Source organism: Scardinius erythrophthalmus, assembly GCF_964197995.2.
Source record: "Scardinius erythrophthalmus genome assembly, chromosome: 16".
In the NCBI taxonomy this organism is placed as follows: domain Eukaryota; kingdom Metazoa; phylum Chordata; class Actinopteri; order Cypriniformes; family Leuciscidae; genus Scardinius; species Scardinius erythrophthalmus.
The window spans coordinates 11,194,644-11,316,834 of NC_138236.1; the positions used below are offsets into that span (position 1 = coordinate 11,194,644).

The 122,191-nt window shown below is 36.4% G+C and overlaps 6 protein-coding genes across 9 annotated transcripts; 4 read left to right on the forward strand and 2 right to left on the reverse strand.

The window, feature by feature from the left end:
- Positions 1 to 2,268: 2,268 nt before the first annotated feature.
- Positions 2,269 to 15,478, forward strand: pnp4b (purine nucleoside phosphorylase 4b). Its single transcript, XM_081388315.1, has 6 exons — positions 2,269 to 2,362; positions 3,368 to 3,540; positions 6,650 to 6,753; positions 12,844 to 13,019; positions 13,120 to 13,310; positions 14,794 to 15,478. Exons 1-6 carry the CDS (start codon positions 2,340 to 2,342, stop codon positions 15,039 to 15,041), a joined length of 915 nt encoding a protein of 304 aa, XP_081244441.1. The 5' UTR covers positions 2,269 to 2,339; the 3' UTR covers positions 15,042 to 15,478.
- A 6,023-nt stretch (positions 15,479 to 21,501) lies between these two features.
- Positions 21,502 to 38,534, forward strand: calb1 (calbindin 1). Its single transcript, XM_081389423.1, has 11 exons — positions 21,502 to 21,621; positions 21,905 to 21,981; positions 27,604 to 27,678; positions 28,196 to 28,276; positions 29,914 to 29,970; positions 32,725 to 32,802; positions 32,885 to 32,940; positions 33,082 to 33,121; positions 33,203 to 33,256; positions 36,396 to 36,467; positions 37,768 to 38,534. The coding sequence occupies exons 1-11, from the start codon at positions 21,543 to 21,545 to the stop codon at positions 37,879 to 37,881; spliced, it is 783 nt and encodes a 260-aa protein (XP_081245549.1). The 5' UTR covers positions 21,502 to 21,542; the 3' UTR covers positions 37,882 to 38,534.
- A 3,294-nt stretch (positions 38,535 to 41,828) lies between these two features.
- On the reverse strand, positions 41,829 to 49,818 carry decr1 (2,4-dienoyl CoA reductase 1, mitochondrial). The gene is made up of 10 exons (XM_081389019.1): positions 49,600 to 49,818; positions 49,037 to 49,230; positions 48,632 to 48,689; positions 48,465 to 48,551; positions 48,231 to 48,378; positions 45,391 to 45,490; positions 43,731 to 43,803; positions 43,326 to 43,472; positions 42,934 to 42,996; positions 41,829 to 42,840 (listed from the first exon to the last, which is right to left on the reverse strand). Exons 1-10 carry the CDS (start codon positions 49,669 to 49,671, stop codon positions 42,781 to 42,783), a joined length of 1,002 nt encoding a protein of 333 aa, XP_081245145.1. The 5' UTR covers positions 49,672 to 49,818; the 3' UTR covers positions 41,829 to 42,780.
- A 102-nt stretch (positions 49,819 to 49,920) lies between these two features.
- Positions 49,921 to 65,369, forward strand: pik3r4 (phosphoinositide-3-kinase, regulatory subunit 4). Of its 4 annotated transcripts, none has more exons than XM_081388631.1 (21): positions 49,921 to 50,152; positions 50,551 to 51,311; positions 51,406 to 51,539; positions 52,991 to 53,600; positions 54,248 to 54,382; positions 54,514 to 54,733; positions 54,810 to 54,985; positions 55,079 to 55,224; positions 55,558 to 55,761; positions 56,044 to 56,245; positions 56,366 to 56,386; positions 58,287 to 58,507; positions 58,831 to 59,053; positions 62,187 to 62,352; positions 62,463 to 62,627; positions 62,781 to 62,992; positions 63,231 to 63,362; positions 63,848 to 63,948; positions 64,051 to 64,139; positions 64,560 to 64,680; positions 64,768 to 65,369. In XM_081388631.1, the coding sequence occupies exons 2-21, from the start codon at positions 50,594 to 50,596 to the stop codon at positions 64,936 to 64,938; spliced, it is 4,167 nt and encodes a 1,388-aa protein (XP_081244757.1). In that variant the 5' UTR covers positions 49,921 to 50,152; positions 50,551 to 50,593; the 3' UTR covers positions 64,939 to 65,369. The 4 variants fall into 4 exon arrangements, with proteins under 4 accessions (XP_081244757.1, XP_081244759.1, XP_081244758.1 ...); XM_081388633.1 differs by having other exon boundaries at positions 58,287 to 58,384; XM_081388632.1 differs by lacking the exon at positions 56,366 to 56,386.
- An 87-nt stretch (positions 65,370 to 65,456) lies between these two features.
- col6a4a (collagen, type VI, alpha 4a) lies at positions 65,457 to 95,760 on the reverse strand. The gene is made up of 42 exons (XM_081388637.1): positions 95,655 to 95,760; positions 91,393 to 91,490; positions 90,218 to 90,808; positions 87,632 to 88,189; positions 85,860 to 86,477; positions 84,697 to 85,254; positions 83,203 to 83,763; positions 82,026 to 82,598; positions 81,345 to 81,917; positions 80,759 to 81,108; positions 80,407 to 80,485; positions 79,319 to 79,464; positions 78,854 to 78,946; positions 78,704 to 78,757; positions 78,306 to 78,377; positions 78,172 to 78,198; positions 77,790 to 77,834; positions 77,534 to 77,587; positions 77,358 to 77,420; positions 76,896 to 76,961; positions 76,586 to 76,639; positions 76,460 to 76,495; positions 76,322 to 76,384; positions 76,144 to 76,206; positions 75,979 to 76,041; positions 75,348 to 75,410; positions 75,112 to 75,162; positions 74,863 to 74,898; positions 74,684 to 74,746; positions 74,539 to 74,601; positions 74,430 to 74,465; positions 72,804 to 72,840; positions 72,688 to 72,699; positions 72,095 to 72,588; positions 71,676 to 71,772; positions 69,886 to 70,554; positions 68,856 to 68,964; positions 68,059 to 68,186; positions 67,703 to 67,873; positions 66,951 to 66,968; positions 66,217 to 66,264; positions 65,457 to 66,075 (listed from the first exon to the last, which is right to left on the reverse strand). Exons 2-42 carry the CDS (start codon positions 91,466 to 91,468, stop codon positions 65,903 to 65,905), a joined length of 7,704 nt encoding a protein of 2,567 aa, XP_081244763.1. The 5' UTR covers positions 91,469 to 91,490; positions 95,655 to 95,760; the 3' UTR covers positions 65,457 to 65,902.
- Positions 95,761 to 105,719: 9,959 nt separating this feature from the next.
- Positions 105,720 to 120,572, forward strand: capn7 (calpain 7). Its single transcript, XM_081388959.1, has 21 exons — positions 105,720 to 106,136; positions 106,354 to 106,462; positions 107,500 to 107,657; positions 108,396 to 108,463; positions 108,558 to 108,764; positions 109,580 to 109,666; positions 110,822 to 110,948; positions 111,133 to 111,218; positions 111,443 to 111,536; positions 111,664 to 111,810; positions 112,246 to 112,352; positions 113,754 to 113,874; positions 113,970 to 114,114; positions 114,194 to 114,293; positions 115,426 to 115,561; positions 115,651 to 115,726; positions 115,819 to 115,964; positions 116,051 to 116,113; positions 116,230 to 116,360; positions 117,459 to 117,551; positions 119,116 to 120,572. Exons 1-21 carry the CDS (start codon positions 106,035 to 106,037, stop codon positions 119,258 to 119,260), a joined length of 2,448 nt encoding a protein of 815 aa, XP_081245085.1. The 5' UTR covers positions 105,720 to 106,034; the 3' UTR covers positions 119,261 to 120,572.
- Positions 120,573 to 122,191: the final 1,619 nt, after the last annotated feature.

Here is a 122,191-nt window from a genome sequence, read left to right on the forward strand (position 1 = left end):
TTCACTTGCTCAGCATCAACTAACCAGCTATGTTGTGATAAGTGAGCAATGTCTGACATCCATGCCAAGTCATCCATTAAACACACACATGCAATACGTAACATGCACTGCCAGTTCTTAAAATGTTCATTTACCTTGACCACACCCTCCCGCTCCCCTCTTCTGATGGGTCGGTGGAAGATTGTTTGCTAACTGAAGGGACCCCACAGCTCTGCCAGCACCTGTATGTTGGTGAGACAGCTGGCAGATTGTATGTCTGGACAAACAGTCACGGTCAGTCTCACCCGTCCTCCCTGCAGGGCTCATCAAATGAAATCTGATCAAAACACAACACCAGTCCAATAGCAGTCCAGATGGAGATTGTCAGATTTTGATTGTATTGACTTGACAAATATATTTGTCTGTCTGTCTGACAAAGTCTTGTTAGATACATACAGAAAAAAGAAGCCATCACTCCAGTCACTCCAGTCCAATGTCACATAATCCTTCAGAATTCTAAAATGCTGATTTGGTGAACAAGAATTTGCTGATTTCTTTGCTGCTGCAGAGCAAGTATGGACTTGCTACTGCTAATAGATGCACAGGCATGCTGCTGTTAGCATGTAAGATATGCTGCTGCTGCGTAAATAGAGTAGATACATAAATCCCATAGCAGATGTAGGGAGGTGGAGGGTTTCAGAGGAACTCTGATAGCGCACTGCAGGACTAGCTTACAGCAAACATTGAACCAGACTGTATATTACTGTATATGGAATCAAACTTAACTTATCAATGTCCTGATTCGATAAGGTAAAACTTTTAAAACCTTTACAAAATTAAATAGTTGGATAGTTCACCCAAAAAACCCTCCAAAAAAAAAACACCCAACATTCTTTACAATATCTTATTTTGTGTTCAACAGAACAAAGAATCTCATACAGGTTTGGAACAACTTGAAGGTGATTAAATGATGACAGAATTTTCATTTTTGGGTCAACTATCCCTTTAAACTTGTGAAATGGCAAAAAATAAAGAGTTTTTACGTGAGTTGTTGATAGTGAGTTGACCTATGCTAACAGAGCTAGGTTAATAGTTAGCCTATGTGTGTACAGATAGTCATGATCTGTGTTTCCCTATGTTCCTTTTCAGCTGGAAATATGCACTTGACAAATCTTTGAACCATCTGAACTCAGTAAAAGTAGAATGAATGATTAATCCATTCACTTTTCTGTCGCTGTTGGTCAGTCTGCTTTGCGTGGGTATCATGAAGGCCTATCTGTTATATAATTTAACATCTGGTTATGTTACTCATTGACAGGAACTACCTTGGACCCCTGGCAGAAAATAAAGAGTTCTGATACTAAGCTTGTTTCATTCAACAAATTATGTAAATGCGTAAATAAGTAAATAATAAAAGTCACAATTTTATGCAATTTAGTGAAAAACTAAAAAAGCCTAATTGTGGTTTCTCATATAATGTTCAGATTAGGTTATTTTCTGTATAACAGTAAGTTTTCTAACTTTGGATTCAGCTCAATATCTCTAAGTAAAAATGATGTTTCAGACACTGCTGTAAATGCATCAGCGTATTTAGATTTAGAGTCGCACCTTTCCAACACTGAGTCTGCCAATCCATTTCCAAGCCACAGTATTAGGGCTTTAGAGAATTATAATGGACCTCGAAGCTCTAAGCTATAATGTATACAGTAATCTCACAGCTCAGCAAAGTGCACAAACATGTAAAAATCTTTGCTATTTACCGTAGTCTAAGTCACGCTACCTCACATAGACTGGTGTGGGTAGACAATGTGTTTTCATAGTGATTATTTTCTCAAGCTAATGTCACTGTAAAAATGCAGCTTTATACAGAACAAAATATTTAAGTTTCCTTAAGTCAGAACATTCCCTTCTTGAAGAGATAGTTGTTTTGTGTGTGTTTTGAAGAAAAAAGTCAGACCCAAGATTGGATGGTTGAGTAAATGATGACAGGATTTAAATTTTTAGGTGAACTATCTGACCCATAATCTAAGTGATAGTTCTCAACCCATTTTTAGTTACCAGTAGAACATTAAAGACATTATATTATAGCCTCTACACTATAGCTTTTTTCACGGTTGTCTGCATTTTGAGTAAATTGCATTTATTTTAGTGTCTGAAAGTAAAGTTTCTCAGGGGACAGGGTCATATAATTTTCTTGGAAAGGATTATTTCCTGCTCTCACCATTAATGCAGCCAATGAGACGAGACCTTATAGTTCTTTGAGGGGTTATTCTAGGCTATGTCTTTCTTATCTGTTCTCATTGAACAAGTGCACACTTTTTCCAGGTGCTGTCAGCCTGTGACTACTTGTGACTGAGATCATGCACACCAAGGAAAACTCATGGTAAATTTTAGTTTTATGTCATTGATATATACTATACATTACCAAAGAATGAGGAACATATTTGCTGAAAACATATTTACATTTTCTGTTTACTTAAAGAGTTGATAAGAGTTGTAATTTGGATTCACAGCTGTTATCTTAGAGTAAGATCCTTTATGCATTTAATCAAATCAGTAAGGCCAATAAAAAAATATCAGCCCTGCCAAACACAGCTGAGTCACAATATGAAGACTATGCAGAATTATCTTCAAATGAGATGCAAATGAAACAGAGCCTTGACAACTGCATGCTGTAAATTTGCGTTTATGACTCATCAAAACTGCTTTTAGAAACTGTAAATGTGTCCACTGTTTGCATTTTCACTGTGATTGCTACTAAGCTTTTTACCTTTTCTGCTTTAACCACATTACGCCAGCTTTATATTCTCAGCTTTTTTTGCTACCAGCATATTTCCAACTATATCAAGAGGGTCTCTGTGGTTTCATTTATATTAGTTAATTTCCTGTGTGCTATGCCATTATATTTCCATAACTGACTCTTCTGAAATCTTGGGATGTAATAAAAAATGATGAAAAATTAATACAGTGAAGTTTGATTGTTCTTACATTATGCTGGAATTTAATGTCAAAGATATATATGGTGTATTGATATCTGATCATGATATGATGTTGATATTGCATAAAAATGTCTTGATGATCTTCGAACGATTATCATGTTTCTCACTGTAAGCATTGGCTGATAATCAGATGATTGTTTATTTTCACTTTGTATCTTATCAGACACAATTTGAGCAGTTATCAATGTGACCTGTTCAGGGGCGCCGCTATCAATTTTGGGCCCTATGAAAGAATATGAGGTTGGGCCCCCTACCGCACCCATTCTGTTAATGAAATCGATCTCTGGGGCCCCCAAAAGTGCCTGGGCCCTTAGAATCGTCCTAACTTTCCCCCCCCTTAGCGGCGCCCCTGGACCTGTTCTAATGTATCTTTCTTTCTCCCGACTCAGCTGCTGTTCCTTTGATGACTGCAAACTGACTACAGAATGGCTGCTGAGCAGGACGAGACACAGGCCAAAGATAGCTATCGTGTGCGGCTCTGGACTGGGACTTCTCGCAGACAGTGTCTCAAATAAACAGATCATCCGCTATGAGGACATTCCCAATTTCCCAGTGAGCACAGGTACCGGATTCATGGAAGTGTATCAGAGCTGAATAATTTTCTTTCTTGCTCCTTTCTTTCAAAAGAAACAACCCTCATAGCAATGCTACACAATACATTTTAGTTGGCATATGCAGTAATAAAGCAAAGGATGAAGTCGGTGGATGTTCTTATGTTAATTTACATAGTGTGGTCATTTCAGTCAGCATGTTGAGTCTATAAAATGCCACTAGACAGATACAGGAGTTGTTGGAGGGAATCTGAAAGCACAGAGGTTTTCATTCTGTCCCTCATTGTATTGTATGGTTAACAAATTATGCCCAGCTCCTGGTAATATGAGCTACAAAATGAATAACTACTGCCTATGAATAAAATATTATGACTGGAGCAAAAATAGCCCCTAATATCTGCCACAGGGAGTTATGATATCTTTGAAAGGTTTAAATATTAATATGGTGAGGTGAATAATCTTGGGAAGTGTTCAGATGCATCAAATGATATTTGCACTACCTGTAGCGTGTGTGTGTGTGTGTGTGTGTGTGTGTGTGTGTGTGTGTCTGTGTGTGTATGATGGATGGCTGAAGAATAAGAGCCCTTGTAAATAAGGGAAAGTATAATAAGGGTCTTAGAATCCATTTGTGTTGTCATTCTTTGTCTAATCCACTTCATAATTTAAATTCGCTGGTTTATGGAGACTAACAGAGAAATGACTGACAGTTTGAATAATGAGAATGAACTATGGATGCTCTGTGCTCATTTTTTAAATAATAAATTCTTCACATTGCCCATTGCATCATTCATATAAATCAGCAAGTGTCAAATCAAAATCAAATCAGTCAAAATCAGACAAAATATGGACAAAATAGACAATATATTCACACATAACTGCTACAGGTAGTAAAAATGTGATTTGATGCATTTGTGATTATAGTAAACAATTATAATATTAATATGATTATACTTAATTATCATTCATATTGCATTCAAGTGCATATTATTATTATTATTTTGTATTTTTTATTGTATTAATATATATATATATATATATATATATATATATATATATATATATATATATATATATATATATATTAGACAGATTAATATAATAAAAAATGTACAAAATAATACATATTTTGAAAGTTATACAGTGTGTGTATATATATATATATATATATATATATATATATATATATATATATTCAAGAAGTACATATTTTGAAAGTTATACAGTGTATATATACATACACATATGTATATATACATATGTATACATGTGTATATATATATATACACTGTATAACTTTCAAAATATGTACTTCTTGAATGTCACTTATTTTTCATTAAAACTAATTTCGATAATTAGTCATTTTTAAGCATTACTAAATTTATCTCAGAACTGTTCTCATTACACCCACTGTTTTGTCAATTTGTGACAATCTGATTTAAAAAAAAACTCAGGCGGCATGCACTGAAACGTTGATTTGCTCATTCATTTTTACAATGTTGCAGGAAATACATTTCACGGTGAGTGTAATAAGCCCCCTCTCTGAATGAGTTTTTTTCTCAGAGCCATTCATCAATGCTCGTGCAAGAAAAGAGGAATCGGCCCCTGGAAAAACAGAGCTATTATTCCAGCAGAACCTCATTACGCTGCAGGTTTTAGGGCCAAACACATCTCATCGGCCAAAATTCAAGGTTATATTTACATAAGCTTACATTCAATTGGCTCAGTCGGCCTGTCCACATGTCAAAGTAAGTTCCTGAAGCCACAAACAAACTGCAGCCTCCTACTGGCTCATAAGGTTAGAAAACAATGTTTGCTCCACCTGTTCGTACACTAATGATACACAATCAGTCTCACTAATGCCATTCTTGATGACGTCAGCAGTCATCCCTAAGCAGCAGGTATTAACTTTTTTAAGATTGTTGAATGAGCAAAGTGAACATGCAAATGCAAATCAATGAACTTCTAAATACAGCCAAGCCAGCAGGATCTCTTAGATTTGGGGAAAGTCATTAGTCAGTTAACACCATATAATAGAAAAGGATTAGATGACATCTGTTATCAATGGCAGCATCTGACCTTTTATTTGCACATTACAGAGAGGTTTTGCATTAGATGAAAAACCCTTAGGTAGACGTAATATATTAGGGAGAGAGCAAAGAGTAAATTCTTTACAGCAGGAGGTTCTTTACTGGGGAGAGACAGCTTTAGAGCCCAATACACTGCGTTTTTATTATTAAGAAGCTTCATACATCACACTGTGGTAGAGTCATATTTATTTATTTTTCACAGACTAAGGACCAATTTTACTATGCCAAACTTGGCATTAAACAAAAACTACTTATATGATTTACTAAAGACTTGCAGTGAAAAATTAGAGATGGAAATGTGTGGACAGTTGTGTTTGCACCTGACCTTATTGCATATGCATTTGTTGGAGTTTCCTTTTCAGTTTCAAAGTTTATGGGAGGAGAGTATTTAAATAAATCATGCCACGTGAGGTTTGCGGTAGTCTATTTGAGCCATTATTTAACACCCAAAAAAGCATTTCTTAACCCATTTTGTGCTTGCCATGGCTGCATTAATTTACCCTGATTAGTAAATCTGGCCCTAAATGGTTTTGCAGAGTTTGTCGTTCTTAGTTATGTGAAATGCTGCAATTACAATGTGTCTCCTTTTATCCTTTACCTCCAAAAAACGTTGCTCTCGTGATATTATCTCCTCAAGTTGATATATTTGGATATGATCGCATTCTTAAATGATGCAAAACAGTGTGTGAGATATATATATATATATATATATATATATATATATATATATAACATATTGCGGTTCAACACACTGTTTTGCATCATTTAAGAATGTGATCATATCCAAATATACATTTATTTATATAAATAAATAAATATATAGAAAATTTCAGATGGCACTTAGAGGCTTTTGCATCTGAACTCTTCATATATATATATAAAATTACAATTTACAATGATTGTAAATCATGATGATGATATATATATATTTTTTTTTTTTTCAAATAAAATATTAATATGGTATATACATTATATTAAACAAAAAAAAGAGTAAGCATGTTTTTCACTGATATGTCTGTCTCTTTATGCATAGTTCCTGGTCATGAAGGGTGCCTGGTGTTTGGTCACATCAAAGGCGAGTCCTGTGTCTTCATGCAAGGAAGGTTCCATCTGTACGAGGGTTACTCATTGTGCAAGGTGAGCTCAAATACACAGTTTGATGCCTCTGTTGCTGGTGCTACCACAGCCATCTTGTTGTTTATCTTGCCCTTAACTGATTTAACTTAATCTTGCCTTTCGATACGGTTCTTAGTATCCATTTATAATACTTACAAGCACAGTGGTTTCTTTACTTGAAGTAAAAGCTATATCACAAATCCCGTTTTTGTTAACTCTGTGGCATCAATGTCGTGTAAAGTAATGTGATGTGCGTTTCAAGCAGTGGCCTTGGTTCCTTTCAGCGTCACCTCAAGGACAAGTAAACTCATTGTAAACAGCTCCTATTTGTTAAAACAGAGAGGAGCTGTTGCCTCCAGTATGGGTCATTAACTTTATCTGTCCCAACCAGGAGATGCATGAATACCGAGGCTGAATGCTGAGAAAGCAGGTGTGGAGGAGAAACAAACTGCTCACTGCTCTTGTCACTCTCGTATCAAAGCAGTTCATTGATAATATTCAGCTTGCTCTCGTAGTCCTTTGTGAACAGGAAAACAGTTTTGTTCCTTTAAAGGATCTGAATGCATTAGCATGTTGATATTAATCATGAATAAATTTTCACGTCGGTTAAAAGTCCTTGTTAATTTATAAGTTTTCAAATGTTAATTTACCCCGGAGTTCAACCAAGCAGCATGATTTGTGTGAGCTCTTGGCTTTCTCTCCATCAAAGTCTGCAGGGGAATAAATGATCTGTTGCACATGGGGCCAGAGAGCCACTTTTTACTAATTTACCAAGGAATCTGCAACCTCTTGCCCTGGAGTGGGACTGTCACTGTAATTGCAGCCCTGACAGCATGACACAATGCATTACAATCAGTTGTCATGGCCACCATGCCCTCTACAGCCAGCCAAAAGCTTTTTAGTCTTAATATGAGGCTAGGGCATTAAATCCATCATCCCCCTGTATTATCAAACTCGAGCTTTTCGCAGCACTATTATGTATTTAATGTCTTAATGGCTGTGGCGCATAAACACACTGCAACCCAATTTGCATATCTGTCCTAAATAGGATGCAGGAAAACAATTCGCATGTCAGATCAAATCAGGCAGGTGTTAAAAAAATAGTGAGGCAAATGTCCCTGTTATAGTATTTTATGATGACATTTTCACCCATGACATTACCAGCGCAACATCCTAACATTTGGGCGAAGCGTTGGGTACATATTTTTTTCATTTACTGTTTCTATTTAAAAAAATGACAAGGATTGAGCGGAAGAACCTGCCATAGCATTGGGAATCTAATTATGTATTGTAAGGCAGGGCTGCCAACTTTTCAGATTAGCCTGGAGTGAGAATTACGGATGTGGTGGTGAGGGGTAATTTCGATTCATAAACTTGCGATTCGATTCTGATCTTGATTCAATATTGATTCATTTGGTTAAAATACGAGTAAGAGTAGGGCCTATACATTTTTCTCAAGGAATCAAATCTCTCTCAACTAATGTTGTGAACATACAGGGAAACCGGTCTGCTGTGGCATTATTATTAAAGGTTAAAAAATAACAACTCATTCTTGTACAATTAATATAATGCATTTTTTATATAATCAGGGTTCCCACGGGTCCTTGAAATCCTTGAAAGTTTGTTAATCTGAAAAAAAAAAAGAAAAAAATTCAAGGCCCTGGAAAGTATTGGAAAATAAACGTACATAGATAAAGGTCCTTGAAAGTGCTTGAATTTATTTTGTGCAAGAAGTTTTCTGGAAAAAAAATTCATATATTTCCTCCGGTCCGCTAACGTGATATTTCGCCAACACTTCGTGGCCTATGAATACTAGCTTGCTTGATTTACGTTAGTTACGCGCATTTACACGTTACGTTAAAGGGTTAGTTCACCCAAAAATGAAAATTCTGTCAGTAATTACTCACCCTCATGTTGTTCCAACCTTCGACCAAGACCTTCGTTCATCTTCGGAACACAAATTAAGATATTTTTGATTAAATCTGAGAGCTGGCTCACTCCTCCATAGGCTTCTAAGACATTATAACTTGCTGGCCCAGAAAATGCATTAAAGACATCGTTAATATAGTCCAAGTGACTACAGTGGCTCAATCTTAAGTTTATAAAGCGACGAGAATACTTTTTGTGCGCAAAAAACAAACAAAAATAACGACTTTATTCCACTATTCATTTCCTTCTCTCTGGGCCTCGTAGTGTAATAGCGCAGCGCTTCTGTGTTGTACGTCACACGCATCACACACATGACCAGCGTTGGCCAATAGTGAGTGTGACGTACCAAACAGTGTGAAGTGTGAAGTACAACACAGACGCGCTGCGCTATTACACTATGTGAAAAAACTCGAGGCCCAGAGAGAAGGAAATGAATAGTGGAATAAAGTCGTTATTTTTGTTTTTTTTTTCGCACAAAAAGTATTCTCGTCGCTTTATAAACTTAAGATTGAGCCACTGTAGTCACTTGGACTATATTAACGATCTCTTTAATGCATTTTCTGGGCCAGCAAGTTATAATGTCTTAGAAGTCTATGGAGGAGTGATCAGCTCTCAGATTTAATCAAAAATATCTTAATTTGTGTTCCAAAGATGAACGAAGGTCTTACGGGGTTGGAACAACATGAGGGTGAGTAATTACTTACAGAATTTTCATTTTTGGGTGAACTAACCCTTTAAGTGTTTCCTGCATGAGGTACTTTGTGTTGTACGTTGCCATGACGTTCATGCGCGCACGAAACCACTACGATGGTCCCTCAACGTTGTTTGTTGAACACAGCAAATGTGTTCCACATTAAGTCCTTGAATTTGAGGGTATTGGACCTGGAAAGTCCTTGAAAGGTTCTTGAATTTGAAATTAAACAAGGTGTGGGAACCCTGTATAATATTTTTTAACTACTGTATATATATTTTAATATAGTGCATATATTTAGCAAAATGCTCCTCTTTAGAGTTATTTTTTCTAGCTATGTAAAATGGTCATTGATTGGCTTTAAGTGACATATTGTTCACAAAAAACCGTTGAAACACTCATTGAATGACTACATGAGACTGATACATTTTACTAAGCTGTACTGTATCTTTCAGCATACCTTCTGATGTTCATTCATGTTTATTTGGTGCTATAACTAGTAGTAAAGAGGAACACAGATACTAGTGATGGGGACGAGACCGCCTATGCCGAGTCCGAGTCAAGACCGAGTCTTTGAAGGGTCGAGTCCGAGTCGAGACCGAGTCTTTGAAGGGTCGAGTCCGAGTCGAGACCGAGTCCGTTGGTTTTCAAATTCAGTCGAGTCCGAGTCAAGACCGAGTCTTTGAGGAAACAAGTCCGAGTCGAGACCGAGTCTTTGAGGAAACAAGTCCGAGTCGAGACCGAATCTTTGAGGAAACAAGTCCGAGTCGAGACCGAGTCTTTAGGAGTCGAGAACAAGACCATAAAAACATGTCAGTTTTCATATTCATGATTTAATATCACCCCAGTTAATAAGCAACAGTTAGGCCTACAGACTAAGCTAGATTGGGAATTGTTTAGAGGAGCAGTCTTAACGTCTTAATATGGACTATGCTTTTACTATAATTAAAAAAATCCCTACCACATGCATCATCTTCTGCCTATTTTTCTAAACTGCTTCAACAGTGCTGCTCTGTCATCAACATGTTAAGCCCACCCTGACTTTTTTAATCATAGTTAGGACATGCAGAGCAAATTAAAATGTTCTAGTGGTATGTATTCTAGTGGACTAATGATGGGGACGAGACCGCCTATGCCGAGTCCGAGTCAAGACCGAGTCTTTGAAGGGAACAAGTCCGAGTCGAGTCCGAGAAAGCAGAAATCGGTCTCGAGACCGGACTGCATCACTAACAGATACAGCGATCTGTCATGCCACATTTGTTAAAATTTTGTAATAAAATTGACAGAATTTGAAAGCTGAGACTTAGTTTCATATCAAAAGTAACCTGCTCTGTCGGTGCATTGTCAGTGTCCTCTTTGCTTAGCAATGTTTATTCTTTATTTTTTTTCATCAATTTAGAAGCTCAACCAATCTGGTTATTAAATCTTTTGTCAAACTGTGACAGCTGGTTTTGTACCTTCAGTCCACTGTTCATTTTGCTTTAGCTGACTCATATCTGTGAGTCACTGTGCAAATCGGTGCCAACTCACTGTATCCTAAAATTGGACCCAACTCATTTCCATTACAGTTTATGATGCAAACTTGCTTTCATGTTTGCCCTTGGTAACACAAACAGTTATTATGGCTTCTTTAAGTGATCTCATTGTTGTGGAGAGATGTGCTTTGGAGGGTAATTGGACAGTCAAGATTAGTTAGCCCTTCACTGACCTCTGTTTCTCTGCAGCAAGTAAAGCAGCTTTATGGTGTTCAGATGCATTTAGAGGGCTTGTCTCAACTGTACGCATCTCTAGACTGTACTGGGGGTTTTTCATTCCACTACCCTACTTCTGCATCATTATTGTGTGGCCTCGTCATATAAGTGTCATTGAGCAGTTTAAGCCATCTGATGTTTCCTAATATTTATGCTTTATGTCAGTTCACTCAACAGTAAACTGAACTGGCGTGATTTTCATTTCTCTCACACCACAGACTCTCGCACTCTTGTTACAAAAGCAATTGGCACCATCTTGCATCTCAGTTACTGATATAGTGGCAGTGACCTCAGAGGATTTCTGTATTAATATTACTGTAATATTGTTGCAGCAGTGTTCGTCTTGTTACTTGGCTGAATTGTTTTGTAAGAACAAAACAAAATAAAATAATATAATAAAATAATTTCAATTCACATCAATGTTTCATGCACGTATTTATTTACATGCAGACTTATTACACATAACAGAAACCAGACGTATAGACATTTTTTAATATTCAAATGATCTAATTTGCATACTACTTCAGTGAATCCGGTGCTAAAAGGACACAGACAGCGCGTGCAAATGACGCAATCATCGAGTGCAATCCATTCTCAGTGAATTCCCTGAAATTGAAATAAATGGCAATTCATGATACAGTGCCAAGACATACAAGATTCTCTTATAGACATATTCTAATTACTCTGTAATAGTGCGCATTAATTAAACTGCGGGTGACGGGTAACCTATAATGCAGCACCTAGACCAGTTCTCTCAGGAGAGTTCAATACTCAAATATGAAGCGATTTGATCTCTGAGAGTTTACGTTCCACAAAGAAGTCATCTTTGATTTAAAGGGTACCAAACTGAGGCGTATTTTCTGGTCCACCTCGGCGGCCCGTGTGTGTATATCTGTAATGGCCGTGTTGCTCGTGGAAACCCCACACGTCGACCCTGGTTCGTCAGCTGGAGAGCAGGCTGACAGACTGTGACATCCCTCTTGAGATGTGCTGTATTGAGCCCGCAAGTTCATTATTCATCTCCTGCTCACACTGACACCTCCCTTAATGGCTCCCTGCTCTACACTCCTATATTTATCCCATTTAGAATTACTAAAGCTTATTTAATACCTGCCTAAAACTGTGGTTACTAGGCACTGTGGGGTACCATTGCACAAATAAGCATGTGGATATTGTCATACCCACGTGGTCTTCTGAAATGAAAAGATGCATTTTTTTTGTCCAATAGCCTATGAATTTGATCAAATAAATTTAAACTTCATTACATATCAATATATAAAAATATAAATAAATATTAATATTCCATTTGTTTTGCTTTATTTCTGTACTGTCAGTTATTTTCTTATAAAAATTTTGAGAAGACTCACCTGCCACATGATATTTTTATTCCATTAAAAACGTCTGGACCTGAAGGGGCCAACGTATACCCCTGGTTTCACAGACAATGCTTAAGCCTAGTCCTGGACTAAAATGCATTTGAGTTGTTTTAACTGAAAGCAACTTTCACTAGCATATTTTAAGAATGCAGTCCATTGTTTTGTCTCAAGAAACATGCCAGTAATGTTTTTTTCTAAGGCATGTTTATAAAAGCTACTTAAATGTCCTAATTGAACTATAAGAGACCTAATCCTCTGTTAAACCAGGCCTAAGTATCATTCATTTAATCATTTAAAAGTGAAAATAATATGTCAGAGAGATCCTGCTGTATAACAGCTTGTGTTTTCTGGGGAATTTTTCCAGGTCACGTTCCCCGTGCGGATCTTCAAGCTGATGGGTGTGGAGACCATTATCGTAACAAACGCATCTGGAGGTCTTTGTCAGGATTTCAAAGTGGGAGACATTATGGTCATTAAGGACCATATTAACTTGCCGGGGTTTGCTGGACAGCACCCACTGTGTGGACCCAATGATGAACGGTACGCATATAAGGGAGAGAAAAAGGCAGAGTAAAGTGTGAAAGAGTGAGAGTTATTATTTTACAGAATTGTGATGGTGCATGTTCTGTCTTGTCCTCAGATTTGGGATTCGGTTTCCTTGTATGTCTGACGCTTACAGCAAAGACCTTAGGAAATTAGTTTTGGACATCACTACTGAGCTGGGCTACTCCAATTTTGTGCGTGAGGGGGTCTACTGTATGGTTAGTGGACCCAACTTTGAGACCATCGCAGAGGCACGCATGCTGCACATCTTGGGGAGCGACTCTGTTGGTATGGACTATGGACAGTCACAATACACAAGGCGGAAAACTGGCAAAAACTAGTATGAAAAAATTCTGAGCTGCCGCAGGGAAAATGCACAACTCAAGTTGTCAAAAACATTGGAGCACTTTATATGAAACACAGTCATCAAAACAACATGATATTTTTATTTCTTTATTTTTTATATTTTCATCAGTGATTTTAATACTGATTTTCTGTCAGAAAATCTGTCAATTCTAAAAATCTATTAGGTCATATTTTAAAAATAATTTAGAATCCTTTCTTAATGTATGGTTTTTCATACTCATAAATTACATTGTGCTGAAAAGTCGGTTATTGCATGACTACAGTACTTTGAGGGAAAGTTAATCAATTAGGTGAAATAAATGGTTAAAAATTAAAATAAATCAAAAAGGGGAAAAAAAATCGATTCCACTCTTATTACTCTTATGCACTGACCCACTTTCAGTTTAAGTGGAAGGTTCTTGGCCAGAAAAAGCTGCAATGTTTAGCAGGGCTGTTATTGTAAAATTAAAACTAAAGCTAAAACTAATAATAAATAATTTTCTATAATTGTAATAATAATAATAATAATAATAATTGATAATCTTAAACTTAAACTTAAAATAAAATAAAAATGTTGTTTTGGCAACTAACTGAAATAAAAAAATTAAAGTACTAAAATGACTAAAACATATTGAAATAATAGAAATATTAAAATAATAAATAAAAATAAAAATTCTTATTAGTTCTAGAATATTTTATCAGAACTAAACACTAATGAAAATGAACAAAAAATAACAAATCACTAAAACTTACTGAAAACCGATAATATAATAGTGAAAGCTATTAACAAATACTAGTATATAAAGAGGATAATGTAGTTTATAAAGAGGATAATGTAGTTTATAAATAATAAAATGATGCTGCATCAGGTTTCCTCTCTCTGAGGAGTTTGAGTGGTTTAACTTGCTGTTTTCTTTTGTGTGTAGTGCCTCTCCTTTAATCGGTGCTTCAGGAAAAGTACAGCTCGTTAATAATGATGTGCCATATTAGCAGACCTGCCGTGCCATATTAACTGATGGAAAGTAGGCCCACCCAATGGGCCAAAGAAGCCCACTTCAATCAATGTGATTATGTTAATCAGTGATATGAATAACTCTCTTGTCCATATGATTGGCATAAACTATGCTTACTCCTGGTCCTCTGATGAGTTGAATGATGTCTTAGATAATTGGACTCCGATTACCAAACGGCAGCAGTGTGGGGTATGTGCTAAGTAGGCTCCTCTGGCTAGACCGGTCAACAACTGGTTCCTGTGTGCGTCCTCCCTCCTGTGTATACATCAGGACCCCAATAGTCCTCATTAAGTGTTATGCGAGAGTGAGACCCAGACCTGTTCTGCTTTATTAATGAATCACGTACTGCGCCACAACAGAAATTGAATTAAGAGTCTCTCTCTCTTTCTCTTTTCTTCCTGCTGCCCTCACAGGCATGAGCACAGTTCCTGAGGTGACAGTAGCCAAGCACTGCGGACTGCGGGTCCTTGGCCTATCACTCATCACCAACAAGGTTTCTCTTGACTACAGTCGTGAGGAGAAAGTGAATCATGAGGAGGTGCTGCAGATCAGCAAGATGAGAGCTGAGATGCTCCAGAACATGCTCATGACCTTCATCGCGCGCTCTCACCAAGTGGAGACCCTCAACAACAACAACTGCATCTACTCTAATACCGTCTAGGGTCAATCAAACCAGTTCAGTGGCGCAGTGGAAGTCATGTGATTGGATGCAAAAGGCGCTATGTTATGTTTAGCCTTTATCTGGTTGTTTTTAAAAAAAAAAAAATCAATGTGAGACCTCACTGTGCTTTTGGAGAGGATGTATTTGATCTCCAGATTGTGATTGTTGTCTTGTTGACTTTACCTGACTTTTCAATATGAAAATGCACAAAATTGTAAATAAACCTCTCTATAGTTGAAATGAATGATTTGACATCTTAATGGGAACATGTTTCAAACCATGTTTATAAGCCAAAAACAACATTCTGTTTCACAAGGTACGGTTCTTAATCTACACGTTAAGAAAGGTCTGTCGTCAATTACTCATCATAGAGTTGTTCCAATTCCAAACCTATAAGTGACCCTTTAATTAAATGGAATTTTCTGTATTGAATTTTTAACAGGTGTCTTACCCATATTTTGAATTACACATTGCATTGTGTTGTGTTTTAGAGATTCACAGATTTATTTCTAACCGTGTAAAAGCGACAAATAGCTCTTGATATAATGTACATGTGATAAGATTGACACACTTACTTGGAACTACAAAGTTAATACATCCAGTGGGATTTATGGACCAATATTTCAAATAATTGTTACACGCAGTGTCAAACCACACACTGGTTGATCAGTATTTAGCTGGTTTTCTCAATATCCCCTGCTGGTAGATGCAGTGACTACATGCAAGTAAAAAAAGCATCTACCTCATTTGACACACATTTAAATCTATAACACTGTTAATTAATAATTTTCTAGTCCTTCAGGATATCTGAGGTTTTCTTGTTATTGCAAATGTTCAGAGGAAGGTAAATTTAACTTATGAAGAATTCCTGACATCAAAATGACTCCCGTCAGAGTGACAGTTAAATGGCATAATTTCCATCGAGCATTAAGATCAACACTGAAAGTGTTAAACTGAATATAAAAGCTGACTGTAGGCAGGAAGTCATCTAAAAGTTTTTACAACTTAATTATGTATATAGCATTTTCGTATAACCATTTATTGCATCATTGAGTTTTCTATTCTTGTGAGCCTACGGACAAAGATTAATTTGTTTTTCAAAACAATATGAACCAAACTTTAAAAATAAAAATCATACAAAGTGATTTTGCTGATCTATTTTGACAGACGCCTAATGTTAATCAAAAATGAATCAATCTAAATATTAATGACTAAAATGTTCAGATTAGCAGATTGAAATTATAAATTAGTGCTTTATCTATTTGGTTAGTCTTTTGAGAGCATAGTGACCATGTTAACAAACACTGGTGAATTTGAATTTCCTATATCATATGCATCTCAACATCTGAAGTGTAGATGAGTTGTTTATGTGCAGGTATTTATGTGATAATGTCAGTTACGGTAAAAATACTAGCTTGGGTCAAACTATTTTGAAGAACTCATATAATTTACTTTCATTTTTGCTCTTCTAAGATGCAACTTTCAGGGTCAAAAAGTCATTCTTCTAATTAGCCCCATCTTATAATGAGTATTCTTATCAATAAAATGGATTTTTACTTAATCAGGAGTTTTGAATTGTGTTGATGTAGCGGGCACAACCTTCTTTGATTTTCCTTGAATGTCAAGTGCAGAAACCAAAAGTTCATTGGGCCCAAATTCGCATTCCTGTTTTTTTTGGAGTCAGCATGAAATATTGCTCCCCTCTTAACAATCTTTGGGTCTTTGAAAGTTCTGCTAGAAAGACGGATCTAAAACTCTTTTCAGACTGTTAAATCTCTCACTAAACATAAGGCTGAACTTCGACCATTTAAGCTCACAGCCTCACACATACATTAGCAAGGACGAAACTGCTTATTGTGAAATAATCACAGACATCCAGACCTGCTACTTCTTCCCAAATGTCATCATGGTTAGAAGCTGTTCCAAAATACCTAGGACAAAATGTCTGTGTGGTTGCTGATACACCTGTCACAGATTTATAGCGCAGTAGGCAATTTGCTGCTATCTGAGAGACAAAAAAGTACTTTATTTATGTTAGACGTCCAGGCTAAGACCGACTGTAATCTGACTTCCTAAAAATAGCTGGCAATTCATTTGGCAGCAAAGCTGAATTAGTTTGTGAGAGAGATACAAATTATCGAAAAATAGTAATGCAAGCATTTATCACATCACAATGTGTGTAAGGAATGTAAGGAATGTAATTTATGAGTGATCAAGACAAACAAAAATAAAACACAAAATGGTTCCCTTTTCCCACTGGTTGCTCAACAATGATCTGCTTAATGGATAAATTGTTCTTCCATGAATAACATACCCTGAGGCATCTTTTAGTGAGGAGAGTTTCTACACCAATTATAAAAAGTTGTACGAACAACAAAACTGTGTTGAAAACTATACAGTAAACTATCATTAACACTAAACAAGACAAAGGCATTAGCTAACACAATATAAAAAGTTATCATAGTTTAAATCACTGTAATACTGAGTTAATATAAAAACACAAACCTACACATTCTTACTAGTGAAAGGTTATTGCATTTCTTCAGGAATTTAAATCTGAGAATTGTTTTAACAACCAGAGGCTGCACAATGCTGTGGCATCTTGGAAACCGTTTTTTTACCGTTTTATTATTATCGAAGTGGTGCAGTGTGAAACGGCTTCTTGGACAAGAAAACTTTTTGGGCAGGACTTGATTTTGTGCATTGGGAATTGATTGGATTGTTGGATCATAGTTGTTTGCTATTGCTGTGATCTCATGTGATTGACAGGTTGTCCCACCCTCGCTGGAAAACGGTTAAAAACATACATTTACACACCAACCGCATCTTTCAGACTCTTTCAGATTCTTTCAGATCTTTCTTTTTTAGCTTAACTGTCATGAAAAGAAGTTTCCAACTCTTATTGCAGGTATCATATGGCGTATATCTCAGCATCTGAGGTGTAGATGAGTTGTTTTCATGTGCAGGTGTCACTGTTTACTTGCTAAGGTGTGATGTAAGCTCCTCACAACAATACTCTGCATGAGTGTTTCATAATGGCCTGGGCTCACACTACAACTGCCAGCCAACCCATCTGTGTGTCTATACAGCAATTAATGACCAACACCACAAACATATATGTCACCCTGTCCTGCTTTTCTTTCTCTAGAGGCACAGAGACATTGTGTTAGTCATTGCCTAAAAGACACAACAGGTTGATCAGAAGTCTGTATTAACTCATTGGTTCTGTGTTGTGAACCACTAATGTTCTGAGAGCTAGCGACCTAGGAAACACCAGTTTTGTGATAACATGGATTCATCATTAGCACCATGTAGTCTAATTTAAGCTTCTCTGTCAGACTACCAGGGAAGTTCTGTGTGTGGTGACGATGGTGAACTGTCTTTCTATCTGTCTGTCTGTGCCTGCCTACCTGCAGGCAGGATGCCATTACAGAGGACCAGAGACCCAACCGTCATTTGTCTTGGCAGAGCCTCGTTAATTAACATATGGAGAGCAATTATCTCATGGGTCATTGCTCATTTTTACAAATTAATGTTCTGTAAATATGAGAAAACCAACAAGACAACCGAACAAGGGGATAATGCACAGAGGCAAAAGGAAAATCAATTCCGTAAGTTCAGCACTAAGAATAATTCATACACAAAGCACATACACAAAGCTACTGAATTGTGAAGGCCAAACAATTGTAAAAGCCATGTGACTGAACTGCAATCTCACTGCAAGTTTACCTTTGAACAAAATATGTACTCTAGAAATATCCAACGTAAAGTAGTTCTGTCACACACACACACAAAAAAAAAAAGACGTAGGGCTACACTAGCTCACTAAACCAAACCCCCAAAGTCTTCCAAACTAAATCAGCGAACTAAAATCTAGACTCGTTTTTCCACCTATAAGATCACTTTTCTTTATACACCTTGATTTCTGGAATCCAATTGCAAGCTTTATCCTCAAAGGACCCAACTGGCACAGGATACAAGGATTAATTGGTGTGAGAAGAATTATACATTGACTTTCAGAGGACAGACTTTAAAAGGAATTCCGTCATTTTTAAAGCACTGTTAAACATTTGCCAAATTATTAAAGGGGTGATATAATGCCCTTTTCACAAGATGCTTCTGATGTCCCCAGAGTGTGTATGTGAAGTTTTAGCTCAAAATACCCCATAGATATTTTATATAGCATGTTAAAGTTGACACTTTTTGAGGGTGAGCAAAAACGCACAGTTTTTGTGTCTGTCCCTTTAAATGCAAATGAGCTGCTGCTCTCGTCACAGAGCGAGGGCGGAGCTTTAAGAGCTCGTGTATGTGTTTGTGTGTTTGCAGCTCCAATTACCTCACACAGACACACACTGAAAATGTAAAACATTTTTAGCCTTTAATGTTCAAACAGACAATGGAGTCAGACAATGATGGAGATACTCAAGAAGAAGTAACAACATGTAGAATGCAACAGGACATTTCTGAATGATTAGTTGATGAATTTATATTGCTGATGTGGAGTTTACTATCTTCTAGTCATTGATTAGCATATTCTGTCATGATAATCTATAAATCACGTTCCCGGGGGCGGGGTTCATGTAAATTCAAGGGTTGGTGATGTCACTAACCCGGAGGAATGTTGTGTAGTCCCTACCAGCCGTTTGTTGTAGTGCTTAAAAAACTATTTCTTTACAAGAAAATATCTTCCTTTTCTTTGAACTTTGAGCATTGTAACTTTGCAGCTGTTGTTTATGCTCAAACAGCAACATTACACACTAACTAAAGTTAGAAAAGTGGAATCATAATCAACCACCCCTAAATGTAAAATGTAAATGTCAGGGTGCAAACTGTTTGTTATTTGAGTTAAACGTTATCTAAAATGATTTTTTTAAAATAAACCACAAAACGATTAGCCTATACTAAAATATTTGTGATGTGCAAATAGCTAAATGACAGTAGCTAGACATGCTTTTTCTTAGTATTGCCCGAAACTGACTACAACAGAAATTGCGCAACACCTGTTGGCGTATTCTGGTAAGTAGGCTTAGGCTACTTAAATGGTTATGGTGGTATTCTGGTAAGTAGGCCTAGGCTACGGTGCGTTCAAGTCATCTCCTAAAGATCGTATTTACAAGTTGAACGCACATGGACGCCGAGTGGGAAGCTCGGGATTTTCTTTAAGTCCTGATCTTTATGAGTTGGGGGCGCAACCCCGCCAAATTATTACCCCCCTAGTATTGGTAGGTTTAGGATTAGTTGTGGGGGAGGGGTTAGGATTAGGGGTGGGGTTAGGATTAGGCAATCAGGTACTGACTTCAACAAGGGAGGTAATAATTTGGCAGGGGGTCGAAATTCAGCATACCAAAATACTTAAAGGTATTTAGCAGTGTTATTGTCAGGCTTTTCTATTCACAGTGCATTAAGCTAATTGCCTGCACAGAATATGATGGCATAATAATATAACAATGTATATGTAACGATAAAGTTTGCAGTGGCTTCATAAATTAATTAAAAACATAAAAAAGCAAAGCACACCTGATGCACATTTCTTTGTTGTTCATTTTTTGTGTAATTAATTAAGAGAAAGTAGATGGCGGTGTAGTACCTTCTCTTAATTAGGCCTAACCTATACACAAAAATACAGAAAGGTTTTTAACTCTATACTTCTAAATGCTATTAGGCTATATTATGCGCAGGGAATTAGCTTATTTTTTTGCAAATAAAAAGCTTGACAATGTATCTGCTAAATATAGCTTATAAATATTATGGTATTCCAACGTTTTTCACTGACATGCCCCCGCCCAAACACGTAAAGATTGGGGCTTCCCATTCGTATTTACGAATTTACGACTTTGTGGTGGCCTTAAATGTGCGCGGTCAATTCGTAAATACGAACTTTTCGACATGACTTGAACGCATCATGTTACTTAATTTGGTGTTCTGGCGAAGATGAACGAAAGGTTTTGAACGACATAAGAGTGAGTAGCTTAATTAATGACAGAATTTTCACTTTTGGTATGTTTAGACGACGTATGAAAATACACGCTCCCTGAATAACCTGAATTATAGCCTAGATACGCTCGAAAACATTGTTAAAACTAATAAATGTTTGGAGAAAATATAGGCCTAAACGACCTTTACCCTCCCAAAAGTAGTCGATTAGACTGAGAGTATAGCTCACTTCATGCATGTCAGATTGTGCTAGCCTATTTTATTGATTTATTTTTGTAGCCAGATGCTCCACAGTTCATATTTTGAGTTTTGTTAGTGTCAGTGTGCTCTGTTTAGAGTCAGTGACATCCGCACCAGAAAGAAGTCCTGATTGAAATGCGTCTCACATCTGTGTAGCTCAGCACTATATGCGCGCTACCTGCGGTGTGCGGAGACAGAGGTGCGCTGGGCGTTTGCCATCATCCGAGGGGAGGGGAGGGAGGAACTTCACTTAAATACTGGAGACATCGGAGAGCCATTCTCACAGCATCGGTCTCACAGCATCAGCGCCTGATACACGGAGAGAACATGGCAAACGCGTACCTGCAAGGAGTAGAGATCTCAGCTTCTCAGTTCCTGGATATATTCCATCATTATGACAACGATGGTAATTTATTTCCTTATTTTGTGGATTTTATGAACTGAAACATTTTTGGGGAAGAAAAAAAATGGGATTATTCTTGCCACCTGCTTTGCAACTGGTTTCCAAAAGTTTGGTTGTAATTATTTGTCTAATTTATCTTACCTATCTGACATGCATTAACCTGTGGGGTATAGCCTACCGTTAGTCATTTCAGATGGTTTTGAAATATACTTTTTGGCAGACTGATGAAAGCTCATCTGAATTGAAACTGTGTTGTGTCATTGATTTGGGGTGTAAATGCTCTCAGGTAATGGATATATCGAGGGGAAGGAGTTGCAGAATTTTATCAAAGAACTTCAACAAGCACGAAAACAAGCAGGACTGGTAAGTCAAACTGTTTTTTTTAATCTACAGCTGCATAGTGATGAAGGCAGGGATTTATGTGACACATACCAAGAAGGGTTGATAACACAATATAATAATAATAAGAACAACCAACTATAATAAATGACACTTAGTAGGAATAAATGACTATGATTATTATTACTATAAATACAGCTAGCTGCCAGCATCAATTATTGGAGTCCAAGCAAAAAAGTAATTTCTGGAGAAAATGACCAAATATAGACAAAAATAGCCAAATCTTTAAATAAGGGTCCTATGTAAAAAATGTATTTTCTTCTTCTTCTTCAGATATGACATCCCCTGAAATTGGAAAATGATTCAATTTAATGTGTCCTCACATTTTCCTATATATAATAATGAATATGTGTTTGCGTACACACACACACACACACACACACACACACACACACACACACACACACACACACACACACACACACACACACACACACACACACACACACACACACACACACGCATTAATATGCTAAAATAGGATTGCTCTTGGCCATTTTGTTTGATGTGCAAGCAGCTATCAGATTGATTAGAGATTGCTAACTTCCTTGACTAAAGCGCATTGAAGTTAGCGTATGGCCGACTAACAGCAGATGGAGATGCATTGGTACTCTACTGCTATTCCTGCAGTTACTTGCTTTACAATGCTAAAAAATACAATGTTGAATTTCAGCCCCCAAAAATGCAAGCCCTGAAAATACAATGCATTCAAATGCAAGCACTGTTAATGCAATGCTTTTTTTCAATAGGCTTTTTTTGTTTCAAAGACATTTGTCATTCATTTACCTCCATAAAACCTTTGCAAACAACTGTTATTTAGTTGTATCTCCCCCTATGGCCATAAGTAGAGAGAAATTCACATGCATTATCCTGGTGTTGGATAGTCCAGGTTTATGAATGTTGGACCAGGCATTTAGGAGATATATGTCAAGAAGTAAATATGGGCCACACCCAAATATTTTACCAACTTGTGTCTTTAAAGTGCTTTGAAAAAAAATCTTTTTACAACTTTTTAGAATACGATGATACATAGAAAAACGTCATGTAAATTAGACTAACAGCCTAGAAGAAGTTTAAAAAAGCTATTTTTTTCCAGAAAATAAAAAATAGTGGAAGAGCACATAAAGTTTCAGAATTAGCAAAAACATAGCATTACATAAAATATGCTTATTGCGTAAAATTGTCGGAGTGGCATGTACTATTTGCCTGTGAAGTGGTTGAATTTTTGGACCATCCAACCTGGGGGACCCATCTCGGGTCTCTGTAATTTAGGTTCTCTGATGCCCAAATAATAATAATAATAATGTGTAATAGTATAATATATAATAAAATGCTCATTAAAATAAATGCATATTGCATATTACACATAATTATACAAATAAAAGGAAAAGATGAAAGAATGAATGAAATTTATAATAGATAATAAATACAATAACAAGATAATAAAAGTAATAACTTTATTACCACTGAAAAATAACTTCAGGCAGCACGGCCCCCGCAAGATAATATCTGTCTATGCATTATATGAGGGTGTGAGGTGTTGGTCATGGTCACAGTCCATCTTAATGGATCTCATTTTCGTTCATCAAAATGAACCACATGACCTTTTTATAGAAGATATTGCAATTTTAGTGGCATACACATTGTCTCCAGTATAGCATTTATAATAAATGATGGTGAATTCCTTTGCTGTATCATATGATGGAGTGGCTTGTTATCAGACCTGTTAAAAGCTCTGATAGAGGACAGAGACTTTGTCTCAGTCAGCACGTTAGAGTCAGTCTGTCTCCCCATCTGTGTCCATGCACATCTGCTGCAGGCTCCTCCCCTTATTTGCTTCATAGAGGATAAATCCTCATTTGCGTTTGTTTTACAATACTTCTGTAGTTGCAATCTGCTGGTTATGCTGTTATCTATAAAGAACAGCAATGCACAGTGTGTAGAAAACAAAGATGAAAGAGCCAAAGCCTCATTGGAGGGAACTGCGTGCAGACTTGATGTAGTGGAATGACCTTGGATGAAACTCATTACTGGTATACGAATGATGGTTTGTTCTTGTCTGGAAAATGCACATGTTAAAATTGCGAAGTAAACTACGTTCATAAGGGTCAAGAATGACTGAATAGATGCTGAATACTCGGTAATTGAATGACTGTAATGAATGTCATAATAATAAATGTGAAATTTCCGGTTCTTCCATCATGAAGGTCAGAGTATGTAGCAATTTAGCAGTTAAACTACACTCACTAGATGGACAATTCGCCCAAAGCAACCCGGGTTAAGTGCTGTACTGAAGATCTCAAGGGTCACTTCTTATGGGATCGGATTATAAACTGTAAAGGCCCGTTCACACCAAGAACAATAACTATAAATGTAACTATGATAACTATATTAGTGTCCACACCAACGGACAATAACGTTTATTGCATGCCTGCGCTGCAGTTTTGTCGTCTGCCGCTTTAAATGCTCTACCCTTTAAAGTCTGGTGGCTTCTGATTGGCTGTCATTGTTTTTACCGTTTATCAGCTGGAAAGAGGGACATTTTTACATTTAGAGGGATTTGCAGATCGTTATAGTTATATTGTTTTAGTTATTACTATTATTACGCCTTAATACCACTGAAAGTTTTTAAAGTCCTCCTGTAGTCAATAATTGTGTCCCTTAAAACTCTTCTTTGATGACCAAAATTACATATTTAAAAGTTTTTTCCTTTGAAATAAATTTATTCATGTCTTAGAATTGCTTGAATGTAACTCTACACCCTTGCCTCATTTAGTATACGTGGTTCTATGAATATGCAAATTAGCAAAAAAATATTAACATAAAATATTACCAATACATGTTGCTTGCAGCGAAATTTACCAGAAAACACACCTAATTTTAAATGGCCATGAATGGTGAAAAAGGCTGAACCTGATGATGTAGGCCTAGTTACATTGTGAACCACCAGTATATTACAGTATGACACTTTGTGCAAACCTGCAACCTTCAAGTTACCAGCACTGAGTTTCAGCAATCCCACCATCTGTATTTTGTAATTGGAGAATTCAAATATACCTACAGGTCTGCGGTTGGTCTGACATTGTATAAAACAGTGACACTTGTCCTCCATGTTGTCCCTGGAGTGGTGTCCAGTGGCTTTGCTTTATTGAGATTCCTATGTCGTTGAGTTATGGCTCTATTAGGCGTAAAGAGGAGGTGATGGACTGTGACAGGACTGAGGAAAAGCAGCCACTGGGTCATTTCACACCTCTAATGATATTGTGCTGTGCTTCTGTGCTCCCTAAATGTCCCTCATGAGCCTCTGCATATAACAATTTAATTTATTCAGATTTCTAGACAATGCATGTGTTCAGGTGTCATTTAATCTTACACATGTGCCCACGTTACTTCAGGTCTGCTCGCCTAAAACTCTTTGTATAAGGCCTACTAAAAATGCATTTATAGATGGACCTCAAGTCAACACACAGACTTCAATAATTGCAAACATCAAATGAGTAAAAAAAAAAATGACCTCACCCAACAAATAACTAACACTGATGAACAAAAAATCATCATCAACAACAGCAGCATAAAGACAGCTAGCATGCAGCTAAACAATACTTGATCACTTACTGCATTATTTATGCATAAATGCATGCTGGGAGCTGACAAACACTGAACAAATCAACATTTCTCAATATGAAACTGCTTGTTCAGACCACTCGAGTTGGGATTACATGTAGGGGATTTTTTTTAGTAGACTCAAATTAATTCACACACCTTATGTAATGATTTAACTCTGTTACACTTACTATATTATAATAAATAAAATATTGTGTAAATTTCTTTTTTTTCATTCTTGTTTAATGCAAATAAAAAGAGCAGATGCAGTCTATGTCAGATGCAGCTGGTTTATGAAAGGCCCCACGTTAAATTTACTCCACTATTACTACTAATCATTACTAAAATTGCAAACTCACTCTGTCTATCATCATCTGAAAGAAGACGACCTAAACTGTTTCATTTTCATTTTCATTTTTAATTCTTTAAATCATGTTTTAATTTCATCCTCACTGTCATATCAGCCTGAAGCAGAAATGTTTGGATGAAAATGTTGATCACTTCTCCAGAATGAAACCAGAGAACAGAAGGATTTCAGGATGGATGTGGAATTAATCAATTAGCCAATCACATGGAATCCTCTGCGTATTAAATATAGAAGAGAGTTTCACAAGTCTACCTTCATTAATCATTATGGTAGCCATTATAGATACCATCACCAGTTCAGAAATGTTAGGCGTATGGGTAAAGAGCAAGAAATACGATTAATGCTGGTATAGGTAAGAAGTGACAAACTGCATTATAGACCAAATAAATGAGCAGAGATCTACAAACAGTTATTTCTAATGTTTATATTCAACAGTATGGGCCACCAGTGTAATGCCATTAAAAAGTTGCCATATTTTCTGACAAATAACAATAAAAAAATGCCAGACTATAATTCAGATGATATTTCACACTATAATAGAAGCAAATAAAAACTTTAAAAGACATTTTAACATTTTGAATTAAAACAATCTATAAATATATACTTATGAGGGAAGAATAAAACACTAAACTTGATTAAGGTATTTATCTGACTAAATTATTAACAACAACAGGTTTAACTTTACTATACAAATTGGCATTGACTACAACATAATTATTCATATTTTGTTGATTCTCTCATTTCTTCTTTGACAGCCTGGTCAGAAATGATAACACAATTTGGCATGTGTCATTGAATTAACACAAATAAAACAGACTACAAGCACAACTACGCAATATTCTTACAAAATCTTTAAATTATATTTAAATAAAGGTTGAAGATGTCAATTCAATGGCTGGACATCAGTTTTGGCCACTATTGTATACACAAATTTATTTAAGTAACGTATCTATTTTTTTTAAAGACCTACATCACATATCTAATCCAGTATTTTAGTATACACTTCATTTAAAAGTCTGCATTACACCAGTGCAATGCCCTTTCAGAAATGCCTGCTTGAGGATATGCTTTCATTTGTCTCAGCCACCCTATTGATTCTCACTGAGTCTGCAGTAAGATATATAACTCTTGGTAAACAGGCAAAAGTTTAGAAAACTTGGTGGGTTGCATTTTATTGGCATATCATAAGGATGGAACAAACTGGAGTCTGCGGGGCCTAACTTTCATCAAAGCCATGACCTGATCATGTGAATGAACTGAAGTGTTTCACATTATTTTACTGATTTTTGCACAGTCGCCGCTCTCCATCCTATGCCAAGATGGGCAGGCTTCTTTGAGGAATGAGAACTCCGCTCGTCTGTATCAAAATCAGTATGAAAACACAATCAGCATTGTGCAATGAGGGCTGAAGATAGCAGCACATCCCATCTGTCTGTGTGTATTTGTTCTTACACATCAATGGCTTTTAGAAGGCAGAAGAAATGGATTGTATCACCCGAAAGCTTGATCGTAACCACTGAAGTCTGCAGCAAACTGTAGTTTTTGTTAGCATGCAAGAAAGTTACAGAAATTATTCTTTAGGATGCCTGTTTGCTGAATTGTCATTTTCTTTCCAGGAACTAACAGACAAAATGAAGGCCTTTATAGAGAAATATGAGCAAAATGCTGATGGGAAAATAGGTATCATTGAGGTAAGGAAACTAAAAACGTATGCTATGGTATTACAATAATATACTTTTTTTTCCCCTGTTTAAATGTCTGTCAGCAATATTGTTTGGCAGACACAGACTGTGATGTTTAGGCTTCGAAAAAATTTGAAAGGTTTGTCATGTTGACATTGCAGTGAACGACATGAGCTTAACGTTGCTCTGTGTTGATTTACCGGAGAACAAAAATGTTTGTTCATTTAAGTTATGCTTTCATCCAAGTACTGTGAGCCACATTTGACCATCAAAACATTGATTGTAAAAACAGAATTGTTTGTTCACATTGTCAAATCTGTAAACTGTTCAAAACGGTGAAAACGTGTGGATTAACAGCAATCTGGAGAGGTTATCTCTGATCAGATATCCTCAGATCCAGCAGCCTTTGACACTTCATAAACTGACATTCCTTTTCCTTTATAGATGACACTGTCAACTAGGAATTTATGCACATTACATTAATCAGAAAGTGCAAAAATGAACTTTTTCTTTACGTCTTTCACAGCTGGTTCAAATACTTCCCACAGAGGAAAACTTCTTGCTATTTTTCAGACAACAGCTGAAGTCTTGTGCAGAATTTATGGAGGTGATTCTAAAATGTACACAATTGAAACAACCTGTGCTGACTATAGAATAGATAATCCCATTGCATGTCTTGAAGTACAATTAGTGCTTTTTAAAAATATACAGAGCAATATATTTAGGTAAACTACACTACCATTCAAAAGTTTGGGGTCAGTAAGGCTTTTTTAAAGGAATTTATATTTGTATTCAGCAAGGATGCATTCAATTGCTGAAAAGTGGCAGTAAATACATTTATAAAGCTACAAAATATTTCTATAAAAATGCTCTTTTGATTTTTTTATTTAAAGTTTCAGCACAACTGTTGTCAATATTGGTAATATTAAGAAATATTTCTTAAGCATCATAGCACCATCACAGAAATGAATTAGGTTTCAAATTAAATTGTAATAATATTCCTGTAACGTGTATAGTCTGTTTTGGTTTCTGTTGTTTCCTGTGCTCTTAGTTCATAGTAATCATTAGTTTCCTTGGTTGCTAATTAATTTACACACCTGTTTTCTGTATTGAAGCACTCTGTAAATTCGGTTGATTGTTCCGTGTCATCAATGTTTTATTTGGTTGTCGGTTATTTCATAGTTATCTACTAGATATGTGTTCTCTTGTATTTTCTGCTCATTAAAGAAAGTTTTTGTTTTTCCTTGTATTCGTGCGACTCTCTGCAACCAAGCTTGACATTTTCACAATATAACTTTTTTTTAAACTATATTATAAGCTTTGGTTATCTATGGAAGCTTGTTTCCGCCACAGAATAAAACATTTTAAAAGATAATTGCGACTTTTTATCTCACAATTGCGAGTTTACATCTCGCAATTCTGACTTTATTTCTCAGAATTGCGAGATATAAAGTCAGAGTTGCGTGAAATAAAGTCGCAATTGCGTGTTATAAAGTCAGAATTGCGAGATATAAAGTCAGAATTGCGTGAAATAAAGTCGCAATTGCGTGTTATAAAGTCAGAATTGCGAGATATAAAGTCAGAATTGCGTGTTATAAAGTCAGAATTCTGACTTTTTTTCTCGCAATTGCGAGTTTATATCTCGCAATTCTGACATCTTTTCTCAGAATTGTGAGATATAAACTCACAATTGTGAGATATAAAATCCAATTCTAAGGAAAAAAAAGATTTTTTATTTATTTATTTTTTACCACAGAATAGTTTATATCTCACAATTCTGACTTTATAACACGCAATTGCGACTATATCGTGCAATTCTGACTTTATATCTCGCAATTGCGACTTTATTTCTCAGAATTGCGACTTTATATCTCGCAATTGCAACTTTATTTATCACAATTCTCACTTTTTTTCTCACAATTGCGATATATTAAGTCAGAATTGTGACTTTTTTTCTCAGAATTGCGAGATATGAAGTCAATTCTGAGAAAAAAAGTCACAATTCTGACTTGATATATCGCAATTGTGAGATAAAAAGTCTTTATTATTGTTTATTTACTATTCAGTGGCGGAAACAAGCGTCCATAGGTTCATCATATAAGAGGCTTTTTTCAAATTTATTACAAAATCTTACTGACCCCAAACTTTTTAACGGTACTGTCAATGTTATTTGTCTTTAAAAAAAGTGGCAATTTAAATGTAAACACTGAATCTGCAGATTTCTGTAATTAATTTCTCTTCCAGGCTTGGAGAAATTATGATGCTGATCACAGTGGATACATAGAAGCTGATGAACTTAAGGTGAGAAGCAAACTTTAACCACTCAAATGATATGTGCTCAGTGAGCAATTGAATTTAACCATGTTCAGCTGAGATTGACTTTTTATGTCTGTGAATACCCCAGTGCTCTAATCTTGTAGTAATCTTGAAACTATTATTTTCCCTCTAAAATATATGTTGCTCTGACCTAACCAGGACACCCTTACAGCTTTAACCCTCTATTTGACCAAAAAGGTTTTTTTTATTTTATTTTATTTTTTTTTACTTTTCAAAAAACTGACTGTTATCCAGTAGTAACATTTCTGGTTCTGTCTGAGCAAAAAAAAAAAAAAAAAACATTGTAGAAAAACACAATAAAACAAATCCAAATAAGCAGGAGTGTACTGCAGTCACAATAGGTAAAATGTATTACAGCTATTCATTATAATCTGCTCATATGCTTAGAAAAAAAATCATATCAACCAGTTGCTTAAAAGTTTGTTATTTGGGCTAGTAAACTGGCCTTCGGATCTCAAACATGGAAATGAGGGTTAATATCTTTTAGGTTTGGCAGATAGTTAAGCATTATGACACTTGGCACACAAACTTGGAAATGAGGGTAAATATATTTTAAGTTTGGCAGATAGTTAAGCATTATGACACTTGGCACACAGACTTGCTGACCAGCATACTTAAAGTACAATTCCACCCTATTATCTCTTCACAATCGTGTCTCATATCAGTTAGGACAACCTTTTACAGTGTAAACCTATTAACAACAACATACAACTGACCTTAAGATGCAAGTCATCTCAGAAGGAAACTTGTACCTTCTTAAAATGTAAGAGACCGATTCATGAGGTCAATCATAGCAATATGGGATTACCCACATTGGAGGTTCCCTCTTAAGAAGTCAATCTAGGTCTTTCTCCAGCATGTGGACTGGAGGGTACAACAACAAACGGAACAAAATATTTAATTTCCAGATCAACATTAATAACCATATGCAACCCTCAAAGGGGCTTGTTTAAAGCAAGTACTGAGGATTTTGGCATTTAAATTAAAATGGGGAATGGTTTCTTTGAACATCTGCCAGATTTACAGTCAATGATTTGATGAGTGCAATCTGTTAACACTGGACCGCTTTTGGACCCACTAATGGACCTTCGGCAGGAAGAGGAAATGCTGAGAGCTTTGTGAAATATGAATGTTGCATTTTGGAGACAGCACCACTATACAAAACATAAAATGGATAGTTCTGGCCCTTGATGCTGATTGGTCAAAATTGGTTATATTGCATAGTAGTGCAACAGTGCACTTTTTTTCTTTTTTCAGAAGAATTTTTTCCATAAATTTTCTTTCTCTGTTTTTTTTTTTTTTTTTTTTTGGTTTGTTTTTTAAGTCTGTTCAAGAGTTATAGACCTTATGCGCCAGAGAAACAAGTGCGCAGACATCTTTAGAATATTGTCTTTGAACTTCCGTTTTAGCGGTAGCTCTGTAACGTTATATTTCTATGGCATCGCTGTCGAACAGTAGCTGGTGAAGTGGATTTACTTATTGTAGAGTTAACGAAAGTTATCACGAGCATTGTAATGTTTAAAGCAGATGTCTTAACATATGTCTGTAGACTGGTAAGATTTTAAATCGGGCAGTTAATTCATAAATGCGTAAGATCGCTGTGGAAATACAAACCGGAAGAAAAAAGACAACAAGCGCAGCGCTGAAAAGGGACGGAGCTCCATAAGGTCCCGCCGATCCGTAAAACCCCAAGTGGACCTCTAGGTTGAAAAATCGTCAATGCAAGTGAATGGGAGAAAATAATTATTTTCTGGTCCCGTTTGAATTGTGCCATGATGTGAACATATGTTGTCTGTGGATTTTTTATATAACTTTTCATGTTACGAGTTTGACAGTATATGGTATGATTCTTCAGCTAGCAGCTGTGGAAAAGACATAACGAGAAAGACTACATATCGCCTATGTGACGTCACCCCATAAAGTTGACTTACCCGTGGTTTTCACCAACTTAAACGATTTTGTCCTCTGCCTTAAAGAAGGCGGTGAAGTGCACCAAAGACACAGCCATGTTTAGCGGGATCCGTGAGCTAGTGTCCGTTTGTGAGTGGTGTTGACGTTTCAAACGCGTCGAAAGCAGCGAAGAGTTGTAGTCCACAAAGTGCTCTCACACAAAGTCTAACCGTATCAAACTTCTACCCGCTAAATTGTAGCATTCTTTACACGAAAAGTTATATAAAAAATTCACAGACAACATATGTTCACATTCATGGCAAAATTCAAACGGGACCAGAAAATAATTATTTTCTCCCATTCACTTGCATTGACGATTTTTCAACCTAGAGGTCCAGGGGGATTAGCGGAAGGGGCGGGACTTACCAGACATGAAATATACCAACCAATTACAAGACTGTGAATTTAACCAATGAGTGTTGTAGTTTTTCTACCAGGAGTTTTGCTGCTGAACATGAGTATTTTGAAAATAAGTTGAAAACTGCAGGCTGATGGTTTCAACAAAAGCATATACCTTTATTCAACAAATTCCCCCACAAAGAAAATGAATCTCTTATACTCAAGGCTGCATTTGTTTAACTAAAAATTGACAATAAAGCTTGTGAATTTTAAATTAGTTCAAAAGAACATGTATTTGAAACAGAAAATATTTTGTAACATTATAAATGTTTTTATTGTCACTTTTGATCAATTTAATGCTTCCTTGTTGAATACAATTTCATAAAGAAAAAAAAACTTATATAAATAATCCAATCTAATGTTTTTCAGAACTTTTTGAAAGATCTGCTGCAGAGGGCTAAAAAACCATATGATGAGAAGAAATTAGAGGAGTACACACTGACTACGGTAAGTGAACTACAGAGCCCAACAAATAGCCCTACATATGTATTTTGAGGGAATAAATATTGTTTTTTGTTTTTTTTTACAGCTGAAAATTTTTGATTCAAATAAAGATGGGAAACTATGTCTGTCAGAAATGGCACGGTTAGTGAGCTAGCAAATTTCTTATGAATAATTATAATTTGCATTAACTTTGCTATAAAAAATTTGGAAATATGGCGTCTCTCTCTCTCTCTCTCTCTCTCTCTTTCTCTTTCTACTTTTTTTTTTTTTTTTTTTCTACAGGCTGTTACCAGACCAGGAAAACTTTCTACTAAAATTTCAGGTAAATCTGCATTAGTAAGTAACCCATAAATGCTCTGGATTTACCCATACCCACCTAAAACTGTACAAATCTTTTCTTCAGGGGGTAAAAATGGCCAGAAAAGAGTTCAACAAGATTTTTGAGTTATATGATCAGGTAAGTCTCTTGCATTGATCAGTCATTCTTTTAAAAGGTGTAAGCATCAAAATACTCTGTGCCTGGCCTCATTAAAATAACTCAAGCCTAAACTTAATACTGGTTGATTTTTTGCATTACCAGGCATGCATAGATCAGCCAGAGTGTCTTCTATTGTACAAGGCGTGAGGAAAGCAGCCATTAGTATGCAAAGACGGTACTCTTTCTGGATAGCACCTCTAACACCATTGAAGCCCTGGCTCAATTGTAATGTATTACTGTGTCCCTGAATAGGGCAAATTCCTCACTGCTGATGACAGCACCCTTGATCTTTATTGATTGGCAGGTTCAAGTTGCGAACTCCCATAAAGACTGGTTCAAATACACATATACCCATTTTGGGCTATTAGAAAACACTGCTCAATGATGCGGCATTAGAGGTGGCAGCATATGCTCAAAGCTCTGAGGCATTTCATTACAGACACACCGACTGCTGGTCTGCATTTAGCAGACACATGGCTTTGCCACATACTGTTTGCGCTTAAAGAGCAACTTGCAGGTTAGAAGACCCAACAAGTCAATGTATAGAAAAATAATGTAGGAACTAGATTTTCTTTAAAAAAAAAATTATAAATATGCTACAGTGGCTTCTGGAGTCGTTTTTGTGAGAAAATTTTACTTCCGCATCTGAAAATGGGCGTGACGGGCGAGAGTCGTGACGTAGCACGAGGGAGAGTGGTCGATTCAAACAACAGGGAAATATGGATTGCAATGACATTTCGGACGCTGAGGAAATTGTTTACGGACCACAGCCATACAATTATGAGCCTGCTAGGCTGCCAAGAGAGCAGGGACAGGCCAGGATTAATGTTAGACAGAACATATTGGAACTTACAATAACAGAAACTAAGCTTTGATCAGGCGTTTGTCATGCTCATTAATATCCGCCCAGACTAACGTTACGTGATATAACTTAGCAGTTTCTCATGGAGAGACAGAGAGATATTTATTCATGATACATTTTTTGTTCCATAGGTGCTTGTGTGGGAAATGCGAGGCAATGTTTACAGCTGAGGAAAGTCAGTGTTGCAGGGAGGTGGATGCATACTGGGCCTTAGTGGAAAATGCCAAACTTCCATGGTTGCAGTTAGTGTTACTACAGTAAAGCCATGGTGAATGTTGCTGATCTGTGGACACTGGATAGTTCGTTCATTCATTGCACAATGTTTATTCCTGGTTTTCACGTCAGCGCTGTTTGATTCGTTAATAACGGAGAAATGTGAATATTTCTCACTAGATCTCGCAGCGATGTTATTACTTCAGTGGCGAACTCTTTATTTACCTCGCAGTTAGGCTAGTGTTGCTTGATCAGGCTCGCGCTGCACTGGTCCAAACTGATAAACGGTCCACACAAACACAATAACGAGTAACTGTTAGCTCAGTTTCGTTCCGCTTACATTGCGTTTGCCAGTTGATGTTGTGCTCGCGCCTACATCCGGCGGGAGAACCCGAAGATGCGTACACTGAAGGAACCGCACTAGCTCTGAGTCTCACCCGGTTCTTACTTCGGTATCCCATGTTGAACTCCTTCATATCGCCGGGACGATAATCATCCGATCTGAAGTGAACGCTACACACGACCGCGTTTTCCGAAGCCGACGCGGAAGAGAAATCCCGTCTCTTCACCTGCACAACCCGCACCCAGGCACGAAAGATAGCACCGTCCTTTTTCCTGTTAGGAAACCGGTGGACTCGATGTCCTGACAGGCTGGAGTTTTTGCAAGCTCCACAAACACATACATTTACCATGACGATGATAAATTGAAATACAAAAACTACTGAAAACACACTGTCTCACGACCGCTCTTACTGAATACCAACCTACTCTGCACTGAGCTGCGGCAGAGCACAGCACACGTCTCCCTCGTGTGACGTAAAATGACGCGATGTTGAAAAAAAAGCGGCTTGTACGAGCAGTCAAAGAAACGCTCACTTTATCTACTAAATTGGTGTCATTATGTCGTTTTAAAACATTTTAAATCCTGCATTATCTTTTCATATGGTATTTTCATACACGGTTATATATTCATTTAGATTTTTTTTTTACCTGCAAGTTGCTCTTTAATGCAAAGGCTAGCTTGTTCTTTCATCAGCTCATTAAGAGATGATTAAAGGCCACATTATGAAAATTATGGAGATGCATTGACTTATTTGACCGACTTATTCTTCATTTAATTTTTAGATGCCTCCTAAAATGGTATAATGTCATAAAGATGTTTATTTTTGATGCAATATGGATACATTAGTAAAGCGCTCAAAAATGAAAATTACCATTAACTTTGTTTTTCAGCACAACACAGAAGTTGAAATTTTTAAAGAATTGAAAGGGCAAAAAACTATATATAAAATTCAATTATATATTATTATTATTAAAATATATTATTAAAGGTGTATGTGTGTACACGCGCACACACGCACTTTTAATGAAAATCCATAAGTGTGTGCACTATATTCCAATCTTTTGAAATCATATGATAAGTCCATGTGAAATTTTTTTTGGTCAACTTTGGAGCATATTTGCAGCCCCAGGTTGCAATAAACTTATTTTACTTATAAGTAATTATTTTACTATGTAAAAAAAAATAAAATAAAAAATAAAAAAAATTATATATATATATATATATGTGTGTGTGTGTGTGTGTGTGTGTGTGTGTTTAAAAACATTAAGAAATATATAATATAAAAAAAATAATTTGGAAAGACATGACGGTGAATAAAAAAAGTTGAAAAAAAAAAAATTTGGGCGTGAACTTTTCCTTTAAACCAAAGCCATTACATATAGTACCCTTTTCAGGAGGGGAAATAAATGTTACAAGCCCTCTAAAGGAAGTTACTGGCCCACTTTCTCTGGCTATTATTTCTTCAGAGCACCAAATGTGCACCCCAAGACTCAGCATGTCATTGCATTGACTCTGTGTGCAAAACCGATCCTAAATGCCCTGATTTCCAATCTCTCCCTAGAGAACATTTCATGAGGCATCCCTAATGTCTGAATAGAGAATACAGGAAATGATGGTTAAGTGGCATGACACTGAGTTTCCTCAGTGGCTGTCACACATCTGTGCTTGTTAATGTTCACTATGCTTGCTGCCTCTCGCAGGACAGGAACGGTTACATGGACGAAAATGAGCTTGACGCCCTCCTCAAAGACCTTTGTGAGAAAAACAAAAAGGTACGCATCTAAAAACCAGGCTAATCTGAGGTTTCATGCTTTCATTTTCTGAGATCTGTTGATGTATTCTGGCTCTCAGTTGAAGCCCATGATGGGCACAAACAAATTTCTTCAAGCAGACCCGTAAAAGAAATCTAATCTTCTGCTGCTGCATGTGGGTTGCATACAAATTCTTCACTTTAGAGCAGGACAGAGAAACTTTACATTATGTAAGGGAGAAAACTTCTGTGATACACAGCTATCAATTTAAAAAAGGAATAGTTTGGGTTCAGTATAAGTTCAGCTCTAAGAAAACCATTTCAATCTCTCAGTTTGTAAAAAATAAACAGACATAGCACATAGACATGCACTGGGTGGATGTCTATGGGGAAAAGCATTCTGCAAGGTTTGAAGATGCCATGAAGTTCGCTTTTCTTTCCCGTGCCAATGTATTTCCCTTTAAAACAGGAAGTTTGAATAAATAGCCAATAGGCTTTTATAGCCAACAGGCTTTATTTGCATCACTGTGAGCCACGATTAGCGACTTGGTAGTTGGTTGCAGGTGGACATGGGGGAGAGGAATTTTCATTCTAGAGAGCATCTAATTTTGATACAAATCGGAGTAGTGCAGGATTTCATCAGTATTTTTTGTCCATTTTCCTGGAAGAGAAAGACTAAATTTTAAAGGTGAATATTATCAACTAGCATATAGATGACCTCAAAGCTAATAACTCTAAAAATGAAAAATTTAGCAGTCTGCTACTTTTTCTTGTCCCCTTCAAATTTCTATTTCAAGTGCATAACTCATGAACTCATTTTTAAATGTATTTGCTGCCAATAGTCTGAACATGGAATATACTTTTAAATTACATATCTACAATACCGTTCAGAAGTTTGGGGTCATTAAGACATTTTAATGTTTTTGAAAGTCTTTTCATTTGGCATTTATTTGATTAGAAATACAGTAAAAAAAGAAATATTATTTAAATATTATTACAGATATAAAAAAAGTTTTCTAGATTAATATATTTTGGCAAAATGGCAAAGCTGAATTTGTTTTAGCTATTACGCCAGACTTCAGTGCAGGAATGTTTTCAATCTGCTTTTTAATTTTTAAGTAAATTAATTTAAAATATTTTTCAAATGTACACCCCCCCCCACACACACACCCCCACCCATAATTAAATATTTGTGTTTTGGTTTTTAAAAAATGTTCTGCATGTCTGAACAAAGCCTCTCAGACTCTGGAAAACTGAATATGTCTAATGCCACATTGACAGACAATAAAATCACTGAACATAATCTTCTGATCTCTTGACAGGATCTAGAAGTCAACAAAATCCCGACGTATAAGAGCGCCATCATGGCTCTGTCTGACGGAGGCAAGCTCTACAGAACAGAGTTAGCGCTGGTGCTCTGCGCAGAGGAAATGTGAACGCCTCCATCTGTACTCGCACCATCTCAGAACCCCGTCCCCAGCTCACCTGTGATGCGTAATGTAGCTAGAACCTTCTTACGTTCTTTCATTTTGAACATGGATTTCACATAGACAGGCAACCAGTGGCACATACTTTTCAATTTGTTGTTTCTATACTGTTTCTAAATGTACAGATTTTTTTAACAATGACACACGTACAATACAACCTGCACTGCATAGATGAACGCTACATTTCCCTCAACACGAGTATGAAACCCAAAAAGCTACCAAATTCCCATCATGATTTTAAAATCCAAAATATTCACCAATACCCATTCTGCAAATATAATAAGTATTGATTTATCTAACACTATCATAGACAAAAGCAATAATGTCCTCAAGGAATGCTGATGAAACATGGCCTGTTGGTGGGATCTATATAAAACTCAAAGGCTACAAAATATACTTTTGCGATGCATGTTTATACTGTAGCTGATGGCAGGCCCTTCTAGTGGGGTATTTTTGACTGCAAGCACATGTCGAACGTAATGCATCGCCCCAGACCTGTCTTTAATGTTAGATTTTGCACTGTAAAGAATGACATGCTCCTCTATGCTGAACACACCAGACACTGTGTAAGAAGATATTAAACTTATTGAATGACTACTTGTATCCAGTTGTGTGTCATACTGAACATCCCTCAGTCCCTAGAAATCAGCTTAATATTGAAGTAATAAAAGCCCTCACCTGTATGCCTTTCTTCTGTGGAAAAGTGTTTCCCCATACAATGAAAGTCAATGGGGTCCAATGTTGTTTGATTGATCCAATTTCATTGTATGGACAAAAACAGTTAAAACATTCTTCTATATATTTTCTTTTGTGTTCTGGAGTAGAAAGTAAGTTAGGTTTGGATCAATATGAGTAAAAAGATCTCAAAAAGCTCATTGTGTGGTTTGGTCCAACATATTCATAACATGCAAATGTTAGTTTGTTCAGTAAATAAAATCATACTAAAATTGAATGCCTGCATGGTTTGAAACAGTACATGAAAATAAAGCTGGTGTTGGGGAGTTCTGGCAAAAGCACAAAACAATTCTCAGTAGAGTTCCCCTCTCCATTTAAAGTTTAAACAGATCATGATCTTATCTTATAATTGAACAGTTGACCTTCCCAAAGCGGACACTGCAAGACATAAAACTTCTGTCATTGTGAACTAACAGAAACACTCAGAATCTAAACCTTTTAGTTGGAACTTTGATAGCTTGACTGAACTAAATCATCTAGGATAAGCGCATATTGAAAACACATTTGATTTACATATTTTCTCATATGTGACCCTGGACCACAAAACCAGTCACATGGGTCACTTTTATGAAATTGAGATTCATACATCATCTGAAAGCTGAATAAATCAGCTTTCCATTGATGTATGGTTTGTTAGAATAGGACAATATTTGGCCGAGATACAACTATTGAAAATCTGGAATCTGAGGGTGCAAAAAAATCGAAACATTGAGAAAATCTCCTTTAAAGTTGTGCATTTATGTTCACGATTGTGCTGCATTCACTCACAAAAATAGATGTTTTATATATTTATGGTAGGAAATTCACTAAATATCTTTATGGATCATGATCTTTACCTAATATCCTAATGATTTTTGGCATAAAAGAAAAATCGATAATTTTGACCCTTACAATGTATTGTTGGCTATTGCCACAAATATACCCGTGCGACATGTGACTGGTTTTGTGATCCAGGGTCACATATCTATATCAAGATTTTATGCTCGGAATTTTCGATTAAACACCTTTGGACTGGAACACCAGGGATGAATCGTATTCGAGAGAAATGCCTTTCTCTCTCCAGCGCTGTAGCCGGAAAATTGTTTTGATACCAGAATTTCAATGCCAATTTATGAGCTATTTTATCACCCTGCCAGTAGTGATTTAGGCTGCCCTGAAAGTGCCACATTGAGGCTAACTGATATTTAGCACTGATGACTTCAAGGACATATACCCCAGGTTTCACAGACAAGGTTTAAGATAGACTAAAATGCATGTTTGAGCTGTTTTTACTGAAAGCAACTTTTACTGACATACCTTAAAATATGTCAGTTCCATTGTTTTTTTTTTTTTTTTCTAAGGCACGTTTATAAAAGCTACTTAAATGCCCTAATTGAACTAAGGCTTAATCCTGGCTTAATCTAAACCCTGTCTGTGAAACCGGGGCATTGAGGACTAAAACTTAAATATAAATTAATTAAATCCAAATATATTAAATTACACAATAAACATTTATGGGTTTCTAAAGTTGCTTTAAAGAAATCATTATTTTTAATTTAGCAAGGATGCATTAAAGAGACAATAAATGTATTTACATTGTTACAAAATATTTCTATTTTAAATAAATTATCTTTTTAACTTTCTATTCATCAAATACTGACAAAAAAGAAGAAATGTTTCTTGTGCACAAATCAGCATATTAGAATGATCTCTGAAGGATCATGTGACACTGAAGGAATGACTTTGTCAAAGGAATAAATTAGATTTAAAAATGCTGAAAAGAAAAGCTTTAAATAAATAAATGCAGCCTTGGTGAACATGAGTCTTACAAAAACATTTTAAAAACCTTGTGGACCTCAAACTTTTGAACATTAGTTTTTTTTATATAAGTTTGTGTATACACTCACCTAAAGGATTATTAGGAACACCTGTTCAATTTCTCATTAATGCAATTATCAACCAATCACATGGCAGTTGGTTCAATGCATTTAGGGGTGTGGTCCTGGTCAAGACAATCTCCTGAACTCCAAACTGAATGTCAGAATGGGAAAGAAAGGTGATTTAAGCAATTTTGAGCGTGGCATGGTTGTTGGTGCCAGACGGGCCGGTCTGAGTATTTCACAATCTGCTCAGTTACTGGGATTTTCACGCACAACCATTTCTAGGGTTTACAAAGAATGGTGTGAAAAGGGAAAAACATCCAGTATGCGGCAGTCCTGTGGGCGAAAATGCCTTGTTGATGCTAGAGGTCAGAGGAGAATGGGCCGACTGATTCAAGCTGATTGAAGAGCAACTTTGACTGAAACAACCACTCGTTACAATCGAGGTATGCAGCAAAGCATTTGTGAAGCCACAACATGCACAACCTTGAGGCGGATGGGCTACAACAGCAGAAGACCCCACCGGGTACCACTCATCTCCACTACAAATAGGAAAAAGAGGCTACAATTTGCACAAGCTCACCAAAATTGGACAGTTGAAGACTGGAAAAATGTTGCCTGGTCTGATGAGTCTCGATTTCTGTTGAGACATTCAGATGGTAGAGTCAGAATTTGGCGTAAACAGAATGAGAACATGGATCCATCATGCCTTGTTACCACTGTGCAGGCTGGTGGTGGTGGTGTAATGGTGTGGGGGATGTTTTCTTGGCACACTTTAGGCCCCTTAGTGCCAATTGGGCATCGTTTAAATGCCACGGCCTACCTGAGCATTGTTTCTGACCATGTCCATCCCTTTATGACCACAATGTACCCATCCTCTGATGGCTACTTCCAGCAGGATAATGCACTGTGTCATAAAGCTCGAATCATTTCAAATTGGTTTCTTGAACATGACAATGAGTTCACTGTACTAAAATGGCCCCCACAGTCACCAGATCTCAACCCAATAGAGCATCTTTGGGATGTGGTGGAACGGGAGCTTTGTGCCCTGGATGTGCATCCCACAAATCTCCATCAACTGCAAGATGCTATCCTATCAATATGGGCCAACATTTCTAAAGAATGCTTTCAGCACCTTGTTGAATCAATGCCACGTAGAATTAAGGCAGTTCTGAAGGCAAAAGGGGGTCAAACACAGTATTAGTATGGTGTTCCTAATAATCCTTTAGGTGAGTGTATGTATGTGTGTGTGTGTGTGTGTGTGTATATATATATATACACACAAATAAAGGTAGAGTATTCAATGAACAGTAATTTATATGTGATTATCTGTATTACACAAGCATTATAATTTGATTATCTGTATTACACAAGCATTATAATTTTTTTTGTGCTGTCAAGAGCCCATCAAAAAGACCACAAGCAGTAATATAATATAATCTGGAACTACTAAAATGAATAAAAAAATGAATATGGAGACTCCTCAGTGGTTATTTCAGTGAAACCTAAAAATCACTTTCAAAGATAAAAAAAAACTCGAGAAATACAAACCAATTAAAACTCTAAAATGCATTTCCCTCAGTTATTTAGTTATTTATCCACTAATTGGTATTTAACCAAGAATAAAGCAAGAAACAATGCAGAATTTATTCTATTTTTGACTAAAACAATTTCAATGCATGAAACAAGGTAATGTACACCAAACTTTAATTTGTACTTAGTCATCATTACATTATAAGGCGGTTGAAGGTTGTTGTAAGATGTCAAATCTTTTGATCAAGTTTAGGTTGACTTTATGCATTCTTTTAAACACTCTTTGTGGGCTTTATCCATCCATCCACACTTCTATTCTTCAAACCACTAATATTCTGTGTAAGTCGCAGGGATGCTGGATCCTATCCAAGGGCACTAGGGCAACATGCAGGCTAAATATGTAACCTACATGTTTACAGCCAACAGAATGTAAATGCCATTGTTACAATGGATTTTTAAGGCAGAAATGGCAGACAGGCCAAACTTAAATGTCAAATGTGCACACATTTTTAATTCAATATGGCTCTAATCCTCCAAACAACAATTCCTTATAGCCCTCAAGGTGATAAATGTGTCACAGAATGGATATGTGTATGTGCCAAGACAACTTAAGTCTCAATTTATACAGTCTACAAACCATATTTCAATTGATCCTCTGTTACACAATGGGAGATTGAGATTAGGACTGTCATTAGTGCTGAATTACTGTGGTTTTAGAGGTTTACGATCCCTTTGTGCTTCTGATCATTGATTCCATCATGGCCCATTGCTCCTTTGTGACCTGGCAAATAAAATCAAGGTAAACATATAACAAATAAAGCAATGAAAACTCCCCATTGTAAATATCTGATTGAGTCCAAAAATAAAAAATCACCTCCTTCAGACCATTGAACTCGCCAGCCATGGAGACATATTCACCACCATCCATTCGAATGATCTAAGGACAGAGGAGCTGTTAAAGCTGGAAATTTGTCTTTCACTGTGAAAAACATATTAGCTTCCCTGTCAGGGCTCCTCAACTTTATAAGTAGAGTCATTACAGTAATGCGCCGGACTATATAATTTCATATTGATCTCTGGAGCACTACTTTTCCCCCCTAATTCTTCACAAAATTCCCTCTGCTACCCATCACAGAGGGAAAGAGAGGTGTAGGTTGTGCCCTTGTCTCTGTTTGGCTGTAAATGGAGAGGCCCTGTGGGGAAGACTCTAGGTGAGCCCTTGCCCAGAGAGGCGAAGCACTTTTCACGCAAGGTCATCGAACTCACCGCTCCTGATATCCAGCTGGCGTAGTCGCTGCAGAGGTAGGTGGCAAGGTTGGCGATCTCTCCAGGAGTGCCCAGACGACCCACGGGTATCCTCGAGAGCGTCAAATTCTCAAACTGTCCGGTGGGATCCAGTCTGCTAAATGCACCCTTCAGAAAGATACTGGGAGAGTTATTATTATGTTTGGAAAACTAAAGCTTGAAAGTAAATAATAAAATAATCCAAACTGGACTAAGTCAGTGAGTTGAACTAGAGAACTGAATCAGTCTGATTTGTGAACAAATCATTCAGACTGGTTTTCATTGAAAAGATCCGACCAGAAAGCATGATTCATTCACAAATTCACTCTACACACCAAGGGATGGACAACATTTTCAGAGAAGAAGAACTTAAAACATGCACACTACCTTGGTTTTGATTGGTCCAGGTTGAATAACGTTAAATCTCATGCCGTATCTACCCCACTCAGCAGCCAGAGACCTGTAGGTAGATACAATCAGCCTTTACACATGCTCTGATTTTAGGGATGAAAATTTTAACCGATACCGATAACCGATAATTCTTTATATTTGAAAGGCGCTAAATATTGACCAATAAATCTAAATACTAATTTTTATTTCATTTTTGAGAGCCTGATTACAAAAACAAAAGTCTCACCATTAAAAGCCATGTCCCAGCACACAATTATAATGTTATCATTATAATTTTATGTAGCCTATACGCTGCATATGTTGCACTGAACTGTATTTTCCTTTTCTGAAGTGATTTCAATCATATTTGAAGCAATTTAAAACCATCATGGCAAACAGTGCGCATCTCAACTGTCTCAGCTGAAGGAAATCCATTATTTATTGCCTTTAATATATCGGCCAAATTTTCTTATTGGGCCAATAACATTAAAAATGAACATTTTCGCCTGATACCGATATGGTGGCCGATATATAGTGCATCCCTATCTGATTTATTTGAAATTTGTCCCACTTTTTGGGGACATCTGGTCATCCTTTCTATCAGACATGGCCACTAGTGCTTCTAGTGTAATTATCTCCCTGAGACGGACCTTTTTCCATTAGGTTTATCACACAGCACTAGTGTAAGCACTAGCAAACATGGTGGCTCAAAGTCAAGCCAAGGAAAATGCAATCAAATGGGTTTTAAGGCTCTGGTGATCTCATGTGAAGAATGTAACACAAATCAATCAAAATTTGTCAAATCAGACAATCAGTAATTGATTAAAAGTACTGTGTGTGGCCACTTTGCAATTAAGCAACAGATATTTTTGTAGGGTCTAAATCCAGTATACAATTAATGCAGTGTCTGAAACCACTACAAATTCAATATTTGTAAGATTAAGAAATTCTTAAAAAAAGAAAGAATAATAAGACCTAAAATTCATAATAACAATAATAAGATATATTTAAGAAATATATAATTAAAAACATTTTAAGATTCTGCAGTATTTAGAACTCACTAATCATACCAAATGCAAAGAAAAAAAATCATTATTTTTATTATTAAATGCAAGGCAATTGATTCAGACAAACAACTTCTTATGGAATCAAGATCATCTCTGTTTATCACTCATGATGTAAACCAATTTTAAAAATCATGATATATAAATAAGTGTCATGGTGCTTATGTTATATGCAGTATCATCCTGAAATAAGACATGCTTGGTTTAACTGAGCTCCTCATTCCAGTCTTCAAAAAAAGTAAACAATTGTTTTATTTGAAGTAAATTCTGTCGTTGAACTAAACATTTAAGCAGAAATGATATTATTAATAAGCTACTGATCTAAATCATTAGGTATATAGTGTGCTGTCCAGTGTCCACCTCTCTCTATTGCATTTCCAGCATATTTAACACTCCTTAAGAGGATAGGATCAAGATCCCCATCTTACAATTAAAATGTAAATGAAACATAGCCACTGCACCTTCATTATGATAACATATGCAGCCTTTCAGGAATATATTAGAAAGGCATTTGACAGGAGGACCTGATTCTCAAAGGCCTGCCAGGAGGTGAATTACCTAAAAACGTGTCTGTAGTTTAACGGAGTACATACGTGCACAGCTTCTCCACTCCAGCTTTAGCCGCAGCGCTTGGCACAACAAATCCTGAGCCACTCTCAGCGTAGATTGTGGTGATGGCCAGAAAAGCAGCACCTTTAGAAATTCAACAAGATTATCAGTTTCTGGTGCTTTAAATGAGATCAATCTATAGGCTGCAGATGACCTGTGACATGACAATTTATAAATAGTTCTATGTGCATCAAGAATCTAATACCTGTTTTAAATCACTATTGAAATGAAAATACAATAAACGCATCGAGGCTTGAAGGTCAGACTTGTTATCAGCAACATAATATCTTTGCACTTGGAGTTAATGGAGTAATTGAACAGTCTGTAATCACCATGGTCGAGGAAGCAGAAAGAGGTCAAAATAATCAGGTGATGTCTGAATCTGAGCAGCTCATTCAACAAATACACACAACAAACACACAAATATAACTGAGGCAATGAAATGGAATTATCTTATCTTGCTAGTTGTCATCTTACCCACACACACACTTGGGTCTTATCATTGTAAAATATAATAAATGTGCTACATAAAGACTAATGATGTCTTAATTTACACATGAGTAATTATGCTGCAGCTTACTGGTCACAGCCAGAAGCTGTTATCTTCACAGAAAACAAAGAGAGCAGAAAACGGCATGAATGCACATAAATTAGCCCATTACAAAAACAAGCTTGATTAGCAAAACAACTCTGACAACTTTTTTTATGCCACTTTCCAAAAAAGCATTATTCATGGAATGTGCGAAGAAGCCACAGGCAACCTCATTACTGCAGAAACATAAAGACAACGGGCAGAAGACAAACGTGGATCATCTGGACAACTTAGTTAGTCACAAACATAGATGTGATGCTGTAAAATTTTCCACATTTCAATTCATCACACTATAAAATAATTGGTCACAATGTAACTTACAGATCAATGAAAAGTTTGTTCAGTAAGATTTTTTTAATGCTTTTGAAAGTCTTATGCTCACCAAGGCTGCATTTTTAATAAAAAATTACAGTAAAAACTACAGTACAGTGTTCAATACAATAGTTATATTGTGAAATATTATTACAATTATTATTACAAAATAAAAATAACTCTTTTCTATTTTAATCTATTTTAAAATGCAGTTTATTCCTGTGATGCCAAAGCTGGATTTTCATCAGCCATTACACAAGTGTCATATGACCCTTATTTAAAAGAACAACATTAATTTTAAATATAAATCTTTTTTAATGATATAAATGTCTTTAATTTTGATTAACCAAATGCATTCTTGCTGAAAAAAGGTATTAATTTCTTTAAATAATAATAATAAATTTACACTACCTTTTAAAAGGTAAGAAATGTTCTGGGTTCTATATCTCTAATGACAGAATCTGTGACATGCTGTCAGTTATCACAGATGATAATAAATAGTACAGATTATCAGTGACTTGAGCACTATGAAGGATTTTTTTTGCATTTACTGCCCTCTAGTGGTTAAGCATTCCAAATCAACCACCTCCAGCCAAACAATAATCATACATTTATGAATTTGGCAGAAGCTTTTATCCAAAGAGACTTTCAGGTAGACATTTTAATTAGTTCACTCACTCCCTGGGAATCAAGCACCATGCTCTACTATTTGTAACAGCGCTGCATACTACAATGGTTCCCAACCCTGGCCCTGGGCTGTGTCCGAAATCACCCCCTATTCCCTTAAACAGGACTTTATTTGAGGGAACAGCCATTTGTAGTGGTGTCCGAAACCATAGTGGTTATTATCGAGTTCACTAATTCAATCCTATAATGCACCGCAATAACGAGTGTACAACTGACACTCAGTGGCTGAGAATACCTATAATGCACTGAGAGGGTCGTTCACAAGATGGCACCCGCAGATGAATCATCCATACGTTCATTTTCCAAACCAGTGGTCCAATGTGTGTAATATCATGCAGGTATAAATTCCTTTCTAATTATTAAATTATTTAATAAAGGTTTATACATGCTAGTTTCCATGACAGAGTTCAAGATAAATCTTTTCATTACTACTGGAGCTGCCAGTTTGCCAAGTTTCAAATGGTTATTAAACAGAAAGCACAAACTATACAAAAGCAGCAGCCCTTCTGACACACTCAGTGTTCGAATTCACTCACTCGTTTTCATTCACTCCTTCAAGTGGACTATATTAGTGGACTAATGTAGGGAATAGTGAATGAGGGTATAGGGGGCGATTTCAAACACAGTTCCCCCAGAACTACACATTTTAGAGTACGGTTACACAACAACGATGTACTAAAAATGGAAATATTTTTCACGTACAGACGACAACATTGTCAAAAACTTCCATGTTCACACAGATGACGCTGTATTATGCCTGTATTATTCCGCTGGGTTATGCATGCCAGACTAGTGGTGCATAACATCAAAGTTTTTTCACAAACTTCTTTGTTTTTATCGTTTGCACAGAGACGATAACAGTATCGTTGTCAAAAACTTGCAATTTGAATCTTGTTTTCTAAAGTTTGCATTTTCAGGCCCCTAAAATGCAGTTGTCATGTAAATGAACGGCCAAAACGCATAAAAAGTTTTCCGTTTTAGTTGAAAACGGTGTTGTGTGACCAGCCCCTTAAATATCTCCCTAATCAAAAACTCGTCAGTAAAGATTTAGATGTGAACCTTAGATGTGTCAGATAAAAGAGACAACAAAAATCTGCGGTGCTTGGTGTAAGCCTACTCCAGGGCCAGGGTTGAGAACCACTGGCATACTAAATATAAGCAGATCTTTATCATGATTAAAAGTTGAATTACCATACAACTACTTTGCTACATCTCTATAAAAATAATAATCACCTTTCTCAGCTTTGATGAGGCGTTTCCCGATGTCTAGCGTGACATAGGCAGTGCCGTTCAACACTATGTCAGTGATGGTTCTCCAGGCATTGGGAGACAGCTTCTCTGAAGGAGAGATGAAGTTTCCAGCTGCATTGTTTATCACCACCTGGCAAACAGAATCCCAACGCATCAGAAGGAGTTTTGTGTGAAATCTATTGTATCACTGCTGTTAAGATGGAGATCTAAACCTACATCCGGCAGGCCGACATCATTGACAAGCTGGTCAACAGCAGCTTCAACTGAAGCAGGGTCTCTTACATTACACTGGACGGCATGGACCTGAAACATCAACACATTTGAGGATGAAAACAAGTTCCTCACCAAAAACATGGCAATGTTTGCTTAGATGCGAGAGGTACCTTGTTTTTTGTCTGTTGTGAGATTTCCTCTGCTGTTTTCATCAAAACATCAAGATTTCTGGAAGTGACAACAAGAGACTTAACACGACTATTTTAACATGAATTTTGGATTTGCTTGCAGGGTGTCATCAATTATTTAGGAACTAGAAGACAAAATAACAGTAAAAACAGTGATCGTGAGAAATATTACAATTTAAAATAACTGGTTTCTGTTGTAATATATATAAAGATGTAATTTATTCATGTAATGGCAAAGCTGAATGTTCAGCAGGAATTACTCCAGTCTACATTGTCACATGATCCTTAAGAAAACCTTCTAATGTGCTGCTCAAGAAACATTTCTTACTATTATCAATGTTGGAAACAGTTGTGCTGCATAATGATCTTATAAGAGGGGTAACTAACCTGCTGGCTATCACGCATTCTGCTCCCAGTGAAGACAGAGCAGTGGTCATGGCTTTTCCAAGTCCTGTTCCTCCTCCAGTGATAAAGGCCACTTTGTTTTTGAAAGTTCCTGGGAGAAGCATAACACCTTCAGAAGGTGGGAAGAATCTAGCTTGACTGCTCTGGTATAAAGTGTTTGTCCCATTTCCAAACAACTGTTAAAGGATGCAAAGAGGGTCATTTTATTTATTCAGACAGCAGCTAATAAAAAATGGGTGAAAGGTCATAAGGACAATGCAAGTATAAAGTACTTACTGCTTAAGCTATGCATTTAGGGAAATATACATTATAATTAATAGAACATGTCTCAAATGTAGCCTTAATCATGTATGAAAGGTATGATTTTTACATTCAGTGTACATTAAAACAATTAAAAGAGTTAATTTTACTGCGCAAGCTATTTAAAATTGAATTCCCTAAAATGCCATTTAAAAACGTATATTTTATAAAACTTAAAGTTCAGCTTATGAGATTTTGAAACTAAATTACAATTTAATGCATGCACAACTAAATAAAATTCTTACTCGTGCTGGTGTGAAACACTTGTTTGGAGTTAAAACTCCATTTAACAAGGCCAGTCCTCTGAGCACCGCCATAACGTCAAAAGGAAAAAAATATATATATTTTAGAGGGAGAATACGTGTTGCAACAAAGTCAAAAGCATACAAATAAACTAGTGAAGTCAGACTCAGTAATGACTCTGACGCATTGAAATCACTCTACAACTAAAGTCCGAAAATCCTGAATGATATCTTCCGGTTTCCGGTTTGCCGGCTGATCTGAGATCAGTTGAGACAGGCTTTTCATCCAATAGGGTGTCGCTAATGAGCTGACGATCAGATCTCAGATCAGCCATTGGAGATACACACCTCTAGTTCACTCTTAAGACATAACAAACGAAGCAGCTCTTTTTTGTAAATATCTGTATAAAGTATCGTTTGTATTATTTGACATTTCTTCTAGTATTGTTCGTTTTAACTTAGGCAAAATGTAGAATGTCATTTTGTGTAAAGTGGTTTTGTGTAATAACTCTAGTTAACCAGTCGGTTGACAGCGCGCCGGGGCTCAAACAATCAGGTAAACAACCGTTTATTTGTACATCAGTGCTGTAAACAAACACTATATACGCACACGTATTTGACATATTTCGTTATAAATGGTAGTTTATGTGGATAGAAAATAACAACAATGTAAATATTTGAGTTATTTTTTCTAGCTAGTATTGCTAACAGATATGATGCAGCATTAATATCCGATGACACTATGATGTGAAAGGCTGTATACTGGATCTGAAGATTATACTGAATTTATGACAAAACTTTTCATGTATTTATTTACTCTAACGTTAGTTGCAGATCGTTATTAGTAATCATTTTAAGAGAAAGTCGATTTTTGTAATAAACTGCAGATCTATCTATCTATCTATCTATCTATCTATCTATCTATCTATCTATCTATCTATCTATCTATCATAGGTATAGATTTGTCTTTTGGGCCAGCCATCTCTGATCCAGTGAGATGGGGAACCAACTGGCTGGAATTGCTCCATCGCAGATACTTTCAGTGGACAGTTATTTCTCTGACATCCATGATTATGAATATGACAAAAGTCTGGGCAGTACGCGTTTTTTCAAAGTGGCTCGGGCGAAACATAGAGAAGGATTGGTTGTGGTTAAGGTCTTTGCAATCCAGGACCCCTCTCTGCCCCTGACCAGCTACAAGCAAGAACTGGAGGAGCTGAAAATCAGACTGCACTCCTGTCAGAACTGTCTGCCTTTTCAAAAAGCCACACTTACTGAGAAAGCAGCCATACTATTTCGGCAGTATGTTCGGGATAACTTGTATGACCGTATCAGTACACGGCCGTTTCTCAACAACGTGGAGAAGAAGTGGATTGCTTTCCAGCTCCTCAATGCCGTGGACCAGGCCCATAAATCTGGTGTGCGTCATGGTGACATTAAAACAGAGAATGTTATGGTGACAAGTTGGAACTGGGTGCTTCTCACAGACTTTGCTAGTTTTAAACCCACATACTTGCCTGAAGACAACCCTGCAGATTTCAACTACTTCTTCGACACGTCCAGGAGGAGAACGTGCTACATTGCTCCGGAGAGATTCGTGGATGGCAGTATGTTTGCCACCGAAAGTGATCAGACAACACCGCTTGTGGATCTCTCCAGCAATAGCCAACGGACCAGGGGAGAACTCAAGCAACCCATGGACATCTTCTCAGCTGGTATCCATTATATATTTTTTCTGTTTGCTTAAAGCGGGTGCAGTATAATATATGAAATATTGAAGACCTTTCTTGTTTCATTTTCTTTTGTTAGGTTGTGTGATTGCAGAATTGTTCACAGAGGGCGTCCCGCTCTTCGACCTCTCACAACTGTTGGCTTACCGTAAAGGACATTTCCAGACCGAACAAGTGCTGATGAAAATTGAGGATCACAGTATTAGAGAACTGGTAGCATTTCTATTCATTTGAGATTTGAGATATTTTGTATTATTTCACATTTTCACTTTAGGTTCTACAAACTTATACACTACCATTTTGGAGCTGCTATTTTTAAATGTTTTTTAAATAAGGCATTTATGTTCACCAAGGCTGCATTTATTTAATCAAACATACAGTAATATTGTGAAATATAATTGCAACTTAAAATGACTGTTTTCTATTTTAATATATTCTAAAATGCAATTTATTTTTGTGATGGTTAAGCTGAATTTTCAGCATTATTACTCCAGTCTTCAGTGTCACAAGATCCATCAGAAATCAATCTAATATGCTGATTTGGTGCTTAAGAACATTTCTTATTATTATCACTCCTGAAAGCAGTTGTGCTGCTTAATATTTTTGTGGAAACCATGATCAAATCTTTTTACAGGATTCTTTGATGAATAGGACAGCATTTACAGTGCTATGCATAAGTTTAGACACCCATGCTAAAGTTGACTAAAAAGAGGAATAAAAAATCATCTTTTGGAAACCGAACTTAATGCCTTAATTTAAAAAATTAGGAAAAATCCAACCTTTAAGGACACCAATTTTCTTTGTGAATGAATAATGTATCGTAAATAAATAAATGTTCTTCCTTAAAATACAGTGTGCATAAGTTTGGACACCCCTATGTTAAATTCCCATAGAGGCAGGCAGATTTTTATTTTTAAGTATTTTTTTTTTTTTTTTTTTTTTTTTTTTTTTAAGGATACTATGCATCCTGATAAAGTTCCCTTGGCCTTTGGAATTAAAATAGCCCCACATCATCACATAGCCTTCACCATACCTAGAGATTGGCATGGGGTACTTTCCATAAGATCATCTCTCAATGCAAATGAAACTAGCTATTAGGCTAACTGAAATAAAACCATGCCAATCTCTAGGTATGGTGAAGGCTATGTGATGATGTGGGGCTATTTTAATTACAAAGGCCAAGGGAACAACTTTATCAGGATGCATAGTATCCTAAAAAAAAAATACTTAAAAAAAAAAAACTGCCTGCCTCTATGGGAATTTAACATAGGGGTGTCCAAACTTATGCACCCTGTATTTTAAGGAAGAACATTTATTTATTTACGATACATTATTCATTCACAAAGAAAATTGGTGTCCTTAAAGGTTGGATTTTTCCTAATTTTTTAAATTAAGACATTAAGTTCAGTTTCCAAAAGATGATTTTTTATTTCTCTTTTTAGTCAACTTTAGTATGGGTGTCTAAACTTATGCATAGCACTGTATTTGAAATAGTCTTTACTGTAACTTTTGATCAATTTAATGCATCCTTTCTGAATAAAGTGTTATTTCTATCAAACTAAATATTACTGACTCTACAATAATTAATTAATAAAATGATACTAGTCAGTACTCTTAATTAGATATTACATAGTACTCTAAATAATTTCATCCACTTTATGCAGGTGGCACAAATGGTGCAGCGAGAACCGGAAAAGCGCCTGATGGCTGAAGAATACCTGAAGCAGCAGCGAGGCAAAGCTTTCCCAGAAATCTTCTACACCTTCCTTCAACCCTACATGGCCCAGTTTGCCAAGGAGACCTTCCAGTCTGCTGACGAAAGGGTGTTGGTGATACGCAAGAACCTGGAGAACATCCTCAATAACCTGTGCAGTGGCGGGCAGACTGGGAAGGCTGAAAAGCAGGAGAAGGCATCTCAGGAACTTAGTTCATCCAAGGAGCAAGGGCTGGTTGTGCTGGTGTCAGTGATCACATCCTGTCTGCAGACGCTGCGCTTTTGCGACTCCAAACTGGCAGCTCTGGAACTGATCCTTCATCTGGCGGGCCGGCTAAATGTGGAGATTCTGCTGGACAGGATCACACCATACTTGCTGCATTTCTGCAATGACTCGATGCCGCGCGTCAGGGCCGAGGCCGTTCGCACACTGACTAAAGTGCTGGCGCTGGTCAAGGAGGTTCCTCGCAATGATGTTAATATCTACCCAGAATACATTTTACCTGGGATTGCCCACTTGGCCCAAGATGAAGCAACGATTGTCAGACTTGCTTATGCAGGTATTCTAGTGCTAGAAATCTCTGGAGAAAATTGTCTAAATTGTCTGCCTTTTAAATGTGTAACTGTACATAGTTTTCACGATCCATTAAGTTTCTGGTTTTAAATGAGAAAACCCCCCAAAAACATTAAATTAGAAATACTTAAGGTTACGGAAGTACCTTGACTTAAATATTATATTACATTATATTAATGTTCAAAAGTTTGGGGTCAGTTAGTTAGAGTTATTTTTTAAAGAAATGTATACTTTTATTCTGCAAGGATGCATTCAATTTAACAAAAGTAACAGTAAAGACTTTTATAATGTTACAAAAAATTATATTTCAAATAAATGCTTTTCTTTTTAACTTTCTATTCATCAAAGAATTCTGAAACAAAAATGCACTATAATAATGATTTCTGAAGAATCATGTGACGCTTAAGGCTGGAGTAATGGCTGCTGCAAATTTAGTTTTGCCATCTCCGGAATAAATTACATTTCAAAATATATTAAAATAGAAAAATAGTTATTAATGTTTTACTGTGTTTTTGATCAAATAAATGCAGCCTTGGTGAGCAGAAGAGACTTCTTTAAAAACATTTAAAAGATCTTACAGACTCTAAACTATTGAACAGTTGTGTATGTTATATTATTATTTTATATTTATAGAGAACATAGCACATTTGGCTGAGACAGCACTGCGTTTTCTGGAGCTGGTGCAGGAGAATAATTTGAGCTCTGAACAAGACCTCAATGGAGAGGACACAGAAGAAACTCTTCACCCCAATGAAAACTATGATTCAGGTAAATGTTGGTCCTTCAATTAAAGCTCACTTTTATGGAAGTTTTGAAACAACATTAATAACCAGTTTGCATGGAAAGATGTGTGTGCTATCATTAAAACGCTGTGGATATGATCCATCTATCGTCCAAAGAGCTGCAGGCCTTGCATGAGATGGTTCAGCAGAAGGTGGTGACTTTACTGAGCGACCCTGAGAACATCGTCAAACAGACGTTGATGGAGAACGGCATCACGCGCCTCTGCGTGTTCTTCGGCAGACAGAAAGCCAACGATGTCCTCCTCTCCCACATGATCACCTTCCTCAACGACAAGAATGACTGGCACCTCCGTGGAGCTTTCTTTGACAGCATAGTAGGAAAGTTGCCACCACAGTTGCTTCATATGAAGGCAGTCTCTTGCAACATGGTAACCAAATCTCCTCCTCTCTGCAGGTGTTGCAGCATATGTGGGCTGGCAGAGTTCCTCCATCCTGAAACCTCTTCTGCAGCAAGGCCTGAGTGACGCTGAGGAGTTTGTCATTTATAAAGCTCTCAACGCTCTCACTTGCATGTGTCAGCTGGGGCTACTGCAGAAACCTCACATCTACGAGTTCGTCAGTGATATTGGTCAGAAAAACTCTCTTCATTCATAGTCCATTGTATAATGTGCTTCGTAATTATTGTTTATCATTTATTCTTTAAAATGTTACTATCCCACAGCTCCTTTCTTGTGTCATCCCAATCTGTGGATCCGCTATGGAGCCGTGGGTTTCATCACTGTTGTCGCTCAGCACTTAAACATTGCTGATGTCTATTGCAAACTTATGCCCCATCTCAACCCCTTTATCACTCAGCCGATTATACAGGTGAGGTTACATTAGTGCGGGCTTCGGCTCTAGTGTATCATATTAGTTGTGACTTATTTGCTACACCTCTTGTTTACACTGAACATAAAAGGTGTGTTTTAAATGAATCTGCTGACCATTCTTTTAATATACAGTGATAAAAGTAATTGAGGACTATCATAAAAATAGTTCATAAGACAGACAAACAGACCAAAATTTAAGTTATTATGGCCTGGAATTCTTAAACCATTCACCTTTTGTGTTTCACGGAAGAAATGAAAAGTCATACAGATTTGACAGAAGTAAATGACAGAATTTTAATTTTGGTTAAACAATTTTTCTGCCTTTGGACAGATTGATAAGGAGATTGTGTTGCTCAGTGTGCTGAAAGAGCCTGTAAGTCGCTCCATCTTTGACTACGCACTGCGTTCCAAAGACATCGGAAGCCTCTTCAGACACCTATTACTTCGCCAAAAAAAGCGCAATGGCTCCATCCCAGAATGCCCCATTCCTGAGGATCCTGCAATTGCACAGCTCCTTAAGAAACTTCTCTCACAGGTTAGGAAAATAAATTTAAGTTCTATTCTAGTTTTTAATTATTTATTTATATAAATATATAATGTTGCTACCGTAGTTAGGATTTCTTTGTGATTTGTTTTTTTAATGAATAAATAATTACTTTTTAGTTTTATAACAACATTTCTATGAAATAACCATATTCCTTTCCCTAACACTATCCCTGAGTAATGACTGGTTATTAGAAAGGTCGTTTTAAGGAACAATAAGTCATGTGTCACTTGTATAAATCAAGTTGAGCAGTTATCATGTGATTTCTTTCAGGGAATGACGGAAGCTGAGGAGGACAAGCTCTTGGCTCTGAAAGACTTCATGCTCAAGTCCAACAAAGCCAAAGCCAACATCATAGACCAGAGCCACCTGAGTGATGGAGCCCTCAGTGGAGTCATTGATCTCGGTACACTGGGCATCACTGGCCGACAGGTGGACCTGATCAAGCCAAAGCAAGAATCTGAAGACAAGAGAGGTGGGTGACAAACTTTCTGCGGTCATTTTTACTGCTACTTCAATTGAAGATACATACGCTTCTCATGTCGTTAGTTCACCATTTAAAATTAATGCATTATATTTTTCCGTTTGTTTACAGACTTCATCCCTTCTGCCTCTGGTATATTGTTTAGGTCTCAAACAGCTAATCTCTGTTTGAAGTTATAATCACTCACTTTGACTAACACTTTGACTAGGCTTTGTGTGGCTAGATCAGAGAATTCATGATAAGTGGCAGATATGATGTGGATAGATACACTTTGTTATGCACTCTAGCACATTTGGGCTAATGATGCTTTTTGTTGCAGTCATTTCCCAGTATACACTACCATTTAAAACTTTAGGTTTTTCTAAAGAAATCAATTCTTCTATTTAGCAAGGATGCATTCAATTTATCAAAAGTAAAGTTATTTATAATGTCATAAATACTGTTCTTTTGAACTTTATCAAAGAATCCTGACAAAAACAGATTTTATGACCAATAATGTTAATCAACACAACTATTTTCAACATTGATAAAAGGGAGAAATGTTTACTGAGCACCAAATCAGAATATTAGAATGATTTCTGAAGAATCATTTGGCACCGATGACTGGAGTAATAGCTACTGATCATTAATATTTGCCATTACAGGAATAAATTACATGTTAAAATATATTTTTAAAAATAAAATAGCTAATTAAAATTATAATAATATTACAGTTTTTACTGTATTTTTGATCGAATAAATGCATCTTTGGTGAGCATAAGCGACTTAAAAATATTTATTTTTATTTTTTAAATCTTACTGTCTGACGCTAAACTTTTGAATGGTAGTGCATGTAAATATTTATTCTCATAGATTCCCTATTAGCCGGGGAAATTTATTGCAGAAACTTTTTTAATGCCGATGACCCCCAAATATGATGATCGCTTTGCGAGGGATCCCCTGCCTATAATATAAAAACAGTTATATATTTTTCATGGATAAATACCTAATTATACCAAATTATTTTTTTCAAATTAGGGATGTCTTTAGAAAGTTGAGAATTATTAGCTATATTTATACTATTTTACTGCATTGCAAGCATTATTATTCCTCACACAATTTTTTATCCAGTGCGGAAAAAAAAAAATTCTGAAGCTGGGCTTGTAAAACTGCAGCTATAAGAGAAGTTGTAGGTGGTTTGAAATATTGGTGATTTATTTGCTGAGAATTAATGATCTCAACATATTGTGTAGTCCCCTTAAAATTTGATTGTTTGCTTCTGTTCTATGTTAATATTCACTTTTTTGAACTAATATTAAAGGAGAACTCCGGTCAATTTTAACATTGAGCTAATTTTTTTGTAAATTTGGAGTGCTGTCAGTACAGAGAACAACGACAAAAATCGGTGTTGCCTACACCGTGTTATCCACTTTTTAAAATTTGCACCCTGTTGACTTCAATGGGGCAAGTTTTAAACCTGCTTTTAGCCTCTTAACATCCTTGATGTGTCATTACAAGTGCACAGGTCATGTGAGTGATTCCTTCAGAGTGATCACGGGTGAATCTGACTGCAGTATATGTGAAAGATATTAATAAATATGATGTTATTTCAGCCAGCGCACATACCTGTATTTTCTTCCTGTTTTCGGTCGAAGTCCATAGTAATCGATTGTTGAGTTCACGCGCGTAACTAAACCTATGCTAAAAGCAGGTTTAAAACTTGCCCCATTGAAGTCAACAGGGTGCAAATTTTAAAAATAGGATAACACGGTGTAGGCAACATCGATTTTTGTCGTTGTTCTCTGTACTGACAGCACTCCAAATTTACAAAAAAACGAGCTCAATGTTAAAATTGACCGGAGTTCTCCTTTAAACTACTTTATTTTTAAGTATTGGGTCTTTGCGCTGACTAAATCCAGTGCCTGATTTCTTTTTCATGTGTCAGTATGCATGTTAACGGTAACTGAGCAGCACAGAGTGTTTTAGAAGCCAGAAATGCATCATTTATCAGAACCACATTTAAAACAGTTCCAATTTTTTTCTCTTGTGACAGCTCGCAAGCATACGAAACAGGACTCCAACTTGAACGAAGAGTGGAAGAGCATGTTTGGTTCTCTGGACCCTCCCAGCTCGACGGCGACTCCCTCGACGGTACCTAATGTTCTAGTTCCGAGCGGTGGTGGGGAGCCCAGTGGAACTCTTGCTGGAGAGCGCCTGCGATCTGAGAGTTCCTCACAGACTCTTAACCTCCCTCATGTTCCATCCTCAGCCCAGGTCGACCGCTGAGCCGACAGTGTGCTATCGTCCCTCCCCCTTCTCTTTCTCTGTCCTCTCTCCCTCTCCTTTCTGCCACTTCTATTATCCTTTCTTCATCAACATCTATCTTAGTGTGCATTTGTCCGTGTTGCAACACTGTAGTCTGTAAAGCCTTTCAATCATATCAGTCATCTGATATTTTCCATCATGTTTACTCAGACATGCAGGAATTTCCTGGATTTTCTCTAGATTAAATACACTTAGCATGTTGTTCCTCAATAGTGGTGATAAAGAACTAAAATCTTTATCTTAAACCTATCCTCGTTGCTCTTCAATCACAGGTGCCTGAGGCCGGATCTGTGCAGCCCAGGAAAACCACAGTGCTCCCTAGCATTCAAGTGGTACAGTCCGTAACCGGAGCGTCTACGTACCAGCGGCGCATTACTACATGCAAGGCTGAGCTGCAACAGCTGGTGCAGCAGAAAAGAGAGCAATGCAATGCAGAGCGCATGGCCAAACAGATGATGGAGAGCGCAGAGTGGGAGAGCAGGCCTCCGCTGCCAGGTACAGCAGTCTCGTCTCCACCCCCTAATATATCATGTGGCTGTCTAGCCTTTGCTTGCGAAAAATCTGTACAATTTCTCGTACTGAAATCAGCAGCTGCAGCTGACCTTTTTGTAGACCTCTTCTTATTTTTTGTTTATATGTGACCCTGGACCATGAAACCAGTCACATGGGTCAGTTTGTTGAAATTGAGATTTATACATCACATGTAAACTGAATAAATAAGCTTTCCATTGATGTATGATTTGTTAGGATAGGACAATATTTGGCCGAGATACAACTATTGAAAATCTGGAATCTGAGGGTGCAAAAAAATCAAAACATTGAGAAAATTGCTTTTAAAGTTTTCCATTTATGTTCGCAATTGTGCTGCATTCACTCACAAAAATAAATGTTTTATATATTTACGGTAGGAAATGTACAAAATATTTTCATGGAACATGATCTTTACTTAATATCCTAATGATTTTTGGTATAAAAGAAAAATCGATAATTTTGACCCATACAATGTATTTTTTGGCTATTGCCACAAATTTACCCGTGTGACATGTGACTGGTTTTGTGATCCAGGGTCACATATTTAAAATGCAAAGCTCCTTAAGTTAAGTAATTTCATTTTAGAAAAAAACATTATTTTAAATTGTGAGATATCTTAAAGGGTACATAACATGCACAGTTTCACCTAATCTCATGTTAATCTTGAGTACCTATAGAGTAGTAGTGCATCTTTAATATCTCCAAAAAGTGTTTAGTTTTATTATATTTATAAAAGAAAAATACAGCTTTCCGATTCTCTCCGGGAAAAGCCGAGGTCCTGGAGGCGGAGCTATAACGTTAGAGTCTAGCGGTAGTGCTTGATTTCCAGCAAAAGACAGAAATATGATCCAGTTGTACTTACATGAATGGGGTCTTTTATCACTGGGACCGCTCCACGTTTTAATAGCAAACGATTTGCAAATCCAGCGTCGACCTGGGCCTTGTTAATAAAACATTCGTCACTGAAATGACCAGAACACACAACCGCACTAGCTACACTCCGTTGCTGCCCCGGAAAAACAAACTGCATCCACTGTTCCTGTAACACTGGGTTCTTTGGAAAGCTGAACACGGTAAGCTTTCCCTCACATCCAAAAACGCACTTTTTTGGAGACATTCTTGAACAAATCCTATGCAGCACTGGCTGCCGATGATTTCCTGTTGAAGCACGTTGATGTGCGCGGTCTCGCTCTCCTCTGGTCGACGTGTGCGCAGGCGCACTTTTCCGAGAGAAATGCTCATATAAGGAGTTCCACTCTCATCTACGTCATTAGATCCACGATCGAAAAAAACCAGCCGAAACTTGTACCAACCCGGAAGTAAGATTTTCGGCACAGAAATTCTCCGTTATTCGTCCAAAATATTTTTTTTTAAACTTTGCCCATGTTTAGCATGAGAATCCATCTCTTTAACACTGTAAACAACTCTGAATACATGAAACACCATTGTACCCCCCCCTTTAATGTCCCCACAAGTATTTTGGGTATTGCCATCTCTGTGGGGACATTTTGTTCCCATAATGTGGGGTTTACCAGGCCACACACATACACACACACACACACACATATATATATATATATATATATATATATATATATACAGGTGCGGGTCATATAATTAGAATATCATCAAAAAGTTGATTTATTTCAGTAATTCCGTTAAAAAAGTGAAACTTGTATATTATATAGACTCATTACATGCAAAGTGAGATATCTCAAGCCTTTATTTGTTATAATTTTGATGATTATGGCTTACAGCTTATGAAAACCACAAAATCAAAATCTCAGAAAATTAGAATATTACATGAAATCACACAGTAATTACACAGTGATACCATGGTCATTGAACCAGGTTTTGGTTCTTTTGGCAGTGTGGGCAGGTGCAAATCCTGCTGGAAAATGAAGGAAGCATGAAGTGCTCTGGAAATGTCCTGGTAGACGGCTGCGTTGACTCTGGATTTAATAAAGCACAGTGGACCAAAGTCCTCTTTTCTGATGAGAGCAAATTTTGCATCTCATTTGGAAACCAAGGTCCCAGAGTCTGGAGGAAGAATGGAGAGGCACACAATCCAAGATGCTTGAAGTCCAGTGTGAAGTTTCCACAGTCTGTGTTGGTTTGGGGAGCCATGTCATCGGCTGGTGTTGGTCCACTGTGCTGTCCACTCAACGCAGCCGTCTACCAGGACATTTCCAGAGCACTTCATGCTTCCTTCATTTTCCAGCAGGATTTGCACCTGCCCACACTGCCAAAATAACCAAAACCTGGTTCAATGACCATGGTATCACTGTGTAATTACTGTGTGATTTCATGTAATATTCTAATTTTCTAAGATTTTGATTTTGTGGTTTTCATAAGCTGTAAGCCATAATCATCAAAATTATAACAAATAAAGGCTTGAGATATCTCACTTTGCATGTAATGAGTCTATATAATGTACAAGTTTCACTTTTTTAATGGAATTACTGAAATAAATCAACTTTTTGATGATATTCTAATTATATGACCAGCACCTGTATATATATATGTATATATATATATATATATATATATATATATATATATAATATATATATATATATATATATATATATATATATATATATATATATATATATATATATGTGTATATATATATATGTGTGTATATATATAGATATATGTGTATATATATAGATATATGTGTATATATATAGATATATGTGTATATATATAGATATATGTGTATATATATAGATATATGTGTATATATATAGATATATGTGTATATATATAGATATATGTATATATATATATAGATATATGTATATATATATATAGATATATGTATATATATATATAGATATATGTATATATATATATAAAACTTTTTTTATTATTTATATTATCAACCCCATACTTTTTAACGGTAATGTATGTGATGCCTTCTCCCTAATTGAGGTCATTCATTCAGAATCATTTTGTTTCTAGTAAAATATGTTTATGATGAAGTTTGAACAATATCATAAAGATATTTTGAAAGATTCTGCTTTTCAAAAGGATGGCTTTTCTGTAGCTGAACTTCAACATCACTTTGGTAACTGTAGCTGTTGCATTGCAGGGTGGCATCCAAAAGGTCTTCTAGTGGCCCATCTTCACGAGCACAAATCTGCTGTGAACCGAATCCGAGTGTCTGACGAGCACTCCATCTTTGCTACATGCTCCAATGATGGAACTGTAAAGATCTGGGACAGCCAGAAAATGGAGGGCAAGACGACCACCACAAGGTATTGAATGTCTTAATGTCTGTATTTTGACTCTTTTGTTTCTATGTATTTTTTAGGTTGTTGTTTTACTGTTATGTGACCAGGGAAGATTGAAAATGTGATTGTTTCAGGTCTGTGTTGACGTATTCTCGGATTGGAGGACATGTAAAAACACTGACCTTTTGTCAGGGGTCGCATTACCTTGCTGTCGCATCAGATAATGGTTCCATCCAGCTTCTTGCAGTTGAGGCAAACAAGCCACCCAAATCACCCAAAGTCCAGCCCTGTCAGACCAGGTGTGTATATAGGTCATTTAAATATTTACTCCCATTCCACTTCCTGACTTTGTGTGCTGCCATATAATAGTACATATAAGTAAATCTAGACCATCACACTTAGGTCAGTGTCAGTCATGCAGTCAGATCAGTGAGCCGCTGAGTCTTTTTCAGGTTCCTGGATCCAAAGGATGAGGGCTGTGTGGTGGACGTACATCACTTTAACTCGGGGGCGCAGACGGTTCTGGCCTACGCCACTGTGAACGGCTTTTTGGTGGGATGGGACCTCCGCAGCAACAGCAACGCTTGGACTCTTCGCCATGACCTGCGTCTGGGCCTCATCACTTCCTTTGCTGTGGACATGCACCAGTGTTGGCTGTGTGTGGGTAAGATAGCTGCATAGCGTACAGTAGATGATGTTTAGTGGTGCTTATACAGAAACATCATTAAGTCAAGTAACTTTTATTTATGTAGCACTTTATACAATACATTGTACATTAGAAATGAGTGCTGATCAAAAAATTACAGAAGAAGGCTTTCAGGAAATTCCTAGACTATGAAAGCATTGTATAAACTAGGTTTGCTCGGTCAAGCTTGGATTTATTTTATGTCCTACTTACATAGGCACAAGTAATGGCACAATGGCATGCTGGGATATGCGGTTTCAGCTACCGATTTCCAGCCACTCCCACCCAGCCCGAGCTCGAATCAGACGCCTGCTGATGCATCCACTCTATCAGTCCTCTGTCATTGCAGGTGAAAAGTTTACTTGCATTTACTTGATAATTGAAAATACCATAAAAACAGTAATATTCTAAAATATTAATACAATTTAACATACCAGTTTTCTTTTTTAATATATTTTAAAACTTAATTTATTCCTGTGATGGCAAAGCTGAATTTTCAGCAGCCATTACTTCAGTCTCACATGATCCTTCAGAAATCATCCTAATATGCTAATTTGTTGCTCAAGAAACATTTCTTATTATCAATTTTGTAAACAGTTGTGCTGCTTAACGTTTGTAAAAACTGATTTTTTTATTCAAGATTCTTTGATGAATAGAATTATTTTATTTTTTTACTAAAATAACAAACTAACTAAACTTTTTTTTTTTTACTTAAGAGATATTCTTATCCCAAGACTTTTTAATGGTAGTGTGTGTATGCAGTATGTACTGTATCTATATAGATTATAAATAATAATATAGTATGTTCATAAAGATTTTCCTCATTCTCTACAGCTGTCCAAGGTAACAATGAGGTGTCCATGTGGGATATGGAGACTGGAGACAGGAAGTTTACCCTGTGGGCCAGCTCTGCACCTCCGCTTTCAGAGATGCAGGTTGTTGCATGTTGTCACTTCTCCATCACAAAACAAAAATAATGAGTAAATTCATCCCAAGTTACCAGCTGTCATCATTCTGGACTCTGTTGTCCTCCACAGCCCTCTCCTCACAGTGTACATGGAATATACTGCAGCCCTGCCGATGGCAACCCTCTCCTCCTTACAGCTGGATCGGACATGAGAATCAGGTGTGCCTAATTATTAGTTAAGCTAATCACTGTTGATTTGTTAAAAGATATTGGAAAAAGGGATTCAGAAGACTTTCCTTTGGAACTCCCCCTTCAAGGGTGCAAAATGCTGTATTTTTATGTATCTTTGGGCATCTATGATTGAAAAAAGTAAAGTAAATCAATAAAAAAATTGCAATTTTTTTAATTTAAACTCCAGACATTACTTCCTCCATATAGTCATTAAATATTTCCAAAGCTCAGTTGAATTTGTTTTCGAGGGTATCTTCATACATAAACAGCTGCCTTTTAGATACAGTTAAATGTTTGACATCCAAAGGTTCTGAGGGCATATGGACAAATATTGAAAATATGACAATATTGAAAAAATAAAACAATTTGAAAATATATGAATTTGAGTGTTCTAAATGGCATCTACAGGTTTTGGGATTTGGCCTACCCTGAGAGGTCATACATCGTCGCAGGCTGTGCTAATGACTCTCTTCACTGCCCTTCTGTGTTCTACAATCGCAAGATCATAGAAGGAACCGAAGTAGTACAGGTCTGAAGCTCATTTCCATCAGATTTTTGGTTTCTGCATGCTTATGTTTATCTGATCTTCACTTCTGCCTCCATTCAACCTCACCAGGAGATCCACAGTAAGCAGAAGAGCGGATCCACAGAGGACACGCCTCGCCGTGGCCCAGAATCCCTTCCCGTGGGCCACCATGACATCATTACTGATATTGCGACGTTCCAGACCACCCAGGGCTTTATAGTCACCTCTTCTAGAGATGGCATTGTCAAAGTCTGGAAGTGAGAGACACACTGTGCCAAGATGGGATGACATTATTTGTATGGACGTCCAATCAAGTGCAATGTAAATTTAAATATAATGACAATTAATATAATTCAGTCATTTAGGATCAAATCCACTTTAATATTACCGATATAAAACAGTGTAAGCCTGCAGTTTGTGTGTTAACAGTTTTCTTTGTGTTTTGTTCTTTTGTGCAACTGCTTCATGCTGATATCAAGGTCATACAATATGGCCACACTGTAGAAAACAGGACATGGTATAGCTAAAAAGTATTTGCAGTCTGTTTCACACAATAGTTACACTTATAGTGTTATTTCTGCACAGCTATGTAAACACCTAGTTTTCTTTCAAGGCCTGAATGCAAGACATGGAATGAAACTTCCATTGTAATCACTGTGTAATATTACAAAATAAATGTGACGAGAAATGTGTATTTGCTTGGTGTTTTTGCTGAAAACATTGTAGCACGGCATTTAGCCTTGTTTAAAGTGAACATGAAAAATCTAAATTGATTAAAATCAAGTCCAACCCTACTTTTTTTATTTTGGAAAACCTCAAACATACGACAAGTTACAGATGTAAAATGGGTTGCGAGTAGTTTTTCACAATTTTTAAAGACTTGTGTTTTATTTAGTATCAAAAAATGTATTTCCACATTATTGGTGCTGTCACAGAACTTCTTCACTAACAACCTTTATGTACACTGACATACAGTGACTTAACTGATGATGTATAAGTTTATTAAAGATGAAATGTAAATGTATGTATGTATACATACATGCGATGAAAAAGCTAATTTGCTTTTGTGTTGGATGCCGGTTGGTAATTCTTAGCTTTTTTTGTAGTAAAAATATAATTGTATATTTTTTACAAAAAAATTATTTAGCTTTAAAAAAAAAAAAGCTAAATGCAAGAGTGAACATTAGTTCAAATGTAAAAAGTGTAATTTTGAAAGTCATCCAGGTTAAATGTCCCTTAGACAAAGGGCTTCACACTCCCTCTGTGTGTCAAACTTGTTTTTGTTTCCTCCACATCCTCCAAACCAGAAGTGTATACATTCATTCTGTTGGATGTCATAGTACCAGCTCAAAACATAGTTACTGCAGGGCCCCACATCCTGTTTCATGAGGCACGCATCTGTGAGTGGAAACATCAGGAAAGAGTTGATGCATGATCCTTTTACTGGCTTTACAGAGTAAAAAAAAAGTAATATTGGGCCAAATGTTAAAGAATCGGCAAAAGACAGACAAGCATTTACAGAAGTGACTCATTTCTCACCATCAAATAATGCGATTTCCTCTTTTGCCTGCAGGATTATTTCAGGATCTGGAGATGGAATAAATAATACAAATGTTTCAGCTTTTTTATATTGACAAAGTACCTTGTGTGATCATTCATTTCTTAAATGTTCAATTTGTAATTTCACTAGTGGCACAAAATGGAATTGCAATCTGTTTACACGGCTTGATGTATGTACAATAGCAACTAATGGTGTTCGTTTTGGGTTGGACTACCTTTCTGAAATCTTAAACCACCCCAAACTGGTTTGCTGGTCTTAGTTGGTCTCTCAGACTCATCAGACTGGTCTGTTGACTGATCCAGATCCAACTCCTCCCATTTTACATATACCTAAACCTACCCATCTCCACCCCCTGATCCCTAAACCCACCCCTAAACCTACCAATCTCCACCCCTTATATCTGGATCCAACTCCGCCCCTTGGATCTCGTTTTGGAGGTTTTGGACAACTTTTCAGCTATTCAGGTTGAAAGAGAAGCAAGACTATAATAACTAAAAGGAAATTTTGCCAGGCTGGCAGACCAGCTTAAACTAAAAATGATGAAAGTTTACATAGATTTATGAACCAGTGCACAGTGTTAGGGGTAATGCATTACAAGAAACGCAAGTAATCTAATCAAATGAAATTTTCAAGTAACTAGTAAAGTAAGCATTTCTTTTAAATTTACAACAAAATATATGAGCTACCTTTTTAAGTAAATAATGCAAGTTACCCATTTGTTGACTGACACCTCATGAGACCCATGTTGAGAGAAATCAGGAGTGCAGGCGTTGTGTGCGCAGAGTGAACATGATGGTTATTGTAGTTCTAAACTAAATGTGAGCAGGCATTTACTCATCTCACTTACACAAAAAACAGATTCAGTGTTTCTCAAAATTAACAAAAAACGGTGAGTGCAAACGCTGAATATTATGCGAACCTGTAATAATTAAATATGTTAAATAATACAAATATACTTTATGTATTTAATCTCACTTTATTAACCAATGTCTTTGCAGCTGACCTTCGATGATCCAATTCAACCATCTAATAAGCAAAAATGACTTTAGTTAAACATCACATTTCTGTTTCTTTATTATTTTTTTATTGCTGAAGTAAGTGTTCAACTTTCTTCTACAGTGTTTTCTGGAATCCACAATGGCAGCGCCGCTGAAAGGTTTGTTTGAGCGGCGCCCTCTACTGTACAAGCGTGAATTTGCATTTCACTTTTGGTGTGAAAGGGCCTTTACATAATTACATTTGCCAGAAACACAACTTTAGTTTTTGTTTTTTTGTTATAAAAAAAAAAAAAAAACAAGTAAGCAAGCCCAGCTCAGGTGAGAAACAATTGACGCAAAAGTAACGTAACACATTACTTTCAATAAGAGTAAATGTAATTAGTTACTTTTTTAAGGAGTAACTCTAAATTGTAACGCATTCCTTTTAAAGTTAGCTTTCCCCAACACTGTCAGTGCAGTTACTTACTTTGTTTGGCGCAGGTCTGAAGGCATTCCTTCTCTGAACTAAAACGGTTACGGTTACCGTCACAGCCCCCGTACCAGAAGGGTAAACATGCATCAACTGCTTCTTTATAGTACCACTGCTGCATATATTCACCACAGACGGTTCCACCGTCACTGTTCAGGTGACAGAAACCTGAAAGCAAAACGCTTTTTTACTAATAAGCCATGACAATTATGCTGGAAAATCATTGAAATAAGTAACTCTTAAATGAGACTGCCAAAGTTTGCAGTAAAGATAAATTGTTATCCTTTTTGTTCATAGGTTTAAGCACTAGAGACACAGTGATGTGAGCAGAGAATTGTACAGTAAGATCATACTGTATGTGCGGTCAATTGGAGACTTGACTAATGAGTCTCCATGGCCTAATGTCTGCTGGTCCTTAGTCTCCTCCATTTCCTCTTCAACCACCACCACATGTGGGTATACAGCGGATGGCAAAGGATACCTAGGAAATAGCTTTTGTTTTGACACTGGGCACATAATAGATATTCACAAACAGCTGAGCCATTTTTGCACAAAATATTTTAACACAAAAATCTTTATCTTATTAAATAGGCACCTGCCTTTTTTGTAATTACAATCTTTCTACAGTAATTATAAATAAATAATAAATAAATGCATTTATTTCACATTTATTTTATTACCATGGATCTTATATATATATATGTGTGTGTGTGTGTGTGTGTGTGTGTGTGTATAAAGATCCATGTTAATAAAATAAATGTGAAATAAATACATTTATTCATATATTTTTATGTAAATTTTATAAAATATATATATATATATATATATATATTATATAATTTACATAAATAAATATATAGATAAATGTATTGCAGGTTTAATTATTAAGCCACATCTTATTAAAATCTTATTATTAAATAACCACCTGCCTCCTTTCTATGTAAATTACATAATAATAAATAAATTGTAAATAAATCAAGTATTTATTATTTTATTAACCAGCAGCTTATTAAATTAGCACCAGCCTCTTTTATATGTAAATAAATAAATAAATAAATACAGAGGTTAATGCTCAATGTTACAGCCATGATTTCAAACAAACAGATGTTTCACATTAGATGATGATAGAGCAGGGTTTGTCATTTGATACCTGTCTAGTGGTCTCTCTGCAGCCTCATAGTTGAAACGCTGACCTAGACCTTCTTGAAAATTATCACACTGACTCTGGAGTGATGGATGAGGGTAGGAGTTCACATTCTCTGCATTCACAAAGAAACTATATTAAAGGGTTAGTTCACCCCAAAATTTAAATTCTGTCAGTAATTATTCACCTTCATGTTGTTCCAACCCCGTAAGACTTTCGTTCATCTTCGGGACACAAATTAAGATATTTTTGATGAAATCTGAGAGCTGGCTCACTCCTTTAAATAGGCTTCTCTGTAATTAAAACTTGTCGGCCCAGAAAAGTTAGTAAAGACATTGTTAAAATAGTCCAAGTGTCTACAGTGGCTTAAGTTTATCAAGCGTCCAAAATACTTTTTGTGAGCAAAAAAAACAAAAATAACGACTTTATTTAACCATCTTTTCTCTTCCATGTCATTCCCTTAAGCTGTTGACGTAGAGTAACAGCGCAGCGCTTCTGGGTTGTATGTCAGAACGTAGGCTCACTATTGGCCGACGCTGGTCATGTGTGTGATGCGTGTGATGCTGGCCAATAGAGAGCCTACACTACTTTACTAACTTTACTGGGATGAAAAGTTGAGCCTATGGAGGAGTGAGCCAGCTCTCAGATTTCATCAAAAATATCTTAATTTGTGTTCCGAAAATGAACGAAAGTCTTACGGGGTTGGTGAGTAATTACTGACAGAATTTAAATTTTTGGGTGAACTAACCCTTTAACACCCACACGTGTATGGCAAAGTCATCATTAAAGGGACAGATTAGATTACCCATGTCAAGCTTCAAAAAAAGGACAAAAAGTATCATATGTATATTATATCATTTGTTTCTCACATAAATCTATTTTACGGCATCAGAAGAGGTGGAATATAGTGCTCAGGTCATATCAATAACTTGTATGGTGTTCTTTCTGAGCGACATGAGGGTGAGCAGTGTTCATTGGGTGAACTATTGCAAAGCTTAGGCCCTCAAATATGTATTGAATGATGTGGAACACTTACTGCTCAGAATGTGGAAGAACGTCCTCATGAAGCGCTGTGTGTACTCCTGCTCTCCGTGTTTCAAGTGGCCCAGGTGAATGATGTGCTGTTCTAAGGGATAGCTGGCAAACTCTTCCACCTGAGCACTGCTGATGTGGTCACCCACCGTCAGGGTGAAGAGAACAACACCCTCGCACTTCGCCTGGCTGGAGATAGATTCCAGCTTTGCTCTGTCCTGAGATGCCATCTCTTCCCCTATGATGGCCAGTACCATCTTTTTCTTGCGACCCTTTGGAGCTGTGAGGATGGCCTGCATTATGGCGTTTTCCATCGCAAGGGCGAGTCTGGAAGAGCCTCCGGTTTGCTGTAGATTCTGGTAGATGCTACTCTTCATTAGATCACGATCAGGGAACTGTTGGAAGCCAAATATGACTTTCACAGCAGACTGGGCTTCGCTGTACGTAGAGCTATGCTGGTAGACGGCCACTCTTGCATAATTGTCAGCCTCGTTGGGTCGACTGCTCACAACAATCTGATCTAGCACACCGCCAAGCACCTCCTTCACACCCTCGTACTCGTCGGCCAGGATGCTACGAGAGCCATCCACAATCACCGCCAAGTCCACGTCCAACTCCTGAGGAGCAAATTCCAGGTTGGTGCCCGCACATTCTCTAGCTGGTCTGCAGGGATCTTAGAAGAGAAAAGAGTGTATATATGACCACAAAGAAACTACGGCCAAAGATCTCCATAGGATCTTCTGCAGAATTGAAACGAACATCATTCACAAAGTTCTACACATATTTCATTCCTTGAATGTTCTACCTTTAGAGTCCATTACTCATAACTTTATTCACACCTTAATTTGATGAGAAATGTTGAAATCTTTGCAAATCTGAACACAGTTCATACATTGTACACTCAGGAGATAAATCTGAGACTTAAGTTTCAATTTTCACTCCGTTTAATTTAACCCAACTCATCTCCTCGGGTCATTTTGACCTGAAATGAGTTTACTGTAAACATTTAAAACATCAGGTGTTCGTCTGAGTGGTCTAAGAGCTTGCTGAAAAGTTTCACACTTGAAATTGGAATGCACAAAAAATTACTGCTTTCTATTTTTCTGGTTGTAATAAAAATAGTAATAAATCTTTCCCTCGCGGGTCAATTTGACCCCCATAATGAATGAATGGGAAAGGGGGAAAAATGACGAAATATTTCTTATTCATCAACAAAAATAATAAAAATCCATCACAATCCAGAACACGCGTACGAATCCACAATGCAGAACACACTCTCTCTCACACACACATATGGTTTCACTATCTTTGTGGTGACTCTTTATAGGCGTAATGGTTTTAATACTGTACAAACTGTATATTCTATCCCCTAAGCCTAAACCTACCAATCACAGAAATCTTTGTGCATTTTTACATTTTCATTTAGTATGTTTATTAAACCATTTCTCTTGTGGGAACCGCTTGCTGGTCCCAAAAATGTAGGTGATCTTAGGTTTTACTCTCCTTTTGGGGACATTTGGTCCCCACATTGCAATATAAACTTGTACACACACACACACACACGCACACACACACACACACACACACACACACAAACACCTAGAAATTCCCATTAAAATGAAGTGGGGGTGGTATATAACGGGGAAAACATTTTTTTTTCAACTAAAAATCAGTCACAATGCAGACTGCACACAGATTTGAATTGGTTAGATTTGAACATTACATTGCAAAGCAAATTAGCATATTAGAATATGTCGGTTGTGAGAAGGAGGAAGAGAAATAACTGGTGCTTACCAAAGCAGATAACACAACTCTGGATCTTACTAAGAGTAGTATTCTGGTCTTGCAATCTACCCAGCACAGTGAAGATAAAACTCTGGGTTTCATCTGCCTGCACACAAAAAAACATCCCACAAATGAAAAGGTCTACTTTTGTATTCAAACTTTGTGTGTTAGTCACACAGATGATTTAATAATTAAAGGGAAAGTTCACTCAAAGGTTTTGACTTAAAGAGTATATTTAAGTGAATAACTTAACTTCAGCTGTGGTAAGTAAGAGAAAGGAGTGACTTTAAAATTTCATTTTGTACCACAGAAGAAAGAAGGCAAAAAGGTTTGTAAAGACACAAGGGGGAGATTATGATCACAGAATGTTTATTTTTGCATTAACTATCCCTTTAAATGATTAAAAAGTAAAGTGTGCTTAACTTTACCTGAAAAGCTTTTCTAATATTAGGGACATTCCTCAGTCCGATGACCCCGAGCTTAATGTTCAGGGCTTTGTACTCTAGAATGGCCGTGGTGAGGGAGGTTAAATCCTGAGATTCGCTGGCGGTGAGGAAGATTGCTACTTTCCTCATCAGGACACCCTTTCGCACACGCTTCAGGACGTTCCTCCCCACAAACCGCATGGCAGCGCCTATGTTACGCTGGTTTGAAGTGCGTTCCAGGGCGATGTTATTCACTGCATCAATAAGCTGCTTCTTGCGGTGATAGTCGTTGAAGCGGATCATGTATTTGGTGTAGGAGCTGTAAGAGACCACAGCCACCCGAGCCCCCGTCGGGCAGCTGCTCTCTGCAACATTGATATTGTCCAAGAGTCTCAGGACTACAGAACGCATGCGTTCAAAGCCTTGAGGAGTCACATCTACAGACATGTCCATGCCAATCACAAGATCAGTGGGATAGGCAGGGCATTTTATGTTATCTAGAGAGACACATATGGGAGAGAAAAGTAATTTTTAATAATATTTCACATTTTTTGCTTCTCATATCAGTGTCCTTTATGACATAAAATGTTACCTACTTTTGCAGCACACTGTTAAATAAAAACAAAACATAAAAATGTCATTATCATCATCATAATGCTATTATTATCTATTTTAAGAAAAAAAAAAAGAATCGTAGATAAAGATTTCTTACAACAGTTGTCTCGAACATATGAGATCAGTTGACAGTCCTACAAAAGATTACATTTTATTAATAAATATTTAAAAACATGCTTTGCATTTAGGCAACAAATAAAAATACTAACATTCTAAAATACTAACGTTTTTTAAAGAATAAAAAAATTCAATTGGTCAAAAGGAACAGAATTCTATTCATCAAAGAATCCTGGAGAACTCTTCTCAACACTGATAATAATAATAAATGTTATTTAAAGTTACAATATGTATTTTTTTTTCGCTTCTAGGGGTAGCTAACCTCTTACAATAACAAAGGCGTAGGTTGATGACGCATAAGCGGAATTATGGAATTTGTCGTCATGCTGATGGATCTAATAATTTATTTATTTTTTTATTTTTATTTAAACAACAACCAACATACATATTCACATAACAACACAACATGCATACAGACATACATTGTGTTTTTACATCATGTATATAAAGAAAACAATAAAGAGAAAGAATAACATCAGTAGATCAAAGGCAAAACCTGACGACAGCATCAATTCGTCCAGTTACAGTTATAATTGGTTTTGGAGATAATTTATGAAAGGACGCCACATGACAGTGAACTTAGGCCCGGAGCCCCTTAAATTAAGTCTTATTTTTTCCAAACTCAGGAATTATAACACATCTCTGGCCAACTAAGGACTGTTTCCAATGAATCAAAATTAGGCACCTTACCAGCAGAGAAGTAAAGGGATCTAATAATGTTTATGGATGAGTGAATGCATTGATGTTTTCAACATGACTGTGGTATGAAGCAGGGCGCGATTGCTAATGAGAGACAGATATCAGCGCCACACACGAGTCCCGCGGATATAAAGGAATAAAGATATTTCATTCTACCGAACTACCGGTCAGTTTATTAGACGAATGAAACTTGTGAGGTAACGCAGCGCTGTTCCACTTAGTCTACACTATCACACTAAACTGCATATGAGTGAAAGTTATAATGTTATTCTATGTGTTAGTTTGTTGGCTGTATGAGACTAGCAGTAAGCTAGATCAACATTAGAATAACATATTGATCATCTTACATATTGTACCTTTAAGAGACAAATCAGCATATTCAACGCATTCTCATCCTAGGGCGTCATATACTGACGCTTTTGACATTTCGTCTACATCGAACGCACATGGCACCCTTTAGCGTCAATATGACACGCACAGAGCTTTGTTCGGTTATGGGTAGGTTTAGGTCTGGTGTAGGGTTAAAGTTAGACCGCTAGGAGGCGCCTTCTGGCCCATTTCTATCTGCGTCTCATATTGACGCTAAAGGGTGCCATATGCGTTCGATGTAGACGAAATGTCAAAAGCGTCAGTATATGACGCCTTGGGACTGGAGTAATGGCAGCTGAAAATTCAACTTTGACATCACATCTATATATATATTAAAATAGAAAACAGTTACTTTAATATTTTAAATTAAATTATTATATTTTGTATGTTTTATAATCATTTAAATGTTTGGATTTTTGGCACATTGTGTTAACTAAAGTGTTATTTTCAAAATCCTACAATTTCTTTCCAGGTTCAAGTATATATAAAAATGTTTACATGTTAAATACAGCAGTAGTAAAGAAAAACAGAAACTTACAGACATCCTTCTATCTCCTCGTGGTCCTTTTGGGCCCTATGTGAAGAAGATGACATTCTGTATCTCTTCAAATTCCCATGATCATATGATGCGAATAATTTTCACATACCCTGTGTCCAGGCATCCCCTCGCTGCCAGGATCTCCAGCTGTTCCTGCCCTGCCAGCATTGCCCTGTAATCAGACATCTAATTAAGTCTGCTTAAGGTTCACAGAATGAGTAAGAAAATAAAGCTTGTAAAATGTTATTACATACCCCTCTTCCCCTGTTGCCTTTAGGACCACCACCTCCATTTACTCCTTTAAAGCCCCGTTCGCCCTGATTTTCAAAGAAGAAACATTGTTCACTCATTAATAGTTGCACAATTGAGACATTATTTTATGAACCAACCACATTATAGTTACTGCACTGGCAAGTTATGGATGTGAAGTCACCTGAAGTCCAGGAAAACCTGGGAAACCAGAATCTCCCTTAAAGAAAAGTAACAAATAAATAAATAAATAAACAAACATAAATACATATGCACTTTATGCAGTTTTCTTTACCTGATAAATGGCACAATAAGTTTCAAAAGAGCTATGTCTAAAAACTCAACGATTATATGTTTTTTATATGATTAAGATTATACATAGCCCAAATGTGCTAATTGAGAGCAAATTATTGCAGTATAATTCTATATAAACCTTCTGTCCTTTGAGTCCGGGGAATCCATAGCCATCTGCACCATCTTTTCCCTGTTAGTAATAATTAAAAGCAGCGATCAGTTGGTTAATTTGTGTCTAACGTCAAATAAACGGATTATTAGACAAACTGTTGAATTGTTACATTTAAGAACAAAATAGCTTTATTGAATGATTATGGATCAGGCCTGACAATGCAGAATTTTAGTAGCTTTTTAAAAAAGTAAGAAAAAAGTAACCGGCAGTCCTCTGGGGCCTGGAGGTCCGAAAGATCCCTTATCTCCAGGATCACCTGGCTGGCCCTGTGATGCAAAAGCATGATGCGTAGGTTTAGCATTATAGTAACTTTACTCAAAAATAAAAAAAAATCTCTTTAGGCCAATTCACACCGCACAGACCAACGCCAACAAACATGTTTGTTGGGTTTTGTTGGATCAGTGTATTACCCCTGTCGGCGTTGGTCGGGGCTTGTTTTCAACCGACTGAACATGTTCAATCAGTGTTTGTTGGTGTCTGTTGGGGCAGTATGAACATGACAGTTATTTTTAATAAAATTCTACATCCAATGGCCAACTTGTTTTTTTGGCGTTTGTCTGTGCGATGTGAATTGGCCTTTATATTACATTCTTTGTTTAGATAAACACAAAGAAAGATTTCAAAGAAAATAATCCATCACGGTGAGTCCATATAATTCAAGTGAACGGATGCCGTTAGGTCGATGCCTGAAAAACCCTACACAGTGATCGTGAATTTTTAGTAAAATAATCCATCTTTTGAGTCCATGTAATGCCGCTCGGCACGCATTCAAAAAGCATCCCTTTAAAAAAGCAGAGATTTATAAAAGAAGAGGTTTTAAAAGAGGTCACTCACCTTCTGTCCCCTGGAGCCAATGCTTCCTTTAGTTCCTGGCCTTCCTGGAGAGCCAGGAGGTCCCTGTGTAAAAGAAACCAACAAAATACCATTGATGGCCAGATGTGGTTTATTAGATATTAATACCAATAATAATCAAACAAAGTGGTCTATTTCTACATGTACCTGAGGTCCAGGTAGACCAAGAAAACCTTTCTGCCCAACCGGACCAGGTGGACCGAAAGCACCCTGAACAGAGACAGAAAGACTCAAATTATAGGTAGCACAAGCTCAAAAAGTTGATAGCTGAGGAAATAAATGGGTGTTATTGATGTATTTAAAAATAGGATGATTTGTACATTACCAGTGGACCTGAGGCCCCAGGTTGTCCTTGTTGTCCTGGCTCTCCTGAAAGCCCTCTGGGCCCCTAAACACACAAGCAAACCAAGTCAATTGGTATAACTTCTGAAGTTGTTTAATTTTTATTTCTACAGTACTGTACCGGTGCACCCGCTAAGCCTCTTCTGCTACCAGGACCCTGAAAATAAAGATAAAAATATCAACATAGAAAACAGGATTCTGAAGTTAATCCTTCTGCCTTCTGTACTATAATAACGTATTAACTTACTGGTCTGCCATTATCACCAATTTGGCCTGGAAGACCATCTGGACCTGGTTCACCCTGTTAAAAGAGCCCATAGAAAGAGAAAATTAACCAGAACAATGGAATAGATATAATTGATAACAAAAATAGTCAACAGGTATGCAGTAAAATACAACTTCAACTATCAACTTCACTATCAATTAGTCAGGTCTTTGTTCAGTGATGTCTGTTTATCAGGTTGCAGCTATCAACACTTCTAGACATGTAAATTTAAAAATCTGAAGATGTTACTGTTAAGTGTCAGTTTGTACTGAAAGTAAATAATGTCCCATACCTGTATGCCTGGACCACCAAAGTCACCTTTAGGACCCCGGTCATTGTTGTCCAATCCTGAACTTCCCTGATTGTAATAAAATGGATTAACAGGGGTCAAAATTCAGCCAAACTCTAATGGAACATCTGCTGTATAAAATTCATCAGTGGCTGATCTCACACCTGGCTGTTATTTCCCATCAATGCCCTATTTTGATTCGATTCACTATTTTGCTTTAAGACACTAGAGACATTATTTGTCAAATATGGTAACAAAAAAGAATGTCAGCTGCAAACAATTCTGAATTATGCATACTTGAACCAAATTTGAACAATCTGACCTGAACTGAATGATTTGCATTTGAAATGAATAAAAATGAAAAATCACCATTTTAATGAATTCTTCGAAGACAGTATGAACAGTGTTTTGTCACCTGAATGAGTAATCTATTAAGATTTATATGTGCAGCTAAAGCCTACTAACCGGATCTCCTCTCAGGCCTCGTTGTCCTGGGGTTCCAGGGCTTCCTGGAATACCTCTTGGACCCTGTGGTTTGGGCACAATGAAGATAATACATATGAATGAATCAATGAAATAAGAGCACTAAAGAGAGACTGGATCATGGTTGAGACATTTAAAAGAAGAATAACGGATTTTACTGGGCTTCCTGGATCTCCTCGCTCTCCTGGGCTTCCCGTTGCTCCAGTTACACCCTGAGAAATACAAACAATGAAGCCAAAATGCATCACTTCCACACTGTAAAAATAAAGGCAAAATATTAACATTTTCCAAACAAAATGTGAGATGTGCTTGCCGCCACAATACTTACTTTAATTTTAGTTTGCATTATATACAGTATATGTATTGACCTTCGATTACTCACTGGATGTTAGAAGTGCACCATCATTTTCTTACCTGTTCGCCATCTACGGCATTTAAACCATCTTCTCCCTCATCTCCCTGAGTAAGAAGATTAAAGAAACTCAAGTCATTAAGAAGAAAAAAGCGGTTACATTACTTACATTAACAAGACAAATGAAAGCAAATAAGAAAGGAGACAGGAACACAATTTATTTTCAACCTCAAAAAAACAACAAAAACCACAGGCTAAAACAAACCTTTTCCAGATGACAATCAAAGACAGTAATCCAAACACAGACGCTGGCTAATAACTGCTGTCTGGTAATAATTAGGTAGACACTTAATGTATATAGCTATCTTCAAGTTATCTCACTCTCCCCCTTAAAGCTTTTGTTTATGCAAACCTCAGTGTCCATAGCCTTATGAAAGTACTCACATTGTCGCCTCTGTAGCCTCTGCCACCCTGAAGAAATTAACAGCAAAAGATAAATGTTGCATTGTTTTAGCAAAAAAAGTTGCATTTAAAACTCAAAATGGTCTCAATAAGAGAACAATGCAATGCATTGTTACCTTTACGCCTCTTCTTCCCATGCATCCCTGATGTCCTTGAGTTCCATTCAAACCACGAATCCCTCTTTCACCCTGAAACACATACATTGCACATGAAAATCATGGGATATCAGTTTTTTTTTGTATATTCAGTATATATTCTGGTATTAAAAGAGTTTCTTAAAAAAATTATTTGACACTAAATGAATAGTACTTCTCACAAATACACTATATTTTAATATATTTTAAAATGTAGTTTATTTCTGTTATTCTAGTGTAAACATACACTTTGTGTAACAAATTGTGTAACCACTTTATGGACACAAACACCAGCAACAGTTCAAAGGGCATTGGAAAGTATCTTTTTTTGTCTCATGAATGTCAATGAAAAAATTATAAATATAAATTGAAGAACTTACAGGCCCTCCTTCTTCTCCAGGGTAACCAGGAAGCCCATTCATTCCAGGTGACCCCTGATCAGCAGCAGTACAGTAAGACAAATTAAACACTTATCTCCATTTTCAAATATTGATCAGTAAATCTTCAGTTATAGATCTTCAGCTAATCACCTTCGACCCTGGACGACCCTGATTTCCACGTGCTCCTTCGTGACCAGTGCATTTACACAACACGTTACAGCACTCCCTTGAGAGAACTGTGTCCTGCGAATTGTAAGTAAGAGAGAAACTGTGACTGATGACATGTTAAACAAAGGCTCTTGACATCCTGACATCTTTCTTCAGCACTCTTTAAAACAGCTGTTTCCCTTTCTTCTTAGAGAGCCTCACACGCCCCACCACAGGAAGCCATTTATTTACTCTGCAGTCAAAACACAGTTTTGATCTCTAAGGCAAACCATAAGGCAGCTAATGTACTTCAATACTGTAACAAATGTAACTCATGTAACAAATAAGGCCCCAAAATTTCTCATAGCAGTAAAAATATGGCATAATCTCTACTTGACGTTACTTGATTCACTCAAAGTGTCATCCTTTTGTCATTGATTTGGTTTAATTTCATTTAAATTGACTTACAATCTCCTTCTGCATGACACTGGCCACATTCTGCATGCCAATAGAGAGAAGCTGCTTGTAGCGCATCCCTCGACCAAACTCCAGTCTCTGCAGGTCAGCAATGTTTTTAAATCCATCCAGCGCCACAGTCAGCAGTGCTTTTACACCTGTGTATGTAACAAAGGGAATTTTAGCAAATATAATTAGCCTTTGATTTGAACCAGGCTCTTCTGGAAACGTTTAACAGACTGTAACTACACAGTATGAAGTTGTTTTTGTTGAAAAGCTATTACAGGGGTTAAAGCAAAAAAATTCTTTTGCCTGAAAATTTTTCCTCGGCCAAACCCCATTCCACAGCCTGTCACACACCCAGTTTAAGAGCAGTTTTTTCTTCTTCTTGTAATTAGGAGTGAGTAGGCCTACATGCTTTACCTTCACAAATGAACATTTCAAAGAACATTTGCATTTAAAGAAAGGCCATTTTGAAGTGCGTTTCTATTATTTACACACTTTATGAAATGTCAATGCTTTCAATCTATTGCTTTTACAAGACTTTACTCTTTGTGATGTGTAGTCATACAAATAATTAACCATTTGCATAACTTTAACACAAGTTTTTATTTCTCAAATAATAAAAGCCAACAGAGCTTTTGCCGAAAAGTGAGTTAATATCAGACGTTCATGATATGAAAAAATGAACATATTAGAATAACTTTTAAAATGGAGTGAACACGGAGCAGTGAGCGGGAATGGAAAACCCGGAGTGGACTCGAAGCTGAGTGATTACAGAAGAGTGCAGAGAGGAACGTGCTTTCGCTCCACTCCAGGCTTTGATCACATCCCCCTCAGCAGGGTGAATAGCTACACCTCATCTTTCCTTAATTTAAGACCTATTCAAACTGAAATTAAGACATTTATTACACTATTCGAGAAATGTAAGCATATTTAAGGCCTTAAAATTATGAAAAAAGAATTTAAGACATAAGGACAGACGGGAACCCTGCAATTGACGGAAATCCGTCGTAGACTCGTTGCAATTAACCGAAATCTAACTTTAATCTCCAAGTACAGAGTTTCTAAAGAAATGAAAAGTTGTTTAATCACTGTACCACTTGTCTCGAGGTTTCTCACAGCAGGCAGAAGATCCTCAACAGGCTCATCCAACCCATCTGTAAAGATGATCAGCACCTAAGAAGAGAAATCAAAGAAAAACTTTCTTCCTTGAAAATATCAACTTTTTTAATATGATTTTCTGATAATTTTCAAGCTGGTTTATAGTGATCTATCTATCTATCTATCTATCTATCTATCTATCTATCTATCTATCTATCTATCTATCTATCTATCTATCTATCTATCTATCTATAATCAATCAAAGGCATAACACTTTCAGTTCCAGATATATCCTTGTGTAATTACAGCCTGTTCAATTAGATATGGTTGATTTGATTGAGTTCTCACCTTTACATAAGAATTGGAAGCTCTGAACTTCTCCTCAAAAGAGCGTAGAAGCTTGGTATTAAATTTGAGAGATTGGGAAGTCTGCAGTGTCATCACTTTTTGTACCACACCTTCATTGTACTCTTCGAAAGTAAAATCATCCAGCTTCTTTCCATCAGCATCAACCAATCGGAAGCCTACGTTGTTATTGAGGGTTGGTTGGGTGATGCAGCACAAGTTGTGCACCACTGAAATGTAACGGATGATCTCAGGCAGGTAGGCCTGCAGCTTATTCTGGTCTCTAAAGATTGAGCGAGAGCTTGAACTGGTGCGAGAGTTATCAAATCCGATGCCAATGTCAACAGTACAACCTAAACAAAGAGAAATAGAATTCATGTGTGATAAGGAGGATAAGTTGAATGCTAATCAAAAATTCATAAACCAACAATACTTTTCATGCCATGGCTTGTAAATGGCTGATAATAAAGTTATATCCTGTTTTGTCTACTTTAACCATAAATAAAACCTAAAAAACTTTAATCAACCATTCTAAATGCTATAAGTATATAGCAAATTTAATATCACACACATTGGCACCTTTACTCACTTGGTGGCATGCTTGCAGGAATACAAAGGGTATCAACAAATGTTGCTGTTGTCAGATTAAGGTGGCTGAAGTTCGGCACTTCGAATAACCTATCCTGTGACCCAGCAATATAGCTGAGCTGTTGCTTTGAGACATCCCCAATTCCAATCACAAAAACATTAATTCGCCGGCGTCGGAGATCATTGGCTGCATCTTCCACGCTGTCTGATGAAGCGCCATCAGTGATGAGTACGAGATTCTGTGGTACGTTGCTCTGTCTGCGACTCCCTTTGCTTTCCTCAAAGAATTCCACAACGTTACGCAGAGCTTTTCCAATGGTTGTCCCTCCTTTAATTTGCGTGATTTGTTGAATTGCTGATTTCACCCCATTTGCATCTTTATACTTATTCAAGTAGAACTCTTTCTGATATAAATCGCTGAACTGGGCTACACCGATTCTGAAAAGTTCTGGAGCAATACGGAGCTTGTCCACAACATTTAGCAAGAATTCAATCATAGTTTTCCATGACTCCTTACTGATGCTTTCAGATCCATCAATCAGAAACACCAGGTCAGCGACCTCATTCTGGCATTCTGCAAGACAGAACAATCAAATGAGATGAGCCAATACTGATCGTGTTGATAAATATGAGATCTAACTAAGTCATTCACGTTCTTAAGGTCTGAAGAAAAAGCTTTCACCTGGTTTGCTTATATTGCAGATGACACCCGAGATGTTTTTCTGCACTTCTTGAAGGGCCCGATAATTATTAACATGGAAGATTTTGTTTTTGTTCTTGGTAATCATCTCCAGCTCACTATCTTGAGCTCTGGCCACTCCAATTCCATACACATTTATACGGTTGGCTGTAAGCTCATCAGCCCGTGCACGGAGGTCTTCCCGGTCTCTAGCATTACCGTCCGTGATCACGAATAGCATCTGAGGGATGCCTCGCTTCTGGCGCCCACCATTTGCTTCACTGAAGTAAGCGAGCGAGTATCCAAGAGCTTTTGCTGTGTAGCCGTTTGCAGGTGGGGACTGAAAGGATGTTATAGCCTCCAGTACCTGACGTTTACTTGTGTGCTGGTTTAAAGAGAATTGATTTGGAGTGTCGGAGTAGACAATAACGCCAATGCGAACTAGACTGTCTCCAATCTGTGTGTTGTTCACCACGGAAATTAAAAACGTTTTAATGTTTTCAAAATCTAGAAAATTCATCCGTCTGGTGCACTGCACCAAGAAGATCACATCTGCCAACGGTGCACTCTGACAACCTAATGGAAAAATGAGGAAAAAAATCATGTAATCTGGTCCAAGTTGGTTTATTCTAGTGCTTGCTTGATGCTGGTCATAGCTTTGTTGTTCAACAGCAAAAAGTTTTAGTCAACCAACATGGTTGAATTTGAGTGAAAACGGGTAACTAACGCGATGTAGAACTGCAATTCAAATGTGAATTTAAGGAACTAGAATTCATATAATTAAAAGAAATATATAATTTTCAACTAGAAAAGGAAGGTTCATCAAGATAAACTTTGAATATATTGGATTGGCAAAGTCTTGTCTAAAAGTTTAAAACTTAATTTATATACAAACAAGTAAGTTTAATGAACTTTCAATTTAACAATGTGAAAACCCTTAATTTCTCAAAATGCTATTACCTGTTGCATTTCTTGAAATTATAAATCAGCAATTTCCACTTCATCTCAATCCAATTCAAATTCTAATTCTAATTCAACTTCCTGTGGAATGCACATTCCAACTCATGCAATAAAAGAGAGCAATTCTAAATTTTACCAAACCCTGAATAAACAGCATACAAAACTCTTTTCAACAGGGATGTGCGGTAAATGTGGCATACAATAACATTTTATGATTCACCTGTGTCAGGGCTGCAGAGCTTGAATTGGAGGTTTTTCTCAATGGACAGAAGTGCATCAAAATCCCTCTCGATGTACACTTTATCTGGAGTTTCACTGATTTCACCCAACTGTGTGGCGTTTATGCTCTTACCCACACCTATTGAGAAGATGGTGACACCCTTGTCTCTGATAGCCTTGGCAGGTAAGGCGACAGCATCATGAGCTTCCCCATCTGTGATAACTATGAGGAACTGTGGGACATCAGGCCGACCACCGTTGGATGCATCAAAATACTTTGAAATAAACGAGAGTGCATCTCCTGTGTATGTGTCCCCTGTTAACTGTGTAATACTGTTAATCGCTTTCTTTACGTCATCTTTTTTATAGAACTTATTCAGGCCAAATTGGTGCTGTGGTCTTGTGCTAAACTGGACCACACCAATGCGCACATTATCTTCTCCGATGTCAGTACCATTAACAACTTTGGCAATAAAAGTCTTCATCAATGTAAAATTTAAGCTGTAAATGCTAGAAGAACCATCAATCAAAAACATGATATCGGCCACCCTGTTCTTGCAGGCTAAAGAAAGTAGAAAAGAAAAAAGAAAAAATTATTTACTTCACCAGTTTTTTCATCTTGCTTTCCAGTAAATATATACTGTATAACATACTTAGAATTAAAATTAAATCATTGAGAACAGAAATTGTGTGAGATAAGACTGGTTGTCAAAGAATATACACTACTATTCAAAATGTTGGGGTCGGTAGGATTTTAAAATATTTTTACAGTAATTGGAATCTCTTGCAAGGCTGCATTTATTTGATCAGAAATACTGTGAAAATAGTATTATTCTGAAATATAATTGCAAAATAAAATACATTTTCTAATTTAAAACTAATTTATAATTTTATTTTGAAATGTAATTTATACCTGTGATGGCAAATTAAAAGCTGAATTTTCCGCATCCTTACTCTATTTTAGTATTTAGTGTCACTGCCACATGGTCCTTCAGAAATCATTCTAAATTGATTTAACTGAATTCTTCTGTTCAAAAGAACAGCATTATTTGAAATAGAAATATTTTGTATATTTACATTTAATCATTTAGCAGATGCTTTTATCCAAAGCGAACAATAGAAGCAGTTAAACTAACAATATGACAACAATATGTAAGTGATATGACCCTTCCCAGTTTAGTCTAATGCAGTATAAGTGTTAGTATAAATGGATTAAGTGTTGTGGTAAAAGATGCGTCTTCAGCCGTTTCTTGAAAATTGCTCTGGTTGAGTTGGAACATTTGCAAATATCTTTACTGTCACTTTTAATTAATTTAATGCATCCTTGTTGAATAAAATCATTTATTTATTTTTAAAAAGACCTCAAACTTTTGAAAGGTAGTGTATCTTTAATTAATCTTTTAATATGTTTGTCAAAATGTAGCTTGTTTTAAACCAGTCAATAGATTTTTAAAAAATATGTTTTTGCAGCATATCTACGACTGGTTAGTCTTACCCTCTTGTGAGCAAATATCTGTGACAATTTCGCCCTTGAGGGAATTCAGGGCATCATAGCTGTTCACATAGAACTTCTTAGTTTTATCAGTCGCCATCTTCAAGAGCTCATCCTGGTTGGCATCCTTAACTCCAATGGCATAAACTGAAACACCTTGAGTCCTCAGCTCTGCCGCTGGTTCACTCACGTCATCTTGGGATTCCTTATCAGTTATGACAATGAGAATCTCCTGCACCTTAGCCGGACGAGACGCTTTAGCCTGATTAAAGAGATCGGCCACAAAAGTTAGTGCTTTGCCTGTCTCTGTGCCTCCATTGGGTCGAATGATGTCCCTCACAGCTGCTTCTAAAGAGGCCCTGTTTTTGTGCTCTGTCAGGTTGAATTGTAGAGTTGGATCACGGTCGGCTTTAGCAACTCCCACGCGAACTCGATTTGGTCCAATGTTGAATAATTGCAGAGAGCCAAGGATAAATTTCTTCACATCTTCGAAGTCGGCACGAGTGCTGCCAGAGGTGTCCAACAAGAAATAAATGTCTGCTTCCTCTGTGTTCACACATCCTAAAAGTGAGGGTTAAATTACATGGAAATATGAGTAGGGGAAAACAAAGGCTGTTGCAACATACAAAATTTCTTTTTGAACTAAAGCATAACATTCAGTACAAGTTCTGTAGAGTTAAGTGTATTGTAACTGTACAAATAATAATACAATAAGTTGAAAAAATACAAAATTATGAAAAATGTTATCGGTATCCTTTTCAAGAGTCTCCCCTAATCATTCTATAAAACGGTTGTAAAATACACAAAATATAAAGAAGTCTGGCATACATCACCAGAGAGGATCATTGGAAGATCAAGTTTTGACATTTTTATAAAAAAATATGAGGTAAACACTAATTTATAAAAAAATGTAATATATACGCATGGATGAATCATTCAGAATAAGACAGATAACATAGATTTGGAAAATGATTTTGGATAGTGTGAATTTTCATTTCATGCTGACCTTAACTAATCCTCTAAACTAATTCATCAACCACTTACATCAAACAAACACATTGGTATGTCATGCTTCAGCAATGTATGAAGTTAAAGAGTAATATGCATGAAGAACTTTTAACTCATTACACATTTAACTCATTTTTCACACACTTACTTATGTTTACCTTGTTTTAGGAGGAATCTATTGTTCTTGTCAAAACCTCGATTGACCACAACCTTACAAAGGCTCTTTCTTAGGCTTTTCTCCAACGAACTAAGCATCTGAAAACTTTCCACACTGAACACAAACTGCCTTTCAGGGTAGGATGCAATTTTTTTGAGCTCGTCCACACTAGCATCCTTCACCCCAAGGGCATAAACAGTGACTCCAGAGCGCCTCAGCTCAGCAGCTGTGTCGGTGACATCATCTTGTGACTTGCCATCAGTGACGACAACAGCAATCTGCTTAACACCAAGAGCTTTCCTGCTGCCCCTGTTCTTAGTAAACAGATTGTCCTTGGCAAACTTCAGGGCCGCACCAGTTGCAGTTCCTCCACCTCTGTATGGTATGATATTAATATAGTTCAGAATGTCCTTCTTGTTTTCAAATGTGTCCAAGTAGAATTCAGCACTGGATGTGTCACTGTAAAGTATCAATCCCACCCTCACACTGTCAGGGTTTATCTCTAGACCACTAATTGTGCGGTGGAGGAAGCGTTTCATCAGTTCAAAGTTGCTGCTGGTGATACTACCCGATTCATCCACAATAAACACAATATCCGCCACTTGGGCTGATCTGCAGTCTGTTCGAAGACAATAACAATGCATTAATGTTAAATGGTGGAAAAATATTGTGACAAAAAATTAACAGTAATGAAGAAAATTCAGAGGTGCACCAAGTAATAACGTTTTTACGGCTATGTTCAAAATACCATAGTATTCTTAATAATGCTGTGTATTCTGTGTACACTGCACTGTTTTCGGTAAACAAGGTTTTCAGTTTAAGAAAATAAGCTACTATTGGATTTCAATTACTTTATACTGGCTGCGTCCAGAATCGCATACTCTCTTGAATGGGTACTTAAAATCCGTACTACATCCGCCATGGTGTCATTATCATGTGACCTCCCAGCATCAGTTACGTCGCTTCACTGCCATTCACAAATACTCTTCCGTGGCCTTATGGGATAGTAAAGTGTCCATCATATGCACATTTCAGAATTTCGCTGGAAGTAGTAAGTCATCTGGGTACTTTTGCCAACTGTTTTATGAGTGCTGTGAATTCGGACATTCTCTTGTCACATACAGTGCTGTTTTTCACCTACTATATAGAAGGGAAGTATACGATTGCGGATGCAGCCATTAGCTCTCAACTCTACCCAAAAATTATAATTCTGTTATCCTTTACTCACCCTCAAGTTGTTCCAAACCTGTAGGAGTTTCTGTCTTCTGCTGAACACAAAATAAGATATTTTGAAGAATGTCAGTAACCAAACAGTCGATGGGCCCCATTGACTTTCAAAGTATTTTTTCCCCTCTGTACTATGGAAGTCACTGAGGCCCCTCAACTGTTTGGTTACCCATATTTTTCAAAATATCTTTTCTGTTCAGCAGAAGAAAGAAATTCATACCGGTTTGGAACAAGAGGGTGAGTAAATGATGACAGAATTTTCATTTTTGGGTGAACTATCCCTTTAACATTTTCTGGAAAATACAGAAGTTTTATGTGTGTTTATTATCTCATCTGGCTGAACTGCAAAACATGGCTTGTCGTGATCTTAACATGGTGGCCACCATGAGGGGACGCACTTTATGTAGACTAAAACAGCTTCTATGTCACTGATATATCTGTAGTAAATAAAATAACTATTCTTATGTGTCACTATTTCTTATGCCAAACTTACTTAATGCACCTTTAAGAACCTATAATACATAATTAAAATAAACGCAAACTAACCTCCTGTAACATTAAAAGTTTCTTTTTCCTCAATCCTTTTTGTGATGTCTGAAACAACATCACTAAGAATATTCTGGTCAGTCTGGAAAGCAAGTAGAGTAGGTGCCAGGTAATGTAAATCTGCTTCCAATCTGATATCAATAACGGTCACATCCTCATTCTTCATTGTTTCTATGGCCCTCCCAGCGGAGTCACTTGAGTTCCCTGTTCTCAGCACCAGCAGATACTGCTTGTTGCCTTTAGCAAATCTGCTGCCAGACGCCGTGTTAAGAAAGTGAGTGTGAACATAATCTATGGCTTTTCCTAATTTTCGCTCTCCGTTAGGCCTGGGCTCGAACTGATTTATGTACTCAATGGCTTCTTCCTTGGCTTGGTAGTCATTGAACAGAAACTCTTTGACAACGTTCTCGCCAAACTGAGCCAGAGCGATCTTATGAGATGCATCGCCCACATCGAGCTTCTTAGCCAGTTTGGTGAGAAATTCTCTTATCTGCTGTGTTTCCGCCTCGGCCATACTATCCACCAGAACAAATACATCAGCAAACTTTGGGGCAAGAGCTGAAACAGAAACACAATGATGAATGGACAATTATTTTATGCATTTGCACATAACAGTAAATACCTGAATATTAAATATATTACACAGTAAATTATTACAAATCAACCATCATCAGCAGTAATCAATTCCTTAGGGATAAGATAAAAGTCAATAAGGGGCCATACACACAGAATGCTTTTAAAAACACGAGACACATTTAAGAACTCTGCGTCATGCACAAGATGTCGCAGACATGGGATGTGAGCACAAAAGTCAAACAAGTCTGTCTAGTCTAGTGCATAGAACATGGAAAAGCCCACTCACCTATCAATCATCTACCGGAATACTTTTTTTTTTTTTTCAATATACGTTTATTTTTGGGCTTTTCATGTACTGAGCATATGTACAGCCTTCTTCGGCATGCTTGATGTAAACTTAAAATCTTATTTTTCATTATTTATTTTTTACTTTTGTGGGTGTGTATTTTCAACATACAGTAAGTGAACTGGTGATATCAGTTAGACATTTTGATGTATGTAGTCATAATATCAGAGACCCTCTCCCTGCATGCAAATCTGTCACATGTGGTCACAGCAGACACATTTTCAGTGTTAACTAAAAACTTAATCTATTAAAATCTATTTGTTTTTGGTAACTGCAATGTTAGCTTAGATCCTCCCATGAGTGAGCTGTACACAGCCCGCCGTGTGTTTATCTCCTCGCTAGAGCAGCTAATGGAAATGCAAGAATGTCTAAGCTACGTGAAAGACAATCTAAATGTTCTGTTGTTGGCTGTGTCGACGATCACATAATCATTTCACTGCACTACTTTTTTATTGCTTTTCTATGTAAACGTGCTAGATGAACTTTTACAGTGTTTCGTGCAGGAAACGGCGTTCTAAAAATGTAGCGCTCAAGTTAAAGGAAGTTTAACTTTTAAAAAACAGGTGAATGGTCCCGAATGGGAGGAAAAAACGCAAGGTCCGCCAAGCGCATGTTTACATGGAAATGAACGTAAAAGCAGCGCAGTGGAATGCAAAAACGTGTCCTGTGGAAACGGGCCCCTGCTGTTTCTCCTGTTTTGTTGTTGCTGCCGGAGTGTCAGAGGCATGAGCTGTAAAGGTACAGCACTCTTCTGGAAAGTGGGGCAGGGAGCTAGCCTAGAAATCTAGACACACCCTAGTCTAGCAACTCTCCGTTGACTTTCGAGCTGGAAGAACCAAACTCTAGTCAGGCCAATCACATCGTGTATAGAGTAGGCGGGGCGGGCTTAACATAATGACGACAGAGTTGCGACGGTTCCCTGCTACTTGAAAACAAAGAATGGCGGCTGCTGCTGGCGAACAGTCTTTCGAATCAGCTTTGGCCGCGACTCTGGATGACTTGGAGTTAAGCTTTTCTTGAGAAAAGAGCAAAGAACGGCACTTAAGTCATTCTTAAAGGAAGATGTGTTCGTAGTTTTGCCAACCAGATACGGCAAAAGTTTAATCTATCAACTAGCTCCGCTGATGGGAAAACGCTCTGGTTGGTTGTAGCGCTATCCTATTGCGTGCAGAGGGAATTTGAAAGACGATCGTTTATCCCGCCCCTCGGATTGAGCCGTGCCTATGGTGAGTTGCTACCGGGCTAACAGGGAGCAGCAGCTCATTTGCAATATACAGTTTTTGCTTCCACCGAAAAAGGGGGGCATTTAGGGCATTGTACAATAAATGCTCATTGTGGTATTTTGAGCTGAAACTTCACATTCACCTTCTTGGGACACCTAAGACTTATATTACATCTTGTAAAAAGAGGCATAATAGGTCCCCTTTAAGTTTGAAATACTGAAGTTACTAAAACTAAAACCAAAATTAAAAAAAAATTACAATTAAAGCTATATAGGAATATAAAAAAACTACAAAATGAATAAACAAAAATACTGAAATTCAAAATATTAATAAATACTATAATATGATATAATTGATACACATGACCACCAGACAGATTTAGATACCATGTGTAAACAGGCTTGTTGACTTGTATGAACAGAGCTTCAAAACTTAACTTACCTTTCCCCTGATCCCTCATCATGATACAGACTGTCTCTTTCATGGTGGTCGGCAGTCCTTGCAGTGCTTGGTATTTTTCGATATTAACCACAAAACGCTCAGGTGGGCTGTTGGCAATTGCCTTCAACTCAGTCATATTGGTGGGACCAACAGCAATAGCAAAGATAATAATACCCTTCTGTCGCAGATCTCCGGCAGGTCCCTTTATATCATCGGCTGAGTCTCCATCTGTGATCAGCACAACAATCTGAGGAACTTTTTCATTGATACGGCTTCCATTTGCACTCGTGATAAAACTGTCCTTAAGGAATTTCATGGCTTTTCCCATATACGTGCCTCCTGTTCGGTATGGAAGGTTATCTATTTTCTTAATCAGCTCTGCTTTGTTTGCATAGTCCCCCAGCAGAAACTCTTTGTGGGGATCGGTGTTGAATTGAACAATGCCAACTTGTACATTTTTAGTGTCAATATCCAAACTATCCACAAAAGTGCGCATGAACGTCTTAACCTCCAGGAAGTCTCGAGTGCTGATGCTGCTAGAACTATCCACGAGGAATACAATGTCATATGCCGGGTTTTCATCCAGGCATCCTATCAATGAGAGTACAATATACAACACATGACAACCTAGACATATATAATGGTCATAAATGACAAAAAATATAATTCTGGGGGTCAGTAAGATTTTAATGCTTTTGAAAGAAGTTTATGCTCACCAAGACTGCATTTATTTGATCAAAAATATCTATTTGATTTAAATATCATATATTGTCAATGTTGAAAACAGTTGTGCTGCTTAATATTTTTGGGAACCATTTTATTAGGATTTTTTGATCAGCAAAGAACAGCATTTATTCTTTATAGAATTTATTCTGAATAGAATTTGTTTTGTAAAATTGTTGAAACAACTTACTGTCACTTTTAATAAATTAATTGCAGCCTTGCTGAATAAAAGAATTAGTTTCATCCAAAAAGAAAAATATTATTGACCCCAAACTTTTGAACAGTAGAATAAATATGATCAAAAATCATAATACAAATGATTACATAAATGATTCTCTAATAGTTTATAGTAGCCATAAACAAGCCTATTTGTTATATATTTAATTATAACAACATAGTTTGTCTCATATATTTCTGTAAATCATAGCATTATTTTTCTGGAAAGTGTTTACCTGTGTGCTGTGTAGTGCTGCGTAGGAAACATGATGTAATGAATAAAACAGAAAGAAATGTCAGTGTCTTCCCCATTGTCTAAGCGCGTCCCGAAAGCCTTAACAGAAAAAAAAAAAAAAAAAACAGCAATGAATTTAGCATGATAATTCCAGTAAAAATTCAGTAATACCCGATGACCCCTAACTTGTGCAAGAAGTCCCCTGAAGAAGTCCACTTATACCAGCAAACATCAGATTTTTACAAATGTGAATCAAATTGAAAAACCACAGAATCAGTCAGAGAAATACAGCAGAAAGATAAAACTATTCCTTAAAATACATACTTTAAAACAAGGAGCAATAGAATAGCAACAGTAAGTATTAATAAATAATGATATTCAATATTATTATGAGTAAAAGATATCTTCAAAATGTAATTTTATTTATGGAATTATTAAAGAAATCAATGAATAAATTCTATGTGATAAATTCACAGATCACTAATAAACAGTGTCAAAAATTAGATCCACTAATCAAATTCTTCTGATTGAATACATGGCTTAAATGGAGATATTCAGATAAAAAATGAAGAAAAGCATAACACTGTGCTGAAATGAAATGTCAGTCAATTTGTCTGCTACCCAAATGAACTGAAAACATTACAACATCAAAATAGAAATGATCTACTAGGTAAACAAATGTGTTTATTTTTTCCTGTTTAGAAATGTTTGTGTTGGACAAGAACCAGATGTTTAAAGAACCAGCTGTGCAATTTAAGGTCAACTAAGGGCATGTCTCCATCAAGCTCTCATAGCCCAAGACCCAAACTCTTTCATGTGGTAAGAAGAAAGGAATACCAATAATTTCATGGCATGAAGAACACAACCTCAAACCTAAAAAGACACAACAAAGAACCCCCCCCCCAAGGATTTCAATAAGGATTTCTTAATCTGTTAAGCAAAAATGAAAACAAAAAGTAAAAAAAATGTGTAGATCATTTCCTTTATGTGATGCCACACTCTAAATCCATATGGCAGCAGTGCCACCAAACAAACTGATTGTTTGCCAACATGTTTCAAACACTGCCCCTCATCTGCAATTAGTAAAATAGTTCCACCTTAACTCACTGCATTGATTGATGAAACATTAACTATACTGGGCTGGTCAGGAAGGGATAGAGAGAGATGATGCTCAATACATTTTCATTAATCAAATTCAGAATCAGTTACACTTTGCTTTCCCATCTGTGAGGCAACGGACACATCTGTATATGTGCATCTCATGTTTGTGAGCAGTACAATATGTCATACGCAGACAAAACCACAAATGTGCCTGCAAGCCGTCCCAAAGCAGGAACTCGAAGGAAATCACGTCTAATCTGTATTCTGCTCCTTTTCTAAAACAGTTTTCTATATAATAAAATCACACGTGAGAGACACATGGTCCCCATATCAGTTCCAGTCACTCTAACAGAGCAACTTGCTTTATTAATAAATTCTTTCTAACACAACTCTTTCATTAAGAATTTCCTCTAGTGTTTCCAAATACAGCCTGTTTTGAGTTTTTATATCTTGTGTTTCCCAGCGTTATTACTTCCTTTACCAGGAACCGGCAAGTGGAGCATTGAGATTAAGAAAGATTCATATTTTATGTGTAAAGGGTCTGGTTTCACAGACAGGGCTTAGATTAAGCCAGGATTATGCTTTAGTTTAATTAGGACATTTAAGTAGCTTTTATAAATGTGTCTTAGAAAAAAACACTGGGGTTATATATGTATTTTATTTAGTTGTTTGGTTGTTTGTTTGCCTGCCAAACAACTTTCAATAATCCTTCAGCATCACGCCACATCCTGTTTAAATTCCTTTATGAGCTGCACAGTTGAGCCGGATGGTGCAGTTGCTTTTAATGGGGTCTGCTGTTTTTGGAAAACTTAGCACCAAGTTTAAATAAAAAGTATATCTTTTATATAAAGATAAAGTATAAAGTATTAAGAACACTTTCTACAGATTTCGTAACTTTTTTATCACAAAGAAAAAAAAATTATCTGAATTATTAGATATAAATGCACTTATTTTTCTTTTATTGTAATAAAATATGCAAAATAAGGTCTGCAGCAAGTACATTCCAAATTCTTCTTTTATCATTTTGTCTTATAGAGTTGCTCGAATTCACAAACTTTGGTTACCACACTAAACCACACACTAGTTCAGGACGAAATATTGCACAGTGATCAAAAGAAAATGACATTTTTACGGGTGTTTTATGCCAAGTCAATAGTTTTGATAAAAAGATTTAGAAAGAAAAATAAATGTATCCAAACTTTTCATGCAGAGTTTTAAACCCTTAAGCAAGAACAAATACTTTGAGTGAAAAACCGTTTGTGAGGCCCATATGTTTTAACAGGAAAGGGGGGTCAAATAATGTGCACATGGAAGTACTTAAACTGTGAAGGAAGAGTTGATAAACTGAGACAATCAAAGCCAAAGGCCATGCAGGTCACTTCATTGAGGCAAATCTTTGAGTGCACATTTATTTCAAGCTTGTTTTCTGCCGTATGATCTCAGAAGTCATGCCATGTTTGACACAAATATTACAAGGACAACTTATCAAATGGATAAAATACTCTGTAGATCATCCCATTACAGCATTTCACTAATCTGAGCAACTGAAAGCATAGACAGCTCTTTTAGATTATAATTTGTTTTTTTGTTGTTGTTGTAAAGGACTGTTTGAAAGTCCCTCATCATGATGTTATAATGTATTATATTATTTATTGATTGATTTTAAGTCCTAAATTTATTTTGGAGATGCCACTACATCAGCCATCAAAAACCACTATGCATGCTACCACTGTAACAAGGAATATAAACATTGGCACACAAGTAAGTGAGAGAGGAATAGTGTGCCAATACGCTACAGTTGTATAATATAAACAATAAGGATGAAGGTACATGTGAATACCAAGAAAAATCTATGTAAAAAAAAAAAAACTTGCCAACTCCATGCACTAGATCTGACTCTGATCCAACCGGTTACCTTGGTAATGGTGCAATCTGGACATGGACCAGGATTGTATTCCCCAAAGGTAAACGTTCAATCACTGACACACATGTGGCAATGTACAACACATCTTAAATGGCAAACATATGGCTTTGATGCTCTCTTCAAATTACTAATGACCCATGTGCATGTAACACAGCCACATATGTTACATATAAACAATCCATAGTGTGTGGTTGTTTTTTTTGTTTTTTTTTTTGTAAGATCAAGCATGATGACAGAATAGAGCATATGGATATAATCATCTCTATAACTAACTCTGCAGATGTGCAATTATGTTGGGTTCTAAAATCCTTAAACCCAAGAGCATTTTTTTGGCATACATACACCAAATTAACTAACTAACTAACTAACTAACTAACTAACAGACACCTTAGAAGCTCCTCTGAACATCTTAGTTACTCATTAGAATAATTCTAGTCACCACTCAGAATAACAAGCCTAACAAATTAAGAATATTTCATATGCGACGAGCTTCAGTCATTTGACTCAGGAACTGCTGCAACAACATATCATTTCCCCCCTCATTTCCAAATCAGACCAGGCACCTATCTGATTGGCGCACTGCAAGCTTGCGAAACTGAAGGCAATTCCTAATGGAATTTCTTACTTGAGAGCATTCCTGAACATAATTCATGCAATCATGGAGAAAAAGATGAGGATATTGAGGACGTATATCTACATAATATGTGTGTGTGTGTGTGTGTGTGTGTGTGTGTGTGTGTGTGTGTGTGTGTGTGTGTGTGTGTGAGAGAGCTAAACCATTTCCAGTATTATTTTTCCTAATTCATCATAACATTTGATTTGAACCAGTTGGCCCCGTAGATCTCCTCTAATTGAACGCAAATGTTTCATTACTTTATAGTATATTTTTACCATTTCCCATCTTTTTGGACTATTTTTTCCTTGCCTGCTGCCTTTCACGTAAATCATCAATCACATTTTAAGAAAAAAAAAGGACAAGGGTTATTAAACTGGTTATGGGTCATACCTTTTGCAACGAAGCATTTAGCCTAACTGCTGAAAAGATTGTAAAAAAGAGTATAAAACCTAACTCCCGAAAAATAAACATTAACACGTTTTTAAACATAATTTCAAATAAAAACAAATGCCAGCAGAGAGAGCTTTTCACTGATATAACCTAACACGTTTCCAAAGAGTTTCAACAACACAATGATGTATCTTAATGCCTCTGCAAACAAGAATGAAGCGTGTGTACTCACTGTGCATCTGTCGGAGCACGAGACAACAACCCCACTGCACGAGCACATCTGTGCATCGATGTGCGACCACTCCTCAGTGAACCGCCTTCCCCCGCCATATCTTCATGCATTAGCTGCTAGTTCATTTCTACACTGAGTTGAAGTTCTAAATCTCATATTTCAAGTGTAATAATATTTCCAAACTATACAGGAAAAAAAAACATTTCCCATGCATCAACGTTTTTTATTCGTTTTTATAGAGCTCAAGAACAGAGCATTAGCCTACAACCTTTTAATACTCACATTTCATTTTAAGAGCTGTGAAAATGTAACTGACCAAACAATACAAGAAAATAAATATTAAAATACATTTGTAATTGTACTTTATAGTAAACAATATTATACACTCTAAAAAATGCTGGGTTGTTTTAACCCAATTTTGGGTCAAATAAGGACAAACCCATACGTCAAATGTAACCCAACAGCTGGGTTTGTCCATATTTGACCCAAAAATGGGTTAAAACAACCCAGCATTTTTTAAGATTATATTGAATTATCCCATCAACATTCATTATAGACTCAATGACATCAGAATTGGAGTTTTGTACCTTGTAATCCATGTATTAGAAAAGTTTTACCATTCTGTACTGTGCCATTGCTCTGAGCTGCATTTGAGTTTGCAATGGAAAACTATAAAAGCAATCTATTAAGAATACTTCATTGTCAGTATAATGATCCTATGGCATCCGGAAATCTTGACTTGCATGTAACATGCGACCACAATATGCAATCACACAGATGTATACACAGGAATAAATATAATATCTGGTGACATATATAATTATAATGTAATATAATTATCTTGGAGCAATGTAGAGTCAAACACTTGTGTGACTGATTCAAAAAAAGAAAAGAAAAAAAGGTTCTTGGATCCCCTGAAAGGAGTCAGAAAGGGCCAGAGTAGCCTATACTCATAATATTAAAACTTAGAATAATTGTAAATATTGTGTAAAGATACATTTTATAGCCATCATTGACAATTTTGGGCAAACCTGAATTTGACTGTATGAGCAGTTGAAGTAAATAAGCTAAAACCCCAAAATACACACACACACACACACACACACACACACACACAAAAAAAGGAAAGAAAAGAAAAGAAAAGAAAAGAAAAGAAAAGAAAAGAAAAGAAAAGAAAAGAAAAGAAAAGAAAAGAAAAGAAAAGAAAAGAAAAGAAAAGAAAAGAAAAGAAAAGAAAAGAAAAGAAAGAAATTGCATACCCGTCTTATCTCGGAACATGAGCTCTTTAAGAACAGACATCTCCTACACATAGTTAACATACCATACTAGCATGCTGTTTCAGACAGCCGATTAAACTTTTTTTGGATTAAACATTAGCAAGAACAAGGAGTGATTTCTCACATGCTCTATATTTAATACAATAGTATAAGTTCTTCAGAAATTCTTTAAAACTAGCAGGGTTCCTGTTATAGGAAAATTTGCTCATGTTGCCTCTGCAAAATATCCCAATAGATCTGTCACACAAAAGCTAAACAGGATGAGGGATATTATGCAGAACTGACCAGGCAAGCAGGTTGATCAGATTTGGTTTAGCTAATGCACATATGCGAATATATTGTTTGTGGTTTAGTCTTTGGGTTTAGTCGTATTATTATAATTATAATGCCAATATGAAACATTCTTATGCAATCATATAACTTGAAGGTGAAGCTTAAAAGGTGAATTGCATCTTGCCACTTTTTTTGTTTCTTAAAACAAGAATATTTAACATTTACATTTATCTTTGAAAGTGCATGCATGCCATTTCCTGTTTGTCGTTGTTGTTGTTAAATAACCCAAAATTATAGTTGATATAATTGATTGTTGAACCTGGCATGTGTCTTGCAAGAATCCATTATTATCAGAGGGTTGCAATGACAAGCAGATGTTTCTCAAAGATGAAGGGAAATTCTAAGGAACTCAAAGTTCCTCAGAAATTCCTTGAAAAGTAGCAAGGCATCTGTTTTAATTGCTATTATTTCAAAACAGATGCAAAATATGATCCTTGCTTCAAAAATACAACCCTCCCAGGTTAGTGACATCACCAACCCTAACATTTGCATAAACCCCGCCCCCTGAACACTATTTATATATTATCAAGACAGAATATCCTAATCAATGACTAGAAGATAAGCTACATAAATTCATCAACTAACCATTCAGAAATGTTGTCTACATGTTGTCATCACTTCTTGAATCTCTCCATCTTTGTCTGACTTAACCATTGTTTCCCTGATTTATAGTTTTATTTTGTTGCTTTTGTGGCATGGAAAAAACATCTGGACAAACTAAGAAACTATCAGTGGACAGTTTTCACATGATACAACATACATCTATTTTAAGATTGCTTGTATGTAGTTTACACAGTGAGACATTTGATGCAGTTACTAATAGTTTATTTGTATAGGGAAAATATTAACTGAAAAAGTGCACAAAATACATACTTGGAAATAAATAACAATGATTAAACAAATTAAACCAAATGAAGTGAAAATGAGGTACAGCTCTGGTTTCCTTTATGCCAGATCTTAACCATTGTCATAGAAGACTTTATATAATTTATTACTTTATGGCTGTGAAAGTTTTAAAATAGACCCAAATGTCTGACAGCAGATTTTAATTGTATCTAGCTCTCACACGGAGGTGCAAAGAACAAGATCCAAGAAGTATGTTTCTGATTTAGCAGTAAATGTCACTTTAATTACTTGCCCAACAAGTCTGTTTAATCTCAAGCTTCACCAGCTGCCATAATGCTCATAAACACATCACTCAAATGAAATGACTTGTGTCTTCCAGAGAAGAGTTTATCTATCTGGCATGATGTCTTGCAAGGCTGTAAAGGGCCAGAATTAATAAGATGTCATAATAATGAAATATTATGAAAAATAATGCAGTGCACAATGCTAATTTATCTTACAGTATATATATATTTTTTTTTATTTGGCCTATATGCATTTTCTCTGCAATTATAGTTTTGTTGTTCATTGTTATTAATGGACTGCTTTCTTTCTCTGTCACTTCTTGCTGAGCAGTTCCCGGAAATTTACTCTTGAACTCCCTTTTCAAATTGCAAGGTCCTTAACCCAGACAAAGCCCAAAATTTGTCTCAGTGCATTGAATTTCTTGTTTGTCCTTTTGGCTTTAGCCCATCATTTATAGATTATCTTCAAGCCAAGTGAATGACTTAATACTCTAAACATGTCTTATTGGAGAAACACGATGATTAATCATTCAAAGTCTGGCATGTGCAGCACTTCTCCCCTCTTAGAGTCTTCTGCCAAAAGTTGCTTGCAGCTGAAGGATATAATACTCCTTTCAAACATTCTTGGCCTAGATTGTGCTGTTATTTACTGTACTTTTACTGCACAGTAGATCCCACATCAGCAATATCTCCGCACTGTTCATTGGCCTAAGATACTGAGGTCTTTCTTCTTCAAAGCTGGTCCCGTTTAAACAATGTCATCTTTTTGTCATACGGCCCAGCTAAGCGATTTCTTTGTAGATCAGATGTTGTATGTTGTTAATGTTGCAATGTGGATTTCTCTTTGCGAAGAGATCCAGGATTTGGAAGTTTCATAGAGAATAATTTTAGATTAATCTCTTATGCAAGTTATGTTTGTCTGGATTTAAGATGTGTGGGACTTAAATTTAAGTCTACACGTGAGGTCAGTAGCAAGTAAACCGGTGAACTGAATGAACAGTAATTCAATTTGATGGATCATAGCTTGTTCCAAAATCTGAAAATTAGACAGAGAAATGCAACATTTACTCTAATACACATGTAGTCACTAAATATTAGTATATCTGATGCTCACTTGAATGTGTTTGTTATGATACCAACCTGTGTTCCTGGACTTTTATGTTATTTCCTGTCTTGCTCCATGATTTGCAGTTCTTTGTAGGTTTAATGTTGATTAGTCTCCCTGGGTGTTTCTTATAAGCCACGCCCCCTTGTTATCTTGTTAAGCTTTTCTGTCTGTGTATATATAGCCCTTTGTTTCATTTGTTCTCTGTAACTCATTGAATGGACATTCCCTGGTTATTCTGTTTTCACCAGTTACTTTGTGTTCACACTTTAATAAACCTATAACCTGCATGGGGATCTCCTTCCCAGCCTGCTTCTTTTCCTGTCTCAAATGTTAGTGTTTTTGATCAGTGGTTCTCGATTGTTTTTGCTTCAAGAACCAGAAATAATTTCTGGTCCCATGCAAAATAATTTATCATTCAAATGTAAACAGTTCATTTATGTTGCCTTTATAGTTTGAATATTTAGTTTCTAAATGTTCTTTTACTTTTAATGGTGTCATTCTCTTGGTCAGCAATAATTCACTGCACAAAACAAATCTTGGACCATGTTCATTTGCATTGCAAATTGTTCTGTATTTATGTAGTCTGGGTTGCATTTCTTTAAATGCAATGTTTTTAGAGGATGAAGGCATGACATGCAACATGACCATGCTGGTTGCAACTTGCATTGTATAATTTGTTGAGCATTGGGAAAAATTAATTTGTGCCAAAATACCATCAATAAAAGATGGGAAGTGTTTTCTCCTCCCTTAGTGCATATAGTTCTAAAGCAGCTTTACAAAAAATAAATAAATCACGTTTTACTAATATGTCTTTGGGACCTAATGAACAGGAAATAGCATTAAATAAAGAAATTTCTTTGCTGTAGGTGACTGTGTCCAGGAAAAGATTTGTGTGGTGAGGTGTTAGACAAATCTGGGGCCCATCCTATATAGCAACAAAATAATGTCATATAACATTTTCATCAGAGATTATTATGAGGTGCATTTTATGAAAGCTTGGCTAACGAGATGTGTCTATAGACTCAGAGTTAGGAGCTCTATCTCCTTTTATGGATTTCGAGAATCAATGTTTTCTCTCAATATTGTATTTTTTATCAAATGGGAGTTGCATTTTACTATTTACATTTAACATTTTTCTTGTCCAGGCTTAACCTTCTGTTTGAGAACCACTGTTCTAGATCATTAAGCATGATGTTATGGTGCCTTGGAAGCCCGTCTGAAAACAATTAAGAGGGAACTTTACAAACGCTGCCTGTGAAGTCACTATTGCTGTGATTGTTACCATTACATGGTGGAGGAACTACATTTTATGTTTTAAAGAGTGAAGTTCCACAAGAAAAAGTTAAATTGCTGTAGTAAAACTCCTTTTACACCATTCAAAACGAGTGTGTTCAGAGAGCTCTTAGGGGGTATTCCAGAATGTAAGTCAAGTCGAGTCACCTTCATTTATATAGCGCTTTTTACATTACAGATTGTTTCAAAGCAGCTTTAAAGTGATAATAGGAAATGAACGCAACAAAGATTATTTTGGCTGTACAGCAGAAAGTCATTGTCAGGCTTAAGTTTTTGATTGTTTCAGTTTCGTTTACGCGACGGCATTTTCAACTGAAAACAGAAAACTTTTAATGCGTTCTGGCCGTTTGTGTAGCCTCGACAATGGCGTTTTAGTGGCCTGAGAACCCAAACTTTGACGTTTGTAAGCTTTTACTCTGAGTAAGCGGATAACCTCAACTGTCGGTTACAAAACCTTAGGTAACTTTCAGGGTATATGTCATAGCAACTTATTCTCATTCTCTGAACATAACCTGCTCCGGGGCAGTTCCAGAGTTAGTTTACTTAAGAATTATTCAGCACATACTGTATGTGGCCGTATTGATGAAGCTCCAGTGGGAGTGACAGATTTCCAGATTTCGCACAATGTTATATTTTTACACATCGCACTCGGTTTTTTTGCTGCAACAAGGCGTTTTATATTGTATTTGTAATAAAAAATCATTTGTGATACATACCTTACAAGAAACATTATATACAGTCATATTATACTTGCAACAATTTATAATTAGCATCAAATAGCCTATTATAATTCTTGTTCACAGTAATAAAAAACTGATTTAAGATTAAAAGCTAAGATTAAAAAATGATTGCGCAATTGCCCTGTAGATGCCAATGTAAATCTCCATAAAACAAAAGAAGAATAAACGATTTACTTAACTCTGAGTTTCATACTCTGGGTTGACTGGACTTACTCCTGACCACAGTTTTGGAACGTGCATTCCTCAAGTAAGCAAGGTTTGGGTTAATCAACCGAGAGTTCAGGGTATATGACAGTAAGTTAAGCTTGCTTTCTGGAATACCCTCCACGAGGCAAGGGAAATATTGAAATGAATGTCTCTTTAGTTGAATCTTGTTACAGTTGCTTGTGGTTACTGTAGCTATGTTCCATAATACTTTTGTCACTTGGGATGCCAACAGAATCTTGTTGGATTTCTTTACTTCTCTCACACAACTGTGCCTCCTTTGCATAACAATATCCCTGCCAAAAGAACAGTGAGGGATGAATAACTGCGGCCAACATCTAGCTGTGATTCTTCAGAATTTTGCTAATGCACCATCTGGCCCTCACCATCACTCATATGGTTTTACACTCAAAATCATTTCTTAAAAAATAGTATTTTATGCTCAGCAGCGGACAGAATGTCATACAGATTTGAAATGACATGATGAATGATTTGCATTTCTGGATGAACTATCCTTTAACAAATTTAAAAAAGTCAACATAATATTCCATAGTCTCACATGAATTAAGACTGTATGTTGCTTTAGCAAAGTGGCTTATGGGTCTTTAGTCTATTAAATAAAAATAATATATTACTTTAAGGGATATTTCCTGAATATGTTTCTGACACAAAACCCTTGGCAAAAGCTAAACCTTTGAACATTGCTTTGATGATAATCATGATATCTTTTGATTAAGTTTGCTTAATTACACCAATTATAAGAAATGAGTTTCCTTGTTTACCGCCTATAATAAACACTGAAAAGGGCATGAAACGTCTCTTTATTTACAGCGAATAGACTAAAGACTTAAATGTTTTCAGTCTGAAGTTCTACAAAATCCATCATGTTTGAGAGCTCTGAAGGATTAGGGAGACATCACGATCTCGAAACCTTACTCTCTTTCTTAAAATACTCAAGTCTTGAAACTCAACTTAGACATTTCATCTTATTCAAAGTCATAAAGTCGGTATTGCTTTAAAAGGAGCAATTCTTTTAGCATTGACTGTTCTCTGATTACAGCAACTGTTGATCTTGGCTTTTGTTTTTGGACAGTGCAGTAACATTATGTCAGTTACCGATGAAATGACCAAACAAGTCTGATGCTTGTTTTTTAACCTGAACTTGTGGTTATCTGAAGTTGAGGTCTGGCATTTAATTTGTCTTCTATAACTCTCTGTTTTGCTTTCACAGTTTAGAGAGTCAGAGTTATGACATAAGCAAACATTTTTACATGATTTCTTTTTGTATTCCTATATAGTCTACAGAGGGTTGGATGTTTTCTGTTTTCTACAGTCTTGACATGGACCTCTATCAAAAGGGGAATGAACAGGCTTTTGACTTTTAAAAACAAAGTGTTTCAACATGGAATGGTTTTTATGTTGTTTACAACGTTTTATGCCTTTATTCTTCTCATTTAAAGCAAATTATTTGGTTATATAGTTAAATATATCCATATAACCACAATATAAACTTGGTCCAAACAAAGCTCCAAAACTGAAATCAGAGTCATAATTCTAAAAAAGAGTCAGACAGCTAGTTTTAGAACAAACAGATTAATAGGTACCATAGAACAGATTTACAATCTGGCCAAAAACAACAGAAAAAGTATAAAAAGTACAGATAAAAGAGGGATAAGGCCAAACATGTAAGTTAAAATATAATTTAGTTGTGTGATTTCCAGACGAATTTTAAGCAGCCATGTCTTCAGTGTCACTTCAAAAAATCAAGATAATGCTGATTTGGTGCTCAGCATCTCTTATATATATATTCTTTTTTCAACAATGTAAAAGTCATTTCTGTCCCTTTTGATCAATTTAATGCATCCTTGCTAAAAAAAAGTACTGATTTCTTTCAGGATTCTTTTTTTTTATATTCAGAAAAAAAAAGCTTTTTTTTTCAATGGGCCTCTTAGAGTCCACTTTTACTTTTGAACTGATTTTCACTCTTGTTAAACGAATGATGTGTATTTCTAACATACTTAAGGCCACCCAGAAATGATCCAAGATGTCGACCATATGGTGCTGTAAACTGTTCTAGATTAGGGGAGACCCTATTATAGAGATAATCCTCCCTGTCTCACTCACTCTTTCCCATCTTTCTGTTTTCACTGAGAAAGTCACCCAGTGGGTTGCCAAAGTAATTTTCATGCCTAACCAACAAGCTGTGATTTATGTGGTGCAAACAAAATCTGTGGTTTTCAAATTTCGTGGAAATTTCTGTGGTACAAGCAACCTTGATGTTTCTCACACAGTTAAATATAGCTTTTTGTTTTGCGGCAAAATGTAAGGATATGCAGACCAAAACAGCATATTTTTACCAAATGCACAACTGATTGTAAAAAAAAAGCAATTCAGTTTCATCTTTTCAAATCAATTTCATTTCAAAACATGTTTTACATGTCAAAACAAATCATTGTTATGTCTAAGAAAAATGAAAAATGTATACAAACCATTTTTTCTCAGTGACATGTTTACAGTCGTAGGACAGACATTTTTACTGTCTGCATTTAATGCACTGTAGACTTTAATGTCCAGCTCTAATGGTCAACTAATGTCTTATCTGGAATAAACATCTGGTGATAAGTGAGTCCATCTGCAGAGGATATACTGTGTCTTGCAAAAGAAAAAGAAAAAGAAAAAGAAAAAATTTAACAAAAAATACACTTCACTTCAGTCAGCAGTAGACTATTCAAAAATAAAGAGATTTTCATTTTTACGTGTTGGTGTTTATCTGGCAAAGTATTTTGGTTATGTTAATAGTTTGCTCTTTTTTTTTCTCTTTTTTTCTAAGCAATAAAGTCAAACAGTCTTTTCCTTGTTTTTTTTTTTTTCTCATAAAATCATCAAAGGCTGATGGAGGGAGGAGTATCAAGTCCAGACAGAGTTAATTATCATTTTTGTAACACTAGGGGTCAGGGTTTACAAGTCCATTACTTTGTATTATCAAACAACATTTTATAGCCAACAGTAGGCTACCTTCATTTCAAAAGCTTAGGTTAAAGTACACAGCGTCAGATGAGTTTGTTTATGTGTATGTAGAGGTTGTGCTCACAGATGAACACAGTAAAAACAGATGTAAACTGGGTCTAAATCTCACATCATTGCAGACTTATTTGGAGAGTTATAACACAATATATATTATTTTGTAAACTTAAAAATAATATAGCCTATGGATATAGTGTGTAGCGCTACCATAAATCATGCCATTTGTTGTTGTAGCTAAAAATCATTTTCGTCCAGATTACATTTTGTTTGGAGCTGGAGGCATCATCTAATAAATAAACACGGTACACAGAATTTGGTTTTTATCCATTTTTAGGGGCATAATTAAACTAAATGACTTGTAGCCTACGTACTTGTGTACAGTTATATTTCAACAACTTCAACATGAGCGTTATATTTCCGGTCACGGGAAAGTTTTAATAATTACGAGAATAATAATTCCAGCAGATTTTACTCATTTCTGGACAAGAGGTGGATTTCCCGATGATGTTCGATTCGTAAAAGAATTGTTCTTTGTATCGGATCTTTTCGGTGCATTATTTGCTTTAGAAAAGCAGTTAGAACGATTTGTTCACGAATTTTTATTTTATTTTATCGTAGCCTACTCTGTCATTCACCAGTACGATATAAAAAAAAAAAATATATATATATATATATATATATATATATATATATATATATATATATATATATATATATATATATATATATATATATATATATATATATATATATATATATATATATATATATTAAATCGATAAGATGTGTTTTAGACTAGATAACATGTACTATTAGTGGTAAAGGCTGTCAGGCACCGCTTAATGAATGAAATAAGAATTGTTTTTTCGAACCGGTTCTTTGAAATGAACTATTTGGAGGAACCGATTCGCGGAAATGAGTCGGACGGTGGCCGCGCTGAAAGCGAATGACGTGTCGTGACAACAGCAGGACACGCCCATCGCATCCGGAAGTATTGCGGGCTTAAGCATTTGTTTTGCTGTCATAATAGCAAGTTAAAGCGTTATGTGTTCACACCTTATTTACAGTAACTAAGTTTGAAAGCTCCTTGAAATCAATATTTTTCAGTCTTGCCTCATTTAATCTCGGAGTTGGAGGTTGGGAAGTTCACGTAACGAGAACAACTCAAGAAAGAAACGCAAATTCTCGGTGGAACAGCAGCCTATAATGAAGAACAGGATAAAATGATTTGTCATATAACGTTATCTGTTAAACGTATTTAAACGTCAATCATGGATTGTACAGCTCTTGAACTCGATGCTGTTAAATTTGCCAAATCAGCTGTACTGAATGATCAGCAGGGGAAATACAATGAAGCTGTTTTCTACTATAAGGTAAGCTTCAAGCTCTCCTTTTTTGACATTGAAAGCTGATTTAATATAGTATTTACCTTAACCTTTCTGAAAAGGCTCTATTCTTTAATGTAAATGTCAACGCATTCCACACTATGTCAATAAAAGCTGTCATTAAACAATGTTTACTTTGAGTTGGATATACATTTTTGGATAAAACTCATAATTGATCATATTTTGTATTTTGGCTTCTGATTAGGAGGCTGCCCAGGCTCTCATCTATGCAGGTATGGCTGGATCCAAACTAGAGAATATTCAAGACAAGGTGAACGAGTACCTGGACAGAGTACAGACTCTACTCAGTGCCGGTCAGTTTACATCAACTATTACCAATGTGACCTCATCAAAAAGCTGTTTTCATCTATTAATACTCGGTATCAAGATTTACATCTAATTTTATTTAAGTTGATCCTCTAAGGAGGAATTTTTTTTTTTGCTGTTCTCTGTGGTCAACAAGAAAGTGAAACCTACTCCTCCTCCCTATTGCAGAAGAAGAAATGATGCTCATATTTTCCACAGCCCAACCTTTAGAAAGCTTACATTGGTCATACCTTATTTGTAAGTGGTGTGACTAATGCAGCAATTAGGAATCACAAATGAATGCGTTATTCACAGCTAAATGTAATTCTCTTCCTTGTTCTGTTGTATTATGTCATTTGAGAACAACACAATGTTTTTCTATATTAATGTTCTGTCATTACTCACCTTTAGGTTGTTCCAAAACTCTGACTTTCTTCAATGGAACAAAAAAGGAGGAATTGCTCTTTTTCAGTCTATGAATGATGAATGGGCACTAGAGCTTTCAAGCTTCAAAATGGATGCAAAATCACCATAAAAGTGTCATGAAAGTGACCTAAACAACATATGCTCTGTATTCCAAGTCTTCAGAAACTATATGTTTTGAATTTTAGGATTTGATTTGATTTGATAGGATTAATCTTCACTTCAAGTGAACTGTTAACCATTGCAACAGAATCATTGAGTCTGTTTTGTGAACTGCATCAATGGATTCCTTAAAAAGATCAGTAATAAAGTTACCGTATGACTTCAGAAGGTTTGGAATATAGTACACAAGTCTTATGAATCACTTTTATTGTGCTTTTGAATACTTTTTGAAGTTTGCAAGCTTAAGTCTCCATTCGTTGTAATTGCTTTGAAAAGAACGACACACAGTTCTTTCTCCTTTACTGTTCTGTTTTAGTGTTCTTGTACAGAAAGGAAGTCGCATTGGTTTGTAACAACATGAGGCTGAGTAAATAAAGGCACTGATTTTTGGATGAACTATTCCTGCAAGGCCTATATCTGTTGGAAACCCTCAGTTAACTGACTGAATCTCTGTGATCAGTTCAAGCACAGAGCAGTGACCCTCTGAAGAGTAAGCAGCAGTTGGATCTGGAGAGGGCGTACTTTCTGGTGACACAGGCTTTTGAAGAGGATGAGAAGGAAAATGCGGATGAGGCCATTGAACTCTACACTCAGGCTGTGGAATTGTGCATTCAAGCGGTGAGTCGAGTTCAAAAGGTTGAAAATTAAAAAAGTTAAAGAAATTAATACTTTTATTCAGCAAGGACACATTCATTAGTTAAAAACGCCAGTAAAGACATTAATTATGCTACAAAATATTTTTATTCCAAATAAATGTCCTTTTGAACTTCCCCTTCATTAAAGAATCCTGGGGAAAAAATGATCACAGCTTCAAAAATATTGAAAATGATTAGGGGAAAAAACAACTGTTTTTAACATGGATAATAATAAGAATGGTTTCTTGAGTACCATATTAGAATAATTTCTGAAGGGTCATGTGACACTGAAGACTGAAGTAATGATGCTGAAAATTGAGCTTTGACATCTCAAGAATAAATTTCATTTTAAAATATATTCAAACAAAAAAGTTGTAATAATATAGTATTAATAGTATTACTGATTTACTGTATTTTTGATCAACTAATCGCAGTCTTGGTGAGCATAAGAGACAGTGAACATTAAAAACATTAAAAAACATTAAAGAAATTGTACCCCAAACTTTTGAACAGTAGTATAAAAATTGTATAAGTATGCAGTGTTGACTCAGATACTAGCAGCAGTTGTAACGTAACAGTAGTCAGTCTTTGCAACAGGTGTTGGTGTTAAGTTGGTTGTTCTGGTTTCATATCTCTGACTGGTGCTTATATGGACTCCTCTGGTAATTAGAAACGGAGCCGCAGCCCTGCAATCTTTGAACTCTTTCTCTCTCCCACACAGTCCAATGAGACGTCAGATCAGGCACTACAGGGGAAACTCAAGCAGCTTGCTCGCCAGGCTCTGGACAGGTGCTTCACACATTTGGAAATAGAATGATGTACAATCAGTATGATATACATTTTACCTATAATCCTTTGTTTTCATCTCTTTTTCCTCATCCAGGGCAGAGGGACTGAAAGACTCTCTTAGTAAATCAGCAAACCAGGACAAGCCCGTCTCCTCTGCATCCAAAGGCCCTGCTCAGGTGAGGCAGTTCCTCCCGCTAGGCCCAGACTTCTCCCTCCATGACAAATCTCAGCCGGTCCGAGCAGTGCAGTCCGGCGAGCCGCAGGGTCAGCGTTACACAGCGGAGGAGATCGAGGTGCTCAGGTAGGCTCAGAGCAAACATGATGTCAGATATTTAATAGCGGATGCTCATTTTGTGTTGTCCTTTAAGGAATTTAACTTTAGAATATTTGTTTTAAACATTTGTTGGTACATATATACATACATTCTCAGGTAAAAATGTAAAGTTCATCATTATTTCTCTGTTTATCTACCTCGTTTGTAAAAATGTATCGTATTTGTGATGTCATTTCCTGTTTGTCCTTCCTGGTACTGCATGGAAACAATGAGACAGACATGGTGTGCTCTCTGTTTTAATACACTTGCATCCACCTTAAAGCATCATAGAGGCAATGCCTTTTCACCACTACATGTAAATGAGGAAGTGTGACAGTAAATGATCAACCTTACTACAACTCTGTCTTCATTTGCGACGGTTTAACTTGGTGTTTAGTCAGAGTTATAACAAACTGCACAAGAACACTATACATTTCCCCATCGCCTTTACCTGGCATCTAACTAAAACTCACCAAAGTTAATTTTACAGAAGCAGTACAAATGTAATTGCGCTGTTAAATAAATAAATGAATATCTGTTTTGTTTTTTTTCATACTGTATATTTACAGTGTTGTGATGGCTAAATTCACTTGTGGCATTTAGAATGATTTATTTTAGTTTTATTTGGACAAATTAGAATAGAAATTGTAATATTGGTTTTAATTTATTGGTTATCAGTCATAACATGATAAATTATTATTGGCTTATTAATATTAGCCAGAATTATTTTTTTAAAATGATTTCAACAATGCATGTAGAAAAAATTAATTTGTTGAGATTTTTGCTTTTTTTGTGTTTTTTAGAAAGACCTCCAAGATAAATGGAATTGAATATGTTCCATTCATGAGTGTTGATCTTAGGGAACGTTTTGCTTTTCCTGTTCCGTTCTCGTGAGTATTTATTTATATTCTTGTGTAATTTATACAAGTGCAGCTGCTTCTCTCACATGCCCTGGTATTTTTCTACCCTGCAACAGTTGTATTTTCCTTCACTAACACTTACACTATGGCTCAAAAATTTGGGGTCAGTAAGCTTTATTTATTTATTTATTTATTTTATTTTTAAAGAAATTAATATTCTTATTCGGCAAGGACACATTAACCCTCTGGTGCTGTTTGGTCATTTTTGACCGAAAATGTTTTGTTAGAAGTTTTTACTTCATCAAAATGGTATGAAACTTGGTAAAGGTTTTGGCACTTGCTATGTGAACACAAAAAAAATCATGGACATGATTCGAAAAGGTTAAATGGTTCAGAAAAAAATAATCACACTTATATTGTTCGTGGTCAAAAATGACAAACCTTTTCACTTCAGCAATAATCTGCCATTTGTCAGCATTCAAGATTTATGACAGTTTAGGTCCATGCTCAAAAAGTAAATAAATGGATTATAACTACTGCATAAATATAATTTAGTACCATAAAATTACCTAAAAATTCAATAAAAAACATTATCAAACTAAAATAATTTCATTTCACTTAAATAAAAAAAAAACAATCTTTCATTTTTGACCGACACGAACAGTATCAGAGGGTTAAATTGATCAAAAGTGTCAGCAAAGACATTCATAAATCATAATGTTACAGAAGATTTCTATCTCAAATAAATGCTGAACCTTCAATTCATCAAAGAATGCTATAAAAAATGTTTCCACAATCAGTTTCCACAAAGATAATAAGCAGAACAACTATTTGCAACATTGATAATAATAATAAATGTTTCTTGAACACCAAAACAGCATATTAGAATGATTTCTGAAGGATCATGTGACACTAAATTCTGGAGTAATGGCTGCTGAAAATTCACCTTTGCCAGAAATAAATTACATTTTAAAACAGCTTGTAGTAATATTTAACAAAATTACTATTTTTACGGTATTTTCGATCAAATAAGTGCAGCCTTGGTGAGCATAAGAGACTTAAAAATCTTACTGATCCCAACTTTTGAGCGTAAGGGTTTTTAAGAGCAGTAGTCCGATAACACTGAGTTGAGTGAAATGTGGAATAGTTAAAAGACCTCAGTGGCATGATTGTGTTTACACATAGGGACAAATGTGGGAAACTGGCTCTGTCGCCGAAGCAAAAAGCCATATTCTCACGCTGGGTTCGTCCTGATGAAATCTGCAATAACCCCACCATGATCTTCACTGTGTCCAGCTTCAGCATCAAGCAGGTCTCACTTTATGCGTCATTGACTAAGTTTGCTTCTAATTAAAACTTTGCTAATCTGATAACTGGAAACAAATTAAACAGTGATGGTTTTGCCTATTGTTCAAAGCAGTTTTGTCATTCAAAAAGCTCTTGTTGTTTGTAACTTTTAGCTTGCATAATGTTGTTTTGTTTGCTCATGCTTGCAGACGGTTGTGTCAGACTGTTCTTTCGTTGCCTCATTGGCCATCAGTGCAGCATATGAGAGACGCTACAGCAAAAAGTTAATCACAAGGTACAGCGATGTTTACAATAATAATGTGACTCATGTGTTTCTGTAATCCTTGGATTATCTGGCTGTTTTCTTGTGAATGTCTGGTGTCCTTAGGCTGAAATGTAAAAAATGTCCTGAACAAGCACCTTTAATGTCCTGTAATTTTAATTAAATTATAACAAGTATATAATTCAATGGGAGGTACCCATAATGATATAAAAATGTCTATTTGTGTTTGTATGTAGCATCATCTTCCCACAGAACAGGAAAGGAGAGCCAGAGTATAACCCCTGTGGGAAGTACATGGTGAAGCTGCACATTAACGGTGTCCCTAGAAAGGTACTCAACCTCTCTAAGCCCCGCCTCCTCAAATAAACTTCCTTTTAACTGTTGCCTTCATCATTGTTTGAAGATGAACAAGTTCTTCAGACTATTGTAATAGTTCAGGTGCGTGTTTCTCTATCAGGTGATCATTGATGATTTCCTACCCGTGGACCGCAACGGCGAGCTGCTTTGTTCCTATTCCAGTAATCGCAACGAACTTTGGGTGTCGCTCATTGAGAAGGCCTACATGAAGGTCATGGGAGGATATGATTTCCCAGGCTCCAATTCTGTGAGTTTCACTTCAGATTTAGATGCTGCTCCAAACAAAACATTTCTGCAACCAAGTCTCTATTACTCACTAAGTCATTTGATCAAAAATAGTTAAAAACACTGATCTATATTAGAATGACATTATATAGATCAGTGGTTAAAACAGTAAATATTTAGAAATATTATTACAACTTAAAATAAATATATACTATTTTCATATATTTTAAAAAGTAATTTATTCATGCTATATCAATGCTGAATTTTCAGCATCATTACTCCAGTCTTCACTGTCACTTGATCCTTCAGAAATCATTAATTTACACTAAAATCAATCTTTTTACATGCTACATGTGAATTTAGGCAGCACAAAAAATTGAAATTATATTCTGTATTATTCTGAATGATACTGCTTGGTGACACATGTTTTTTGTTTGTGTATGTTTTTTATTTGTAGAATATCGATTTGCACGCTCTCACTGGCTGGATCCCAGAGCGTATTGCTATGCACTCAGACAATCAGTCCTTTAACAAAGATGACACTTTCCGCATGCTTTACCAGAGGTATGCACACACTCACAGTACACACTTCCACTGGTGTAGATTGATTTTTAGCCACTGTAAGGTCACATGTTCCTTTAGATTTTGTAGTATGTAGCTACTTCAGTACTTTACTGGCATTATTCAACTTGCCTGTCTTGATTCTGTGAATAAATAGTTTGTATGTTGCAGTGTTGTTTTCATATTATTTATACATTAATATAGAATATAATAATATTTTGAATTAGCTTTTTTTTTATATATATATAATTTTTATTTTATTTTATATGTCTATTTAAAGGTACAATATGTAAGAATTTTGTATCAAAATATCCAAAAACCACTTGCACAGTGTTATATATTTCTTTCAATTGTGTTCTTTCACTATCCCAAATGTTCACTTGTCACCTGTCAATGACGTAATATCCGCGTTATCCCTGGTTTCCGCTCGTACTGCCATAGTAACCATGGCGACAGACGTTGACAACTGCGTAGTGCGTAACGTCTAGCGGCACGCTGTTGTTGTTTCTTTCAAACATTATGGATCATGGCAAGCAGATTTAGGACAAAAGGAGAACTAAAACGAGGATCAATATCAGCGTGGCGTTTTCGAGATGCCGAGAGCTCCACGTCCGCGACTAACTTGGACTTGACAGAGACGCCGCTCTTGCATGTACTTTATTAGACAGGTGAGCAAATGTACATAATACTAATATATAGCTCAATATGATGAAATGTTAGAATATGATCAGTATGTTATTCTAATTTTGATCTAGCTCACTGCTAGTCTCATATAGCAAACAAACTAACACATAGAATAACATTATAACTTTCAACAAACTCAAATGCTGTTTAGTATGATAGTGACGTTAGACCAAGTGGAACAGCGCTGCGTTACCTCACAAGTTTAATTGGTCAAATAAATTGACCTTAGATTAAATAAATTGACCTAAATTTCGGTAGAATGAAATGTCCTTATTCCTTTATATCCGCGGGACTCATGTGTGGCGCTGATATCTGTCTCTCATTAGCAATCACACCCTGCTTCATACCACAGTCATCACTCATCCATAAACATTATTAGATCCATCAGCATGACGACAAGTTCCATAATTTCGCTAATCACTGTGTCATCAACCTACGCCTTTGTTATTGTAAGAGGTTAGTGACCCCTAGTGGCGAAAATTTTTTTTTACATATTGTTGCTTTAACTTTATTTTTTATTTAAGTTTGTTTAAATAATTGTAACTTATTTTATTTCAGTTAGTTGCCAATGCAACATTTCTCTTTTCGTTTTTTTAAGTTAAGTTTTCATCTAATATTTTTTCCACTTATGCATTTCAGCTTTATTTCACTCACTGAATTTTTTTTTTTTGAATAGTTTCAGTTTTAGTTAACAATAACAATACTGATCTATTCTGGCAGGTTTCACAGAGGAGATGTTCTCATCACCACGGCGACAGGGGTCATGACTGAGGAGGAGGGGGAGAAGTGGGGTTTAGTGCCCACACATGCTTACGCTGTTCTAGACATCAGGGAATATAAGGTGACACTCATGACCCCTGGTCAATGTTAAATATCTTCTGCTTAGAGAGGTTTCATGACAGCAAAAACATCATCATCTCCTCCTTGTTTTCACAGGGTAAACGCTTCCTCCAGCTGAAGAACCCGTGGAGCCATCTCAGGTGGAAAGGTCGATATTGCGAACGTGACGAAAAGAACTGGACACCAGATCTTCTCAAATACCTAAATTTTGACCCCAAAACCGCACAGAAGTTTGACAATGGTAAGCCAGTGCTTATCTAACAATGACACAGAGACAAATGTTGTAAAAGTTCTTATTCACCTGTGTGTTTTTCTTTAAGGGGTGTTTTGGATCATCTGGGAAGACTTGTGCCAGTATTACGATGTCATCTACTTGAGCTGGAATCCAGCACTGTTCAAAGAATCCTCATGTATACAAAGGTCCGACTCCTTTTACATCATCAATAGTATTCTGTCAAAGTCTTTGGTGATAGGCTATGTTTAGACTGTGGGAAAAAGTGGCCCAAATGATTTTGCTCAGATGTGACTCAGATCTGGTTTTGTTCTGTTTTTTTTATAAATATGGTCCATATATGGTCTTAGATCAGATACAGGTCTGAGGTTTTGCAGTGCGACCTCATTCTGAATCTGAACAGTCATATCGAAATTCATGCGACTTTTACTCTGGTAAAGACATTCGTCACAATTCTATGCTGATGGGCGTCACTCCAAAGATTTTACATATCACTAGTTCTTTGGTCACTTGGTAAATATGGAAGATATACTAAGGTAGGTAGACAGTAGAGGGACAGTGAAGTGTTAGAAGTCCTAAGTATTATTTTGGCAGTTCTATACTAGCAAATCTTGAGGAATTGTATTGTAAATATTTAAATATTATCTTTGTCTTCGTCTCAATCGCCTTTTTACGAATCACTGGCTTCCACGGCACCTCAGCTTAGAAATGAAGGCATAAACACTGAATTCAGTGGCCTTCCATGTGACAGCGTGCCATTTTGTTATTGTTCTTTGTGTGTATGCAAGTCAGTTTAGGATCGTGATCATTTCACACTTGAATCTATGGAAGCTTGTTTCCACTGCAAAATAAAAAAGGTAATTGTGAATTTTATCTCTTTTTTTTTATCTCAGAATTGTGACCTTTTATCTCACAATTCGGACTTTATAACTCGCATATGCAAGTTTACATCTCACAATTCTGAGAAAAAAAGTTCGAAATGTGGGATAAAAACTTGAAATTGCGAGAAAAAAGGCAGAATTGTGAGTTTATATACCACAATTCTGACTTTTTTTCTCAAAATAGTGATTTTTCTTTGCAATTGAAAGAAAAAGTCATAATTGTAAGAGAAAAGTCACAATTATCTTTTTTTAAGGCAACTGATGGAAAGGCGAAACAAGCTTACCTACAAATCTGATATTGACCACATTTAAAAAATAATGTGTACAGCCGAACAAAAAAGAAATTAGATCTGAGCAAAAAATCTAAACTGAGAATAAGTATAAGACTTAGTCATGTTATCAGATAATTAGAAAATATTTGTGCATTATGCAATTGCAGTAGCTGGGATGGCAAACAGGGACCTGTGAAGGATGTCTACAGTTTGGCCAATAACCCTCAGTACAAGCTGGAGGTGCAGTGTCCTCAAGGGGGCGCTGCAGTATGGGTGCTACTCACCAGACACATCACTGACAAGGTAAAACTACAGATTTCAGTGCAGTACACTACAATCAGATTGAGAGTACTAGTTCTAACAATGTTCTTACTTTCTCATTCGCTCTCAAGGATGACTTTGCTCAAAATCGGGAGTTTATTACTTTAGTAGTTTACAAGACCGATGGAAAGAAAGTCTATTATCCAGGTAAAATTAGAAACTGAAGGATTTGTGTATATCTGATTTCTTTATAGTTCATTACTTACATTTTGTGTGCCCTGGTTTGTGTTTTTCTGAAGCTGAACCTCCTCCCTATATTGATGGCATCAGGATCAACAGCCCTCACTACTTAACCAAGATCAAACTGACTAGTCCTGGAACTCACACCTTTACACTGGTGGTCTCTCAGTATGAGAAACAAAACACCATCAACTACACACTAAGGGTAAGACACATTCAAGTGTGATGGTTTTTATTTTCATATTAATTGAATCCTATTATTACATGCTGTCATGAATATGCCCTTTCCAGGTGTACTCGGTATGCAAGTTTAATTTCTCCAAAATCCCAACACCCTTCACTCACACCAAAAGAGTGAGTTCAAACTTCTATCACTTTTTATAGTGTTTGTGGTGGTAGTGGTGGTTATTGTTGGAAGCTATTTCCAGATTGTTTTTAACATCTCTCTCTTTGTTGCTGTTGATGTATAGATAAATGGCCAGTGGAAGGGGGCCAGTGCAGGAGGTTGTGGAAACTACAAAGATAGCTTCAAGAACAACCCCATATACCAGTTCAACTTGGAGAAAACAGGCCCTCTGCTCATCGAACTCCGTGGCTCAAGGTCAGACTGCTTGTTATTTCACTCCACACCACCAGAGGACACATTTCCCTTGTTTCATTACATTTCAAAGTAACAGTGGTATCCCCTAAAATAATCGTGATGAATGTATGTCCCTTGACACCTGAACATCAAAATATGATCTGAAGGCCTTTATCATTAAAGAAAAATTGGTATTTTTAAATATGTAATTTTCTTCATTTCCATAAAGGTTTGCTTTGATTAGGTGTATCTTGCATAGGTTATGTTAGCTTAGATAACTAAGCAAGCTGAACACTCTTTTAGAATGTGATATTTTTGTACGCTACCATTCAAAAGTCTGGGGTCAGTAAGATTTTAATACTTTTATTTAGCAGTGATGCATTAAATTGATTAAAAGCGACAGTATAATGTTTCAAATAAATGCTGTTTTTTTTTACTTTCTTTTAATCAAAGAATCCTCAAAAATATTAAGTAGCACAACTGTTTTCAACATTGACTATAATAAGAAATATTTTTGAGCATCAGATGGCATATTAGAATGATTTCTGAAGGATCATGTGGCACTGAAGACTGGAGTAATGATACTGAAAATTCAGCTTTACCATTACATGAATAAATTACATTTTAAAATATACTCAAACATATTTAAATTGTAATTATAGTTCACAATATTACTCTTTTTACTGTATTTTTGATTAAATAAATGCAGCCTTGGTGAGCATCAGAGACTTCTTTCAAAAACATTAAGAAAATTTTACTGACCCCAACCTTTAACGCATAGTGTACATATTTAATTGTAATGTAATATGTGATAATATAAAAGTTATTAATTGCTGTATTTTGTTTAATAAGATGACTATAAAGATAAATTGCTATAACATGCCCCAAAAAAGTTATTTTAGCCATAAGAAGTGGGTAAGATTTCACGGGCCGTCAGATTTCCCTTGACACCAGGTTTGACAGGGCCGTCCTGTGTAATCACTCCTTCACGGAGGAAACACCTACGCATATTCAGAACCCTTCTGTCTTTGAGTGTGAGAGTGTGTTCTCAGTGATGTGAGGATGTGTGATGTAGCGTGATGTCTGTGAATATAAACGAGTTTGCCTTTCTCACTGCAGGCAGTACAGTGTGGGCTTTGAGGTGGTGACCGTTTCTACTGCAGGGGATTCTGGATCATCAGGCTCTCAAAAGAGGGGCAGTGGAGATTATCGGTAAAGAAATACTCTCTTTGTGATGAAGAAAACTAGAAGCCTATTTTATTGCTTTAAAAATAATTACATTGTCTGAAATCCTGTGTCCATTTCCATTCTCCCATATTAGGCACATTGGCTATGTTTGGGATGGAATGCTAGTGTACTGCTTTTTGCAGACTCTGCAATACTGCCTTCAATGCTTTTAGAATTAGTGTGAAACAGTGGGCATTGTGCTATGAATTTCAATCAGTATATTATGCTTTTTCAGATAATACCTTTTTATGTAGTGTGTAGTATAGCTGTTTGTAAATGGTAAAGGTCTGCAAAGTATCAACGATCAAAGTTCTCCCAATAGAAAGAACCGATTTTGAAATTCCTAAAATGAGTCGTCAGTAATTCCAGTCTTACTTCTTGCACGAACCTACATAGGTTTATAACAAATTTGAATAATGGCTACCCCGTGAGCAACATCTACTTTGACCCTCAAACACTGCAGCTGAGGTCTGGAGGAGTTTGATTTGTGTTGTTGGAGATGAAATTCAGAATATGGTAGTAGCTGTTTAATTTCCGGCACACTCTGTAAGCGGTAGACCAATCACAACAGACTGGGCCGTCTGACCAATCAGAACAGAGTAGGCTCTCAAAAAGGTGGGGTTTAGAGACTGAATCTTAGTTGTTCTTAGTTGTATAATACAGATTTTAGATGCCAAGGCCCCTAAATATGATGATCCTCCCTTTTAAAAAACTATCATTTTAAAATTTGAGGTTGGTAAGATTTTTTAATGTTTTTGAAAGAAGTCTCTTATACTCACCAAGGCTGCAAAAAAATACAGTAAAAACAGGAATATTGTGAAATATTATTATAATAATACACTATATAATATAATATCTGTGATGGCAAAAGCTGAATTTTCAGCAGCCATTACTCCAGTGTCACATGATCCTTCAGAAATCATTTTGTTATGCTGATTTTAGGATTCTTTGATAAATAGGAAGCATTTTTTTAAATATAACTTTTTGTAACAGTGTAAAAGTATTGTATTATTGCAGAATAAAAGTATTAATATCTTAAATAAAATAAAAATCTTACTGACCTCAAACTTTTGAACGGTAATTTATACATTTTTCCATTCCCACATAAGACCCTTGACCCATTTGGCACTCCCTTGGTATATTTTGGTATATATGCATTAGCTACTGCAGAAATAGCATGCTATTATGAATACAGGCTGGTATATATTTATTTCAGTATACTAACAGTCAGTTGGCCTGTTTATATCCCTGTGCGTGCATAGACAAAACTGTGTAGATCGTTCCACTTTAGTATCAGCATGCAAATGCTTGAAAAGCACAGCCTTGCCTCACAAAGAAATCTAGGTCAGACATACAGTAGTTGATCAGACTGAGGATAATGTTTATCCACCATCTCATCTTGATAACAGTAGCATGGTTGTTAGCTTTGTTGATGGTCTGCATTAGTAGTTCAAAGATTAAGGCGCATTTATAATGTGTTCTCTAAAATCGATTCAAAACGGTTCAATATCCTACCTTATATAACAGAATCTGATCTGTTTATCCTCAGATGCGGTTTCTGTTATATGGATGTTGACAACTTCCCTGCTGGGATTTACAATGTCATCCCCACTACCTTCCTGCCCAAACAAGAAGGCCCATTCTTCCTGGACTTCAGCAGTGTCACTCCACTGCGCGTATCTCAGCTGCAATAACGGCCCGAGATCATCGGCCCACCGGATTGTTCTGCAGACTGAACAGACACTGAAGAAGCTTTAGCCAGTGCTTATTGCTCTCTACGGCACAAACAATCTCGCTTAGCAAAATAAATAATCCCCACCCACAGATGGTTCCTGACATAGTGCCATGCTTGTCATGTTAGTGTGTGATAAATAGCGTACGACTGCTCATGACAGTGCCATGCTCAGAGGAAGTGTGTTCAATCAGCCAAAAATACACTCCTCTTGCAGTAGTTCTGCAGTCCAAAGTTTCATTCAGAAACAATGATGTGTGTGCACACTTGAACTGAAATGACTGTTTTTCACTCAGGAGACTTGCATTAAAGCAAGGCTGTATATTAATGATGTCTGATGATGATAGATCAGAGGGATATGTTTTGTGTTCGTACTAAGGGCTCTTCCTCTGGTCTGTTCCTGATGTCAAGGTAGAAAGACTGTCAGTTGCAGGGCTTCTCTCTTTAGCGGGCAGAGAATGAGTGCACTTTTATCAAAAAAAGGAAGAAAGAGAGCGAGATATGCATCTATCTAAAGCATAATTTTTGGTGGGGTTTTTAGCTTCCCCCACCGCTCATCATGCGCATCAATTGTCAACTTGAATTGTTTATCAGTCACTATCTACCAGCACAGTACTGAATGTTTACAGAACATTATTACAATGACCTGGATGTTCTTACATCATAAAGGGACATGCATGATTGAGGATGATGTTCCGTATTGGGTATTGTACAAATACTTAAAGTTCTTCCGTCTAACATGCTTTTTGATTTATGTTCATCTGCTCTGATGTATTTATTTGCAGAGATTAAAATGAAGGTGTACATGTCATCAGACATCCCATTTTTATAATAGAATTACCTTGGTGATATTACAAAAACAAGTTACTACTTTTTACAGCATTTATTCTTCTTGGTTAATTTTTAGATATTTACATTATGAAACTTAAACCTAAAACTTAACTTTTTGCCACACCTTCCAATGGTTGGTGACTTGCCAAATTTACCAGTCATAAATATTTTTTTTACCGGCAATGAAACTGCTTCTGCAAAAACAGGTGGTTAGACACCAACAGACAGAAATAATCTACCAGTGAAAATTCACAATTCTCTTTTCCAATTTCGATACCACAGCTAGAACTACGAGCCTAACTACTATAAATTTAAGACAAGTAACTGTAGTTTTCAGGTAGAGACATTGAATTAAATAATCAAATGTAAAATAACACTGGACCGTCTTCACTGTATAAATTCAACAGATGAATCCTTATAAATGTTACAACAGTTATTCAGTCAAGAGCAGTGAATGATTTTTTTCTTTGTCCTTATTAGGCTGCTGTCACTTTAAGACCTGATGCACTGATCCAATACACTGATACTGACTCATCTTTCTCTTCCGTTTACATTCACTGATGTCTCATAACCGACTGTGTTTACTAGGATACTCGCTGAAACGGGCGTTTTTTTTGCGAATTTGTCCATTCAAGCGCAAGAAGAAAGAGAGCTAAATTCACAATTCAGTATTTGCATATATTCACTAAACTTTCCACACAGCGTGCAAAAAAAATTTAGTTCCCTTTCGCGTCTTCTTACATCTGAATATTTAAATTGCCAAGGCTTAAACCAGATGCAGCGCTGGCCTGTCAACTGTCCCGAGCTTCGTTCACGTTCATGTTCTCACAACCTTGCATTGTTAGAATTCATAAAAATGATACCGGTCAACTGGCGATTGACACAGTTTCATATACTCGTCAGGGCCGATTTTTACTCACATTTGACACTGGGTAAGTTTTAATTTTAGGCCCTGTTTATGTCCATCCGTTTGGCAGGTGCTCTTATCCGAAACGACTCACAATGTTCAAGGTTTATATATCGGCTGAATGTGTGCTCCCTGGGAATTAAATCAATGAGCTTGGTAGCGCCTTTCTCTACCATAGGCCTATATTTCTATACATAAACATACAATACCATTCAAAGGTTTGGGGTTAGTAAGTGTTTTTTGGAAAGAAAATAATGTGTTTATTCTGCATGTATGCATTAAATAGATCAAAAGTAATCAGTAAAGACATTTATAAAATTACAAAATGCTGCTCTTTTTAACTTTTTTATTCATAAAAAAAAAATCTGAAAAAATGTAGCACAGTGTCCTCAAAAATATTAAAGGAACACTCCACACCGTTTTTTGAAATAGGGCTTATTCACTTTCTTTCCTACATTTAGATAGGTGGGCAAATGCATTTTTGTCTCAGTGCATGCATTGTTTTAGTTTGACAGAGTCGGCGCTAGCTTAGCTTAGCATAATGAATGGAATCCTTTGTTGCCAGCTAGCATGTCCTGAGTAAAAGTGATATAAAAAAAAAAACACCTAATTACTTCTTGTGGCCTGCGTATTCACAACAAGTACATATAGTGATTCAGATTAACACTAGGCGATTTCCTAGGCAGATATTGACTTATATATTAAGGACTATATTAGGGGGAAGCACAGGCAAAGCACTGCTACTTGGGCGTGATATCTCTGCGCCCAAGTAGCAGTGCTTCGCCTGTGCTTCCCCCTAATATAGTCCCAAGTCAATATCTGCCTAGGAAATCGCCTAGTGTTAATCTGCATCGCTATTTGTACTTGTTGTGAATACGCAGGCCACAATAAGTAATTAGGTGTTTTTATTTTATTTTTTATATCACTTTTACTCAGGACATGCTAGCTGGCAACAAAGGATTCCATTCATTATGCTAAGCTAAGCTAGCGCCCGACCCTGTCAAACTAAAACAATGCATGCACTAAGACAAAAATGCATTTGCCCACCTATCTAAATGTAGGAAAGAAAGTGAATAAGCCCTATTTCAAAAAACGGTGTGGAGTGTTCCTTTAAGCAGCACAGCTGTTTTCATCATTGTTAATGTTTCTAGAGCA

Excerpts from the sequence above, each read along its gene's own strand:
- decr1 (XM_081389019.1), bottom strand. The coding sequence starts at position 49,671 with ATGGCGGTGCTCAGAGGACTGGCCTTGTTAAATGGAGTTTTAACTCCA. Across the intron at positions 43,473-43,730 it reads CTGGACCAATCAAAACCAAG|GGTGCATTTAGCAGACTGGA; the intron begins GTAGTGTGCATG and ends ATCTTTCTGAAG. Across the intron at positions 42,841-42,933 it reads AGTTCAATGGTCTGAAGGAG|GTCACAAAGGAGCAATGGGC; the intron begins GTGATTTTTTAT and ends TTTATTTGCCAG.
- calb1 (XM_081389423.1), top strand. The coding sequence starts at position 21,543 with ATGGCAAACGCGTACCTGCAAGGAGTAGAGATCTCAGCTTCTCAGTTC. Across the intron at positions 27,679-28,195 it reads GGAAAATAGGTATCATTGAG|CTGGTTCAAATACTTCCCAC; the intron begins GTAAGGAAACTA and ends CGTCTTTCACAG. Across the intron at positions 28,277-29,913 it reads CTTGTGCAGAATTTATGGAG|GCTTGGAGAAATTATGATGC; the intron begins GTGATTCTAAAA and ends TTTCTCTTCCAG.
- capn7 (XM_081388959.1), top strand. The coding sequence starts at position 106,035 with ATGGATTGTACAGCTCTTGAACTCGATGCTGTTAAATTTGCCAAATCA. Across the intron at positions 111,219-111,442 it reads AGCAAAAAGTTAATCACAAG|CATCATCTTCCCACAGAACA; the intron begins GTACAGCGATGT and ends GTTTGTATGTAG. Across the intron at positions 116,361-117,458 it reads ATCGAACTCCGTGGCTCAAG|GCAGTACAGTGTGGGCTTTG; the intron begins GTCAGACTGCTT and ends TTCTCACTGCAG.
- pik3r4 (XM_081388631.1), top strand. The coding sequence starts at position 50,594 with ATGGGGAACCAACTGGCTGGAATTGCTCCATCGCAGATACTTTCAGTG. Across the intron at positions 59,054-62,186 it reads GAGCAGGCCTCCGCTGCCAG|GGTGGCATCCAAAAGGTCTT; the intron begins GTACAGCAGTCT and ends GTTGCATTGCAG. Across the intron at positions 64,681-64,767 it reads AAGGAACCGAAGTAGTACAG|GAGATCCACAGTAAGCAGAA; the intron begins GTCTGAAGCTCA and ends CAACCTCACCAG.
- col6a4a (XM_081388637.1), bottom strand. The coding sequence starts at position 91,468 with ATGGGGAAGACACTGACATTTCTTTCTGTTTTATTCATTACATCATGT. Across the intron at positions 81,918-82,025 it reads CTGCAATATAAGCAAACCAG|AATGCCAGAATGAGGTCGCT; the intron begins GTGAAAGCTTTT and ends TCTGTCTTGCAG. Across the intron at positions 76,207-76,321 it reads CTGGGGCCTCAGGTCCACTG|GGTGCTTTCGGTCCACCTGG; the intron begins GTAATGTACAAA and ends GTCTCTGTTCAG.
- pnp4b (XM_081388315.1), top strand. The coding sequence starts at position 2,340 with ATGCACACCAAGGAAAACTCATG. Across the intron at positions 2,363-3,367 it reads CACACCAAGGAAAACTCATG|CTGCTGTTCCTTTGATGACT; the intron begins GTAAATTTTAGT and ends CTCCCGACTCAG. Across the intron at positions 13,020-13,119 it reads TGTGGACCCAATGATGAACG|ATTTGGGATTCGGTTTCCTT; the intron begins GTACGCATATAA and ends TCTTGTCCTCAG.